This window comes from Oncorhynchus masou, chromosome 9 (assembly GCF_036934945.1).
Source record: "Oncorhynchus masou masou isolate Uvic2021 chromosome 9, UVic_Omas_1.1, whole genome shotgun sequence".
NCBI classification, from domain to species: Eukaryota; Metazoa; Chordata; class Actinopteri; order Salmoniformes; family Salmonidae; genus Oncorhynchus; species Oncorhynchus masou.
Window position 1 is genome coordinate 74,649,010 of NC_088220.1, and position 101,827 is coordinate 74,750,836.

General features: G+C 43.5%; 6 protein-coding genes, 5 non-coding genes and 1 pseudogene across 17 annotated transcripts; 7 read left to right on the forward strand and 5 right to left on the reverse strand.

Moving 5' to 3' along the window:
- The first annotated feature begins 1,127 nt into the window (after positions 1-1,127).
- Positions 1,128-13,513, forward strand: LOC135546623 (calcium-binding protein 39-like). 3 transcript variants are annotated; one of them, XM_064975199.1, is made up of 9 exons: positions 1,128-1,327; positions 4,637-4,796; positions 6,157-6,321; positions 7,095-7,213; positions 9,763-9,931; positions 10,074-10,133; positions 10,566-10,631; positions 11,016-11,159; positions 11,265-13,513. In XM_064975199.1, exons 2-9 carry the CDS (start codon positions 4,683-4,685, stop codon positions 11,451-11,453), a joined length of 1,026 nt encoding a protein of 341 aa, XP_064831271.1. In that variant the 5' UTR covers positions 1,128-1,327; positions 4,637-4,682; the 3' UTR covers positions 11,454-13,513. The 3 variants fall into 3 exon arrangements, with proteins under 3 accessions (XP_064831271.1, XP_064831272.1, XP_064831273.1); XM_064975200.1 differs by having other exon boundaries at positions 1,128-1,322; XM_064975201.1 differs by having other exon boundaries at positions 1,128-1,269.
- Positions 13,514-13,830: 317 nt separating this feature from the next.
- On the forward strand, positions 13,831-19,733 carry LOC135546625 (integral membrane protein 2C-like). 2 transcript variants are annotated; one of them, XM_064975207.1, is made up of 6 exons: positions 13,831-14,052; positions 15,862-16,002; positions 17,174-17,362; positions 17,470-17,580; positions 18,234-18,381; positions 18,497-19,733. In XM_064975207.1, exons 1-6 carry the CDS (start codon positions 13,957-13,959, stop codon positions 18,586-18,588), a joined length of 777 nt encoding a protein of 258 aa, XP_064831279.1. In that variant the 5' UTR covers positions 13,831-13,956; the 3' UTR covers positions 18,589-19,733. The 2 variants fall into 2 exon arrangements, with proteins under 2 accessions (XP_064831279.1, XP_064831280.1); XM_064975208.1 differs by lacking the exon at positions 15,862-16,002.
- Positions 19,734-21,553: 1,820 nt separating this feature from the next.
- LOC135545086 (proteinase-activated receptor 3-like) lies at positions 21,554-23,203 on the reverse strand (annotated as a pseudogene).
- LOC135546624 (lysophosphatidic acid receptor 6-like) lies at positions 22,739-35,799 on the reverse strand. 4 transcript variants are annotated; one of them, XM_064975205.1, is made up of 3 exons: positions 35,655-35,799; positions 25,458-25,553; positions 22,739-24,708 (listed from the first exon to the last, which is right to left on the reverse strand). In XM_064975205.1, the coding sequence occupies exon 3, from the start codon at positions 24,702-24,704 to the stop codon at positions 23,601-23,603; it is 1,104 nt and encodes a 367-aa protein (XP_064831277.1). In that variant the 5' UTR covers positions 24,705-24,708; positions 25,458-25,553; positions 35,655-35,799; the 3' UTR covers positions 22,739-23,600. The 4 variants fall into 4 exon arrangements, with proteins under 4 accessions (XP_064831277.1, XP_064831278.1, XP_064831274.1 ...); XM_064975206.1 differs by lacking the exon at positions 35,655-35,799 and adding an exon at positions 29,644-29,945; XM_064975202.1 differs by lacking the exon at positions 35,655-35,799 and adding an exon at positions 29,561-29,945.
- Positions 35,800-37,949: 2,150 nt separating this feature from the next.
- LOC135546626 (ephexin-1-like) lies at positions 37,950-60,206 on the forward strand. Its single transcript, XM_064975210.1, has 15 exons — positions 37,950-38,546; positions 43,291-43,405; positions 43,828-44,202; positions 44,930-45,015; positions 46,234-46,469; positions 46,624-46,784; positions 47,004-47,156; positions 50,112-50,241; positions 50,400-50,474; positions 52,405-52,494; positions 54,919-55,082; positions 55,276-55,434; positions 55,572-55,651; positions 58,517-58,621; positions 58,808-60,206. The coding sequence occupies exons 1-15, from the start codon at positions 38,345-38,347 to the stop codon at positions 59,056-59,058; spliced, it is 2,382 nt and encodes a 793-aa protein (XP_064831282.1). The 5' UTR covers positions 37,950-38,344; the 3' UTR covers positions 59,059-60,206.
- A 2,346-nt stretch (positions 60,207-62,552) lies between these two features.
- On the forward strand, positions 62,553-62,626 carry trnai-aau (transfer RNA isoleucine (anticodon AAU)). The gene has a single exon. It is a non-coding gene; the product is annotated as a tRNA-Ile (tRNA).
- Positions 62,627-63,108: 482 nt separating this feature from the next.
- Positions 63,109-63,180, reverse strand: trnap-ugg (transfer RNA proline (anticodon UGG)). Its single transcript has one exon. It is a non-coding gene; the product is annotated as a tRNA-Pro (tRNA).
- A 675-nt stretch (positions 63,181-63,855) lies between these two features.
- On the forward strand, positions 63,856-63,927 carry trnap-agg (transfer RNA proline (anticodon AGG)). The gene has a single exon. It is a non-coding gene; the product is annotated as a tRNA-Pro (tRNA).
- A 302-nt stretch (positions 63,928-64,229) lies between these two features.
- On the reverse strand, positions 64,230-64,301 carry trnaw-cca (transfer RNA tryptophan (anticodon CCA)). Its single transcript has one exon. It is a non-coding gene; the product is annotated as a tRNA-Trp (tRNA).
- Positions 64,302-67,480: 3,179 nt separating this feature from the next.
- On the forward strand, positions 67,481-67,552 carry trnag-ucc (transfer RNA glycine (anticodon UCC)). Its single transcript has one exon. It is a non-coding gene; the product is annotated as a tRNA-Gly (tRNA).
- A 302-nt stretch (positions 67,553-67,854) lies between these two features.
- Positions 67,855-88,436, forward strand: LOC135546627 (EF-hand domain-containing protein D2-like). The gene is made up of 4 exons (XM_064975211.1): positions 67,855-68,256; positions 75,057-75,204; positions 86,334-86,468; positions 87,410-88,436. The coding sequence occupies exons 1-4, from the start codon at positions 67,952-67,954 to the stop codon at positions 87,542-87,544; spliced, it is 723 nt and encodes a 240-aa protein (XP_064831283.1). The 5' UTR covers positions 67,855-67,951; the 3' UTR covers positions 87,545-88,436.
- A 4,598-nt stretch (positions 88,437-93,034) lies between these two features.
- Positions 93,035-98,371, reverse strand: LOC135545309 (inward rectifier potassium channel 13-like). The gene is made up of 4 exons (XM_064972929.1): positions 98,106-98,371; positions 94,457-94,712; positions 93,860-94,196; positions 93,035-93,610 (listed from the first exon to the last, which is right to left on the reverse strand). Exons 2-4 carry the CDS (start codon positions 94,652-94,654, stop codon positions 93,036-93,038), a joined length of 1,110 nt encoding a protein of 369 aa, XP_064829001.1. The 5' UTR covers positions 94,655-94,712; positions 98,106-98,371; the 3' UTR covers position 93,035.
- Positions 98,372-101,827: the final 3,456 nt, after the last annotated feature.

A 101,827-nucleotide genomic window follows, 5' to 3' on the forward strand; every position in this document is an offset into this window, starting at 1 on the left:
ACGGACACATAAAAGGGGGTAGTAAAGGATGGTGTGACCACAGGAAATTGGTGGCACGGGAGGACAGGCTTGAGTTAATAATGGTTGGAGCAGAATCAGTGGAATGGTATCAAATAAATAAAACACAAGGTTTTCATGTGTTTGATGCCATTCGATTTGCTCCGTTCCAGACATTATTATGAACCGTCCTCCTTCAGCAACCTCCACTGGGTGTGACTCACAATTTTGAAGTGTTGTAGTAGTGTCCGTATTGTTCCATTCATGTCAGTGGTTACTGTCTCCCTCACAGCTTTATCGGATGTCTGAGGAAGATGTTTTGCTGTGGAGGCTGCTCTCAGAAATGCTGCAACTGAATTCTTCATCACACTGCAACCAGAGACCCAAAAACACACACGCACACACACACACAAATGTGTGTACACAGACATACACACACACATACACACCAGGGATTTATTTAATCCTATTTTTCAATAAACATAAAATCCCATCCTGTTGTTTGTTTTGTTCAGATTGGCAGGTCTTGTCAATTTTTTTTTTTTTTTTTTTTCCAGGGTTGGTTTTGGGAAGGCTCCAAAGCTAGTAGAATAGAGTGGTCCTATTCATTCATTACAACTTTATAAGATTTAGCCTCTTCACTCTGGGAGACCTGTACACATTTGTCTCCTGGAGCCAAGAGGCTTTATAAGGTTGTGCCTGTAGGGAAAGACACGTATGAAGAGAAAAAGCTTTCATGCAGAATTGCTCACCAAACATACATTTTTGTCTAGGGTGTGTGGATTCAACATAGCCCTCTTTAGTTGTACGTGGATTCCAATAATTTATATATATACCACAGGAGGTTGGTGGCACCTTAATTTGGGAGGATGGGCTTGTGGTAATGGCTGGAGCTGAATGGTGCCAAATGCATCAAACACATGGTTTCCATGTGCTTGACACCATTCCATTAGCGCCGTTCCAGCTATTATTATGAGCCATCCTCCCCTCAGCAGCCTCCTATGATATACATACAGTATGTTTATATAATTGGAGTCATTCATGCACTCTTCCTTGTGCATGAGCGCCTCCCTGTGGACACTCGCGAGGCCCCATGTGCAGATGTTATAGCGTTACACGACCAGCGTGGGGCGGTAGCCCTCGATGCCCAACACATTGCTAAACCAGTCGCACTCGTACACATAAAAGGACTAGGAAATATACAACATTTCAAACAAGGGGAGGCGACAAATAAGGAAAACAAAGGAGCCTCTAATCCAACGGGACGAACCGGTACATAGTCGTTAGCGTTTCAGACATCCGTGGAGAGTGATAAGATCGAGTTTGTAAGGTTTGATATTGTATTTGTCATTTGGATGACACAATTAGCTGGCCTGCCTGCATTGGCCAATGATGTTCGTTAACGCCAGGCAGTTATCTGACTATCGACGTTAGCCAGCTAGCGGAGGCCTGTCAAAGCTTTCAAGCGTATCGCATTATTTGTTAGCTGCTACACGAGACGTTCAAGACCTTGCACTTAAAAAATAGCAAGCAAATTTTGATCTTCCTAACTATCTTCAACTACAGTAGTTAGTACAGTAACTAGCTAGTTGGCGCTGTTATAGCCAACTAACTAACTAGATTTCTGGTTAACGTTAGCTAGTCAGACAGCATTGCCGTTGTGGTAGTTAAGTTAGCAAGCGAGCTAACTAGTAATATTTAAAGGCCTGTTGTGTAGTTAGGCCTCCCGTATGGACCACAATATGAGACGTCAGTTGGCAGGATTGCACGAATTTGTGGACACTAACCTAGCAGTTTACAATTAGCCAACACGAAATATTGTGCGCAGACGCTGGCTGACATCTGCACCACACACCCTATTTTGAGGCTCCATGGCATGGATAACGAGGGCGGTTCCCTGTTTTAGAGCTTGCTGATGTTAGCTAAGCTACATTAGCAATGAGCGAGTGATGCAAGAATGTTTTGGTAGTTCATAGTTCGCAACTGCACACGTTGTCTTCCAACTTGCTAGCTACACGACTCTTCTTTCCAATGTCTATATCCAATGATAGCCCGTACTACTAGTTAAATTCGGGACCAATACCAGTCTAGTAGGCTACCATTGTCGCACGAGTTGAACGTACTATTAACGTTACCAAAATCATGGAAATGCACCATGATTGTTTCCAAAGACACTCGGCTTGCTAGTTGGCTATGTATGCAATCTGCACAGATACAATTGTGAATTCGTTATTCTCTATCTAGTACTTAACCAACAGCCTTAAACATTTTACATCTGTTTTGTCCGCTTATCTACATCATTCTAATAACTAAAGGGGGTCACGTTGGAATAGTGCGGGGTTGGCCAAATTCGGATCTGGGGCCTCCCCTTCATCCACGTTTTGGTTTCTGACCTAACACTACACAGCTGATTTAAAATAACCAACTCATCAAGGTTTGATTATCTGAATCCACTGTGTAGTGTTAGGGCAAAAACCAAAACGTTTGGGAAACCCTGGAGTAGATGAGTGCTGCCTACATTAATTAACTTTAGCCTGCAAGTGAAATAAGTATTGACCACTTGGTGAAGTTGAACGGTGCCCAGAGATTCAGTTCAAACCAGGGGCGGGTGTCTGTTTCTATTTTAATATGTTAACATGGGACACATCAGATATGACCAGGCTAGGTCTTGCTTTAGTGCTGGTTGGTTATATTCTTGGCTCCAGTGCTGGGTTCTAATTCTAAATGTAGATGCCAAGACAGGTCAGAGACTGAACAAGACTGTGCCAGAGTTTGGGTTCACAGGTCAGGGGAAGATCACATCTGGAAACAGGTTGCCAAAGTAGACTGACTGACTGGTCTGGTACATCACCCTGTGTCTCGTTCATTATCCACTACATTCTGGGAGTAACTTCACTGGTCTTGGCTGTACACATAACAGTGCTATTGGAATCCATGTTGGGTTTTGATAGCTGAGGAACGCTCAACTCTTCTCTTCTATATTGAGGAGAAGTTGATTATTGACAACAGGTTGTGTGATTTGACGGCAACAACATTGAGTTGCCATCAATCGATATTGTTATTGACCACAACCACCTACTTTCCTGATTTGTGTTGCTCAACTCCGTGTGAAAGCGCTTGTGCCAACTGAATCTGTTTTACGTAGTACATCAAGGCTGTTGCGTCTCCAGTTAAGCAACAACGAGGAGAAAGTAGATTGTATTCAATGAAAGTATGAATTTCAGTATTCCCCGTGAAAGGACCACAGTTAGTTACAAACGTAGGGACATGTAAAAATCTAAATTCTTAAAAACGTCTACAAGTATCGACTGAGGGGACTCAATGGTGTTGCTATCAAATCACGTAACCTCTTATCAATAACTCAACTCCATAATATAAGGGACTTGAGTGTTCCTCAGCTATTTTGAACCAGCTGCATTGTCATGGATGTTCTAAAATGGGGGACATTTTAAGTAAGTCTCCTTTCTGCACCCTTTACATAAAAACAGTGCACCCATCCCTCTGTGGTGAGTTCAACCCTGCCTAATTGGACACATTTAGCACCACTGATGTCAGATTGACACCTTGAACAGCGGTGATGCAGCATAGTACCGGGGCAGCAGGTAGCCTAGTGGTTAGAGAGTTGGACCAGTAACCCAAATCCCACAGCTGACATGGTACAAACCTGTCTTTCTGCCCCTAAACAAGGCAGTTAACCCACTGTTCCTAGGCCATCATTGAAAATAAGAATTTGTTCTTAACTGACTTGCCTAGTTACATTTGGGAATTTGAGGGCCGCCAGTTGCCCATCCCTTGCCCCAGAAAAAAGCTCAGTGAGAGAAGGTCTGACGTGTCCCACTGAGAGGCTCATGTATTGCCCCGGCTCTCACTGCACTAGAAACGGTTATAAGCACCTTAGTTTGTCTGGGGAGGGGTGTGTGAGAGGATATGTGGTGGGTTTGTATTTACACTAGTGGGGAGAGCCTGGAAAAGGGGAGAAGTACCAGTAAATGGAAGTTTCTGTGACCTTAACAACACTAGAAGGGGTTGTGTAGAGGCCCCTTTGGAGTAGGGTAGGGCAGTGGACGTTCTACCTCTGGTCAGTGGTAGGCAATGATTACAATCACTCATGTCTCCATGTCACCTCCTCTTATGATGCAACTGGTCAGTAAACCAATCAATTTGATCATAGTTAAAGTAAACACAACTCTTGCAGTTAGCCTGCCCTTTCAACAACCTCATGCACAATTAGAGTAATGCTTAATATCAAATCTCAGTATGAGGGTGAGGATCAACATTTTGCTTCCACCTCTTTTAGCTGTTTCCTGTCTTCAGATCAATCTGTTTAGCCTGCCCCTCTACATCCTGTTGTTTCTTAGCACTATGAATCTTGGTGTCAGTATGACTTATGAATTGTGAGTCAGTAGGTTATGAATTGTGAGTGAGTAGTATCTTTGTATCAGTATGATTCATGATGAATAGTGAGTCACATTGTTAGTGCCTTTAATGATTTGGCTCCTCCTCACTGAGCTCTCTGAGTCTGTACTGATGCAGTTTGAACAACTGTCACAGTTTGGTTTAGTCTTTCTCTGCAGAGCCCTTTCTTTCTCTTTTCATTTATCATCTCCAGATTTATATTTTCTCTCTCCTCTGTGGATAGGTAGGACTGTGCACTCGCTGCTTGGTCGACCACGGTAACCACCACCATGCCGTTCCCCTTTGGCAAGTCCCACAAGTCGCCGGCGGACATCGTCAAGAACCTGAAGGACAACATGACGGTGTTGGAGAAACACGACATCTCTGACAAGAAGGCTGAGAAGGTAAACACAAAGACATACAGACAGTACCTCCTAGTTACACCTCTCTCCCACTACTCTAACTTGATTAGTGACCTCAGAAATTCTATGGAAGCGATGGAGTGGGGAATTTCAAACCCCTCCCTCGAAGAGTTTGAATTGACTACAGTGTAAATAAATGAATAGGCAGGCCTCTCCAACTCTGTTCCTGGAGAGCTACCCTTCTGTAGGTTTTCATTCCAACCCTGTAACTAACCTGATTCAGCTTATCAACCAGCTAATTATTAGAATCAAGTGTGGTAGATTAGGGTTGGAGTGAAAACCTACAGGACGGTCGCTCTCTGGGAACAGGGTTGGAGTGTGAAAACCTACAGGACCGGTCGCTCTCTGGGAACAGGGTTGGAGTGTGAAAACCTACAGGGCCGGTCGCTCTCTGGGAACAGGGTTGGAGTGTGAAAACCTACAGGACCGGTCGCTCTCTGGGAACAGGGTTGGAGTGTGAAAACCTACAGGGCCGGTCGCTCTCTGGGAACAGGGTTGGAGTGTGAAAACCTACAGGGCCGGTCGCTCTCTGGGAACAGGGTTGGAGTGTGAAAACCTACAGGGCCGGTCGCTCTCTGGGAACAGGGTTGGAGTGTGAAAACCTACAGGGCCGGTCGCTCTCTGGGAACAGGGTTGGAGTGTGAAAACCTACAGGGCCGGTCGCTCTCTGGGAACAGGGTTGGAGTGTGAAAACCTACAGGGCCGGTCGCTCTCTGGGAACAGGGTTGGAGTGTGAAAACCTACAGGGCCGGTCGCTCTCTGGGAACAGGGTTGGAGTGTGAAAACCTACAGGGCCGGTCGCTCTCTGGGAACAGGGTTGGAGTGTGAAAACCTACAGGGCCGGTCGCTCTCTGGGAACAGGGTTGGAGTGTGAAAACCTACAGGGCCGGTCGCTCTCTGGGAACAGGGTTGGAGTGTGAAAACCTACAGGGCCGGTCGCTCTCTGGGAACAGGGTTGGAGTGTGAAAACCTACAGGGCCGGTCGCTCTCTGGGAACAGGGTTGGAGTGTGAAAACCTACAGGGCCGGTCGCTCTCTGGGAACAGGGTTGGAGTGTGAAAACCTACAGGGCCGGTAATATGGTATCTGTGTTTCGAAAATATATATGAACAAAAAAAAATGCCTGTCATGTTTGACTAGAGACATTGGTCCCAACAACCTGTTGAGGGTTTCCTTTCATAACAAGCCATCTCTACACTCTGAAGAAAGTGTATGATGGGATAATCTCAGTGCAACATGGGATGGTGGGTGTTCGGGGTTAGCTAGGTCAGAGGAAACAGTATGGTGACTGATGGAGAGCTAGCTTATATAATGTAGAGAGCTCATTTCATCTGTGTGTCCAGGCCACGGAGGAGGTGTCTAAGAGCCTCGTGGCGATGAAGGAGATTCTGTATGGCACCAATGAGAAGGAGCCCCAGACAGAGGCGGTGGCCCAGCTGGCCCAGGAGCTTTACAACAGCGGCCTGCTCAGCACCCTCGTAGCTGACCTGCAGCTCATCGACTTTGAGGTGAAACACTTTTACACTGTGTTTGTTTCTCTTTGGTACAGCTGCAGGGATATGAGAGATTTCTTTTGAGATGCTGACTAGAAAGTTGGGTCTCCTTTGGGAGGAGTGATATAGATGAGAGAAACCGATTTGTGTCGCTGTACAGAAAGAGTCAAGACTGACTGTGTTCAGTCTCTTCTACTGGCACAGGGACATGCTTTCACAGGGACATGCTTTCACAGGGACATGCTTTCACAGGGACATGCTTTCACAGGGACATGCTTTCACAGGGACATGCTTTCACAGGGACATGCTTTCACAGGGACATGCTTTCACAGGGACATGCTTTCACAGGGACATGCTTTCACATGGACATGCTTTTTTCCTCACTGCAACATGTCGTGTGTGTGTGTGTGTGTGTGTGTGTGTGTGTGTGTGTGTGTGTGGACTTCACTGAGTCAGTGTGGTGTGATTCTCCTCTTCCTCCTTGAAATGCTCAACATCCACATCTTTCAGTTGGTCTGGGTCATTCTCACCCATCAGAAGAGACATCTGTCTTAGCTATTCCTGCTATAGGGAGGCTGAACTTGATAATGGGTGCAAAAACAACGCAATGATACTAATATGAAATGTTACAATTCACCAATGGTGCTAATAGGTGAATGTTTTTATCACCATAACATGTATACGAACATTGAATTCAGAATTTAGGTTCAGAAAAACTTTATGGCTGACCCTTTGTGATGTTTAACACGTTTCTGACATTGCTTCATGTCATTTCTGTACAACATCAGGGTAAGAAGGATGTGGCTCAGATCTTCAACAACATCTTGAGGCGTCAGATCGGGACGCGGACGCCCACCGTGGAGTATCTCTGTACTCAGCAGAACATCCTCTTTGTGCTGCTCAAAGGGTGAGGCTTGGGGTGCCCAAACTCACACTACAACCTGTCATTTACCATGTTGGGGTGTCGCGTTTTTGTGTTGGTTACCACATTGTCTCAATACAAAATAATTAAATGCATGGAAATAGAAAGATAACTATTGCAGAAGTTGACAGAAAGCAGATATTGACAGTAATAACTGTAGACTTAACAATGTCCTATATCAGGGATCATCAACTAGATTCAGCCATGTGCAGACGTCTTTATTTGAATTGACTGGATGGTCGGGGGCCAGAACATAGTTACAAATCATTTGAAGACTGCAAATGTACTGAAAGAAACCCAAACAGATGTGTGTGACTAATACACAATCATTTCAAACCTTGCTTACATTTGTATACGATGTGTCTCTATTATGTGTGGGAATACTTAAACAGATTTCTTATAGTAAAATCACATGGAACTGATTTTCTGGTGTTTTTACAGTCAGAATGGATAATAGTTCAGGAGTGTCCGGTACTTAAAAAAACTATCTTGTGCTTAGCTGTTTTTAAAAAGCTTAGCCTTTATTCTCTTCTTTTTCCATTTGATTGGCTATATGAATGACTTTTGGCAATGCTTCATTGTTTTATGTATGGCTTTCTCCCGATCAAACAATGAATGTAAAGGAGTTCCATTTCAAAGTAATTTTTCTCGCCTAATAACACAAGTTAGCCAGAGGACTAATAATGAGGGAGAACAAAGCATATCAATATCCTATAGAAACATCTAATAACCAGTTTAAGCTTATTAAGAAAGTAATGATCAGTGCAGACCATGAATATCCCTCCAAGCGAGGTTTAAACGCTTTACGACAACTTAAAGTTAGGAACATCAGCTTATTTCCCAAATATTCTAGCCTACGAAGGAGTTGTCCTAAAGTTGTCTTTCATAAATAACACACATTAATGTCTATAGCCTAAGACTAGGCATAGGTTATTTTCAATTACAGCTTTATGATAGATAGAAGAAACAATCTTTATTTTCCTATTTTATGAGGCAATTATTATCCAGTTGTGAAGACGGTAGACTGTTTCTATCCAGCCCATGAAGTAGTCCTATAACCTACACTACATGACCAAAGTATATGGACACCTGCTTGTTGAACAAATCATGGGCATTAATATGGAGTTGGTCCCACTTTGCTGCTATAACAGTATCCACTCTTCTGGGAAGGCTTTCCACTAGATGTTGGAACATTGCTGCAGGGACTTGCTTCCATTCAGCCACGAGCATTAGTGAGGCCGAGCACTGATGTTGGACGTTAGGCCTGGCTCAAAGGTGGCGTTCCAATTCATCCCAAAGGTGTTCGATGGGGTTGAGGTCAGGGCTCTGCAGGCCAATCAAGTTCTTCCACACTAATCTCAACAAACCATTTCTGTATGGACGTCGTGTTGTACACGGGGGCATTGTCAGGGTGAAACAGGAAAGGGCCTTCTCCAAACTGTTACCACAAAGTTGTAAGCACAGAATCATCTAGAATGTCTTTGTATGTTGTAGCATTAAGATTTCCCTTCACTGGAACTAAGGGGCCTAGCCCGAACCATGAAAAACAGCCCCAGACCGTTATTCCTCTTCCACCAAACTTTACAGTTGGCACTATGCATTGGGGCAGGTGTTTCCACTGCTCCAGAGTCCAATGGCGCCGAGCTTTACACCACTCCAGCCGATGCTTGGAATTGCGCTTGGTGATCTTAGGCTTGTGTGCTGCTGCTTGGCCATGGAAACCTGTTTCATGAAGCTCCCGACGAACAGTTCTTGTGCTGAGGTTGCTTCCAGAGTCCGTTTGGATCTCTGTAGTGAGTGTTGCGCTTCAGCTCTCGGCGGTCATGTTTTGTGTGGCCTACCACTTTACAACTGAGCTGTTGTTGCTACTAGACATTTCCACTTCACAATAACAGCACTTGTTGACCGGGGCAGCTCTTGCAGGGCAGAAATTTGACAAACTGACTTGTTCGGAAGGTGGCATCCTATGACGGTGTCATGTTGAAAGTCACTGAGCTCTTCAGTACGGGCCACTCTACTGCCAGTGTTTTGTCTATGAAGATTGCATGGCTGTGTGCTCAATGTTTATATACCTGTCAGCAATGGGGGTGGTTGAAATAGCTGAATCCACTAATTTGAAGGAGTTTCCACATACTAGTGTAGCTCACTACAGTAAGACAGCCCATTCCTCATGACAGTCAGTCACTGCTCCATCACAGCACACACACCTGCTCCTTGCTAGAGCTCTTCCACAATAAAGAAATGTTAGTAAAGATGTACCTGCTAATAGCCTCTGCCCAGGCGTTCAATAACCTTACCTTTTGTCACGATTCATCCCATTGTATTGGATTACACGCTGTCGCCCGACTCTCGTTTTAACTGTTTTCTTTTTCCAACAAGATGTTGTTGTTGGGGGGGCCAATAGGGGGCGATAGCATCGTATGTCAATGTTTAATGGGTACATAATTACGTTAGGACTAAGGTTGACATCGCCCAACCCTACTTGCGTCTTAATAACGGGATACCTCCTTCCTATTCAAATGTCCACCTGGTAGGTACGAGTCTCCAGAGATCGCTTTGAACTGTGGCATCATGCTGAGGGAGTGTATCAGGCACGAGCCGCTGGCCAAGATCACGCTGGGGGCCGAGCAGTTCTACGACTTCTTCAGATACGTGGAGATGTCCACCTTCGACATCGCTTCAGACGCATTCGCCACTTTTAAAGTGAGTTTTCCAAAATGACTGCCGTTTTTCTCAGAACTGTAGTATCTCAGACCCCCTCGGACCGTGGGTTTCTTGGGACCTAAATAGAGGGCCTGCATTTTTAGCTCATTGGTTAAAATACCTGTATATTTTCCTCTTCCAGGACTTGCTAACGAGACACAAGATTCTGAGTGCAGAGTTCCTGGAGCAGCATTACGACAGGGTAAGTCCTCCAAATCGTGCTGAAATGTAACCCGGCGAGGACAGATCTCCATGACGCGTTTCTTTGAATTCTCCTTTTTCTCAATAGCAACCTGTCCTGGTTAACAGAGCTTTTTAAGACTGAGGTCACGCCAGGATAAGCTGAGTTTATTTGCGCTAAACCCCAGCCTGACAACGGAGTATTTCAGAGACATCTGAGATCCATGAAAAGTATACCAGGGATTATGGAAATTACCTTGGCAGCACAGTACTCAGTACCTAACGGAAAAAACAGGCATTTGACACTGTGGCTGTTTTTGAATACAAGGCAGCTCCCTGTCTATCGGTGTGAGAATGTCACTAGTTGGCTTGTCACCGAGTTTGCAAACAAGCAGATGCACTCTGAAATAGCGCTTGACATTCACTATGATTCTTTCTCCTCCCCTCCCTCCAGTTCTTCAGTGAATATGAGAAGTTACTCCACTCTGAGAACTACGTGACTAAAAGGCAATCCCTCAAGGTAAGCATGTTGGTCCTGTTGTCGTAAACCGCTGTCAATTGTATTTGTATGTATACCTGTTTTTCAGGGCTAAGTATAGATGGTCTTTTACATGGTGTTTGGTAACTGAATATCACCAAGCTGACTGATGTTGCATCAGTCTGTGGATGTATTAAGTTTTAGATGCATTTCATCTGCCTGGTAACGTCCTCATACTTTTGCCAATGCATATCATTATCTTCACTTTGCCTTGTGCAAACCCAACTATAATGACTATCTGTTTATATAATTTTAACTGAATCTTCTTTCAAACCTGGCATTTAAATGAATTATTACTTTATCACCTATCACAGACTAATTGCAATTATTACTTCATGTTTTTTTTGTCACGCTGAAACAATCTAGTTGCTGGGAGAGCTTCTTCTCGATCGACACAATTTCACCATCATGACGAAATACATCAGCAAGCCAGAGAACCTCAAGCTAATGATGAACCTTCTTCGGGACAAAAGCCGCAACATCCAGTTTGAGGCCTTCCACGTCTTCAAGGTAAAATAAAAAAACGAGAGACTAGCATAAGGCTATAGCAGGCGGTGCAATTTGATGAGTTTAGTTAGATTGTGAGAATAATTTGTCCTCTTCCTTCACCTGTAGGTGTTTGTGGCCAACCCCAACAAGACACAGCCCATCTTGGACATTCTTCTGAAGAACCAGACCAAACTCATCGAGTTCCTCTCCAAGTTCCAGAACGACAGGACGGAGGACGAACAGTTCAATGATGAAAAGACGTACCTGGTCAAACAGATCAGAGATCTGAAGAGGCCGTCCCCCCAGGAGGCCTGAGGGAGGGGCTTAAGGGGTCCAGACAACATCTGGATAGCGGACTCATCAGCAGCCGCTGCTGTTCTGGTTTTTCCACCATTTTGAGGAAGAAAAAAATTACGCGCCCACATTAAGTCATCAGGAAGTCTCCCGCTCATTCTGCTGTTCAACGCAACGGACATTAGATTTATTTTTTCCGATTTTTATTTCCAGTATCTCCTTTTAAAAAGATGAACATAATAGATGCTGCTTGTTTCTTCCACATTAAGACATGTGGAAGGGTAACAACACAACAAAGGTCATAGCTACATTTGAGTGCTATGCAGACTTCTGCACACACACATAGTGCTATAATATCAACATAAACCTTGAGGTGAAAAGGTACTAGCAAAGTGAGCATGGTTGCATGCCTTGTTCGAATGTGACAGATCCATCCCTGTACTTGGCTAAACGCTGGCCCTGTCTACTTAGTGTCACAGTCTGCAAAAAGCACGTACCAGCTACAACTCTTATCTATGCTTTCATCGTATACAGCAGCAACAGTGATACATTTTGAAATGGGCTCTCCAATGGCCTCATACCAAACCATGCAGCTATTGGTGTGTTGTGAAACAGCACAAAGCGAATGATATGGGTAAAATGCTAGATATTATTTCGGTACAGGCCTGACTTGTTCTGGGACAGGGTGAACATGTACATATGACTTTTATTTTTGCTTTGTAGATTTTGTTGAAACATTGACAAATGAATATATATATTTTACCTTAAATCAAGTTTTTCGGTAATTCTAATCAAATTCATTTTTAAGAGGAAAAATCTCCTTTTTTTGCATTTTAATTTTACTGCTGAATTTAAATGGTGGCTGGTTTTTCTTTGTACATAATGTCCAGCCAGGGCCAGCTCTTACATTGTTAACCTAGAGGACATTACTAATAATTAGTACAGCTGGGGAATGTAATGGTATTAGCCCAGATCTCTTAATCCTCTTATCTTTCCGTCTGTATTTCAGTAACTCGGACGACTAAAATGTGCTGGGGTGCCAGGACAGTGGGGTGGGGTGGAGGGAGGGGAGGGAATGGGATGGGGCAAGGTGATAACTAAAACATCAAGCCTGTGTTTGTGCTGAGCAGTCAGCCAATGGTCACCTTCCCCTGCTCAGACATTGCATGTATCAACTAATGGTTGCGTGCCACGTCATCCACTGAGAGATTGCTATAACATATGTGGTTAGCTGATACAATGCTTGTATAGGATATATTTTACGGAAGATCTGGCAGGTGTCAGCAATGCCTGGGTAGAGGAACACGCCCTCCATCACCCAACTGGAATCTGATCCGGGAGGGGGGGGTTGAGGGGGATTTCAGAGAATCACATCATTCTTCCCCCCACTCATCCACTCTGGTTTATTATGATATTCACTGCTTTCTGGTGGTGTTGCACCATATCTAGTGAGCTTCAGGAGTTGACAATTATTTGGCACATTCAAATGTTTCCCCTTTACCACCCAGTTTGAGCCTTTTTCATTGGGGTTGAAATTCCAGTACAATTCCAGAGCATTAAGTATGTTCTTTGGAGATTGTTTAAATGTTTACTTTACACTGACTGAGCTAATCTGCCATTTGAAACACCATATTTATTTGAGGGATGGAGTTGATTGGATGATATGAATATATTGCATATATACCACTCAAAATACATTGTTTACTTGCAGTGAAGGATATGGTCAGAGAGTGATGTTGAGCCAAGTGCTTTTGACTGAAAGCTCAAGATATCCCAATAGATGGTAGATCAACCATTTCATTGTGCAAACCAACAGATACCAGTATTCCTCAATGCATACTTAAATTGCATGTTCCTCTACTGGCTGCATGGTACTCTCTACAAGCAATGTTGTACTGGAATTTTCCAAAAATAACAAATGAACATTTGAGATAATTTCAAGCTACGTCTAACCTTTGACTCCAGTCCCAGCACATTGAGTGTGTGGGTGCTTTCAGTAGTGTCAAAGGCTTTGGCCTTACCATCTAAACATAAATAAATGAAAAACATTTGGAATAAATTTAACCATTGCTCAGTGTTAATTGTTTCTCATTGTCATTTCCTGTATCTGTCTGCTGAATGTATGGAAGAGTAAAAACATTTTTTTATCCAGCACTCAATTTACGGTATATACCCTATCCTGGAGTTTGACGACGTGTGCGTTATTTAGCTATGGATACTTGGCTATTGTAGCCTTTTCTTTTTATAAACAGAATGTGCTAATGATACCGCATAATTATCAGTTCCCCCTTTCTCTATTTTTTTTCACGGACGGTACTCTTAACACTACTCATCATCACGTAGACGTAACTCATTCCAGTGCCTGTGCCTTTAAGTGGGCTTAAAAGTCAAACTTCCGGTAGATTGATACCACCAGCTATATTGTATCAGTAATAACAGAAGAGGCTCGCATACGAAAGGGGATCTAGCTACTGTAGCTAGAAAGAATCGAAACCCACCCGACCAGCCTTTGACAGGGACAGCCATGGTCAAGATCACTTTCCAGTCCGTCGCGGGACAGAAAGCCGAGAAAGAGCAGAATGATTGCGACAAGACCGACATTCTCATAACCCATCCAATGGTAAATTAGTGATGCATTTCTCTGTTGTGGTTGGCAACATATATCGCGTTGTGTGCTGTGCCCTTCGATAAAACATAGCGCTAGCTAGCTATCTCCAGCAATTATGAAGTTACGCGCGGTGGGCTGTCAAGCGTCTGCAGGGCATTTTACCGGTACAATCATCGACGTAACAGGAACATTTTTAACGTTATTTGACAGCAGAGCAGCCATTGTCATGTATAAGGAAATAAAACGATGCTGTGCGGCTAACGAGCTCTTTGTGGACATTTTGCCAAATAGTCTACGGATAAAGGGGAACTGCTAACATTACTATTGAACACAGTTAAGTGGATGTTCTTAGACCGATTAGCTTTATTGACATCAATTATTTAGGCCAACGTAAAGCTCTGAGAATTTAACTCTAATGTTGTCAATATTTGAGTTAAATTCTTAGCTGTAAGAACCTAAACCAAGAAGGATCAAATTGTTATTTAAGCATAGGCCTATAATGTTGGCTGTGGGTTATGAATAATTATTGTATCTCTTGGGAAATGTGAATGGATTACAATAAAAACATGTTTACCAAACACAGGCAGCAGACAAAATGGCAGATGGAGGTTACTGCTGGCCATGCAAGTTCATATTTAATAAGTTGCATCACTGTGCCAGCAGTAGGCTACAGTTCTCAACTTGTGATGCAGTCCTTCAAGGAAAGCTTGGCTTCTCAGCATCCTGCTGTTTCAAATCCAATAAAATAATAAAATATGCGTTTTTTTCAGTCAGCCCCCTGCATTCAGTAATGAACTACAATGAAAGCCTGAGACAAGTATTTGATCAAAGGTTTGAAATATGCATCTTCACCAATTAGGCTGTACGTGTACCTGTTTTTATCTCAAGGGTAAGTTGGCACTGACCTATTGGCAGTTACCTTCTATAATATAGTGTTTGTTGGAAATGTAGACAGACTATCGTCACATTTTCAGTCAACCTAAGGCTCTCCTATCTCAATCAGCAGGGAAGAACACTGGTACAAATCTGTCTCTGTGGAGAAAACACACACAGACAGCGAAAATGATGCCTAGTCTATCCCTTCATCCTTGTGCATCTTATCTCCTAGTTTATCCTTCACCACAGGTTGTCATAACACTAAGATTTTTGCTTTGATAGTCTGTGAGCTGTTTTCATACATAGGCAATAGCCGCGTCAGGAGATTCAAGTACCAGCTAAGAATAGCTTGCTTTGTTGTCTCCTATGCACAGAGCTCATCCTCCAGGATAAATGTACCTGTACACCCACCTATCCACCCACGTAGTTGCACATATACGGTAGAAAGGATTTCCGCTCACATCCGTCACATGTTATGTTAATTATCATAAATGGTTATGTGAGCGGTGTAGGCTACAATTGTGCGCCTATTGCCAACCCGTGCCACCCTGCCAACAAACAGGTTGAGCGTGTGACAGAGACAGATGGGATGAGAGACTGGGGGTGGTGTTACTCTCTGTCTTTAGAAGTGCCATGTTACTAGCCACTCTGTTATCCATCTCTGCCTCCCACGTTGCTGTTCCCCTGCTAAAACATGCAGATTTTTTCTATCTAAGACCAGGAACATAATGCACTCTTAACCCCACCTGACTTAGTCTGCCCTATTCTATGGAGGCACATCAGAACATCTGTGAAACACTAGCTTTTCACCAAGTATCAAAGCCTTACCAGTAAGCTTTGTCTGAGCTTCTTCTGTAGTGTGAGGCAGCCTGCTGTAGAAGTGCACTGCCTGGACAGGACACTAGCCTGTGTTTAAGTATGTGGCCCTGTGTCTCTCCCTGTCAGGAGGAGGAGCTGGTTCTGCCTCTGCGCTCAGGGAGATCTCCTCTGAATGGCCTATGCTGCCTGACCTTTGGCCTGGTGGTCTTCATGTCTGGTCTGGTATTGGCCTCCATCTATGTCTACCGCTACTACTTCATACCCCAGGTACCTAGAACCTACATCCAGTGACAGCATGAGACAATACTCTATCGCTCTGGCCTCTATGGTCCTACACTATATATACAAAAGTATGTGGACACCCCTTCAAAATTGTGGATTTGGTTATTTCAGCCACCCCGTTGCTGACAGGTGTATCAAATCGAGCACACAGCAATGCAATAGAGCGCATAGCATGTAAAAATTGTCCGTCCTCGGTTGCAACACTCACTACCGAGTTACAAACTGCCTCTGGAAGCAACATCAGCACAATAACTGTTCGTCAGGAGCTTCATGAAATGGGTTTCCATGACCGAGCAGCTGCAGACAAGCCTAAGTACAGAGTTTCCTCTGTAGCAGTGGAAAGCCCGGTGGACAAATCTGGGTTTGGCAGATGCCAGGAGAACGATTCCTTCCCGACTGCATTGTGTCAACTGTAAAGTTTGTTGGAGGAGGAATAATGGTCTGGGGCTGTTTTTCATAGTTCGGGCTAGGCCCCTTAGTTCCAGTGAAGGGAAATCTTAATGCTACAGCATACAGTACGATGACATTCCAGAGGATTCTGTGCTCTCAACTTTGTGGCAACAGTTTGGGGAAGGCCTTTTCCTGTTTCAGCATGACAATGCCCCTGTGCACAAAGCGAGGTCCATACAGAAATGGTTTGTCGAGATCGGTGTTGAAGAACTTGATTGGCCTGCACAGAGCCCTGACCTCAACCCCATCAAACCCTTTTGGGATGAATTGGAACACCGACTGTGAGCCAGGCCTAATCGCCCAACATCAGTGCCCGACCTGACTAATGCTCTTGTGGCTGAATGGAAGCAAGTCCCTGCAGCAATGTTCCAACATCTATTGTAAAGCCTTCCCAGAAGAGTGGAGGCTGTTATAACAGCAAAGGAGACAAACTCCATATGAATGATTTTGGAATGAGTTGTTGATCGAGCAGGTGTCCACATACTTCACATGTAGTGGGTCTTCTGATGTTGAATTTCTAAATGTGCATCCTGGTTTAACTGTCTCTGGTGGTGGTATAACGTACATTTTGAGGTCAGTTGTTTATCAGACATTGGTCCTTCTTTCCCAGTCTGAGATCATGAAACATTCAATAATAGCAGTGACTGATAATGAGGATGATAGTTATTGATAGCCTTGCTAACGGTTCCCCTGGGCCTTGACCTAGATCCCAGAGGAGAGTCTGTTCCACTGCAGGGTTCGTTATGAGGACTCAGTGTACGCCCCTCTGAGAGGCAGACAGGAGCTGGAGGAGAACGTGGGCATCTACCTGGAAGACAACTATGAGCAGATCAGCGTGCCTGTGCCCCACTTTGGGGGAAGCGACCCTGCTGACATCATCCATGACTTTCACAGGGTGAGGAGGACTAGGCACATCCACGCACGTACCCACACACCTGATGTAGAGTCAATCAGCCAGGTTTTTGACATGCATAGTTTTATTTAGTTTCTGTCTGTCACCAGGGACTGACTGCCTACCATGACATCGCTCTGGACAAATGCTATGTCATCGAGCTCAACACCACCATCGTTATGCCCCCACGGAACCTCTGGGAACTGCTGGTCAATGTTAAGGTAACATAAAGCCTGTCTCTCTCACTTTCTGTTTGAGATGCCATCTCCCATTTTCCACAGCTTATTATTCTCTCTTTGTCCCTGTCTCTCTCTCTGCCTCTCTTTCTGTCTCTCTCAATTCAAGGGGGTTTAATGGCATGGGAAACATGTTTACAAAGGGCTTTATTCACATGGGAAACTGGTTTACAAAGGGCTTTATTGGCATGGGAAACTGGTTTACAAAGGGCTTTATTGGCATGGGAAACTGGTTTACAAAGGGCTTTATTGGCATGGGAAACTGGTTTACAAATGGCTTTATTGGCATGGGAAACTGGTTTACAAAGGGCTTTATTGGCATGGGAAACTGGATTACAAAGGGCTTTATTGGCATGGGAAACTGGTTTACAAAGGGCTTTATTGGCATGGGAAACTGGTTTACAAAGGGCTTTATTGGCATGGGAAACTGGATTACAAAGGGCTTTATTGGCATGGGAAACTGGTTTACATCGTCAACGCAAGTGAAATAAACAATAAAAAATGAACAGTAAACATTACACACAAGTTTCAAAGGAATGGAGGCATTTCAAATGTCATTATGGTTATGTACAGTGTTATAATGTGCAAATAGTCTCTCTCATTCTCTCTAACCCTGTCCACCCCCCCTCTGTGTTTAGAAGGGGACATACCTGCCCCAGACCTACATTATCCAGGAGGAGATGTTTGTGACAGGGAAGGTTCACAACATGCGCCAGCTGGGGCCCTTCATCTACCGCCTGTGTAACGGCAAGGACACATACCGCCTGAAGCGCCACGCCCGCAGACGTGAGTCGGGAAGGGGGGGTTCAGAGCTTTGTATAAGGTTGTGCGGGTCGTTCAGGGTCTGAATGGTCTACCTATTCTCTTGTCTAATAAAAGTCTTTCACTGTCTGACCTGTAGGCATCAACAAACGTGAAGTGGCGAACTGCCATCGCATCCGCCACTTTGAGAACACGTTTGTGGTTGAGACGGTCATCTGTGATGGAGTGTAAACTGTTACCTCAGCTTGACCTTCTGGCACGACACCCTACGGCACAGCCACCTCTCCAGCCACTGTAGCGCATCCCTGTGTAGATACTTAGAATGACCTTTCAGTTGCACTTTAACTATGGTTTTGTTATTTTTTTCCATATGTTTAAACTATTTAAGGAATTGTCAGTAGTGAGGTTTTCCTTGTGTTTCCTGGCTGCAATAATACATGTTTTTCTCTGTAATTTACCTTGGATGAAATAGTTTCATGGAGCAGAACCACTAAGCCAATTATGATATGGAGGTTTTTCCACTTAAGAGAACTGTGACGGCCTTGGTTGTCAGGGAAGACAACAGTTTCCATGTGTTGTCATGGCGACTACTTGATTTCCCTGCTCTTGAAATTATTTCGCGTGTGAAATCCTGCTACTGTCAGCCACCACCTGACCTAATGTTGTCGCATCGCCCTCAGCTTTCTCTTGCTCTTTGTCGCACTGTTTGTCTGTCACGACCCCGCCCCCCCAGCACACCTCATGCTTCTCTTTTGTATTTCTTCTTCTTTAGCTCAGTCACCCTATCAAAGTAAAGGAAAACATGAATGTGAGTTTAAGAACCCTACAAAGTGAGTTAAGAACCAGTGTCCCTACAAAGTGAAGTAGACAAATTGGCCATTATTAGTCTTTGTGTGTGTTTGCACCTGTATGTAAGGCCTCAAAAGTATAGAATCATGTACATGACACTTAATGTAGTTATGTAATATTATACCAGATTATTTCCAGCCAAGCTGCCCTTCTCCCTGTGAACGTGTCAAAGACTGTTTCTCCCTCCTTATTGATGCCCCTCTCATCACCTCTTATTGTTTATATTTCAGGGGAGGTGGAGCCTCTCCCCCTTCATTTGCACTCTTTATCAATGCTTTTGTGAGTCATTCTAGTAGAATTGTCATTTATTTTTCACCCTGCATGTGTGTTTCTCTAAGGATAAACCGCACTGTTAGAATCTTTTCTAAGAGCACGTTTAAAGCCTTGGTCCAGAGTCAGAGACTGGACTAAAGTAATGATTGCTGTGAGGGAGTTTATTATATCATATGCTAATATATACCTTAGACAGGTCTGTATATTTTGTCTGCTGGTGAAGTCTTATCTGTGAATAAAGTAGTTAAAACACCCAGGGGCGTCTATCCCTTGTTCTTTCTAAATAACTGTTACCACAAGGCACTACAGAGGGTATTGCGTACGGCCCAGTACATCACTGGGACTAATTTTCCTGCCATCCAGCACCTCTATGCCAGGCGGTGTCAGAGGAAGGCCCTAAAAATTGTCAGACTACAGCCACCCTAGTCATACTGTTCTCTCTGCCACCACACGGCAAGCGGTACCAGAGCACCAAGTCTAGGTCCAAGAGGCTTGTTAACAGCTTCTACCCCCACAAGCCATAAGACTCCAGCCAACCTAGTTATACTGTTCTCTCTGCCACCACACGGCAAGCGGTACCAGAGCGCCAAGTCTAGGTCCAAGAGGCTTGTTAACAGCTTCTACCCCCACAAGCCTTAAGACTCCAGCCACCCTAGTTATACTGTTCTCTCTGCCACCACACGGCAAGCGGTACCAGAGCGCCAAGTCTAGGTCCAAGAGGCTTCTAAACAGCTTCTACTCCCAAGCCATAAGACTCCAGAACATCTAATCAAATGGCTACCCCCCCCCCCACCTTTTAACGCTGCTGCTACTCTCTGTTACTACTATGCATATAGTCACTTTAATATCTCTACTGCACATTGACTGTGTACCGTACCCTGTGTATATAACCTCGCTATTGTTATTTTACTGCTGCAGTTTAATTATTTGTTACTTTCATTTCTTATGTTTTATTTTAAAACTGCATTGTTGGTTAAGGGCTTGTAAGTAAGCATTTCACTGTTGTATGTGACACAATATTTGATTTGTTTGCGGGCCTTCATGGAACATTTGGCTGTCCCGATTCTCTTTGGTTCTGTGCGTGTGTCACCAGCCTTGTTTCAGTGTCTAGACTCTAGAGGTAACGGATCATATTCTTAAGTGTTAGTGGGTGAAAGTGTGAATCTCGGTTGCTTAAAGTGGTGAGTTGTGGTATGCTCTGAGCTGTCTTTTAGTAAGGGAAAGTGTAAACAATCTCATGCACTGACCTGGTTTGGGCATAGTGGAAAAGCAACTTTGTTTTTCACACAGTTAAATGTCGCATAGGAGTGGCGCCACCTGTCGGAAGACAATGACTCATTTGATGAATTTATTTGAATGGCACCTTTTACACTGGCTTTCCTATACTAGACTCCATAGTGACTTTATGTCCTGTCTGTCTGCCATATAGCCTGTGCACAGATGTCCCTCCATATGGCAGGGCTCTGAGCCACAGAGCTTTTGGATGGCTGCTGCTGCCTGCCTGGCTCCTCAGCCAGAAACTTCATGAGTTATCAACAAAGTCACATGGCTATCTGATGGTCGAACCAATCAACAAAGGGAACTGTTGGGCACCCGGCTCCGCATGTGAATGAAAGCCTTAGTAATTATTAGTACTTTTGGGGAAATGACAGTGTGGTCGATGTACAAAACCTATATACAGTAAATGTCAATGACTTCAGTCTTAACCATCAAAATCACGAAGATAAGAGGTCAAATGTTTATTCTATAAAACAATTGTATTGGCACATCTTAAAGTACAGATGAGCACAATTAAACTTACAGAAGAAGAGATGAACTGTTACCACACAAAAAAAACTATAACATGTCATTTGACAAAATATCATTCTATATTTAACTATAAATTGTGGCATATTTAGGGACACATTTTGATGTAGTGGTTTCTCACTCACTGTGTTCTCACCCTTCATCTACTTTCATGTGATCTGGCCTGAGAAACCTCCATGTCAGAACCCTCTTCTTCCAGAAAGCATCTAAAGAGAAGTACTACAACAGCGGATCTAGACAACAGTTGATGCTGGCCAGACAGAACATGGGCATGATAGCCTGCCTGATTTTGAGCGTCACGATGATGGAGGAGGGAAGGAAGAAGACAAACATCAGAAGGTTGATGGTGAAGATCAGCATGACATTCATCTTGTTGACCCTGGCGGCATCGCTGAGGTGCCCACGTAGCTTCCAGGACACCATGGGGTGGCGACCACGTTGATCCCCAGCATGATGAACACCAGCCCGGACTGCACATAACCAACGATCGCTGAGGTGCCCACGTAGCTTCCAGGACACCATGGGGTGGCGACCACGTTGATCCCCAGCATGATGAACACCAGCCCGGACTGCACATAACCAACGATCGCTGAGGTGCCCACGTAGCTTCCAGGACACCATGGGGTGGCGACCACGTTGATCCCCAGCATAATGAACACCAGCCCGGACTGCACATAACCAACGATCGCTGAGGTGCCCACGTAGCTTCCAGGACACCATGGTGGTGGCGACCACGTTGATCCCCAGCATGATGAACACCAGCCCGGACTGCACATAACCAACGATCGCTGAGGTGCCCACGGAGCTTCCAGGACACCATGGTGGTGGCGACCACGTTGATCCCCAGCATAATGAACACCAGCCCGGACTGCACATAACCAACGATCGCTGAGGTGCCCACGGAGCTTCCAGGACACCATGGTGGTGGCGACCACATTGATCCCCAGCATAATGAACACCAGCCCGGACTGCACATAACCAACGATCGGATTCTCCACAGAACATACATTAGTAAACTCAAAGCAGACGTTAGTGGCATCACAGCTCTTTATCTGACTGATCTGGTAGAGGCTCTCTGGAATGATGACCTCCACTATCAGGACCCAGATGAAGACGCAGGCCTTCCAGGCGTTGGTGGTGGTGCGGAGATTGCAGGACCTCAGAGGGTGGACCACAGCCTGTCCAGGCCAATGAAGGTGATGAAGACGGCGCTGGAGCGGATGTTGTTGTGGAACAGCATGGTGGTGGCTGTACAGGCCTGGATGCCCAGGGGCCAGGTGCCAGCGACGTAGAAGTAGACCCGAGTGGGCAGGGACAGGACCAGCAGCAGGTCGGACAGAGCCAGGTGGCTCATGGAGACAGCGCTGGAGGATTTGAAGCCATGGCGGCAGAGCAGAACCCACAGTGACACGGCATTGAGCGGCAGGCCCAGCACCACCACGCAATGGCAAAGGCTGTCACATAATAACTCCCCTCAGAGGAGAGTGCTCCTAAACTATCATTGTTGTTGTTCATGGTGTCTGTGCGTGTAATTTGAAAAGAGACAGCAACCACTCCCAACTCAATATTGTGGTTGCCACTTCTTGTCAGAGCAGTCTGTATAGAGGTTAAGCTGTTCTTAACTTCCGGAATGAAAGTGTTGAAACAGGAAGTGAGGGTTATTTTTTTTCTCGGGAAGGTCCTCCCATCCTGTCTGCTGATAAGGTTGAAGACACTTGACAACATGAATCATGTCTGAGTAACAAACTATCAACATGAAGAATCTCCAATCTCTGACCTATACAGACAGTCTGATCATTTTTTTAACGAAAAGCGAGTTATTCGTAGTGAATAGTTATAAACAAACGTGTTGATCAAGAGCAACTGTCTAAAAAATGTAAATACTGTTTTATATTTGAAATGGTCTGGATGTACACATCTTTACTGTCTAGATTGAGAGTGGGTGGATTGCATCTAAACAGTCCATATCTGAACAGTGTATAATTATGTAGAAGCTTCTATTCAGTATGAATAAATTACAAGTCTCAGGGTTGTAAATCCCATGCCTTTTGTTGATCAGATCAGTTAGTGTTAGATATGCCCTGTGAGATATTTTGTGGAACCTCTTTGAATCTCAGCCTCCTAAATGTAAGAGGTAAGACTAGGACCAAAGGCCACGTGTGATGAGTGAGAATATAATGGAAGGCTGGATGATTGATTTAAAAACATTTATTCCAAGTGCTGGCCATTCATTCAATCTTCAAGCAACTTGTCTCCTCTGTCTGCTGTGGGGATCTGAGTTTTCCATTTCCCAGATAGAGTTGATAGCCATCCATCTACAGGGGAAATGTCTCCACCCTGCTCTCTACTCTGCAGGCACCAAGAGGGGATAAGCCACATCTATCTAGCAAGTCCAATTGATCTCCATTGACCTGGGTGTCTGATCCTGTCTCTCCAGGTTCCTTGACCTTGATGTTGTCCATTGGATGCTGGTTGATTTCCCTGAGCCTCGCCACTGCGTTTCCTCTAGTGGACATCCTCCTCCTCTCCTTGCTGGCAGTCAGCAGGTTCTCCTTCAGGATGAAGTAGTAGCAGACCCCGTCCGTCAGACAGTTGATGCTGCCCAGACACATGCTGATATGGACGAAGTCTCTGAGGGGGTTGATGACATTCGGGTCCTCCGTGTGGTTCTTGGCCAGGAAGTAGACGACTGCGGCCACGTGGTAGGGGATGAAGCACAGCAGGAAGGCCACCAGGTTGCTCAGGACGATTTTCACAGACTTGTTGTTCCTCAGCTTATCGTCCAGCGGGTTCAGTCTCCGCATGCCACTCAGGATCTGCATCACGCGCACCGAGAAGAACACCATGGCAACCGTGCTGATTGAGAACACTGTCTCTATGGCGATGATGATCCATTTCTTCTTCCAGGTTTTGCTGGAGAACTTCTGGAAACACTTGGTTTCGTTGCCTTTGTACATTCTGGTGTCGTTGTTGTTTTTGTTGTGGAGCTCATAGACAGGTGTGGTGAAAGCAAATACCATCACCCACACGGCCAGGCATACCAGGGCAGCCTTCCGTGGCGAGTGCAGACGCTTGCCATTGATTGGAAATCGCAAATAAACATAGCGGTCGCCAGAGATGCACACGATCAGTATGATGCTCCCATAGATGTTGACGAACACCAGGCTCTCCAGGAAGGTGCAGAAGCCCATGCTCAGGCCCCAGTTGTGTTCGTAGGCGTACATCTTGAAGGGCAGAGAGAAGATGAGAAGGCTGTCGTTGATGATCAGACTGCTGAGGTAGACTGTGGACTCAGTCCATCGACGGATCCTGAAGAGGAGGAGCCACAGAGCGGCCAGGTTGAGGGGAAGACCCACCATGAAGGTGGGGACATAGACAATCCACTGTATATAGCACACTTTGCTGTCACACGGTACCATTTTACTGCAAACAGAGAGGGAAATACATACACATGAATGTAATTTCACTTATGACTCAATAATGTTTAACCAATACCAGAGGCATCAATCAGGATGGTCACTGTGCAAGAGTAAAGGGATTTATAGGGATAGCTCGGGATTTTGACAGTCTTCAGGAACCGCATGCTAGCTGTTAATTAGCAACTTACTTCTAACTGAACACAGAGATATAAAAATGGTATCCACGAGTTCATCTGACTCTGGAGAAGTACATAAAGAGCCTCATTGCCGAAATCCTGAACTATCCCTTTAAGCCTCACTGAAATTTGACTTTAGGCTACATGTTATGTTAACTTGAGGGGATATCCTGTAGTAAAGCTCAAGTGCATTGGAAAATAATGAACCAACTAATCATTTGGATCACAACTGCCATCTCATAGACTAGGCTTAGTGTTACTACCTACTAGGCGACGGTAACTCATTTCATCTTAGTGTACCAGGTTAGAGCTTTTTAGAGGTCCATTACTAAGTGGCAGTACTCAATTCCTCTGTAACCCTATAAAAGGGGAAAGGAATTGGCATTCTTGGAAAGGCATCTTATCTGAGATTCTGGGATGATCTCAAAACGCACACTCCATGTGTCCTCTGTCCTCTCTCTTTAAAACCCATTGGAGGAGAAGGTCAGAGGAGCGAAACATCTGGTTTTCTCATCCAATGAATTTTGAAAAGGAGATGAGGAGAGAGGATGTTAGGAGTTTGAAATTGAGATCTTACCTCGTTTGGGCCAAGTCAAAGATGGATTATGATATTGTCAAGATGTCCTCAAAGATGAAAGGCTGGCATGAGGCAGCAAGATCAGGTGGGACCATTCTATCCAATGAGAGGGGGAGATACGTGTGAGAACAACAGGCAAAACTCAGATATAAAGTAATTTCCTTCAAAGTTGATAAAATGCCACGTCAGTCCACCTATATCAGTGCATTTGTAATAAACAAACCATTACAAAACGTATTTTCAATCAAATAAGCCACACATAGCAAATGAGCAATTAAATGTTTTGTTGACCAAATGTTACACTCTCTCATGGACTTCCATTCCTTACTTTGTGGTCTTATCTTTGTTGACAGATTTTGGGATGAGTAAACCCTCTCGCTTCGACTCTTCCTCTTTGGCCACGTGCTGTGTGTGTGTTTGATTGTCATGTTTAAGGGGTTGATGGGAACTAGTGTGAAAGTAAAGAAGGCCTATTTATAAAACGGCAACACCAGCCACTGTCCTTTGTGTTATCGGAACAGAGTTGTGTTTCAAATGTTAGAAAACGACTTCCCATAGCCTGATACATTAGCTTGTAATTTAGTGGGACAGGCCAATAGTTGACCCTTTTGCAGTATGACTTGTCAGGCATTTATCACATGTTCAACTTGTATTGGTAGTTAAATAGATTTGCAGTGAAATCAGTGTGGCATTCATCTTAAAGTGTGTGCAGTGAACCACTTTTATATAGACTATCAGTAAGACTTGGCCTATCTCTTTATTTGCCTGTAGCAACTCATTGTAATCAAGCTATTTGTGCTTTTGTACATTAAATACTTCCCAATCAATGATCAGCACTGTACCATTGCTTATCAAAATCGTTATATGTCAAATGAAAGCAATTTTGTATACTTCTATCATTCATTTGGTAGGCCTGTTGGGAACCATGTCTTAGTTTGAAGCTCCTCTTTGCTCCTGTCTAAACCAAGGGGTGTTGTACCGCTAATGTCTATGACTATCATCCCACAGACACAGGGCACAGACATCAGTTCAACGACTAGTTTTGATTTACATTTGGTTGAGTTGTCAACTAACGTGAATTCAACTTGAAATCAACAAAACATTTCATCATGTCAGTCAAGTTAAGTTAAAAGTTGGGTGAAAAAAATGAAATTCCCTCATGTTGATGACTTCTTTTCATATCTAATCAGTTTTCCACGTTGATTTAACTTTATCACATAGAATTTTCGTGTTGAATTATTGTGGAAATAACATTGATTCAACCCGTTTTTGCCCAGTGGGATGTCACATTAGGTTATAGCCTACCACTGTCCTATCTATGCATGTAAATATGTCAGTGTGAGTTTAGTACCATTTTACAACTACAGTTGAAGTCGGAAGATTACAATTAACAGCATCACAGTGAGCGCTAACAGGGATCTACTGTCCATGGGTTATAAATACAGTTGAAGTTGGAAGTTTACACACACTTAGGTTGGAGTTATTAAAACTTGTTTTTCAACCACTCCACAAAATTCTTGTTAATAACAAACTATAGTTTTGGCAAGTCGGTTAGGACATCTACTTTGCGCCTGACACAAGTAATTTCTCCAACAATTGTTTACAGACAGATTATTTCACTTATAATTCACTGCATCACAATTCCAGTGGGTCAGAAGTTTACATACACTAAGTTGACTGTGCCTTTAAACAGCTTGGATAATTCCAGAAATTATGTCATGGCTTTAGAAGCTTCTGATAGGCTAATTGACATCATTTGAGTCAATTGGAGGTGTACCTGTGGATGTATTTCAAGGCCTACCGTCAAACTCAGTGCCTCTTTGCTTGACATCATGGGAAAATCAAAAGAAATCAGCCAAGAAAAACAATTGTAGACCTCCTCAAGTCTGGTTCATCCTTGGGAGCAATTTCCAAACGCCTGAAGGTAACACGTTCATCTGTACAAACAACAGTACGCAAGTATAAACACCATGGGACCACACAGTCATCATACCACTCAGGAAGGAGACACATTCTGTCACCTAGAGATTAATGTACTTTGGTGCGAAAAGTGCAAATCAATCCCAGAAAAATCAGCAAAGAACCTTGTGAAGATGTTGGAGGAAACAGGTACAAAAGTATCTACATATAGAGAATAGAGAATGATATATAAAATGAGTCCGATATCGACATAACCTGAAAGGCCGCTCAGCAAGGAAGAAGCCACTGCTCCAAAACCTCCATAAAAAAGCCAGACTACGGTTTGCAACTGCACATGGGGACAAAGATTGTACTTATTGGAGAAATGTGCTTTGGTCTGATGAAACAAAAATAGAACTGTTTGCCCATAATGACCATCGTTAAATTCGGAGGTAAAAGTGCAAGCTTGCAAGCCGAAGAACACCATCCCAACCGTGAAGCACGGGGGTGGCAGCATCATGTTGTGGGGGTGCTTTGCTGCAGGAGGGACTGGTGCACTTCACAAAATATATGGCATCACGAGGAGGAAAATTATATGGATATATTGAAGCAACATCTCAAGACATCAGTCAGGAAGTTTAAAGCTTGGTCGCCAATGGTCTCCCAAATGGACAATGACCCCAAGCATACCTCCAAAGTTGTGGCAAAATGGTTTAAGGGCAACAAAGTCAAGATATTGGAGTGGCTATCACAAAGCCTTGGCCTCAATGCTAGAGACAATTTGTGGGAAGAACTGAAAAAGTGTGTGCAAGCAAGGAGGTCTACAAACCTGACTCAGTTACACCAGCTCTGTCAGCAGGAATGGGCCAAAATTCACCCAACGTATTGTGGGAAGCTTGTGGAAGGCTACCCAAAACGTTTGACTGAAGTTAAACAATTTAAAGGCAATGCTACCAAATACTAATTGAGTGTATGGTAACTTCTGACCCACTGGGAATGTGATGAAATAAATAAAAGCTGAAATATATCATTCTCTATACTATTATTCTGACATTTCACATTCTTAAAATAAAGTGGTGATCCTAACTGACCTAAAACAGGGAATTTTTACTGGGATTAAATGTCTGGAAGTGTGAAAAACTGAGTTTAAATGTGTTTGGCTAAGGTATTTGTAAACTTCCGACTTCAACTGTATGTCCACTGTTGACATGGAAACAAGGAAATAGTTGCCCACTAAGAGGTTAAAGGAAAACTCCACCCAAAAACAATATTTTGGTATTTGTTTTATAAGTCCATTGTTGACATAGTCCCAAAAGGTTGTGTAACTTTCAAAACACAGAAATTATCCCTGATGATGTATTTTGCATCATATGGTGCTTCCGAGTTGCGCAGCGGTCTAAGGCACTGCATCTCAGTGCAAGAGGCATCACTACAGACCCTGGCTTGATTCCACAACCGGCCGTGATTAGGAGTTCCATAGGGTGGCGCACAATTGGCCCAGCGTCATCCGGGTTAGGGTTTGGCTGGGGTAGGCCACCATTGTAAATAAGAATGTGTTCTTAATTGACTTGCCTGGCTAAAAAAACAAAACAAAAAAACAACTCTGTTGCAAAATGCATCATACAAGGGTGATTGAGAGCTACATACCTTGAAAACTTGAGTGCTGACAAGCTAAATATTTTGGGACTATGTCATCAATGGGCAAATGAAACAAATACCAAAAGATTGTTTTTGGGTGGAATTATCCTTTAATGTGTGATGGTCTGCTATGACTGTTTATTCAACACCATAAGAAAATGATCAAATACATTGTTTGTTTGCATCCTACTAAGATGAACATTTACTGTATATTAAAGTAATAATGAGTTCAAATCCATTGTTGATATACATGTTTTTTTTTTTACTAATTTGAATGTCGCAGGTTTAAATTTAACATGATGTCTGAACCAATGACTGTATAGGTCTGAACAGTGTGATTTTTCCCACTTTGTAGAATGTGCATGAGTTTAAAATGTGTTTCCATTGTTGTAGGGATCATGACATATGAATTTGATTATATGGCACAGTATCTCACAACAGCATGGCAGAAATCTCAGGTGATTGTAAAGATAAAATTAGGTTAACTAAGGCATGCACAGTGAAGAACTGGGTGCAAAACCCCAGTCCAAAACCATTACAGTAGCCTACTTTTAAAAAACACTCACCGAAATCGCTTGGGATAATTGTCTCCTCTCAACTGGAGCCGAACCTAGAGGCTTTGAGTCCTTGTTTGGTAAAACAGACTTACCTACAGTAAATAGCCTATGTCGTGCCAATATGTATTCCTCTGATTGATAGTGAAACCCGTTGTGCACGCTGTTTTCCAAAGAGCACTACACAAACCACACTGGACCTGCAATCTGCTCTAGGCTAGTACTGCTCTGACTGACTAGTTTGCATTGACTAGGTTAAACAAAGCAGTGTATTTCAAATGAAACTAATATAATCAGATATACACATACAGTAGCTAAAAGAAGACACTTCACTTGTTGTGTGAATTGCACACATACATTCCCACCACTTCTGCTTAGGCCACAGACGTGGTTAATCACGCTCAGGTTTTTTTTGTATGTAAAACTTTTCACTACCTTTGTAAGATATGTAGGTTAACAGAAGGCGTTTCCCCTTTGACATATATACGTTTCCCACGCAGGTTTGAGGTTTTCATTTCGTCTTTTCTAGAAAGAACCAAGCTGTATATTCAATTGTAAATCTTTTTAATCATGATTCCATCAACTGTCATTGCTCATGCACACATTCACATACGAGTGGGTGACTGTCTGGAAAATTGTCTGAAACAGTGAAATATAATGTCGCTGTTTTGTATAAAGTTGCACTAGACGGTCCCCAGTAAGGGGACATTTTGAGTACTCTGTCAGGAGCCAATTCAAATTCATGTGTGTGTGTGTGTTTGAAATATCATTGCTAGTGGTAAAATGTAGCTCTCTGGAAACTGCCCCCTTGTTCTTGCCTGAAAGTACAAGTAGACTTTTGACTGTGAAGTCTGTCTGATAATGTAGGCCAGAGAAATGTCGTTATGGCATAAAGTATAGTACATCACCACCACAGCCACATCCTCATTTCCTTTCCATCTTCACTTTTCATACTTTGAATGAGTGATCTTCCAGTCATTGTCAAACTAGTCGTCATTGCCTGGGCCCCCATACTTTTTAATGAATCCTCTACATTTACATTTACATTTAAGTCATTTAGCAGACGCTCTTATCCAGAGCGACTTACAAATTGGTGAATTCACCTTCTGACATCCACAGAGCAATAATCCATATTTGGTCTAGAAAAGCAATTAAGGCCTACTCTACATGTCTCATGTCACATTTTCTCTCAGCCTAGTGTACAGTGCATTCGATAAGTATTCATACCCCTTCACTTTTTCCACATTTTGTTACTTTACAGGCTTATTCTAAAATGGATTAAATCATTTTTTCCCCAAATCAACCTACACACAATACCATATAATAACAAAGAAAAAACAAGTTTTTAGAAATTTTGGGCAAATGTATATAAAAAATATGTAATATCACATTTACATAGGTATTCAGACCCTTTACTCAGTAATTTGTTAAAGCACCTTTGGCAGCGATTACAGCCTTGAGTCATCTTGGGTATGTCACAACAAGCTTGGCACACCTGTATTTGGGGCGTTTCTCCCATTCTTCTCTGCAGATCCTCTCTAGATCTGTCAGGTGAGATGGGGAGTGTCTCTGCACACCTACATTCAGGTCTCACCAGAGATGTTCGGACGGGTTCAAGTCCGGGCTCTGGCTGGGCCACTCAAGGTCATTCAGAGACTTGTACCGAAGCTACTCTTGCGTTGGCTTGGCTGTGTGCTTAGGGTCATTGTCCTGTTGGAAGGTAAACATTCGCCCCAGTCAGGTCCTGAGCACTCTGAAGCTGGTTTTCATCAAGGATCTCTCTGTACTTTACACCGTTCATCTTTCCCTCAATCCTGACTAGTCTCCCGGTCCCTGCCGCTGAAAAACATCCCCACAGTATGACACTGCCACCACCATCCTTCAATGTAGGGATGCTATTGGCCAGGTGATGAGCAATGGCCACTCTACCATAAAGGCCCGATTGCTGGAGTGCTGCAGAGATGGTTGTCCTTCTGGAAGGTGCTTCTACACCTGCATTGCTTGCTGTTTGGGGTTTTAGGCTGGGTTTCTGTACAGCACTTTGAGATATCAGCTGATGTACAAAGGGCTATATAAATACATTTGATTTGATTTGATCTCCACAGAGTAACTCTGGAGCTCTGTCAGAGTGACCATTGGGTTCTTGGTCACCTCCCTGACCAAGGCACTTCTCCCCTGATTGCTCAGTTTGGAACCACCAAGAAGAGTCTTGTTGGCTCCAAACATCTTCCATTTAATAAAGATGGAGGCCACTGTGCTTTTGGGAACCTTCAATGCTGCAGACATGTTTTGGTACCCTTCCCCAGATCTGTGCCTTGACACAATCATGTCTCTGAGCTCTACGGACAATTCCTTTAACCTCATGGCTTGGTTTTAGCTCTGACACGCAATGTGAACTGTGGGACCGTTATAGTCCAGGCTGTATCACATCCAGCCGTGGTTGGGAGTCCCATAGGGCAGCGCACAATTGGCACAGCGTCGTCCAGGTTTGACCGGGGTAGGCCATCATTGTAAATAAGAATGTGTTCTTCACTGACTTGCCTAATTAAATGAAGGTAAAACATTTTTTTTTAAATTAAATAGTCAGGTGTGTGCCTTTCCATATCATGTCCGAATCAATAAAATTTACCACAGGTGGTCCAATCAAGTTGTAGAAACATCTCAAGGAGGATCAATTGAAACTGGATGGGCCTGAGCTCAATTTCAAGTCTCATAGCAAAGGATCTGAATTCTCATGTAAATAAGGTATTTTTAGTATTTTATTTATTTATTTATTTTAAAAAATGTCTAAAAACCTGTTTTTGTTTTGTTATTATGGTGTATTGTGTGTAGATTGATGAGGAAATAAAATCATTTTATACATTTTTGTATAAGGCTGTAACGTAACAAAATTTGGAAAAAGTGAAGGGGTCTGAATACTTTCCTAATGCACTGTATGTGTGCATTGTGCAATAGATACAATATACTGAATGTGGTAACACATTTGTCAAATTAATGAAACAAGGTGTAAGCCGAAGGTCATATTTCAAGACCATGTACAACACAGACAGTGATTGAGAGACCTATTGAGTTTTTGTCACCTGCGGTGATACTTGAACTTAACACGATTAACCAAACATTTTGTTTGATTAGCTACTGTACATAGCCAAGGAGTTAACACTCCTTGTATCACATTTCCACACAGGCTGCCAAGACTGTGACATTAATAACATGATCCACCTGCCTCCTGTTACAGGAGCAATGGATGCAGGTGGAAGGTAACCAGTAAATTAGGCTTAATTATATTTAATTAACTAATTATCACCAGTGGTTTGCCAATATATTACTATATTTTTATTTCATTAATCTTTTAATGTCATGTAATATTATCTTATGTTGTTCTTGTCCGTAACTGGTCCTTACTCAGTCATGTGTTTGTACATTTTATGTGGAACCCAGGAAGAGTAGCTGCTGCATGTTCAATAGCTAATGGGGATCCTAATCAATTATAGTGAGCTTCAAAAGTATTGGGACAGTGACACATGTGTTGTTGTTTTGTCTCTGTACTCCAGCCTTTTGGATTTGAAATGATACAATGACTATGAGGTTCAAGTGCAGACTGACATTTGAGAGTATTTTCATCCATATCAGGTGAACCGTTTAGAAATTACACCACTTTTTGTACATAGTCCCCCCATTTTAGGGAACCAAAAGTATTGGGACCAAAAGTTTAGTATTTGGTCCCATATTCCTAGCAAGCAATGATTATATTAAGCTTGTGACATTACAAACTTGTTGGATGCGTTTGCTGTTTTTTGTGTTTCAGATTATTTTGTGCCCAGTAGAAAATAATGGTAAATAATGTATTGCGTCCATTTGGAGTCACTTTTACTGTAAATAAGAATAGTATATGTTTCTAAACACTTCTACATTCATGTGGATACCACCATGATTAAGACAAAACATCAGCTATGCTGGTTAACGCTTGATCTGATTGAATCCAGGCCTAAATTTAACCAATAGTAATGCTTTTTGGTTAGTCAATAGCATATGGAAATTGTGACTTTAATCTTTAATGATTGTAAAAAACTGTTTTGCACAATAAGATCATTTAACAGATGTGTCTGTTGGGGAGAGGTTTCCCTTTGGTGGATAGATTAGTAAATCAGATCAGAATAAATTAGGTTTCCCTCTAGTGGATAGATTAATAAATCAGATCAGAATAAATTAGGTTTCCCTCTAGTGGATAGATTAGTAAATCAGATCAGGATAAATTAGGTTTCCCTTTGGTGGATAGATTAGTAAATCAGATCAGAATAAATTAGGTTTCCCTCTAGTGGATAGATTAGTAAATCAGATCAGGATAAATTAGGTTTCCCTCTAGTGGATAGATTAGTAAATCGGATTAGGATTAATTAGGTTTCCCTCTAGTGGATAGATTAGTAAATCAGATTAGGATTAATTAGGTTTCCCTCTAGTGGATAGATTAGTAAATCAGATCAGAATAAATTAGGTTTCCCTCTAGTGGATAGATTAATAAATCAGATCAGAATAAATTAGGTTTCCCTCTAGTGGATAGATTAGTAAATCAGATCAGAATAAATTAGGTTTCCCTCTAGTGGATAGATTAATAAATCAGATCAGAATAAATTAGGTTTCCCTCTAGTGGATAGATTAATAAATCAGATCAGGATAAATTAGGTTTCCCTTTGGTGGATAGATTAGTAAATCAGATCAGAATAAATTAGGTTTCCCTCTAGTGGATAGATTAATAAATCAGATCAGGATAAATTAGGTTTCCCTCTAGTGGATAGATTAATAAATCAGATCAGGATAAATTAGGTTTCCCTCTAGTGGATAGATTAGTAAATCAGATCAGGATAAATTAGGTTTCCCTCTAGTGGATAGATTAATAAATCAGATCAGGATAAATTAGGTTTCCCTCTAATGGATAGTTTATTAAATCAGATTACAATAGGATAAATGAGGTTTCCCTCTAGTGGATATATTAGTAAATCAGATTAGAACAAATTAGCTTTCCCTCGTGTGAATAGATTAGTAATCAGATTAGGATAAAAAAGATATTTCTCTCTAGTGAACAGATTAGAATAAATTAGATTTCTCTCTAGTAGATAGATTAGTAAATCAGATTAGGATAAATGGGAGTGACAATCCCTCATATTAGTAGGGGAGAGTGGGGTAAATTGTGCAAAAGGGTTCAATTGTGCCAAAGGGGTAAATTGAGCCAAAGGGGTAAATTGAGGGTCCCTTCCCACTGGGCACAGACGTCAGTTCAACGTCTAGTTTGGATATACATTTGGTTGAGTTGTCAACTATTGAGAATTCAACGTGAAATCAACAACACGTTGGATTTAGGTACAATTTGGGGTAAAAAAAAAGACAAATGCACTTACGTTGATGACTTTTTGCAAATCTAATCAGTTTTCCACATTGATACAATGTCAACACAGATTTCTTTGGGTGAAATGACATGGAAACAACATTGATTCAACCAGTTTTTGCCCAGTGGATTTTCTCGGAAATCATACACAAAATTAAACATTTGACCAAATATTTATGAAGTCTGTGAAGGAATAAACCACATGGAAAAAAAATGGTAAACAAGTTAGGTCCAAAAAAATGATTTTCACCAAGTCAAATGAACGTATTGTGTTCGAGGTTTCACGATGCTTCTATCCAAACCAAGGTAATTTGTTTTAAGATTGTTCTGTACATCAGTTGGAATCTCTATAAGCTTCAATATGAGGTCCTAAAACTAGCATGAAGTGCCTCCTAGTAGCTGTGTGGGCTAATATAGTCAACATGTTTGCCTTGGGGTAAGTTAAGCCAATGGCAAGTTGATCAAATTAGAGTGTTTTCTTCACAGGCATAATGCTAGGCATTATTGTTGGGATATGAGGTAACAACAGAGCTTGGATAATGTTAAGTGTAAAAAAAACATTACGTATAAAGTGTGTGTTAGGTGTTAAATCTGTGTTAAAATCTGCTTAAAATTAGAGGATTGCGATTGTGTTGAATTGTGTTTTGGAAATAAAGAAGACATGGTTTTAAAAATGTAGTGGAAATATTTAATTCAGTACAGAAATGTGTAGGCGGCTTAACTTACCCTTTCCCGTTGTGCCACTAGACCACTTGCTTTGGACAAGCTATGTTTGTTAGAAAGAATACTACATTTTCCTTGATGGAGTGATTCTGAATGTAAACATGGCTCAACTAAACCCACTCTCCCTTACAGCTTTGACTGAGTTTAATTATTTCAGTCCCTTGTGAGGTGAAACACTAGCAAGCATCTCTCTCTCCCTCTCTCTCTCTCTCTCTCTCTCTCTCTCTCTCTCTCTCTCCTCTTCCTCCCCACTTCTCACCTCTACAAAAAGCTGATACGACACTTTAGCCAGAGGAGTTGATATATATTATGACTGAGTCCGTAAAAGCACTTTGTAGACATGTTCTATCCTGGAGCATAAGTTAATAGTTAACCAGTAGGTGTCATATAATTACAACAGGCTTCAGGTGTGGAATTTTAACAATGCATTGAGCAGGCAGATTAAATCCATCGCTCGACTCAGATAAGGTTGGAGGTTGGAGTTTACAAACGGCACTCTTAACCTGTGAACTAGAAAGACGGGGCTTAGAGAGAGAGCAGAAATATGTCCAACCAGGTTACACAATACTGCATCCTCAGGGAGGGACATATTGCATACCTCAGATGTCTGACTTGAGCTCAAGGAAAATTCTCAGTGGACAAAACGCATTCCGCCCCGAAACCCATCATCTCTCTCTCTCTCTCTCTCTCTCTCTCTCTCTCTCTCTCTCTCTCTCTCTCTCTCTCTCTCTCTCTCTCTCTCTCTCTCTCTCTCTGTGTGTGTTCAGAAACCAACCTGTTCAATATACTGTTGACAAAGGGAGAATAAGAGTACTGATACAGTCACTATAAGTAAACATTCCTCTTTTGATCACTGATTTGAGAGATCCTTTCCACTTTCACTTCTCTCTCTTTTCTTCCTACTGTACCTCTCCTCCCTATACACGTTCTCTATATTGAAACATTACTGTAATAGAGATCTATCTGACTGGTTGGGTAGATCCAGTCAACAAAGCTGTGTGAATCACACAAACACGCCTGTCTGAGGAGAGGAGTCAGTAGGGTGAGTCTGGAAAAGTGGGGTGCCTTGCTCAATCGGCATTGTTATTTTGTCAGTGTGACGTGAGATTGTTTCTGTTGTTATTGAGACGTCAAGAAGATCTGTGTGCCTTATTGTGCCTCAAATATATTATTCGATATGAGAATCTTTACCAGTGTCACAATAACTATTGTAGTTGGATGATCAAGACAGAAACACTTCTGTATAAGACATGCAGCTTCAGAGAGCTTATGTTGTTACTCTGTCAGCCTTCCTCGATTATCTTTTGCATGTTGTGTAAATGTGTTGGACCCCCAGACCCTCTCCATCTGGTCTGATTAGAGGGAAGGAGTTTGATGGTGCGAGGCGAACACTCTGCTCATACAACGAGGCCTCACTTAACCATTCTCTGCACAAAGGAGCCCTGGAATTCTCTCTCCTGATGCTGCATGAACTGTACTGATCAGGCAGCGGGCGCAGGTTTACGGAGACCATCATCCACCACAGACAAGCAGGACAACAGGCTACATATCATCTGAACACACAGTTCTGTACCACACTGGAGGACCTACAGGAGAACTGGCAGGTGTACTGGCTTTTAGTGTGTTCTCTGAGGTGTGACTAACCCCTATACAGGAGAATACAAGGTATACACCACTGGGGAACACACTGAAGATCTGGAGAGGAGGAATATAAAGAAAAGGAGTACTAAAGGAGTGATCAGTGATCGCCATGAGGCTGAATTCCCTGGCACAGGTAAGTGGCTTTTCTGGTTCTCCAGAGCACAGAAGAGCAAAGCAGAGAGAGATGGCATGCAGGTGAGGCCGGGCTCTGGAAGATCTTTCAGCAGGCCCCATACAGACAGTACAGCAGTGTTATTCAAAGTCGGGGTCTGCAGTGGGGTCGGCTAATTAAAAATTAAGAGAACAGATTGTTGTATGGGACAATATACAAATGTTTTTGAGAAAGATTATTAGAAAAAAAACATTGAGTAAATGTATTTTTTGGTTTCTTTTCATTTTGATAAGAGATGAAAATGTAATTAATTAAAGGATATTTGTTAGAAATGTAACTATTTTAAGGTTGTGTCAGTATATTTGGAGTGAGGTGGGATCATGAGAAAAAAATGGTGTCCCCAGAAATTCTGGTGGAAGAAAAGGGGTCCCTGCTGCAAAAGTTTGAATACCACTGCAGTGCAAGGCGGTACACAGAGGGTGAGAGGGAGGGAGAGAAAAAGAGGGCGAGTCATACACAGAATCATTACAGCTTAGGGAGAGAGAGGGGGCTGACTCTGATTGGCTCCATGGCTGTTTGAGTAACTAACAACACTCCTGCCCCCCAGGCAGGGGGTGGAGGAAGAGGGAGGAGTAGAGAGAGAGGGGAGAGGAGAGAGAGGAGGAGGGACTAGGGAGAGCTACTTTGGCCTCACTGTGCCGGGCAGTCGCTAACCTATGTGAGACTGAGCCCTGAAGTGTGTGTTGTGTTGTTGTTGTTGTGTTGCCTCGCTGGGACTTGAGATTGACAGAAATGGATTTTCTCCTGGATTCTGGCTAACATTTGATGGATTCTACACTCTCCTCTGCCCTGAAGCCAAACCCAACAGGAACTACCACACCATCCCGGATCTGAGAACAGGAGGGGGACACACACCACACGGAGCCTGGAGCCCATTGCCATGGCGATGACAGCCCTGTTCAGGGGCAAGTGGGGACAGAAGTCGCAGGAGCCACCTGAGAAGCAGCCCGCAGCATCGGTGCACTCCACCAACCACGAGGAAGAAGAGGAGGATGACAGGGTCATCGCCCCTATCCGCAGGAACTCCCGCTTCTACCGTTCCATGAGGAAGAAGAGGCTGGCCGCGTCAGAACAACTTGAAAGTAAGAATAGAATACCCCCCTCTTCCCTTCCGCTCTGAATTTCACCAAGCATAGGCTTCCTTAGGCAACAGGTAACCTAGTGGTTAGAGTGTTGGGCCAGTAACTGAAAGTTTGTTAGATCGAATTCCCGAGCTGACAAGGTACAAATCTGTCGTTCTGCCCTTGAACAAGGCAGTTAACCCACTGTTCCTAGGCCGTCATTGAAAATAAGAATTTGTTCTTAACTGACATGCCTAGTTAAATAAAGGTTAAAAAATCCGTCTTTTGTCTGCTACAGTAGAGTGTCATTAAGTTTGAGAATACAATAAGAATACAGTTTGAAAATATCTGGGATTCAGGTAGCATGGAATGCTGATAATCTATGTGTACAGCAGTTTTACCACAAAAAATGACTTTTTTTACTTAGTTACTTTCCACCACTGATCTTTATACATTGATGGACACAGGAACCCCTGACCTCTTTCCTAAAATCATCCAGCCAGTCTGTCTGCGGTATCATTGTTGTTATTCTGTGGCGTTTTATAGACCGCAGAACAGCAGCGGTTGTATTGTTCCACAGAGAACATAGGCTTGACGGTCGGACGGTCCTGAGAACTAATGAAAGCTAATGAAACCAGAGGAACCGGTTCCATTGTTTTATAATATGTGTTGTTTTAACAAATCTGTATGAGCGATGCCTGTTCTTCCAGCCAACCACCTTTAACCTCCAGCCTACACACTTCATATAGCCTGAGGCTGGAGAGGAGGAGAGCTGCCGTCACGGAAATACACCCTTCCCACTGTGTATAAGCTGGTTGAATCAACATGGTTTCCACATAATTTCAATGTCATGACGTTGAATCAACTTGGAAAAGTGATTGGACTCTCAAAAAGTCAGCAACCCGGAAGGGTGAAATGTTTTGTTGATTTCACGTTCAATTCACATTAGTTGACAACTCAACCAAGTGAAAATCAAAACTATACGTTGAACTGACGTCTGTGCTCAGTGGGTTGTTACACACCATAATATATTGCTATTGTCAACAAAGTATTCAGATACATGAATGCATAGGCCAATGGACTAAGAACTGTGCGAATACACCAGTGCATTCTATGACAGTTATGGTGTGCTGTTCTTATTTCAGACATTCCCCTTTTTGGTTTTTTACCCCAAATAAAGGTGACACCTGTACATGGTGCAGGCTTCCAAGAATACACACAGACAGTTCATTTCTCCAGGACTCTTTCCTGGTCCCTGGTAGACTTTGCCCAGCCTGTGAGATAGGCTTTTAGGGTGTGAGGGACATTTCTTTATATGACCAGTTAGGTCCGGAGAGTCAAGCGCCCTAGATAAACAAGAGCACGTTGTAAAATGTTGTGGGACCATTATAAAACAGGATGAAAAGAGATGATGCTCTTCAAAGACTGTAACCCTTGATATTTTATTTGAGTCAAAGTCAAACCAGTATTCAACCTCTAGTGAAAGCTGTTTACATTTTCTTTTAATTTAAACTTTATTTAACTACGCAAGTCAGTAAAGAACAAATTCTTATTTACAATGACGGTCTAGGAACAGTGGGTTAACTGCCTTGTTCAGGGGCATAACAACAGATTTTTACGTTGTCTGCTCAAGGATTCGATCTAGCAACCTTTGCGGTTACTGGCCCAACGCTCTAACCACTGGGCTACCTGCTGCCCCAAATTTGGTTACAACTTTCAGTTTGGTAGATAACCTTATCTTATCTGATCAATTGCTTTTTCTTATAGGAATAGTACAATTGTTGATTAACTTTTTCATTCCTCATACTCTCTCAAAACAATCTTGAATCTACAGGAATGATATACAGTAATGGGTCGATGAGTTTAAAAAGATAAGTAGATTTTTGTGTAAACGACCTACATGAGGTGTATGGGACTGGATTGGCTTTTCCATAGTTATTGAGGTGTATGGGACTGGATTGGCTGTTCCATAGTTATTGAGGTGTATGGGACTGGATTGGCTGTTCCATCGTTATTGAGGTGTATGGGACTGGATTGGCTGTTCCATAGTTATTGAGGTGTATGGGACTGGATTGGCTGTTCCATCGTTATTGAGGTGTATGGGACTGGATTGGCTGTTCCATCATTATTGAGGTGTATGGGACTGGATTGGCTGTTCCATAGTTATTGAGGTGTATGGGACTGGATTGGCTGTTCCATAGTTATTGAGGTGTATGGGACTGGATTGGCTGTTCCATAGTTATTGAGGTGTATGGGACTGGATTGGCTGTTCCATCGTTATTGAGGTGTATGGGACTGGATTGGCTGTTCCATAGTTATTGAGGTGTATGGGATTGGATTGGCTGTTCCATCGTTATTGAGGTGTATGGGACTGGATTGGCTGGTCCATCGTTATTGGGGTGTATGGGACTGGATTGGCTGTTCCATAGTTATTGAGGTGTATGGGACTGGATTGGCTGTTCCATCGTTATTGAGGTGTATGGGACTGGATTGGCTGTTCCATCGTTATTGAGGTGTATGGGACTGGATTGGCTGTTCCATAGTTATTGAGGTGTATGGGACTGGATTGGCTGTTCCATCGTTATGGATTGGCTGTTCCATCGTTATTGAGGTGTATGGGACTGGATTGGCTGTTCCATAGTTATTGAGGTGTATGGGACTGGATTGGCTGTTCCATCGTTATTGAGGTGTATGGGACTGGATTGGCTGTTCCATAGTTATTGAGGTGTATGGGACTGGATTGGCTGTTCCATAGTTATTGAGGTGTATGGGACTGGATTGGCTGTTCCATAGTTATTGAGGTGTATGGGACTGGATTGGCTGTTCCATTGTTATTGAGGTGTATGGGACTGGATTGGCTGTTCCATAGTTATTGAGGTGTATGGGACTGGATTGGCTGTTCCATCGTTATTGAGGTGTATGGGACTGGATTGGCTGTTCCATCGTTATTGAGGTGTATGGGACTGGATTGGCTGTTCCATAGTTATTGAGGTGTATGGGACTGGATTGGCTGTTCCATCGTTATTGAGGTGTATGGGACTGGATTGGCTGTTCCATCGTTATTGAGGTGTATGGGACTGGATTGGCTGTTCCATAGTTATTGAGGTGTATGGGACTGGATTGGCTGTTCCATCGTTATTGAGGTGTATGGGACTGGATTGGCTGTTCCATAGTTATTGAGGTGTATGGGACTGGATTGGCTGTTCCATTGTTATTGAGGTGTATGGGACTGGATTGGCTGTTCCATCGTTATTGAGGTGTATGGGACTGGATTGGCTGTTCCATAGTTATTGAGGTGTATGGGACTGGATTGGATGTTCCATAGTTATTGAGGTGTATGGGACTGGATTGGCTGTTCCATAGTTACTGAGGTATATGGGACTGGATTGGCTATTCCATAGCTACTGAAGAATATGGGACTGGATTGGCTGTTCCATAGCTACTGAAGTATATGGGACTGGATTGGCTGTTCCATAGCTACTGAGGACTGTGAATGTAAACTGAACTCGCTGTTCTGTGGGTGTTATAAATACAACAGATGTTCAGTGGAGTGTGTGGTAGATGTGTGCCCATAGTATTAAATGGCCTTAATTTGTCCAAGCTGGTAGGCTATTGCATCACAACTTATTAGAAGACTAATGGCCAATGTAATGCATAATACCTCCAGCAGTCTTTAAGTACAAAGTCTGTTTTGAAAGAATTGTTTATTTTTCACTGGAATCCTGCTACAAATACCTGCACAGGGATATATTATCTCAAAGGATTCTATTATATGTTATATATAAAACATCATGTGACTTTGGCCTATGTGGTGTTAGATCAGCAGAAAAGGGTGGCGCTTTGCAACTCCGCTGAACTGAAGCATATAATTCCTGACTTAATGGGTGGGTAGATCTTCTGTTACAACAATAACATTGAGCATATGGAAGCACTTGCCCCCGAATAAACAGGTGGTAATCTCAGAAAAGCAGAGGGGAATTTACCTGAGTTTGAAGGCTAGCTATCTCCATCGGTCATATCTTTGGGACATCCCTACCCCATTGAAGTTGAAATTTAAAATGGTTAAGGTATAAGGGTTAAGATTATGGTTAAGGTCAGGGTAAGGGTAGAGGATTCCCACAGCTGTTTATCAAGAGCTTATAACTGACTAATTCAAATGTCACTGTGTGAGTGTTCTCATGAGATAATCAGTCTCTTAACTCGCCCTCTTAATGCCGGTTTGCCAGAGGGAAATCAAGTGCTTGCAGGTCTGGGCGGTGTTAGTCAGTGGTGCAGCAGCTTATATAGAACCAGAATGGAGCTGCCAGGCAAACAGTGCCATTGAAAAACAATTCCTAAGTAGACTAGTTTAGCACTGGGAGGAAAACCCAGTTATTCACGTGTCCCAGGGTGCAGTAATCTGCTGAAAACACACTCTCTCTCAATCCAACTCAGGAGACTCCCCTAGCAACACATTCTTCTGTCTAAAGTGGGTTTCAAAGTCATGACTACCTGCATATCAGCCCTGTACTCTAAAGAGTCACTGTGTGTGTGTGTCTGTGTTTAATATAGGAAAATAGAGATAAAGTACTTTAATTTCCTTGTCTCTAACTCATTGTTCACTCTTTGCCCACTCACCCCTTTCCCTTAAACCCTTACTTATCATCTCTCTCTCTCTCTCTCTCTCTCTCTCTCTCTCTCTCTCTCTCTCTCTCTCTCTCTCTCACACACACACCATCTCTTCTTCTTCTCTCTCTCTCTCTCTCTCTCTCTCTCCCTCTTCCAGGCCCTGCAGTCTCTCTGAGGCCTGGTCCAGAGCCCAGCCCAGGCAGCAGGTCAAGCAGCAGCTCCCTCTGTGTCCCTGATCTCCAGAAACCTTCGCAATCTCCCCGGGCACAGCGGTGAGCCTTGCCATAACCCAACCCAGACTGATTCAAACACACACACACAGTCACAGACACTCACACGCAGACACACTCAAACTGAGGAGCAACCAGGAGCAATCATTGTCTTTTATGAGCTGCTTTTCCATTGAGTGACATGTGAGCCTAGAGCAAGACAATACAGGACACTGTTCTTTGTTGCATATATTGTGTAAAGGAATATCAGTGTTCTGAATGCGCTACAGTTATATTTACATGTTAGTCATTTAGCAGACACTCTAATCTAGAGCAATTTACAGTATTTAGTGCATACATTTTCATACTTACTATTCCGTTACTCTCATACAGTTAGAGTTAAATTTGCCTCATCTTCAAGAAGAGATATCACTCTTGTTTATTGTTATTGCAGCTGCTTATTACTGTGTACCTCTTGTATGTAGTACACCAACCTCTCCACACCAACTCCATTCCGGAACTGCGTTGCCGAGCAACGGGGAGCTCAGGAGCCCACACACACTTACTAGCGCGGCCTCTTCCCCTCTTTGGACTAGGAGAGGAGGAGGAGGGGGAGGAGGAGGGAGGAAGGGTGCAGATGCTCCTCCAGCTAGTGGTCAGTGTGGAGGGGGCTCCACTTCCTCCTCCTCTGTTTCTAGCTCTGGGTTGTACCGGACACACGACATGCACACACACACTGAAGACATGGAGAGCCTCTCAGAACGCACTGCAACCGCCTGCTCTGTACGGGAGCCCGGAGGGGGGACACAGTCACCGCAACCAGCGGAGGAGGAAGTCAATGAAGAGGGCGTCAAACTCAGGTAAAATTATGTGGAGTGGAGTGGGGGAGAGAGGAACTGTTGGGTTCCGCAATAGTTGATAAGTGGTAATTATGTGCTAATTGGTAATTGATTATTGAAAGTGCAGTATGTTGCAGGTGATGTATTTCTGTGTAATAATATGCTGAAGAGGGTGAGCTTTTTGAAGAGGTGCTCAGTGAAGTACTAACAGTGTGTAGTGAGCGAGGCAGGCTGGAGATAGATGTGAAGTCCTCTAATTTTTCTTGCCGCATTTCAACAAGTGTGTCGAGAATGAGAGGAAGTGGGAGTTGCAGCATTTCTGCACCTTCTATCAAACCCATCTTGGTAGAAAAAAGGAGTCCCTGGTTAAAATATTGGGCCATGAATATATGTCTTGTTTTATGAGAACGTGTCTTTTAAAACACATATTAATGATCTTGAGTATGGACTCTCATAATGTAAGGAATGGGAGGAACCAGCATTTCTAGATAGTCTGTTCAGATGTGAATATCTAATATTTCTAATGTGGTGTTAGTCAGCCCACACAAAATTAACAGATGATCTTTGACAATGTGAAATGAAGTGCTCTCTATCTGACTCCCATAGACCTCCGCATGATCCAATGAGTGTCCTTGAATTGTTGTAAATTATAGGATGAATAGTGGTTTGTCGTTGACTTCAAGGCATCTCCTTGCTCATCTCTCATCTTAATTTTTCTATCTTTCTTTTTCTCATTCTCTCTACTCAGGTTGGTGAGCAACAGGGAAAGAGCGAGCTCAACACCATTGAAAGTAGAACCTATCTGCTACAGTCTCAACATTGTCAAGAACGTTGGTGAGAAAAATATAGCCAGTAGAACTGTCAATTCCATGCAAGGTGGAGGCAACATATGTATTCCACCCACACCACAGTCTCCAGAGCTGCTGCTGCTGCACTGACATAATGACCTTCTCTGTTCCACCACCTACACACGCACAGGTGGTGGTACACACAAACATATGCAGGCACATACACACACACACACACTGCTGTTAACAACAACATATCCCATAATATTGCCTTAAAAAGAACAAGATTTGCCTGAAGTTGCATCCATCTATCACTTAAAACTTCACTGTGCATCCGTCAAGGTTGAAGGCTGAGTTTAGTGTGTGGTGGGGCTCTGTTCTCTGTACTTACAGTAATGGGTATAGATGAGTTGAGATACTGATGTTCAGAGCAGTGTCACACCTAATCTGTGGATGTAAATAAATGGATGTCCTTTGAAAGGATGCATTAATGGAATAACTCAGCAGAAAGTGCTTTTTGTCAACATGTTGGTTCAAGCATGCCTCCCTCTTTCTCCTCTCTCAATCTCACCCTCTCTCCATCTCTCACTCTCCCTGTCTTCTATATCCCTCTTTCTTTTCTTTCTCTCCCTCTCTTATGTAAGTGTCAATACCATACGCCCACCTTCAGTAGGTGAGCATTTGAATTTGACTGAGGGGGCTTATGCAACCATTTCCTGTTGTTCAACATGACCTTAACGGCTATGTAGTGTGAGGGGACAGAACATACACATGCACGCACGCACAGTGCTAATGTTCTCCTCCGCAACTAACCACCCTGCTTATCAATGTGCAAGTATCCAGCCCTCTTTCACCTGAATCTGGCTGAGAGAGAGGTAAAGAGAAAGAAAGGAGAGGACTGATAGAGAAATGTGAAGAAGATGAGATCCATTATTTCAAATGAGATGAGATCCATTCTTTCCAAATTGACTCTACACAATAACTAATGTAGTTACAACTCCATGATGTCACACACATATGAAGGGAACGTTTTAGTTCTGGGTCACGGGGTTCAGTGTAAAGACAACAAAGAGTGGTTGTGAGTTATAAGTTTGATTCCCCCATGGGCCACATATACTGTGTGATGTGGCCTCAGACTAAAGTTCTGCTAAATAACCCAAATAATATTTTATTGTTATCAAACAAACATGACCATGTGCTCAGACTCATGTTGTCTTGCATCTGTCCTTTTTCATTTCTATTTTGTCCCTTTTTGTCCCTCCAGCCTTCCTGTACCAGGAGTACCGGGACACATCCAAGCAGCAGGAAATCGAGCAGCGACGGCAGCAGGATGGGTTGACGTCGGAGGTCAGCGCGGGGTTAGGGGTGACGTCCCCACCGGCTCTGCAGCTGCAGCTGAGGAACAACTCTCGCTCTCTGAGTCTGTGGCAGAACCTGGAGGTCGTGCAGCAGAGCGGCCTGCTCACCCGGCTAACGCAGAGAGAGGTCATCATACAAGAGGTGAGGGGTCAAAGGCCATACAGTAGAGAGAGAGAGAGAGAGAGAGAGAGAGGTAAAAGGTTATACTGGAGGGTGAAAGGTCAGAGAGGTCTTACTCGATGGTGAATGGTAAGTGAGAGCCTTACATGACCTGTGTCCTTGCTCTGTTCTCAAGGCCATGTTTGAGCTGGTGACCTCAGAGGCATCCTACTACAAGAGTCTGGAGGTGCTGGAGACCCACTTCCTGAAGAACCCTAGGCTGGTCAACACACTCAGCCAATCAGACATGCACTTCCTGTTCTCCAACATTGAGGAGGTGATGAAGGCCAGTGAAAGGTAAGAGAAGCCTGTGTGTGTGACTCATCAGCCCCCCCCCCCATCTTCTCTGCAACGTGTGATTACTGATCCCTCTAAACTGCTGTGTTAAGCTTTCTGAAAGTAAAAGGTAAACAAGTCCTTATTCATCTTTCATTCCAGATCATACTGTAATACTTGTATGGTGACCTTTATTCAACTGTCCCCTGCTGATGATGTCATACTACACATCTTCCTTAGGTTCCTGATGGACCTGGAGAACCGCATCGAACAGTCCCTCCAGATCTCAGACGTGTGTGACATCGTCCACGAACACGCCGTCAAGCACTTCCACGTCTTTATCACCTACGTCATCAACCAGGTGTATCAGGAGAAGAACTACCGGCGCATTCTGTGGGTACCCATCCAACTAATGTCTACAGTAGCATGATATGTGGGTTAACCTCTCTGTGCAGTAGTACAATAGATGGAGTTGTGGTTGGTATTGTAGCTGTGCTAAACTGTTGCCCATCACAGATCATTATCAATTTAGAATTGACAGTTTAAATCATGCTTTAACTGAGTAAGACCATCTATGTGATTTATGCACAGTCAGCCTATGTACTGTGTGTACTGACTGAATAAGATGAAGGTCTGTGAGTTGTATGACAGCATACCTGACAGAATAACATGTGACTTTCAGCACAATGGGAAGTGGCTGTCTATCAAAGTAACTGAACAGAAAGAACCTTAAGAACCTTGAGCTGTGGCTATGATAACAACAGAACACCTCTGCATTGAATATCATTCTGTTCACCTGTCCTGACCTGGGTGAAGCACACATTTCCCTCTCTCTCTCTCTCTCTCTGTGTGTGTGTGTGTGTGTGTGTGTGTGTGTGTGTGTGTGTGTGTGTGTGTGTGTGTGTGTGTGTGTGTGTGTGTGTGTGTGTGTGTGTGTGTGTGTGTGTGTGTGTGTGTGTGTGTGTGTGTGTGTGTGTGTTCGTGTGTGTGTGTGTGTGTGTGTGTGTATACGTACAATATGTGTCCCTGCTTGTGTCTGGGTGGATTTGTCTCTGTGCCTATATATGTACAATATGTGTGTGTGTGTGGATCAGCCTGTATTAGTGTTTTTAATGAGAGAACAGAACAGAGTTTGTATTGATAATGATGGCAGGTTGATTGTGTGTGTGTTTTTAATGAGAGAACAGAACAGAGTTTGTATTGATAATGATGGCAGGCTGATTGTGTGTGTGTGTGTGTTTTAATGAGAGAACAGAACAGGGTTTGTATTGATAATGATGGCAGGTTGATTGTGTGTGTGTGTGTGTGTGTGTGTGTGTGTGTGTGTGTGTGTGTGTGTGTGTGTGTGTGTGTGTGTGTGTGTGTGTGTGTGTGTGTGTGTGTGTGTGTGTGTGTGTGTGTGTGTGTCAGCCTGTATTAGTGTTTTTAATGAGAGAACAGAACAGAGTTTGTAATGATAACGATGGCAGGTTGATTGTGTGTGTGTGTGTGTGTGCGTGCGTGTGTGTGTGTGTGTCAGCCTGCATTAGTGCTTTTAATGAGAGAACAGAACAGGGTTTGTATTGATAACGATGGCAGGTTGATTGTGTGTGTGTGTATTAGTGTTTTTAATGAGAGAACAGAACAGGGTTTGTATTGATAACGATGGCAGGTTGATTGTGTGTGTGTGTATTAGTGTTTTTAATGAGAGAACAGAACAGGGTTTGTATTGATAATGATGGCAGGCTGATTGTGTTGCGTAGTAGCAGCAGCAGGGTGTGGTTGTTTGTCAACATAGATGTCTGTCTTGTCCCTCACCACCATCACCACATACCTGAGAGTAAGACTGTGACATTCCCACGCAGGCAGCCCTACAGGACAGACCGCATGGATGGTAGAGACGCAGTGGGAGCTAAGCCAGTCACCAAACACCAGACGCCCACTGGAAAAAACATACCATGGAGTTTAGAGCTGTGAAGCAATACCAAAATATGACACACTGTAGGTCTGTATCAAGAGATTTAGGGTAGGAAACTCCATGGCATTGGGGCCAGATCTTAGGAACTACATCACCTACATCACCTAACATATCATTACATTTACTCACACCTTAGTGATGTACATGTAACTGCCAAAATAAAGGAAACACCAACATAAGTGCCTTAATAGAACATTGGGCCAACAGGAAACAGAACAGCTTCAATGCACCTTGGTATAGATTCTACATGTGTCTGGAACTCTATTGGAGGGACGCGACACCATTCTTCCACAAGAAACTCCACCATTTGGTGTTCTGTTGATGGTGCTGGAAAACGCTGTCTCAGATGCCGCCCCCGAATCTCCCATAAGTGTTCAATTGGGTTGAGGCCTGGTGACTGGATGGCCATGACGACATATGGTTTGCATCGTTTTCATACTCATCAAACCATTCAGTGACTCTCGTGGCCTGTGGATGGGAGCATTGTCTTCCTTTGGGGGCATACCATGGTAGCCCAAATAATGGCCTGCCAGCATTTTTATACATGACCCTAGGCACGATGGGATGTTAATTGCTTAGTTAACTCACCAACCATTATTTTGGCAGTTACCTGTATGTACTGTGCTGACGTGTTCCATATAATGTGATATAGCGATCATCGGCATAGCATTAATAACCATTAACAACAGAGAGTCAGTGACAGTGCTGTGAGTCACCTAGGTATTGGTGACAGTGTGAGTGCATTCTCCCCTCAATGCTGGCTGGGAGATTCTTAAGACATTTTCACTGCTGCTTCTCATTCCTAATCAGATTATTGATAGACTCCACACAGAGAGGGCAACAATCGCAAAGTCGATGCAAAAAAACACCTCTCATTCTTATAAAACACTATGGGAAAGAACTAAACTTGCTGAGCTTGAGATAAGGCTAACTTTAGAGAGGGAGACCTCTGCTGGGCAGTTGGTTGTACTGTCAAGACAGGGTGACATAGTCAACAGGCGGCTGTGGTTTTTCGCAGGACACATGGCATTGATGGATGGATCTGTGTGGTCGGTGTGTTTGGACCTGCCTGGATGACGTCAAGTGTGGTGATTTGTTGCTCTGAGTAAAAGTTCCACTAACATCATAAAACATTAGTAATAGTAGTCTACTGCAACATCTAGAAGTTCTGTGAAGCGTGTCTACTCTCTGCGTAGAATGTCTGTGGTCAGACAACCTCATTGATTCAGTTTGTGGTGGTTTTAACATGCCTGTGTTTTGTGTTGGCTGTCTTTGTGGTGGTTTGAACATGCCTGTGTTTTGTGTTGGCTGTCTTTGTGGTGGTTTGAACATGCCTGTGTTTTGAGTTGGCTGTCTTTGTGGTGGTTCGAATATGCCTGTGTTTTGTCCAGACAGGGAAACCAGTCATTCCGTGAGGCCATGGCTAAGCTGGAGAACCAGCCGCATGTCCGAGGCCTCTCCTTCACCTCCTTCCTCATCCTCCCCTTCCAGAGGATCACACGACTCAAAATGCTGGTCCAGGTAAGTGGAGCAAGAGAGTGGGCTGAACCAAAATGGGGGAGCATAGCATTTCTGAATCACAAATAATAGTTATGATAATGCTTTTTTCTGTGCTAATATATTGCAGTATCCAGGATGTAAGTTTTGCGTTGAGCTTCTGCTGCTGTGTTTGCTTGCAGAACATTCTAAAGAGGGCAGAGGAGAATTCAGATATGGAGGCCAATGCCATCAAGGCTCACCATCAGCTGGAGCAGGTACGGTAACAGTACCAAACCGTTTACAGTACTAAACCAGTTTACAGCACTAAACCAGTCTGGGAGAGATGACAGAGTACTGGATTTGGTTCAGTACTGCGGGTTGTGATTATGGGCTCAGGGCCTGTCATGGTGTTGAGTGTTGCATTAAAAACAATCATCACCATCATCATGTTGGGAAGACTTAGTCTTGCCACGACTCTCTACGCTTTGTAAGGAATGATGACTGTCATGATGAGGTTAGTTGTAGTTGCCACAAACAAAGGAATGTGGTTTTAATTGGAGCATCAAGTATAGCCTCTACATAAATATTTGGTTCTCTCTGAAACAGGTCTAGCACTCTTTCCTTTGGACTCACAATCTGCATATATTCTTTACCTCCCAGTAATGTTTGTTAAAGAGATTCTCTGGTACTTTTATATAGTATTTTGGAAGTAATTCTGAAAGTGGCACTCATGAGCCACTCAACCTCGTCCCGGGCCTAACACCTGTGCCAATACACCCTCCAAACACCGGCTTCTTGGGCATGATCGCTTAATTATACCATGTCATTGTTGAATACTCCTTTCTGATTGACATGAATGTCATTCTAGAATGTGCATTATTTTCCTATAACGCATGGTCTATTTGCACGGCAGAATTCAATGGCTATAGTTCATTTTTACATGTTTTGTTTGAGCTGCTTTTGAAAGAAAAAGTATAATTCAAAACATATTGGTATTATTGAATTTGATTTTCTTAATAGAAAGCTAGAACTGATGATTTGGTTAAGCAAGTCTGTTTGTTTGGTTACCATGGCAACTACTGTAGCTGCAGTTGAAGTCAGAAATGTACATACACCTTAGCAAAATACATTTAAACTCAGTTTTTCAAAATTCCTGACATTTAATCCTAGTAAAAAGTGCCATGTCTTAGGTCAGTTAGGATCACCACTTTATTTTAGGAATGTGAAATGTCAGAAAAATAGTAGAGAGAATGATTTATTTCAGCTTTACCTTCTTTCATCACATTCCCAGTGGGTCAGAAGTTTACATGCACTCAATTAGTATTTGGTAGCATTGCCTTTAAATTGTTTAACTTGGGTCAAACATTTCAGGTTGCCTTCCACAAGCTTCCCACAATAAGTTGGGTGAATTTTGGCCCATTCCTCCTGACAGGGCTGGTGTAACTGAGTCAGGTTTGTAGGCCTCCTTGATCACACACACTGTTTCAGTTCTGCCCACAAATTTTCTCTAGGGTTGAGGTCAGGGCTTTGTGATGGCCACTCCAATACCTTGACTTTGTTGTCCTTAAACCATTTTGACACAACTTTGGAAGTTGTAATCTTCTGACCCACTGGAATTGTGATACAGTTAATTATAAATTAAATAATCTGTCTGTAAACAATTGTTGGAAAAATTACTTGTGTCATGCACAAAGTAGATGTTCTACCGACTTGCCAAAATTATAGTTTGTTAACAAGAAATTTGTGGAGTGGTTGAAAATGAGTTTTAATGACTCCAACCTAAGTGTATGTAAACTTCCGACTTCAACTGTATATAGTAAACTTGCTAGCTACTTCAGTGGATGTTGAACAAATTTCTATTGGCAAATGAACACATTTCTAGTAGCAAATGTGATAAATTATAGCCAAGGTATAAAAGGGATAATCAACTTGGGGGTCTTTGCGTTCTCTGAAAAATAATGCAACTCTGTAGGTCAGTTCCGAACACACCTTCTACGTCGTTCATTATTTTCCATAGAGCGCATAACCCTCGTTGATTATCCTTTACATAAACTACACATTGACACATCCAGCCCAACGCGGGAGATTTAAAAAACACTTACTAGTCGCCAAAGTTCTGGAGCAGGTCTTTAATGGCCTATATACAATTCCAAGGGAGTGTTGGGATGTGTTCCTTATATAATGGTTTGTTTGCCCGATTGTCAGATTGTGAAGGAGTGCAACGAGGGTGTGAGGAAGATGAGTCGTACAGAGGAACTCATCAGCATTGAGAAAACACTGGAGTTCAAGTCCAAGGTACCTGTAGTCACCAGTCATGTGACAACATGTCTATATTCTATATAGTCAGTGAAATTGCCAGACTGGCACAGACAGACTTGGTCAAAGGTTATCTTTCTCAGTTAGGTTCCAATAATTTGGCTACACCCTCAGTAACATCTGCTAAATATATGTATGTGAACTATGAAATTTGATTTGATTGCTTGTTTGATTCCTTTAACCTTTCTGGGAAGCGGGTTCCGCTAGCAGAACACCTGGCCTACAGCCAGTGAAATTGCAGGGCGCCAAATTTAAACAGAAATCTCATAATTAAAATTCCTCAAACACAAGTATTATATACCATTTTAAAGATAAACTTCTTGTTAATCCAACCACAATGTCCGATTTCAAAAAGGCTTTACGGCGAAAGCACACCTTGCGATTAACTTCTTGAAACTCTCCATCCCGGATCCGGGATCGTGACTAAAGCCTCAGGCTCATTAGCATAACGCAACGTTAACGATTTCTGAAAATCGCAAATAAAATGAAAATAATGCGCCTACTCTCAAGCTTAGCCTTTTCTTAACAACACTGTCATCTCAGATTTTCAAAATATGCTTTTGAATTCACTAATTTGTGTAAGAGTATGCTAAGCTAGCTTAGCATTTTGAGTAGCATTTAGCACGCAACATTTTCACAAAAACCAGATAACCAAATAAATAAAATCATTTACCTTTGAAGAGCTTTGGATGTTTTCAATGAGGAGACTCTCAGTTACATACCAAATGTGCAGTTTTTCCTGAAAGCGTCTTTGTGTAGGAGAAATCGCTCCGTTTTGTACATCACATTTGGCTACCGAAACGAACCGAAAATTCAGTCACCTACAACGTCAAACTTTTTCCGAATTAACTCCATAATTTACATTTACATTTAAGTCATTTAGCAGACGCTCTTATCCAGAGCGACTTACAAATATCGACCGAAACATGGCAAACGTTGTTTGGAATCAATCCTCAAGGTGTTTTTTCACATATCTCTTCATTGATATATCGTTCGTGGAAGCCTGCATTCTTCTCTGAATTCTGTGGAAAAATACTTGCAGCTGACTTTTGCGCACCAATTTCGGCGCAGGACACCGGGCGGACACCTGGTAAATGTGGTCTCTTATGGTCAATCTTCCAATGATATGCCTACAAATACGTCACAATGCTGCAGACACCTTGGGGAAACGACAGAAAGGGCTGACTCACTCCTCTCGCATTCACAGCCATATAAGGAGACAATGGAAAACTGAGCCTCAAAAATCCTGCTCATTTCCTGGATGCCGTTTCATCTTGGTTTTGCCTGAAGCTCACGTTCTAGGGCACGCACAGAAAATATCTTTGCAGTTCTGGAAACGTCAGAGTGTTTTCTTTCCAAAGCTACCAATTATATGCATAGTCGAGGATCTTTTTGTGACAAAATATTGCGCTTAAAACGGGCACGTCTTTTTATCCAAAAATGATATAGCGCCCCCCAGAGTTTTAAGTTAGGACAGCGCCGAGCCACAAAAACCAAACAGACATTTTCCAGCCAAGGAGAGGTGTCACAAAAGTCAGAAATAGCGTTAAAATTAATCACTTACCTTTGATGATCTTCATCTGGTGGCACTCCCAGGACTCCATGTTACACAATAAATGTTTGTTTTGTTCGATAAAGTTAATCTTTATGTCCAAAAACGTCCTTTTTGTTCATGCGTTTAGTTCAGTAATCGGTATGCACAAAATCCAGACGAAAAGTAAAAAAAGTTCAATTTAAGTTCATAGAAACATGTCAAACGATGTTTCTAATCCATCCTTAGGGTGTTTTTATCATCAATATTCAATAATGTTTCAACAGGACAATGCTGTTTTCATTAGAAAGTAAAGGGAACGAATGTCGCGCTCACGGCCACCCGCGATAAACAACTCATGCTTTCGACTGAGCCACTTACTCTGAGTGCTCGTATTCTCTCCCCTTTCACAATAGAAGCCTGAAACAACTTCTAAAGACTGTTGACATCTACTGGAAGCCTTAGGAAGTGCAATCTGACCCCACAGATACTGGATATTCGATAGGCATTCACTTGAAAACTACAAACCTCAGAATTCCCACTTCCTGGTTGGATTTTTCTCAGGTTTTCGCCTGCCATATGACTTCTGTTATACTCACATACATTATTTTAACAGTTTTGGAAACTTTAGAGTGTTTTCTATCCAAATCTAATAATTACATGCATATTCTAGCTTCTGGGCCTGAGTAACAGGCAGTTTACTCTGGGCACGCTTTTCATCCAAACTTCCCAATGCTGCCCCCTATCCCAAATTAAGGAGGTCGAAAGACCCGGAATGTTGGCATTTCAACAGCAAATAACGGATGTAAAAAAGAAGAGATCTCTATGATCTATAGTAACCCTGAGTTGAACCTGTGACCCTCTCCCTCCAGTCGGTGCCGGTGATCTCCCACTCCCGCTGGCTGCTGAAGAAGGGTGAGGTGCAGCAGATGGCCGGGCCAAAGAGCACTAGGACCATGCGGAGCAAGAAGCTCCACCACCCTGTCTACCTGTTCCTCTTCAACAACCTGCTGCTCATCACCAAGCGCAGCTCCAGGTCAGCACATGACATCACCACACAGAGACAGCTAGTGGTCATTGGGGGTCGCAGTGCACAACCACTTTCAGTCTGGGACTTTCTATTGCCCCCCCAACACATAATTTTGTATACAGGCTGATTTGAAGTCTACTACCTGCCAAACTGCCCTTTGTCACATAAGGCTTTGTATATGTGTGTGTCTCTTCGTCAGTGGTGAGAAGTTCCAGGTGCTGGACTCGTGCACGCGGGCCATGCTGAGGACTGAGGACATGGAAGACCAGGGTCAGATGCTGGCTAATGTGTTCAACCTGAAACTTCTGGAGAACCAGGAGGAGAGGCATGTTAGCTACATGCTCAAGACCTCCAGCATGTAAGTGACTACAACTAACAGCATTATTTAAGAGTCTCAAGCCCCATCGGCACCTAGTGTACTCAGTACAGTACTTCTCTGTATGTAATTGATCTGTTATTAACAATCTCCAATGTGTTCCTGTGTGCTGCTGCCAGGAGTGACAAGCTGCGCTGGATATGTGCTCTCACGCCAAACCGCCGCACGCGATTCATGTCCACCAGCGCCCACCAACCAGGTGAGACGTACACAAAGATGACACACACAGACACAGAGATGACATCCACTACTAACAGCTGAACTTTTAGGTACCAAATAACAGGTGGTAAACACTACCACTCAAAAGTTTGGGGTCACTTAGAAATGTCCTTGTTTTCCATGAAATGAATTGCAATATGAATAGGAAATACAGTCAAGACTATGACAAGGGTTTCCGATGTAGTCAGGCAAAGAGGCAGTGAGTTTGAAGGTAGGCCTTGAAATACATCCACAGGTACACCTCCAATTGACTCAAATTAGCCTGTCAATCAGAAGCTTCTAAAGCCATGACATTATTTTCTGGAATTTTCCAAGCTGTCTAAAGGTATAGTCAATTTGGTGTATGTAAACTTCTGACCAACTGGAATTGTGATACAGTAAATTATAAATTAAATAATCAGTCTGCAAACAATTGTTGGCAAAATTACTTGTGTCAGGCGCAAAGTATCTAGTAAACTTGCTAGCTTCTTCATTGGATGTTAAACACATTTCTATTGGCAAATGAACACATTTCTAGTAGCAATTGTGCTAAATTATAGCCAATTAACATTCCTCAAACATACAAGAATTATACACAATTTAAAGATAAACTTCTTGTTAATCCAACTATATTGTCCAATTTCAAAAATGCTTTATGGCGAAAGCACACCATGCGATTATGTTAGGACAGCGCCTGGCCACAAAAACCAAACAGACATTTTCCAGCCAGGGAGAGGTGTCACAAAAGTCAGAAATAGCGTTAAAATTAATCACTTACCTTTGATGATCTTCATCTGATGGCACTCCCAGGACTCCATGTTACACAATAAATGTTTGTTTTGTTCAATAAAGTTAATCTTTATGTCCAAAAACCTCCTTTTTGGAAAAAAGGGATAATCAACTCGGGGCTCTTTGCGTTCTCTGGAAAATAATGCAACTCTGTAGGTCAGTTCTGAACACACCTTCTATGTTGTTTCTTATTTCCATAGAACGCATATCCCTCGTTGATTATCCCTTACATAAACTACACATTCACACATATAGCCCAAAGCGGGAGATTTAAAAAAGACTTACTAGTCGCCAAAGTTCCGGAGCATGTCTTTTACTGCCTATATACAATTCCAAGGGAGTGTTGGGATGTGTTCCATATATATTGGTTTGTTTGCCCGATTGTCAGATTGTGAAGGAGTGCAAAGAGGTTGTGAGGAAGATGAGTCGTACCTAGGAAATCATCAGCATTGAGAAAACACTGGAGTTCAAGTCTAAGAAATGTCCCTGTTCTCCATGAAAGCATACATGAAATGAATAAGAAATATAGTCAAGATGTTGACAAGGTTATAGATAATGATTTTTAATTGAAATAATAATTGTGTCCTTCAAACTTTGCTTTTGTCAAAGAATCCTCCATTTGCAGAAATTACATTCTTGCAGAACTTTGGCATTCCAGTTGTCAATTTGTTGAGGTAATCTGAAGAGATTTCACCCCATGCTTCCTGAAGCACCTGCCACAAATTGGATTGGTTTATTGGGCACTTCTTATGTACCACAACAGCTCAATAGGGTTGAGATCTGGTGACTGCTGGCTACTTCATTATAGACAGAATACCAGCTGACTGCTTCTTCCCTAAATAGTTCTTGCATAGTTTGGAGCTGTGCTTTGGGTCATTGTCCGGTAATAGGAGGAAATTGTCTCCAATTTTAAGAGCTGTCCACAGGGTATGGCATCGCATTGCGAAATGGAGTGATGGCCTTCCTTCTTCAAGATCCCTTTTACCCTGTACAAATCTCCCACTTAACCGCCACCAAACCATCCCCAGACCATCACATTGTCTCCACCATGCTTGACAGATGGCGTCAAGCACTTCTCCAGCATCTTTTCATTTTTTCTGCGTCTCGCGAATGTTCTTCTTTGTGATCCGAACACCTCAAACTTAGATTTGTCTGTCAATAAAAAAAAAATCCAATCTACGTCTGTCCAGTGTCTGTGTTTTTGCCCATCTTAATCTTTTCTTTTTGTTGGCCAGTCTGAGATATGGCTGCTTCTTTGCAACTCTGCCTAGAAGCCCAGAATCCCGGGGGTCGCCTCTTCACTGTTGACATTGAGACTGGTGTTTTGCGGGTACTGTTTAATGAAGCTGCCAGTTGAGGAGTTGTGAGGCGTCTGTTTCTCAAACTAGACACTAATGTACCTCTTTCTCAGTTGTGCACCGGGACCTCCCACTCCTCTTTCACTCCTCTTTCTATTCTGGTTAGGGCCAGTTAGGGCCAGTTTGCCCTGTTCTGTGAAAGGAGTAGTACACAGCGTTGTACGAGATCTTCAGTTTCTTGGCAATTTCTCGCATGGAATAGCCTTCATTTCTCAGAACAAGCATAGACTGACGAGTTTCAGAAGAAAGTGCTTTGTTTCTTGCCATTTTGAGCCTGTAATTGAACCCATAAATGCGGATGCTCCAGATACTCAACTAGTCTAAAGAAGGCCAGTTTTATTGCTTCTTTAATCAAAACAACAGTTTTTAGCTGTGCTAACATAATTGCAAAAAGTTTTTTAATGATCAATTAGCCTTTTAAAATTATAAACTTGGATTAGCTAACACAACGTGCCATTGGAACACAGGAGTGATGGTTGCTGATAATGGGTCTCTGTACACCTATGTAGATATTCCATTAAAAATCAGCCGTTTAAAGCTACAATAGTCATTTACAACATTAACAATGTCTACACTGTATTTCTGATCAATTTTATGTTAATGGTAAAAAAAAGTGTTTTTATTTAAAAAACAAGGACATTTCTAAGTGACCCCAAACCTTTGAACGGTAGTGTATATGTTATTAATGTGCCTGTGTGTGTGCGTACGTGTGTGGTCAGCCTCTCCTCAGGTCCAGTGTATTCAGTCGTATTCGTCTCAGGAGCCAGATGAGCTGTCCATTGAGATGGCTGACGTGTTGAACATCCTGGAGAGGACAGATGACGGTGAGATCAGACAACATATCTCCTGGGAGATCTTAGTACTAGGAGCTCTAGTGTAGATTCAACAGGCTGCCTGTTAGTTAATATCTCTCCCTTTACTCCCTCTCTTTCTTTACCTACACTCCTCTTCCACTCTTCCCTCTCCCTCCTCCTCTCTCTCTCTCTTGCTCCTCTCTATCACCCCCTCAGGCTGGATGATGGGTGAGAGGCTCCATGATGGAGAGAAGGGCTGGTTCCCTTGTCGGGTAGTAGAGGAGATCAAGAACCAGGAAGTGCGGGCCCAGAACCTCAGGGAGTGCCAGAGGATCCACCTGGCCCAGGAAGGGGGCGCTTCCTCAGGGTCCAGGCTGGGCTCCAGGGGTGGCAGACGCACCCCCAAAACCCCCAAAGTCTCAAATTTCTTCGGTACCTGGACTGACCATTCAGAGGAGGAACAGTGAAGCACATGATATTCCACACTGAAAGTGATTGGTTGGAACCCCCTGGCATCGATTTTTACTGGACCACATGGATCAAATGACAGAGATCATGTGATTTGAGCATGGGATTGCATTGGAAGAAAGTGACATCATGCAATGACATTATCCTATTAACTGTTTCCCTTTCTCAAGTGGTTTTGGTGTGCCAGGGTTTAGGGTCCCAGGCTCCAGGGTTTAGGGTCCCAGGCTCCAATGTTTAGGGTCCCAGGCTCCAGGGTCCCAACCCCCAGGGTCCCAGGCCCCAGGGTTTAGGGTCCCAGGCTCCCCTGATGGGTCCTACGATCAGAGCACTTCTTCCATAACTCCAACACACTGCATGTCTTACAGTACTTCCAGTGGAATGATTCAGGACTACCAGTCTAACTAAAACAAGGCTCCGGTGGAACAGGAGCTATTGCATGTGATGGGAGAAGATGATAACCACAGAAACAGTTCTCAAGGGGATGGTAACATGTGAATATATCGTAACCTTGCCTCAACTGCATGGGCCAATTTTGTTCTTAATTTTCTAAAAGCGCTTCTGTGCTACAGATTTAATTACCCCAGAACAACGGCTTGACGATCCACCCTTTTGTAAAGAGCAACTCCTCTATTGAAACCATACAAGAAGCACGGTTTAAAATTCACCCACTAGCACTGAATGGAAATTAACCGTGAATGTTTCATGATTCTGTACAGTAAATAGAACAATCACATGACAGAGTGCTCAGTATTGGGCAGGAAGTAATTGACTGGAGAAGACGAGCCCTACAGAATCACAGGCCTTGCTTAATCAAGGCCAATACTGATATGCCACTTACACATGCACACTGACATTCACGCGCACACACACACACTTGGGGAAATCTAGCACAACTTCTCCAAATTGAAAAACCCTCCACAGACACCTGGTCCTGAAGCATCTGCACAGAATGTGCCAACACACCGACAGCACTGGAATGGCATGCGAGTGACAAAACATGTGGGTGTATGATGAGTATGTGTATGTCTGCATACTGTATGCCTTGAATGTTCAATATACAATTAAATAATTACTGAAACATTGTGTAATTTAATTATGTAAGAAGTAATTTATTGTTAATAAAATCTAAATCTGATATTCAAATGGACATGATTTGTGTATTAAGTTGATAACTGGTTTGACTGGTATTTAACCCACCTGTTAACCCACCTGTTTAACCCACCCTGATTTAGGTTAATCTCTGAGTGAATTCCTGGTCATATGGAGATGTCATTTAACCTGCATAAAGGTTGGTGAATAATAACCCTGTCTTGTTGACACAATATTCTTGTTTACAAAACATTAGATTAAACATTAAACCATCTTTTAACGTATTTCCTGAAAAATTGAGCATTACTATATATACACTACATGAACAAAAAGTATGTGGACACCTGCTTGTCGAACATCTCATTGCAAAATCGTGAGCATTAATATGGAGTTGGTCCCCCCTTTGCTGTTATAACAGCCTCCACTCTTCTGGGAAGGCTTTCCGCTAGATGTTTTGAACATTGCTGCAGGGACTTACTTCCATTCAGCCACAATAGCATTAGTGAGGTCGGGCACTGATGTTGGGTGATTAAGGCCTGGCCTGCAGTCGGCGTTCCAATTCATCCCAAAGGTGTTCGACGGGATTGAGGTCAGGGCTCTGTGCAGGCCAGTCAAGTTCCTCCACACAGATCTCAAGCCATTTCTGTATGGACTTCTATTTGTGCATGGGGGCATTGTCATGCTAAAACAGGAAAGGGCCTTCCTCAAACTGTTGCCACAAAGTTGGAAGCACAGAATCATCTAGAATGTCATTGTATGCTGTAGCGTTAAGATTCCCCTTCACTGGAACTAAGGGGCCTAGCCCGAACCATGAAAAACAGCCTCAGACCATTATTCCTCCTCCACCAAACTTTACAGTTGGCACTATGCATTTGGGCAGGAAGTGTTCTCCTGGCATCCGACAAACCCAGATTCGTCTGTCAGACTACCAGATGGTGAAGCATAATTAATCACTCCAGAGAACACATCCACTGCTCCAGAGTCCAATGGCGACGAGTTTTACACCACTCCCACCAATGCTTGGCATTGTGCATCATGATCTTAGGCTTGTGTGCGGCTGCTCTGCCATGGAAACCCAGCTCATGAAGCTCCCCACTAACAGTTCTTGTGCTTGTAGAGGTAGTGAATTTTGCATCCAAGGATAGACGATTTTTACGTGATATGTACTTTAGCACTTGGCGGTCCCGTTCTGTTAGCTTGTGTGGCCTACCACATTGCGGCTGAGCCGTTATTGCTCCTAGACGTTTCCACTTCACAATAACAGCACTTACTGTTGACCGGGTCAGCTCTAACACGGCAGAAATTTGACGAACTGAGTCCACCAGCTATGAGGGGTGGCCAGTCCTCTTCTGGCTGTCCCGGGTGGAGATCACAGTGGTTGTAGAGGGTGCAACAGGACAGCACATCAAGAGTAAAAATTAACAGTTTAGGGTTCCATAGCTGCAGGCAGAACCGTTGAAACTGTAACAGCAGCAAGGCCGGGTGGACTGGGGACAGCAAGGAGTCATCATGGCAGGTAGTCCTGAAGCATGGTCCAAGGGCTCAGGTCCTCCAAGAGAAAGAAGGAGAGAACGAGAGAGTAGACTTAAATTCACACAAGACACCGGATAAGACAGGAAAAGTACTCCAGATATAACATACTGACCCTAGCCCCCACCCACTTTGCCATATAACCCCACCAACATTGCCAAAACTCTAGACAATGTTCTGCTGCTGATGCCAGATGCCATAGCAGTCTCTTTCTGATGTAAAGCAGAGGGTCACTGAGCATGTGGTGCATGTGATGGGAGACTTCATCTTGCAAACAACACAGCAACGCCTCCATGCTGTGCCCTTTTGGCCCTTAGGCACATCCATGCCTGCACAAATATATTTGGGCAGATGAACACTTGTGCCAGGAGCAGAAGGGACAGGGCTTGTTGCAGTGGTGCTGTAGCCAGCAAGCTCCTTTATGCTCCCTCTAATGTAGACTGATTGGAGGAAGCATGCTGGGAAGGCTATTACGTGCCCTCTAGCCAACAGAGCTACAGAACACGTGCCAATACCAGAGTGGGCACACTCGCTATATTTCTCCATGTTTTTGTGAGAAAATTATCAATAGAGTTAAAAATGCGATGGAACCCCATTTCACATGTTTTTATTCGGTACGTGGGAATTTAACCGCAAAAGGCATTTTTATGTTACACGTCATCACGCACAGCCTTTTATCTGCAACAAGTCAATTTGACGTTAACCTCTGTGTGAAAATGCACATATTGTTTCTAGGCGGAATTTTGAATATACACATGAAAATCCGTTGTCAATTGGGTGGAAACCTAGCTCGTGGTAAACAGATTAGTGAGAATTACTCTCTAGTAGCTGTACGAATTATCACTATATAGTCTACAACAGCTGAGGTGTATAAGGCCGGTTAGCTCAGTTGGTTAGAGCGTCGTGCTAATAACGCGAAGGTCGCGGGTTCGATACCCGTACTGGCCAGTGTCTTTTACCACAGATTCAAGTTTTACCATAGTCAGAGGGCATTTAATGAAGTACCCGTCTCGGCCGTTTGAAAACAATGAGAACAAGGGTAGGCGAACTATGTCTGTATTAACTAATTCATCAAAGAATTTTTACAATCTGTCATATCAATATATAATTCAGTGAGTACTAGCTAGATTACACTAAATCTGAATTTGCCCTGCTTGGTGACCTATACTGGGACATGCTTAAACCACCTGGTCCTAAAGCAATGGGACTCCATAAATCTTTCTCAGATAGATGGATATAAAGTCTGGATTCCGACATTGCTCTTAATTCCATTATTTTACTTTTAGAATTGTGTGTATTGTTGTGAATTGTTAGATATTACTGCATTGTTGGAGATAGGAACACAAGCGTTTCGCTATAGTCACTATAACATCTGCTAAACATGTGTATGTGACTTGAACTGACCGAAAAAATACAAAATCTGAAAATAAGGGCTCGTCCGGGATTTGAACCCGGGACCTCTCGCACCCAAAGCGAGAATCATACCCCTAGACCAACGAGCCGCTTAAGTTTCATTTACACAACCCACAATTTGAAACATTGGTAGTGAATATTTACAATATGCGTAAAATAATCGAAATACATTAGTCTTATGGCTAATTAGGCTAATTAGTATTTTACATAACAGAACCAAATGTATTACTATAAAGGCTACTGTAGCATAGTGTGCCTATAATATGTTGCATCAAAAATATCTCCTCAGCCATGTCTTATCTGAAGCTGAATTGTCAGCTTTATTTCCTCATGAAACCAAATTGTAACAGCACGTCCAGTAGTAGTTACAGTAGACGTTAAATAGTAAATGAAAATCCAAGACAGTCAAATTATATAGTTTGAGGAGTACTTCTGTCAGTAATAATGCCCTTTTGTGGGGAAAAACACATTTTGATAGGCTGGGCCTAACTGCCCAGTGGGTCAGCCTGGCCCAAGTGGGTTGACCTATGCCCTCCTAGGACCACCCATGGCTGCGCCCCTGCCCAATCATGTGAAATCCATAGAAATCCATAGATTAGGGCCTAATGAATTGTAATTAAATTGACTGATTTCCTTATATGAACTATAACGCAGTAATATCGTTGAAATTGTTACGTGTTGTGTTAATATTCATCTTTCGTACATTTAATGAGCCCTGCATTACAGCTTTCAGTTATAAAGCGAAATATTTCTAGTTTCTTCACGGCTCGTTGGTCTAGGGGTATGATTCTCGCTTAGGGTGCGAGAGGTCCCGGGTTCAAATCCCGGACGAGCCCTCATTTTATTAATGACGATAGGCTAATCTTTTTCCAAGAAAAGCATGCAGATCTTCAACTACAATATCTGCCAATAGCAGAGACCAAAACGATGCAACACAGTTGTGTAAATGTGTTTTTCTTTTACAAGGTGGATGGCGGATAGGACTCTCTTCTCATTTAGCTTTCAAACTGCAACCTAGGAACAACGATAGTTACAAGGTGGATGGCGGACAGGGCTCTCTTCTCATTTAGCTTTCAAAATGCAACCTCGGAATAACGATAGTTTTACAATCAAGCAACCCGGAGGTTATACAAAAAAATGACCCCGACGTGATTTGAACACGCAACCTTCTGATCTGGAGTCAGACGCGCTACCGTTGCGCCACGAGGTCTATAATATACAATTGTACATCGTCTGTAAAAACAGTTGTTCAATGTCTCTATTTCGCTGCATTGATTGTAACGCTCTCGGGAGCTGATGTGATATGGCAAGAACTATCTGGCACCTCAACAATGTCACTAAGTTGTTGCAAAACATCCCTTTGCGTGTTACAAAATACCCGCATTGTCTTTAGCAGATGACCAGACAGAAAAAAAAATATTTTAAAAACCCACAGGTCAGGTGTATTCAGGATGCTTTGAAAATTAAATGAAACACTCAAAAATCAACTACTTCTTATTTTGAGATTTTGGAGGAATTCAATTTTAAGTATGCTCGTATATTTTTGACACTACATTCAGACAGTAATGAAATGAGCTAGCCCCTATCTGAGATACCTACAGCAACCCTCATTCTCCATATACTACACCCGTTCTGCCGCATGGAATAAACAATAAACAAGCCAATAACACAATAAATAAGTCAGCGACACAGTAGAAAAAAAAAGTCTATATGCAGTGTGCAAAAGGCATGAGAAGGAGGGCAATAAATAGGCCGCAGTAGCGAAGAATTACAATTTAGCAGATTAACACTGGAGTGATAAATAAGCAGATGATGATGTGAAAGTAGAGATACTGTCACACCCTGACCATAGTTTACTTTGTATGTTTCTATGTTTTGGTTGGTCAGGGTGTGATCTGAGTGGGCATTCAATGTTGGATGTCTTGTTTGTCTCTTTCTATGTCTGGCCTGATATGGTTCTCAATCAGAGGCAGGTGTTAGTCATTGTCTCTGATTGGGAACCATATTTAGGTAGCCTGGGTTTCACTGTGTGTTTGTGGGTGATTGTTCCTGTCTCTTTGTACCTATCTTTGCACCAGATAGGCTCAGTCACTTTGGTTTTTCTTTTTTCCTTGTTTTGGAAGAGAAGAGAACGTGAGCCGGGTGCGCCATTCTCCTTGCGGAGCTGGTGCAAAATCCATCAACACGGTCGGTCCCTGGGATTGGGCTGGCCAACACGATTCGGTTTGCTTGGAAGGAAAAGGAGTTAGAGCCTTTAGGATGGGAAACTTTTGGAAGGACAATCTTGATGGGGATTCTAAAGCTGACGGTGAAGGACGTGTTTTGCTTCCAAGGCAACTTGTTGGAGGGAGGGTGGTATCTCTCCACTGCCGCCATCACCAAAGAAGAGAGTGAAGAGGAGGGTGCGATTGGCCGACAGTGAGAGAGAGGGGATGGCCAAGAGAGCGATGGGGGTGGGAGAAACCTCTGGGTTGATGCTGGTTTCCCCAGGCCCTCAACTACCTACAGTGCCTTGCAAAAGTATTCGGCCCCCTAGAACTTTGCGACCTTTTGCCACATTTCAGGCTTCAAACATAAAGATATAAAACTGTATTTTTTTGTGAAGAATCAACAACAAGTGGGACACAATCATGAAGTGGAACGACATTTATTGGATATTTCAAACTTTTTTTAACAAATTAAAAACTGAAAAATGGGGAGTGCAAAATTATTCAGCCCCCTTAAGTTAATACTTTGTAGCGCCACCTTTTGCTGCGATACAGCTGTAAGTCGCTTGGGGTATGTCTCTATCAGTTTTGCACATCGAGAGACTGAAATTTTTTCCCATTCCTCCTTGCAAAACAGCTCGAGCTCAGTGAGGAGCGGAAGGCTCAAGCTTTCCTGGAGCGTGCGCATAGTGGCGTTCTAGAACACAATGAGACTTGTTCTGCATCAGATAGCTGATGTTTAAAGTTGGTGAGGGAAATATAAGTCTCCAGCTTCAGCAATTTTTGCAATTCGTTCCAGTCACTGGCAGCAGAGAACTGGAAGGAAAGGCGGCCAAATGAGGTGTTGGCTTTGGGGATGATCAGTGAGATATACCCACTGTAATGCTTGCTACGGGTGGGTGTTGTTATCGTGACCAGTGATCTGAGATAAGGCGGAGCTTTACCAAGCCTAGACTTACAGATGACCTTGAGCCAGTGAGGCTGGCGACGAATATGTAGCGAAGGCCAGCTGACTAGAGCATACAGGTCACAGTGGTGGGTGGTATAAGGTGATGTAACAAAATGGACGGCACTATAAGGTGATTTTGTAACAAAACGGATGGCACTGTGATAGACTGCATCCAGTTTGCTGAGTAGAGTATTGGAAGCTATTTTGTAGATGACATCGCCGAAGTCGAGGATCGGTAGGATAGTCAGTTTTACGAGGGTAAGTTCGGCGGCGTGAGTGAAGGAGGCTTTGTTGCGAAATAGAAAGCCGATTCTAGATTTGATTTTGGATTGGAGATGTTTAATATGAGTCTGGAAGGAGAGTTCACAGTCTAGCCAGACACCTAGGTATTTGTAGTTGTCCACGTATTCTACGTCTTAACCGTCCAGGGTGGTGATGCTAGTCGGGCGGGTGGGTGTGGGCAGCAAACAGTTGAAAAGCGTGCATTTGGTTTTACTAGCGTTTAAGAGCAGTTGGAGGCCAGGAGATCTGCATGGAAGAATGGGCCAAAATACCAGCAACAGTGTGTGAAACTCTTGTGAAGAGTTACAGAAAACGTTTGACCTCTGTCATTGCCAACAAAGGCTATATAACAAAGTATTGAGATAAGCTTTTGTTATTGACCAAATACATATTTTCCACCATTATTTGCAAATAAATTCATGAAAAATCCTACAATGTGATTTTCTGGATTTAGTTTTTTTCATTTTGTCTGTCATAGTTGAAGTGTACCTATGATGAAAATTACAGGCCTCTCTCATCATTTTAAATCGGAGAACTTGCACAATTGGTGGCTGACAAAATACTTTTTTGCTGCACTGTATAGGTGGGAGGCAAGGGGCGCCTTTTTCCTGTCATGCATGTTGGTTTGTTTTGCACAGAACATGGAAGCAGATGATGACCTTTCTTTATTTAGCTAGATCATACATCTTTCTTGGCAAGCTGAGATTTAGCTAGTTCGCGAGGCCATGACAATTTTAGCCGGTCCTTGCTATTAATGTGGCCAACGTTACTGTTTTGTTTGTCAATCCAGCCCACACTTGTTTGACTGACACTACATCTCCGCTATTTCAGTAATGGGAGTCGTGCTATTTGAGCACATAATATGTAAACATAATGGCAATTTCGAAATAATGTCCAGATCAACTCCAATGCTTCTGTGAAGTTAGTAAGGATTCATTTGGTAATAGTCGAGCGTTGGTGGTATAGTGGTGAGCATAGCTGCCTTCCAAGCAGTTGACCCGGGTTCGATTCCCGGCCAACGCAGATACTTTTTACTCCGCAGTTCCTTTTTTGATGGAGGCTACATTTTAGTACCTGCGTCACCGGTATAATGATTAGGTTCGATTAAAAGGATGACCAAGTAAACATACCAAGAATGTCTCTCAAATAATAGCTAAAATCAAAACAATTATCCATCAACACCTTGACTGCTCGTGTTGCACCTTTTATGCTCTTATTTGTTTGGGCTCGCCTGTGGTTGGTTTCAGATGCTGTAATATAGCTCAATTTATGTTTTTATGCTGATGTTCGATTGTGCTCCGCCTCCTCGAAACTGTCCAGGGTGAGAGGAGCTCTGAGTCACGAGCTGACAGACACAGCTGACCACCCTGAGTGCTTGGCACACGCTCCCATCGCATCAAGTCCAAAAGTATCCTACGCACCATGGCATCGGACGAATTGGCGAGGAAACTGCAGCCCAGGATGGCCGAGCAGGCTCCCCAATTCAACCCGTGTGCACCAGAGGAGACCCCGGTGAAACCGAGCGACTCTGTCCCTGAGCCGCAGGAAAAAGCGGTGGTGGTCATTGTCAATGATGCCACATCGGAACTCACGGCGAAACTCACCCGGAGACTGGACATCAACGATGGGAACGCGGCGCCCAAGCAAGCCAAGGTATTCAACCCCTACACGGAATTCAAAGAATTCTCCCGCAAACAGATCAAAGAGATGGAGAACATTTTCAAACGGTAGGCTAATCATTTATTTTTATTTGAATATCATTCTTGTGGCAATGGTTATAGCCTATGTTGTGACTTGACTTGATAAAGAGGTGTCCTTAGTTTTGTTTGCAGGGGAGACCAGGGAACAAAGTAACAGTGGATCAGTTGTACTGAAACAGTTCAATAACTCAAATTAGAGACTATTTAGAAAGATGTTATGAAATGTGTTAGTGCTTAGTGTGTATATATGCCTAATGCGTTTAGTTCAAATCAATCAATGATGTATTGTCTTTTTAATATACTTGCTGCCTCTCTTTTTTTGGTAATAGACCTGTGGAACCATTCTCCATGTATTTAAACATGTATACTAGTATCAGTAAGATGGGGTCTTTTGATTGGTATAGGTGATGCCAATAATTGTTATTGTATTTTATGGAGGGTGTTTTTATGTAACACAGTACATAATATTTATACACATTTACAAAATTATATAAAATGTCACTTCTTTATATCAAGTTTAGCAGTACAATTAAGATAATACATTAGAATAAAAAAAAGTCAAATTCAGACTTTTGAATGCTAAAAAGATCTTTATATAAATATATTCATTTTGGCTACTCCTTTTTGGTCAATGTGACATGCCTAAAAGATCAAATGGAAATATTTATTTTACATTTTTGTGTATTTTCTTCAAAATATCAGTTTCAAATCATCCTTTTTTAATTGCCCATAATTTTTTACCATTGAAGACGGTGTTACATTTAACTTTGCAGCCTGTTATGTTTCATCCTGGATACGGTGTCAATTGTAATGTTTTACTTTTGGTTGAATTGTAAAACTTGTATGTCTTAAACTACATTTCTATCTATGTTGTTTGTATAAAATATTATTATTCTAACATGAATAGCCTTTTCATAATAAGAAAAAGCCGAAAAGTGTTACTTTGTTCCCTGGACTCCACTATGCATGTTGCAGGCTAGTCACACCCAGGCAAGGTATTGAGTGAGCATGAGGGATTGATGTCAGAGACAACTTACTGAACACAGAATTGACAAGGTGAACTGAGATTGCTGAGTGACCTCTGTCTACTGCTTGTGGAGTGAAATTGTTGTGGAACTTCAGATTGAATGGTCTTCATCTAGCCTTCAACACTTTCCATTTCTGCCATGAATAGATATGAATAATATATAGCCCTATGTTGCTTACATGACAATAATTAATCTCTAGGTTGTTAGCCTAGTGTTATTATTGTATAGGGCGAATCCCCCCTTTTTTCTCTATGTACTGTAATAACCTGCTGCGTGTGTGTGTGCGTGCGTGCATTCGTGCGTGTGTGTCTAGAGCCTGCTTTGTCACTCCAGTCTCTGCAGCACCAACCCTTTAGGATATTTGTGGACCCAGTGGGGGGATATGGGGCTATACTGGGCTTCACTGACATCCTCTGTACCAGGCCAAAATAATGTTTTCTCCTGGGCCAATGGAACTGTACAGTCATTGTGCAACAGTCTTTTTTCACTGGAGGGACAAGGGCCACTCTTCTCAAACACTGGGTCCCCAGTGACACCCCCTCTCCTGTGCGATAATGGCATCTTTGTGTGTGTGTGTGTGTGTGAGGGGGGGGGGGGGGGCTGACAAGAGTAGACTTTACTGTATACAGTGTTTCTCTGGTGAGGGGAGATTGAGACTGGACAGCCTTTGCTTGTGAGACTAGTAGTGTCCATGTACTGTATTTGCTCAGAGCTATAGGGGAGGCTACTTCAGAGCTATAGGGGAGGCTACTTCAGAGCTATAGGGGAGGCTACTTCAGAGCTATAGGAGAGGCTACTTCAGAGCTATAGGGGAGGCTACTTCAGAGCTATAGGGGAGGCTACTTCAGAGCTATCGGGGAGGCTACTTCAGAGCTATCGGGGAGGCTACTTCAGAGCTATCGGGGAGGCTACTTCAGAGCTATCGGGGAGGCTACTTCAGAGCTATAGGGGAGGCTACTTCAGAGCTGTAGGGGAGGCTACTTCAGAGCTATAGGGGAGGCTACTTCAGAGCTATAGGGGAGGCTACTTCAGAGCTATAGGGGAGGCTACTTCAGAGCTATAGGGGAGGCTACTTCAGAGCTATAGGGGAGGCTACTTCAGAGCTATAGGGGAGGCTACTTCAGAGCTATAGGATAGACTACTTCAGAGCTATAGGGGAGGCTACTTCAGAGCTATAGGGGAGATTACTTCAGAGTTATACAGAGACATTGACATTGAACTTGAGGACATTTAATGCTTTTGTTCCAGTTCATCTGTGGCTTTGTAGCTACAGGTGCGTGTGAAAACGGTGTAGAGATGGATATTGATTGGTGGATTGATGCAGCATCACTGCAGTTTTTCCAGGACTATTTATTTAAACTTGAGTTTTGCATTTGAGTTTGGCCTCAGCACAGTTGGAATGGAAGACTCAGTAAGTAGAGGGGGATATGGTTCACAGAGGAAGGGGGCTTAGGTATCAACCTATTTCTTTAGGAGGACGTTGGGTTGATTGAGGGAATTTACTGCACTTAGATGCACTCATGAAGAAACATTTTGTAATCATGCTTTTCTCTCTCTCTCACCCACACACACTGCCCCAGATTCTCTATTCTGTTGGGTGTTGGTTGAATGTGTCCTCTATCTCCATCACTTTTGCCCCCTCTCTCCTTCCTCTCTCTTCTCTCTGACTCTCAAGCTGTTCTGCCTGGGGCAGGTTTTATCCATCTCTCCTATAGCCAACACTGGGGCACTTCCTAGACATATGTCCGTGATTGACATGTTTTGCAGCATTACCCACCCATGATAAACACGTGTTGCAGCATTACCAACCCAGGATAGACATGTGTTGTAGCATTACCCACCCAGGATAGACACGTTGCAGCATTACCCACCCAGGATAGACATGTGTTGCAGCATTATCCACCCATGATAAACACGTGTTGCAGCATTACCCACCCAGGATAGACATGTGTTGTAGCATTACCCACCCAGGATAGACACGTTGCAGCATTACCCACCCAGGATAGACATGTGTTGCAGCATTACCCATTCAGGGTAGACACATGTTGCAGCATTACCCACCCAGGATAGCCATGTGTTGCAGCATTACCCATCCGTGATAAACACGTGTGGCTGCATTACCCACCCATGATAGACACGTGTGGTTGCATTACCCATCCGTGATAAACACGTGTGGCTGCATTACCCACCCAGGATAGACACGTGTGGCTGCATTACCCACCCAGGATAGACACGTGTGGCTGCATTACCCACCCGTGTGGTAAGTGTCATAAGTATAGACTGTCATGCTTTAGAGTTTGGTTTCAGTGCAAAGCTCAGACCTTGATGATTAATTAGACCACAAAGAGTTGAAGTGCTGCAAACCTCCATTTCCTTAGGATATCCTATCGTCTCTCTGTAGGCTTTTCATTGGCTGAAGCGGAGAGGTCAGATGTGCTGTCTTTGCCTGACTCATTATTTTCTGAGTGGACACTGCTTCCTTTATCTACCCAATCCGTCTTTCATCTCCCCCTGCTGTCCTTAGCTTTACATGCAGGGTACTTGACCTTTTGACCTAGCCACTGGTGGGTAACCTAGATATGGGTGAGACACATGCTCAGCGGGGGCACACTGATTAGACAATGGCCAGTCTCTCTGTGTTCTAAAGTTTGTTTGAATGCAGTCCTGGTGGCAGAGCCTAGTTGGGATGAGGGCCAGGGAGGGGGCACTTTGGAATGTTCTAAGCGGGGGTAGGCTAGATTGATGGCAGGGCCGGGCCATTCCATCCTAAATTATGCCTCTTCTCTCACCCCTTTATACTCTGCCTCACCCCATCATCTTTTGGTCTACCCTCCTCACACTCTCTCTCTTCCCTGATGCTGCACATGCCCTCCTCACACTCTCTCTCTTCCCTGATACTGCACCTGCCCCACTCACTCACCCACTTTCTCTGCATTCCAGGGGCCTTAACCCTTCCCTGCCTTTTAACTCTGCATAACTCATACTCATCATCAACACTACACTCTTAAAAAAAATTGCTATCTAGAACCTAAAAGGGTTCTTCGGCTGTCCCCCATAAGATAACCCTTTTTGGTTCCAGGTAGAATCATTTTGAGTTCTATATAGAACCCTTTACACAGAGGGTTCTACATGGAACACAAAATAGTTCTACCTGGAACCACAAATGGTTATCCTATGGGGACAACAGACGAATCCTTCTGGAACCCTTTTTTTCTAACAGTGGAGTCAGAATTCTGACTTTTGATCGAGTCACTGATCGAAAAGCAGCCTCTGATGGTAATGCGTTGGTCACTGTGATTTCTGAGGGATGGCTTTTTCACCAATTTCTCTGTTTTCTCCCTCAGAGTCCACAAGTATCTCTGTGTCCGGGGTGAAAATGCACAGACACATGCACTAGCCTGACGCTTGTTTAAAACAGGCTGCATTAGAGATGAGGATGTAGCTCTATCAGCCGGCTCTTACCTGCTCCATCTTCACTCTGACGCTAGAATGCCCTATAGCAGCAGGAGTGACCTGAATACACTCTGAGAAGGGGAGAGAGAGACTGGGGGAGAGAGAGACTGGGGGAGAGAGAGACTGGGGGAGAGAGAGACTGGGGGAGAGAGAGACTGGGGGAGAGAGCTAGGGAGAGGGAGGAGAGAGGGAGAGGGAGGAGAGAGGGAGAGGGAGGAGAGAGAGAGGGAGAAAGATCCAAAAATACAATGTCCATGCCAAAAGCCTTGGTATCTATAATTACTGCAGGAAGTTAGCTGTGGGACAATAAGTCCTGACCATGGACCATAGCTGTGGCACCACTCCCTTACAAAGGAAGACATTCCATAACACTGTTGTTTTCTTGCCACATTTCACTTTTGAGTTCTTTGATAGCCAGACAGCCTTTCAGTCTTATCTAAGTTACGTCAAAGCCTTCGTCAGACTCTTGGTCGGTAGATTTTGGTAGAAAGCTGGGCCGGTAATAGCAGCCCAGAGTAGTAATTTAATGATCATAGTACTGCCTCTGACTAGGCAGCTTTTCTGTTCTTTCAGCATAACATGTTGTTGTTGTGAGATACTGACTTGCCCCGCTGAGGAGCTGGACTAGGAGGACCTGTCACTAAGCTGTGGAGTGGGTCCTGTACGTACAGGTGACAGTTGCTAGGCTGCTCTGTGGTCATCAGTTGGTGTGAACAGTTGTCATACTGGTCAGCTGTGGAGGACCAAACAAAACCAGCTGTCCTAGAACACAGATGTGTGTGTGTGTGTGTGTGTGTGTGTGCGTGCGTGCGTGATGGGAATGAATATGGTGAAAAGTAATTCAGCACGCTTGACAGGGACACGAACAGGAATTACAGTGTTGGGTGGGTTACAGTGTTGGTTGGGTAACAGTGTTGGTTGGGTAACAGTGTTGGGTGGGTAACAATTTTGGGTGGGTAACAGTGTTGGGTGGGTAACAGTGTTGGGTGGGTTACAGTGTTGGGTGGGGTTCAAATCAGTGGTCTTTTGTGCTACTGAGCACAAAGGCTGATTGTTAGGAAGTTAATAGTCCTAAATCAGGTTGTTTTGAAGGGAGGGCGTTTAGTTCCTATGGACCTTTGAAGAGTTAGCCTGAAAAAACGACCTCTCTCTCTTTTTGGTTTCTGGTCTGACCAGTTTACACTCCTGCCATTCAGGCGTCGGCAGAGAGGAGCACGTGTGTTTGTGTGTGTGTTTGAGTGAGTGTGTGTGTGTTTGTGTGAGAGAGAGAGAGAGCGTGTGTGTGTGTGTGTTCCCTCACTCACAACCAGATCCAGTGCCTCTCGAACAGCTGTGTGAAAGGATCTATAAATACGTATTGTGTCAGATAGACAGACTCCTTGCAGCCCCCCCCCCTCACACACACACATACACACACACACACTTCTGCTCTATCTCCATCTCACTCAGTCATCTCTCTCTGTTTTTCAATTATTCCCTTGATCTGTTTATCTAGGCCTCCCAACACCCTTGATTCATCTGTTGTTTTTCTGATGACAAATGAGTGGGTTGTGTTTAACTGTGATTGATTAGGGAAAGTTGGTGTTTGTGTGTGTCAGTCAAGCAAAGGTAGCTGTCTGGTTAGTGTCAACCACTCACATCACTATTCCCAACATCATAACATGTCTGTCTCTCCTCTGTGTTTTAATGTCATTGGCAGGCTTAGTGCCTGTATCTCTATGTCTAGATGTGGCCGTCTGGCCAGACTCAGGGTATAGATGCCTTTCACCACATTGGGTCTGTCAACCAGTCTAGGCTGAATTTAGAAAAGGTTTGGCACGTCTTACTAGATCCATGAGGTGTTTTTGAGCATTTGACGTGACCATGAGAAACACCTCTAGTTGTTGGCTATATAACTATCTGTGGCCACCGCTTTTGTCCTTTATGACAAACTTAACATGTTTCCTCTCCTGGTAATTTAATGTCATGTGTAATGGCTGTGTTCCTTCCTTTCTCCCTGGCTGTATGTAGACACAACTCTCTGACGGGTTGACAGTGGTAAGGAGGGCTTCATAAAGTTGTGATGTTATAATGTAAGTTCATTGATTTACCCTCCTCTCTCTGACGGTTTGACAGTGGTAAGAAGGCTTCATAAAGTTGTGATGTTATAATGTAAGTTCATTGATTTTACCCTCCTCTCTCTGACGGTTTGACAGTGGTAAGAATGGCTTCATAAAGTTGTGATGTTATAATGTAAGTTCATTGATCTACCCTCCTCTCGCTGTAGGTTTGACAGTGGTAAGGACGGCTTCATAAAGTTGTGATGTTATAATGTAAGTTCATTGATCTACCCTCCTCTCGCTGTAGGTTTGACAGTGGTAAGGACGGCTTCATAGACCTGATGGAGCTGAAGCTGATGATGGAGAAGCTGGGAGCTCCTCAGACCCACCTGGGCCTCAAGAACATGATCAGGGAGGTGGATGAGGACATCGATGGCAAGCTGAGCTACAGAGAGGTGTGTGTAGTGTGCTGTCTACTTCCATGTCAATGTCCTTGTGTGTGTGCCTGAGTGAGTCAATGCCTTTCAAGGCCTGTTAATTACAGTGTGTATTTTTTAACTGCAGTAACACATACAGAACCTTCAGAAGGTATTCACTCTCCTTGGGTTTTTCCACATTTTGTTGTTACAGCCTGAATTGTGTTTTGTCACTGACCTGCACAAAATACCCCATAGTGTCAAAGTGGAATTATCTTTGTGAAATGTTTACAAATTAATAAAACATTTAAATTTGAAATGTCTTGAGTCTATAAGTATTCAACCCCTTTATTATGGCAAGCCTAAATAAGTTCAGGAGTAAAATTGTGCTTAACAAGTGACATAATAAGTTGCATGGACTCACTCTGTGTGCAATAATAATGTTTAACAAGATTTTTTATTGACTACCTCATTGATGTACCCAACACATACAATTATCTGTAAGGTTCCTCAGTCGAACAGTGAATTTCATACACAGATTCAACCACAAAGACCAGGGAGGTTTTCCAATGTCTCGCAAAGAACGGCACCTATTGGTATGTAGATGGGTAAAAAATGTCAAAAGCAGACATTGGATATCCCTTTGAGCATTGTGAAGTTTTTAATGACATTTTGGATGATGTATCAATACAACCAGTCACTGCAAAGATACAGGCATCCTTCATAACTCAGTTGCCGGAGAGGAAGGAAACCACTCAGGGATTTCACCATGAGGCCAATGGTGACTTTAAGATAGTTGCAGAGTTTAATGGCTGTGATAGGAGAAAACTGAGTACCTCATATACAGTGCCTTGCGAAAGTATTCGGCCCCCTTGAACTTTGCGACCTTTTGCCACATTTCAGGCTTCAAACATAAAGATATAAAACTGTATTTTTTTGTGAAGAATCAACAACAAGTGGGACACAATCATGAAGTGGAACGACATTTATTGGATATTTCAAACTTTTTTAACAAATCAAAAACTGAAAAATTGGGCGTGCAAAATTATTCAGCCCCTTTACTTTCAGTGCAGCAAACTCTCTCCAGAAGTTCAGTGAGGATCTCTGAATGATCCAATGTTGACCTAAATGACTAATGATGATAAATACAATCCACCTGTGTGTAATCAAGTCTCCGTATAAATGCACCTGCACTGTGATAGTCTCAGAAGTCCGTTAAAAGCGCAGAGAGCATCATGAAGAACAAGGAACACACCAGGTAGGTCCGAGATACTGTTGTGAAGAAGTTTAAAGCCGGATTTGGATACAAAAAGATTTCCCAAGCTTTAAACATCCCAAGGAGCACTGTGCCCGCGATAATATTGAAATGAAAGGAGTATCAGACCACTGCAAATCTACCAAGACCTGGCCGTCCCTCTAAACTTTCAGCTCATACAAGGAGAAGACTGATCAGAGATGCAGCCAAGAGGCCCATGATCACTCTGGATGAACTGCAGAGATCTACAGCTGAGGTGGGAGACTCTGTCCATAGGACAACAATCAGTCGTATATTGCACAAATCTGGCCTTTATGGAAGTGGCAAGAAGAAAGCCATTTCTTAAAGATATCCATAAAAAGTGTCGTTTAAAGTTTGCCACAAGCCACCTGGGAGACACACCAAACATGTGGAAGAAGGTGCTCTGGTCAGATGAAACCAAAATTGAACTTTTTGGAAACAATGCAAAACGTTATGTTTGGCGTAAAAGCAACACAGCTCATCAACCTGAACACACCATCCCCACTGTCAAACATGGTGGTGGCAGCATCATGGTTTGGGCCTGCTTTTCTTCAGCAGGGACAGGGAAGATGGATGGAGCCAAATACAGGACCATTCGGGAAGAAAACCTGATGGAGTCTGCAAAAGACCTGAGACTGGGACGGAGATTTGTCTTCCAACAAGACAATGATCCAAAACATAAAGCAAAATCGACAATGGAATGGTTCAAAAATAAACATATCCAGGTGTTAGAATGGCCAAGTCAAAGTCCAGACCTGAATCCAATCGAGAATCTGTGGAAAGAACTGAAAACTGCTGTTCACAAATGCTCTCCATCCAACCTCACTGAGCTCGAGCTGTTTTGCAAGGAGGAATGGGAAAAAATGTCAGTCTCTCGATGTGCAAAACTGATAGAGACATACCCCAAGCGACTTACAGCTGTAATCGCAGCAAAAGGTGGCACTACAAAGTATTAACTTAAGGGGGCTGAATAATTTTGCACGCCCAATTTTTCAGTTTTTGATTTGTTAAAAAAGTTTGAAATATCCAATAAATGTCGTTCCACTTCATGATTGTGTCCCACTTGTTGTTGATTCCTCATAAAAAATACAGTTTTATATCTTTATGTTTGAAGCCTGAAATGTGGCAAAAGGTCGCAAAGTTCAAGGGGGCCGAATACTTTCGCAAGGCACTGTACATTTCTTGTAATTTTAATTGATGACGGCCTCTCTTTTAAATTGCATACTCAACAACTTACAAAAAAAGGAAGCTGAAATTGGGATTTTATTTTAGGAATAAGGCCTGTTTTTCTTTTCAAATCAAATCAAATTTTATTTGTCACATACACATGGTTAGCAGATGTTAATGCGAGTGTAGCGAAATGCTTGTGCTTCTCGTTCCGACAATGCAGTAATAACCAACAAGTAATCTAACTAACAATTCCAAAACTACTGTCTTATACACAAGTGTAAGGGGATAAAGAATATGTACATAAAGATATATGAATGAGTGATGGTACAGAGCAGCATAGGCAAGATACAGTAGATGGTATCGAGTACAGTATATACATAGGAGATGAGTATGTAAACAAAGTGGCATAGTTAAAGTGGCTAGTGATACATGTATTACATAAGGATGCAGTAGATGATATAGAGTACAGTATATACGTATACATATGAGATTAATAATGTAGGGTATGTAAACATTATATTAGGTAGCATTGTTTAAAGTTGCAAGTGATATATTTTACATCAATTCCCATTATTAAAGTGGCTGGAGTTGAGTCCGTGTGTTGGCAGCAGCCACTCAATGTTAGTGGTTGCTGTTTAACAGTCTGATGGCCTTGAGATAGAACCTGTTTTTCAGTCTCTCGGTCCCAGCTTTGATGCAACTGTACTGACCTCGCCTTCTGGATGATAGCGGGGTGAACAGGCAGTGGCTCGGGTGGTTGTTGTCCTTGATGATCTTTATGGCCTTCCTGTAACATCGGGTGGTGTAGGTGTCCTGGAGGGCAGGTAGTTTGCCCCCGGTGATGCGTGGTGCAGACCTCACTACCCTCTGGAGAGCCTTACGGTTGTGGGCGGAGCAGTTGCCGTACCAGGCGGTGATACAGCCCGCCAGGATGCTCTCGATTGTGCCTCTGTAGAAGTTTGTGAGTGCTTTTGGTGACAAGCCGAATTTCTTCAGCCTCCTGAGGTTGAAGAGGCGCTGCTGCGCCTTCTTCACAATGCTGTCTGTGTGAGTGGACCAATTCAGTTTGTCTGTGATGTGTATGCTGAGGAACTTAAACCTTACTACCCTCTCCACTGCTGTTCCATCGATGTGGATAGGGGGGTGTTCCCTCTGCTGTTTCCTGAAGTCCACAATCACCTCCTTAATTTTGTTGACGTTGAGTGTGAGGTTACTTTCCTGACACCACACTCCGAGGGCCCTCACCTCCTCCCTGTAGGCCGTCTCGTCGTTGTTGGTAATCAAGCCTACCACTGTTGTGTCGTCCGCAAACTTGATGATTGAGTTGGAGGCGTGCGTGGCCATGCAGTCGTGGGTGAACAGGGAGTACAGGAGAGGGCTCAGAACGCACCCTTGTGGGGCCCCAGTGTTGAGGATCAGCGGGGTGGAGATGTTGTTGCCTACCCTCACCACCTGGGGGCGGCCCGTCAGGAAGTCCAGTACCCAGTTGCACAGGGCGGGGTCGAGACCCAGGGTCTCAAGCTTGATGACGAGCTTGGAGGGTACTATGGTGTTAAATGCCGAGCTGTAGTCGATGAACAGCATTCTCACATAGGTATTCCTCTTGTCCAGATGGGTTAGGGCAGTGTGCATGTGGTTGAGATTGCATCGTCTGTGGACCTATTTGGGCGGTAAGCAAATTGGAGTGGGTCTAGGGTGTCATGTAGGGTGGAGGTGATATGGTCCTTGACTAGTCTCTCAAAGCACTTCATGATGACGGAAGTGAGTGCTACTGGGCGGTAGTCATTTAGCTCAGTTACCTTAGCTTTCTTGGGAACAGGAACAATGGTGGCCCTCTTGAAGCATGTGGGAACAGCAGACTGGTATAGGGATTGATTGAATATGTCCGTAAACACACCAGCCAGCTGGTCTGCGCATGCTCTGAGGGCGCGGCTGGGGATTCCGTCTGGGCCTGCAGCCTTGCGAGGGTTAACACGTTTAAATGTTTTACTCACCTCGGCTGCAGTGAAGGAGAGTCCGCATGTTTTCGTTGCAGGCCGTGTCAGTGGCACTGTATTGTCCTCAAAGTGGGCAAAAAAGTTATTTAGTCTGCCTGGGAGCAAGACATCCTGGTCCGTGACTGGGCTGGTTTTCTTTTTGTAATCCGTGATTGACTGTAGACCCTGCCACATACCTCTTGTGTCTGAGCCGTTGAATTGAGATTCTACTTTGTCTCTATACTGACGCTTAGCTTGTTTGATAGCCTTGCTGAGGGAATAGCTGCACTGTTTGTATTCGGTCATGTTACCAGTCACCTTGCCCTGATTTAAAAGCAGTGGTTCGCGCTTTCAGTTTCACGTGAATGCTGCCATCAATCCACGGTTTCTGGTTTGGGAATGTTTTAATCGTTGCTATGGGAACGACATCTTCAAAGCACGTTCTAATGAACTCTCACACCGAATCAGCGTATTCGTCAGAGCTTCTTGTTTTAGTTTCTGTCTGTAGGCAGGGATCAGCAAAATGGAGTGGTGGTCAGCTTTTCCGAAAGGAGGGCGGGGCAGGGCCTTATATGCGTCACGGAAGTTAGAATAACAATGATCCAAGGTTTTGCCAGCCCTGGTTGTGCATATCGATATGCTGATACAATTTAGGGAGTCTTGTTTTCAGATTAGCCTTGTTAAAATCCCCAGCTTCAATGAATGCAGCCTCAGGATGTATGGATTCCAGTTTGCAAAGAGTCAAATAAAGTTTGTTCAGAGCCATCGATATAACTGGAAGAACTTGTCCCGATTGGTGTTTTTAAATCACAGATGAAGGATTTTGAGGCTGATTCCCTGACCTGTCAATGTTTTTAATTTGCTGTTTTTGATTTTATTATACTCTTGTGAATTCAATATTTTTGTTACTAGATTACTTGTAGTTTTTCATGTTGTCTGTCTGTAATTTTTGTAATGACTTGGTGCTGCCTATCTTGGCCAGGACGGTCTTGAAAAAGAGATTTTAAATCTCAATGAGCCCTTCCTGGGTAAATAAAGGTTAAAAAACATAAAATAAATAAAACTAAAGTAATTCTGAAAAAAATGTGACAAAGCAATCCAATACAACACATGACTGAGTACCACTCTCCATATTTTCAAGCATAGTGGTGGCTGCATCATGTTATGGGTATGCTTGATATCGTAAAGGACTGAGGAATTTTTCAGGATAAAAAATAAATGGAATGGAGCTAAGACCAGGCAAAATCCTAGAGGAAAACCTGGTTCAGTCTGGTTTCCACCAGATACTGTGAGGTGAATTCACCTTTCAGTGGACAATAACCTAAAACATAAGGCCAAATCTACACTGGAGTTGCTTACCAAGAAGACAGTGAATGTTCCTATGTGGCCGAGATACAGTTTTGACTTAAATATGCTAGAAAATCTATGGCAAGACCTGAAAATGCTGTCTGACAATGATCAACAACCAATTTGACAGAGCTTGAATAGGGTAACTAGTGTACTCCCTTCAGGACAGTCTGTAAAAGGGTGTGTCTCATTATCACTCTGCGAGTGTACGGGGAGGAGGGGGGGGGAGAGAGAGATAGATAGATACAGAGAGAACCTGGAGAAGAGTCCCCTCTGTCAGCTTGTTTGGAGACTACTTACAAACAGACTCCACAGAGCCCCCGGAAAGCAACGCAATTAAACAAAAACATAGTTACAGTACTTGACACATTAGAAAGAATAATACAAAAAAACCAGAGCAAACTGGATTGTTATTTGACCCTAAACAGAGTACAGTGGCAGAATACCTGACCACTGTAACTGACCCCAAATGAAGGAAAGCTTTGACTATGTACAGACTGTGAGCATGGCCTTGCTATTGAGAAAGGCCGCCATTGGCAGCTCTCAAGAGAAGACGGGCTATGTGCCCACTGCCCACAAAATGAGCTGAACTTCCTAACCTCCTGCCAAATGTATGACCATACCAGCGACACATACAGTGGGGCAAATAAGTATTTAGTCAGCCACCAATTGTGCAAGTTCTCCCACTTAAAAAGATGTGAGGCCTAAAATTTTCATCATAGGTACACTTCAACTAGGATAAACTCCCATATCCAGGATAAACTCCCATATCTACAGTGTGCCATCACTGCAGTAATATTTGTGCCCTGTTGCCACAAGAAAAGGGTAACTAGTGGAGCATAAACACCATTGTAAATACAACCCATATTTATGTTTATTTTCTCTTTCATACTTCAACTATTTTCACATTGTTATATTATTTAACTTTTGGGTGTGATGTTTACTGTAAATTTTGTATTGTTTATTTCCCTTTTATTTCTTGTCTATTTCACTTGCTTTGGCAATGTAAACATATGTTTCCTATGCCAATAAAGCCGTTTGAATTGAGAGAGAAACTGATTACGACAGGTAGCACACTTCTGCATGACTTAGGTCATGGGAGGGGGCTGAGGCTATCTCCCCTTCTACCTCCAACTCCCCTCACTCTCTCTCCGTATCTTTCCTACCCCCCCTCTCTCTCCGTATCTTTCCTACTCCCCTCTCTCTCCGTATCCCCCCCTCCCTCTGCGTATCTTACCTACCCCCCCTCTCTCTCCGCATCTTTCCTACCCCCCCCCTCTCTCCGTATCTTTCCTACCCCCCTCTGCGTATCTTTCCTACCCCCCCTCTGCGTATCTTTCCTACCCCCCTCTCTCTCCGTATCCCCCCTCTCTCTCCGTATCTTTCCTACCCCTCCTCTCTCTCCGTATCCCCCCCCTCTGCGTATCTTTCCTACCTCCCCCCCTCTCCGTATCTTTCCTTCTCCCCTCTCTCTCACATGCTCACAGGGTTTAACAGGTGATAGGGGCAGCTGAACAGAGATACAAAGACTCTGTTTGGTTTGAGCTCTGAGGCATTGACTAAAGCCCTATCCTTGCTTCTCTCTGCCTCTCATTCTCCTGATTGGAGTAGCTGAGTTTCACACAGACATATCCCATTACACAGCACAGTCCCTTGGACCACTGGTGGTCAGGCTCGATGAGGGATTCTAACACCCTTCTGAGCCTGTTTCCTTTCTAGGTGTCTTCCTAGGTACCTGCCTTTCTAGGGAGTTTTTCCTAGCGACCGTGCTTCTACATCTGAATTGCTTTGTGGTTTTAGGCTGGGTGTCAGTATAGCGCTTTGACAACTGCTGATGTAAAAAGGGCTTTATAAAATCCATTTGATTGATTGATATCAGGTCGCTACATCAAGGTCACACACAGAAAACACATCTCATAGGAGGACAGTTCTGACACTAAACCCACAGACATGAACAGTTATAACGTCTAAATGATGTTATGATATTACAAGGACCAGTTATCACTTATCTATGATGCTAAAAATTCCCTGTCTTAGGTCAGTTAGGATCACCACTTTATTTTAAGAATGTGAAATGTCAGAATAATAGTAGAGAGAATTATTTCATCTTTTATTTCTTTCATCACATTCCCAGTGGGTCAGAAGTTTACATACACTCAATTAGTATTTGATAGCGTTGACATAAAATTGTTTAACTTGGTTCAAACCTAGCCTTCCACCAGCTTCCCACAATAAGTTGGGTGAATTTTGTCCCATTCCTCCTGACAGAGCTGGTGTAACTGAGTCAGGTTTGTAGGCCTCCTTGCTCGCACACGCTTTTTTTAGTTCTGCCCACAAATTTTCTCTAGGATTGAGGTCAGGGCTTTGTGATGGCCACTCCAATACCTTGACTTTGTTGTCCTTACTTCCAAATTTGTGGCAAATTGGCTTATGCTTGGGGTCATTGTCCATTTGGAAAACCCACTTGCGACCAAGCTTTAACTTCCTGACTGATGTCGTGAGATGTTGCTTCAATATATCCACATAATTTTCTTTCCTCTGAATTTCATCTATTTTGTGAAGTGCACCAGTCCCTCCTGCAGCAAAGCACCCTCTCACAACATGATGCTGCTACCCCGTGCTTCACAGTTGGGATGGTGTCCTTCGGCTTGCAAGACTCCCCCTTTTTCCTCCAAACATAATGATGGTCATTATAGGCAAACAGTTTTATTTTAGTTTGATCAGACCAGAGGACGTTTTTCCAAAAAGTACAATCTTTGTCCCCATGTGCAGTTGCAAACCGTAGTCTGGCTTTTTTTATGGAGTTTGCTTTTTTGGAGCAGTTGCTTCTTCCTTGCTGAGCGGCCTTTCAGGTTATATAGAACTTGTTTTACTGTGGATATAGATACATTTGTACCTGTTTCCTCCAGCATCTTCACAAGGTTCTTTGCTGTTGTTCTGGGATTGATTTGCACTTTTCGCACCAAAGTACGTTCATCTCCAGGATCCCATTTAATTACATTTTTTAATTTTACCAGGCAAGTCAGTTAAGAACAAATTCTTATTTTCAATGACGGCCTAGGAACAGTGGGTTAACTGCCTGATCAGGGGCAGAACGACAGATTTGTACCTTGTCAGCTCGGCGATTTGAACTTGCAACTTTTCGGTTACTAGTCCAACGCTCTAACCATTATGGTGTTTATACTTGCATACTATTGTTTGTACAGATGAATGTGGTACCTTCAGGCATTTGGAAATTGCTCCCAAGGATGAAGAGACTTGTGGAGGTCTACAATTTGAGGTCTACAGATTTGTACCTTGTCAGCTCGGGGGTTTGAACTTGCAACATTTCGGTTACTAGTCCAACGCTCTAACCATTAGGCTACCCTGCCGCCCCATCCACAGGTACACCTCCAATCTAAAGCCATGACATAATTTTCTGGAATTTTCCAAGCTGTTTCAAGGCACAGTCATCTTAGTGTATGTTAACTTCCGACCCACTGGAATTGTGATGCAGTGAATTATAAGTGAAATAATCTGTCTGTAAACAATTGCTGCAAAAATGACTTGTCATGCCGACTTGCCAAAATGTTCTAACCAACTTGCCAAAACTATAGTTTCTTATCAAGAAATGTGTGGAGGAGTTGAAAAACGAGTTTTAATTACACCAACCTAAGTGTATGTAAACTTCTGACTTCAACTGTATGTATAGTTCTGATTGAGCCTCTCTCCCCCACCCTGATGTTTCCATCTCTCCCCCACCCTGATGTTTCCCTCTCTCCCCACCCTGATGTTTCCCTCTCTCCCCACCCTGATGTTTCCCTCTCTCCCCACCCTGATGTTTCCCTCTCTCCCCACCCTGATGTTTCCCTCTCTCCCCAACCTGATGTTTCCCTCTCTCCCCACCCTGATGTTTCCCTCTCTCCCCACCCTGATGTTTCCCTCTCCCCCACCCTGATGTTTCCCTCTCTCCCCACCCTGATGTTTCCCTCTCTCCCCCACCCTGATGTTTCCCTCTCCCCCACCCTGATGTTTCCCTCTCTCCCCACCCTGATGTTTCCATCTCTCCCCCACCCTGATGTTTCCCTCTCTCCCCCACCCTGATGTTTCCCTCTCTCCCCCACCCTGATGTTTCCCTCTCTCCCCACCCTGATGTTTCCCTCTCTCCCCACCCTGATGTTTCCCTCTCTCCCCCACCCTGATGTTTCCCTCTCTCCCCACCCTGATGTTTCCCTCTCTCCCCACCCTGATGTTTCCCTCTCTCCCCACCCTGATGTTTCCCTCTCTCCCCACCCTGATGTTTCCCTCTCTCCCCACCCTGATGTTTCCCTCTCTCCCCACCCTGATGTTTCCCTCTCTCCCCCACCCTGATGTTTCCCTCTCCCCCACCCTGATGTTTCCCTCTCTCCCCCACCCTGATGTTTCCCTCTCTCCCCACCCCGATGTTTCCCTCTCTCCCCCACCCCGATGTTTCCCTCTCTCCCCCACCCTGATGTTTCCCTCTCTCCCCACCCTGATGTTTCCCTCTCTCCCCACCCTGATGTTTCCCTCTCTCCCCACCCTGATGTTTCCATCTCTCCCCACCCTGATGTTTCCATCTCTCCCCACCCTGATGTTTCCATCTCTCCCCACCCTGATGTTTCCATCTCTCCCCACCCTGATGTTTCCATCTCTCCCCACCCTGATGTTTCCATCTCTCCCCACCCTGATGTTTCCATCTCTCCCCACCCTGATGTTTCCCTCTCTCCCCACCCTGATGTTTCCCTCTCTCCCCCACCCTGATGTTTCCCTCTCTCCCCCACCCTGATGTTTCCCTCTCTCCCCCACCCTGATGTTTCCCTGATGTTTCCCTCTCCCCCACCCTGATGTTTCCCTCTCTCCCCACCCTGATGTTTCCATCTCTCCCCACCCTGATGTTTCCATCTCTCCCCACCCTGATGTTTCCATCTCTCCCCACCCTGATGTTTCCCTCTCTCCCCACCCTGATGTTTCCCTCTCTCCCCCACCCTGATGTTTCCCTCCCCCCCACCCTGATGTTTCCCTCTCCCCCACCCTGATGTTTCCATCTCTCCCCCACCCTGATGTTTCCATCTCTCCCCCACCCTGATGTTTCCCTCTCCCCCCACCCTGATGTTTCCCTCTCTCCCCACCCTGATGTTTCCCTCTCTCCCCACCCTGATGTTTCCCTCTCTCCCCACCCTGATGTTTCCCTCTCTCCCCACCCTGATGTTTCCCTCTTTCCCCCACCCCGATGTTTCCCTCTCTCCCCACCCCGATGTTTCCCTCTCTCCCCACCCCGATGTTTCCCTCTCTCCCCCACCCCGATGTTTCCCTCTCTCCCCCACCCTGATGTTTCCCTCTCTCCCCCACCCTGATGTTTCCCTCTCTCCCCCACCTCGATGTTTCCCTCTCTCCTCCAGTTCCTGCTGATTTTCAGGCGAGCAGCGGCAGGCGAGCTGCAGGAGGAGAGCGGTCTGGTGGCTCTGGCCAGACTGTCTGAGATAGACGTCTCCACAGAGGGAGTCATGGGGGCACGGGACTTCTTTGAGGCTAAGGTAGGAGTGGGTTGGAGAAAGAGGAGAGAGTGTATGTATGTGTGAGAAAAGGGTTGGCTGTGTCAACATTCTAGAATCAATGCCCATGATGTACCAGGGTGATTGGACAAGGGGAGGGTGTGTGACGTGTGTTAAGTTTCCCAGATGTATAGTTGTGAATACTTGAGGATGCAGGTCACAGTAGGTGGGCCACAAGAGCTCAGCTATTTTAAGACCTGACGTGCATTAGCTGGCCTGATTCATTCCTTGTCTCTCCCATCGTAACAGGATTGTACACCAGCATGTCTTAGGCCACATCCACCTCTGGTGGACAGAAAGAGAAATACAGTGACTGTGTGTATGTGTTCTGTGCTGTTTTTGAGTCTGCAGTGTAGATGAAATGATCTAATGTTTCAGGTACAGATTCAGTAGTGATGGAATTCAGAGTGGTGTTATACAGTGGATTCTGAAAGTATTCAAACCCCTTGAGGTTTTCCACATTTTGTTACCTTTCAGCCTTATTCTAAAATAGATTCAATAATTTTTTTCCCCTCATCAATCCACACACAATAGCTCATAATGACAAATCAAAAACAGGTTTTTCAAAATCTTTGCAAATGACGCTGCAAGTTTGGCACAAGTTTGGTGGTTCCAAATGCCACATAAATGTTTTGGTACCCTTCCCCAGATCTGTGCCTTGACACAATTCTGTCTCTGGGCTTTTATTTTAGACATTTTTATGATTTTTTTAAATACATTTACATTTCGAAAAACCTGTTTTCACTTTGTCATTATGGGGTATTGTATGTAGATGGATGAGGAAAACAATTAATTTGATCAATTTTAGAATAAGGCAGTAGTGTAACAAAATGTGGAAGAAGTCAAGGGTTCTGAATAATTTCCAAATGCACTGTATAATCCCTGGCTGTACTGCAGATCTAATATTGTGTTGTATGGTGCAGGTACAAGCTCTAAAGGTGGGCAGTAAGTTTGAGGCTGAGATCCGAGAGGAGCAGGAGGAAATGAAGAGGCAGGCGCTTGATAGGAAACAGAGACGGGCTGCCTTCAAAGAGCTGCAATCTGCCTTCTGCTCATAATACAGTGCACAGACACTGAAACACGCGCACACTGAAACACGCGCACACTGAAACACGCGCACACTGAAACACGCGCACACACTGAAACACGCGCACACACTGAAACACGCGCACACACTGAAACACGCGCACACACTGAAACACGCGCACACACTGAAACACGCGCACACACTGAAACACGCGCACACACTGAAACACGCGCACACACTGAAACACACACACACACTGAAACACACACACTGAAACACACACACACACTGAAACACACACAAACAAAAACATGCATGACCATGCTCATACTCACTTGCACATTAAGGGAGGTTTTAAAGTAGTTCCATAACTTCCCTGAATACACACATAATAATATTTGATTGAATAATGAAAGTTTGATATTAAGGTTATTGTTATGATATGACTGTTGTGATTTATTGTTATTATTGTTCTGATTAACATGATTGTATTAGCTATTATACACAATATTCTCACTTAGTTTAAAACAGTGAGGTCATACCTATTTTAAGAAAATAGATTTTTCTATTTCCCATCAATAATTATATTGTTTGATGTACATTACAGAAAAGGTTATGTGGATCAATGTATTGACCAATTGATGTGTAGAAGGCAAAGGAATGTTAAAATACCCGTGTCCAAAAAAAGTCGCTAGCCACCTTTTTTTTCTGTTGAAACCTTTAAAAATCACTGAATATACGTGTTTACTATTGGCATATTATAGGTGGTGCTGTTATATTGAATATTGACCTGTAATCTAGGTTTGTTTAATTTCTAGAAACATACCATCATGTAACACTGTAGCATTATGTTGTCTTGTGTCCCGAAATAAAAGGAAATGGATGAATTGTATTTTTCCATAAATAAAACAATGGTAACCACATTCTGTCTGCTTTCTCAATAGTGTGTGTATTCTAGTGATGTGATTTGCTGGTCTGGTCAGTTTCAAACAGCTGTGGTACAGTACTGGTGAGGAGAGACAGGAGGCCGCTTGGTAGCGAGGCTGACTTGATGCATTTGGAAAGTATTCAGACCCCTGGACTTTTTCCACATTTTGTTACATTACAGCTTTATTCTAAAATTGATTAAACTTTTTAGAATTTAATCGATCTACACTGTACTCCACAATGACAAACTAAAAACTGTTTTTTTTAGACATTTTTGGAAATTTAGAATAAAAAAACAAACTGAAATATCACATTTACTTAAGTATTCAGTCCTTTTACTCAGTACTTTGTTGAAGCACATTTGGCAGTGATTACAGCCTTGGGTCATCTTGAATATGACACTACAAGCTTGGCACACCTGTATTTGGAGAGTCTCCCATTGCTCTCTGCAGATCCTCTCAAGCTCTGTCAGGTTGGATGGGGAGCGTCGCTGCACAGCTATTTTCAGGTCTCTCCAGAGATGTTTGATCGGTTTCAAGTCCGAGCTCTGCCTGGGTCACTCAAGGACATTCAGAGAATTGTCCCGAAGCCACTCCTGCGTTGTCTTGACTGTGTGCTTAGGTTCGTTGTCCTGTTGGAAGGTGAACATTTGTCCCCAGTCTGATATACTGAGCAGGTTTTCATCAAGGATCTCTCTGTAATTTGCTCCGTTCATCTTTCCCTCATCTCTGACTGGTCTCCCAGTCCCTGCCGCTGAAAAACATCCCCACAGCATGATGCTGCCACCACCACCGTCACTCTGTCGGGATAATGCCCGGTTTCCTCCAAATTGTTCAATCTTGGTTTCATCAGACCAGAAAATGTGTTTCTCATGGTCTGAGTGTCCTTTAGGAGCCTTTTGGCAAACTCCAAGTGGGCTGGCATGTGCCTTTAGCTGAGAAGTTCCATCTGACTACTTTCCCATAAAGGCCTAATTGGTGGAGTGCTGCAGAGAAGGTTGTCATTCTGGAAGGTTCTCCCATCTCCACAGAGGAACTCTGGAGCTCTGTTAGAGTGACCATCAGGTTCTTGGTCACCTCCCTGACCAAGGCCCTTCTCCCCAGATTGCTCAGTTTGGCCGGGCGGCCAGCTCCAGGAAGAGTATTGGTGGTTCCAAACATTCTTCCCATTTAAGAAGGATGGAGGCCACTGTGTTCTTGGGGATCTTCCATGCTACCGAAATGTTTTGGTACCCTTCCCCAGATCTGTGCCTCAACACAATTCTGTCTCGGGGCTCTACCTACAATTCCTTTGACCTCGTGGCTTGTTTTTGTTCTGACATGCACTGTCAACTGTGGGACCTTATATAGACAGGCCTTTTACAAATCATGTCCAATCAATTGAATTTACCACAGGTGGACTCCGACAAAGTTTTAGAAACATCTCAAGGATGGTCATAAGTTCATTTTCGAGTCTCATAGCAAAGTGTCTGAATACTTATGTAAATCAGGTATTTCTGTTTTTTTAAATAAGTGTGCAAACGTTTAGAAAAACCTGTTTTCACTTTGCCATTATGGGGTATTGTGTGTAGATGGAGTATGTTTTATTCAATCCTTTTTAGAATAAAGCTGTAATGCAAGAACATTTGGAAAAAGTCAAGGGGTCTGAATACTTCCCGAATGCACTGTACTAACAGGAGGCAGCATGGTAGCGAGGCTGACTTGGTGTCGTACCGTACACACCCAGCTGTAATACCACAGTCATACAGCATTACATTTTGTAGCCAATTGCCATCCACATTCAACATGTATATAACATTGTGTTATTGTGAGAGAACCTGTGAAATGAAGTATGAGAAAGTATGAACAAGTAATGTTTCTCCATTTGAATTGTTCAGAAAATATTATTTTATTTCATGTAATGTACACTGTACAAGCCATTGGAACATGTATTATGTTACAATAAGATTTTATCTCTGAAAATCAGGGCTTCCCATAACATTATTTCCATTTTCTTTTTAATCTTTGTGTTTTGCTGTTGACTCATGCATACATGCATGATGTAATAGTGATGTTCGTCTTCACATAAATTCAAAGGGAAAACGTAAAGATGATCTACTGACATCGTTCTCCAAACCTTTAACCTATCACTAAAGTGCTCAATCTAAAGTCATAGCATTTTACATATTGAACATGTGTAATCAATGTATAACAAATTATTACATTTAATCTTTGGCTAATATTTGGTGTAAATAGGCACACTGATTTCAGTGAAGACGTTTTATAAACATTTAAGGCAGTAATCTAATACATTTTCAGTTAAATCAACTGATATTTTCTAATGCATGACTGAAATTTCTGACAGTTCAATATTATATACCTCAGTTTAAAATGATTGAAGACATTGAGTTGTCACCTTTCAAAGTAGGCTCCTCTAGACTACAGAGGCTGTGTTTACACAGACAGTCAAAATCTGATATATATATACTGTACCAGTCAAAGGATTGGACACACTTACTCATTCAAGGGTTTGAATTCTACATTGTAGAATAATAGTGAAGACATCAAAACTATGAAATAACACATTTCGAATCCTGTAGTAACCAAAAAAGTGTTAAACAAATCAAAATACATTTTACATTTGAGATTCTTCAAAGTTGCCTCCCTTTGCCTTGATGAAAGCTTTGCACACTCAAATCTAAAATAAAATATTTTCACTATTATTTTACAATGTAGAAAATGGTAAAAATAAAGAAATACCATTGAATGTGTAGGTGTGTCCAAACTATATATATATATTTTATCACAAGTTGGGATTTTTGTCCAATCAGATAAGCTCTTTTGCCAATAATTGGACAAAATATCAGATTTGGGCTGCCTCTGTAAATGCAGCCAGAGTCCATAGCAGCACGGTGTTATTGATTGTGGAATATCATCCTTCATGGCAGTGAATGTGCCTGTTGGTTCTAGAGATCACAGGTAACTAGAACATGCTCTACAATTTAGTGATCTTCAATCAACTGGATAAATGCCCTTTGATATGGATGGTTACTTAACCAGGTAGCAGAGCCATAGAAACCTGTCCCTCCCATTTTCCCCCTAACCCACAATTTTCCGCCCCTATCTCTATCCCTGTGTTACTATACAGTACCAATTAAAAGTTTGGACACACCTACCCATTGAAGGGTTTTTCTTAATTTCTTACACATTTCTACATTGTAGAACAATAGGGAAGAACTCAAAACCATGAAATAACACATATGGATCATGTTGTCACCAAAAAGGTGTTTAAAACAAATCAAAATATATTTTATATTTTAAATTATTATTAAAGTACCCACCCTTTGCATTGATGACAGCTTTTCACATTCTTGGCATTCTCTCAACCAGCTTCACTTGGAATGCTTTTCAGACGGTCTTGAAGGCGTTCCCATACAGGCTGAGCACTTTGTTGGCTGCTTTTCCTTCAGTCTGCTGTCCAACTCATCCCAAACCATCTCAATTGGGTTGAGGTTGGGTGATTGTGGAAGGCAGGTCATCTGATGCACCACTCCATCACTCTCCTTCTTAGTCAAATATCCTTTACACAGGCTGGAGGTGTGTTGGGTAATTGTCCTGTTGAAAAACAAATGATAGTCCCACTAAGCGCAAGATGGGATGGCGTATCGCTGCAGAATGCTGCAGTGGCCATGCTAGTTAAGTGTGCCTTGAATTCTAAATGAATCTCAGACACTGTCACCAGCAAACCACCATCACACCTCACATGCGGAGATCATCCATTCACCTGCATCTCACAAAGACACGGTGGTTGGAACCAAAAATCTGAAATTTGGACAGATTTCCACCGGTCTAATGTCCATTGAACGTATTTCTTGGCCCAAGCAAGTCTCTTCTTATTATTGGTGTCCTTTAGTAGTGGTTTCTTTGCAGCAATTCGACCATGTAGGCCTGATTCACGCAGTCTCCTCTCAACAGTTGATCTGGAGATGTGTCTGTTACTTGAACTCTGTGAAGAATTTATTTGTGCTGCAATTTCTGAGGCTGTTAACTCTAATGAACGTATTCTCTGCAGCAGAGGTAACTCTGGGTCTTCCTTTCCTGTGGCGGTCCTCATGAGAGCCAGTTTCATCATAGCGCTTGATGGTTTTTGCGACTGCACTTGATGAAACCTTCACAGTTCTTGATATTTTCAGATTGACTTGTCTTAAAGTAATGATGCACTGTCATTTCTCTTTGCCAAGACTGTTCAAAGCTGTCATCAAGGCAAAGGGTGGCTACTTTGAAGAATCTCAAATATAAAATATATTTGGATTTTTTAACACTTTTTTGATTACAACTTGATTCCATATGTGTTATTTCATAGTTTTGATATCTTCACTATTATTCTACAATATAGAAAATAGTACAAATAAAGAAAACCCCTTGAATGAGTAAGTGTGCCAAGCCTTTTGACTGGTACTATATATATATAGATATTCTAAACCCCGGAACCCACCCATCCCACATTGCTCTCTGTCCCTTACTCCTCTCACCTATTACCCTCTTCTTCTTCTCCCATACCTCATTCTCCCTTTCTTCCTGCCCATCCTTCCCTTCCACCCTCCTCCTTCCCCACCCTTACTCCATCCTGTCACTCCCATCCCCGTTGATTTGCACCACACACTCCTTGTCCAGAGGCTCATTGCAGTGGGCAATGCCAAAGTGCTGACTGCTCACCTGGTACCTGCCTTGCTTGTCCAACCCCACAGCGGGTACAAAGCGCCGCTCAAACTGGATCTCCTGGCGTAGGTAGGACGTCCTCTTCTGGCAGGCGTCGCCCGTGCCCTCCTGGGAGGCGGAGAGAAACACCACTAGCTCAAAATGGCTGGCGCTACCCTCACGCAGGGCCGGGTAAAGGGCGCTGTGGCGGTCCAGGACGTGGTAGAAGGTGAGGGGGAAGATGAAGAATGGGCAGGGGCGGGGGCCCAACCGGTCCAGCTGGAAGTCCAGGTTGGTCTGGTGCAGGACTTGGTCGTCTCTCTGTTCGTACAGCACGGCACTGACCTCCACGTCCACCAGGGGGCGACGCAGAAGGTTGGTGGCCCGGAACATGAGGCAGGGCTGGCCCTGGTGCTGACCTACCACCGCCTGGGGGCTGAACTGAATGGCCCCCGCACGCTTCTGGGGACGGGCGATCTTAGCCACAAACGCACCTGAGAGTGGGGGAGGGAGAGAGAGAAAATGTAGATATCAGTAGTTTTCCTCAGAAATATGTATGTTGTGTTGCTTTTTTTATCTCTAGAGACCCAGGTGAGACAAAGATTGAGTATTAACAAGAAATTAAAATAATAGAATAAGAAAAAAAAATGCAAGATGAAGAACACCAAACAGCTGTGCCCTCAGCATTGAACCGGACAACAACAACCTGAGAAAGAGAAGTGCTCCTCTCCATTAGAAAGTACCTGTGATGAAAGCTTCCAGCATGAGCCCCAGCAGCATCTGAACTGCCAGCAGGGCTATAGCACTGGGACAGTCCCCACTGGGGAACATGGTGCCGTACCCTATGGTCAGCTGGGTCTCCAGGGAGAAGGAGAAGGCTGCGGTAAAGCTGGTGATGTATTTGACACACACTACGTGTCCCTCTGGAGGAGCGTCGTGGTCCTCCACCGCCAGGTCTCCATTGAGGTGGGCCAGTAGGTACCACAGGCAGGCGAACAGCAGCCAGTGGGCCACAAAGGAGGTGCAGAAGGCCAATAGGACCCAGCGCCAGCGCAGGCACACCACTGCCCCCCACAGGTCCTGCAGGGGAGAGCCAGGGTATATATGCCCATTCAATTATTGCTGGTTTCCCAGACAGAGATAAAGCCTGATCCTGGTCTTATAATCAAGTTCAATGGATATTCTAAATTGAGAGTTTAAATTCAAGGCTAGTCTTAATCTATGTCTGCAAAACTGTCCCATAGAGTGTCTGTGTGTAACCTTTTATGTTAAGTTTACTTTTCCGTTTAGTCAGCAGCACCTCTTCAACTATTGTGTGTGTGTCAACTCATTTATTTTACCTGTAGGGCTAGCAGCCAGGCAGAGGCAGATGCCCAGGAGGGCCACAGGCCAGGGGAGGGAGGGGAGGACCGCAGGGCGCAGTGACCGTCCTTGGTCACTAGGCGCTGGCAAGACAGGTAGGACGGGGATGATGTGGACAACAGGAGAGGGGAGGAGACCTTGTTCCCATCCAGGACATTGGTTGTTTTGGTCGTCATGGTTACAGGGAGGTGAGGGGTCGAGGGCAGGCGAGTGGGCAGGTCAGGATGAAGGTATCTGGAAACAAGGACAATCATGCCAAGAATCATAGTAGACCGTTTATTATAACTTTGTAAACATGGACAACTTTGACTTTACAAATCCACTTTGACATTGTTATGTAGTTAGTTATGTACATAGGGGGACAGACAGAGAGAGACAGAAACTTCCAGAAACGTCTAGAATGTTGTTGCAGGTGATTAGAGATGTGCTCAGTGGGGCATCTGTCAGTGGAACACAGCGACATGCAGAGCAGGAATGTGGTGAGTTTAATCTTGGAGGAACAGACTCAGTAACAATCACTACAGTACCAGACTGGGACTTCTCTCTCCCATCTGTTCTCCAGTCTTGTTCAGCAACATGTTAGAATGCTTTATGGATGATCACTGTGATAAATAACATACACCCTCCTCATGTACTGACTGTAGACTATATGATGGGACGTTTTTACAGTGTGATGATGTTTGAGGTATATATGAAAATATATGTCATTCTGTGAGATTAATTTTTTTTATTTTTATGAACCCATGAAGTCTCTTGTTTGCATTGTGTATGTACAGTATTTGCTAGCTTCAAGAGATGAGCTGAGAAAACATTGCACATATATTTTACAAACAATTATTTTAAGTGCTGTATCTAACTCACATCATGGACCAGAAGGACTTATAGGGATGCATGGCTACAAATGGCTCCTGTTTATAACTTTAGCCTGTAAATTGTGCACCATATACTGTCTGTAAGTATAAATGGAATATACAGCTAACAAAGTTATTCTGTTGAATCAAACACACTTCAATAAATGTAATTGTCAAAAGCTGTGCAATGTTTGTACAGCTAACGAAGTAGAAAATCAGCTGGGAAACGGTGTTGTTGTTCTTTTCTGTGTATTAGACACATACGATTACACTCGGTAGTAAAAATGAGCCCTGAGGCTTGACTACACACGAGGACAGTCACAAAGTCGTGGGAATCTCACTGGAGTAACTCTATGTTTCTAAGGGGTTTTATTCATCAACATTTGAATTGGGCATTATTGAGGCACTTATGTTGGCTAATTAAATTACAGATTTGTTACAGTTAGTACCACTGGTGGAAAAAGTACTCATTTGTCATACTTGAGTAAAAGTAAAGATACCTTCATAGAAAAAGACTCAAGTAAAAGTGAATATCACCCAGTAAAATAATACTTGAGTAAAAGTCTTAAAGTATTTGGTTTTAAATGTACTTAACTGTCAAAAGTAAATGTAATTGCTAAAATATAATATTTTCCAATTCCTTATATAAAGCAAAGCAGGGAAAGCCAGGGGCTCCAATCATTTATAAATGAAGCATGTGTGTTTAGTGAGTCTTCCAGATCAGAGGCAGTAGGGATGACCAGGGATGCTCTCTTAATAAGTGAGTGAATTAGACCATTTTCCTGTCCTGCTCAGCATTCAAAATGTAATGAGTACTTTTGGGTGTCAGGGAAAATGTATGGAGTAAAATGTACATCATTTTCTTTTGGAATGTAGTGAAGTAAAAGTAAAAGTAGTCAAAAATATAAATAGTTAAGTACAGATAGAAAAAAATGACTTAAGTGGTACTTTCAAGTACTTTACACCACTGGTCAGAAATAATCACTGGCACGGGCTAACAAGTCAGGCTGCAGCGGCTTGCTGCTAGCTACCACTTCTGTTCTCTAGGCCAAGCATGGGACTGTTATTACAGAAACAATATAGGGTAATGGGTAAGCATGGCTATGTGTTAGTGCAGTAAGAAGTGCTTCATTGTCCTGAGGTGGGGGGATGCCAGCTTGAGAGAGGCCATCAGAGAGACCGTCACATGAGGGGCATGCGGCGGGCAGGGGAGGCAAAAACACACACACACAGTGGTTAAAAATCGCCAATGTCCCCCACAGTCTGTTAGGCCTGGCGGCCATTTTCTCCTCAGTATGTGTGTGAGATAGTGGCGGCTATTAGATGATGCTAACAACAGCACTCTTTCTGTGGGCTCTCTCTGTGGATGGATGAGGAGGCTCAGTGGCTGCTGGGATAGTTTGAGGTTGTTGTTTGGGGTTGTTGGTTGGAGATAGCTTGGCTACATTGCTCCCTAAGCTATAGCTTAGTTTAGCCAACAATGATACAATCATCAGAGGGCCCTCTATCACTGCGAAGTGCGATGCAGGAGAGTTTGCCATTTTCCAACAGATACGTTAATTGTAGATAACACATTACCAGCATGTTATTGAGTGTTTGTCTTCGGTGCCAAAGTTTAAGGGGGTACAGGTATATGTAGGAGGAGGCTGTTTTACTTGTCCTCTGATTTATCCCTCCACTAGCCTCCACTGGTGTTGATTACCGCATCTTACATATGTTGAAGTTTAATATTACAACCTGTCCACCTCTGTTTCATAACCACAGATAAAGCATTTACAGGATTTATCTATAATGTAACTGAGTCTATAAATGTTTAGCTCCAGATGGTTAACAGGGTCTCCCTCTAATGTCCAGCTTTACCCCCATCCCCATAGAGATCCAATGAGTACAAGAGGGGAGAACCTGATAACCACCTGGAGCTAAACAGTTATAGACTCAGTTATATTATAGATACATCCTGTAAATGCTTTCTCTGTAGTTATGAAACAGAGTAAGACAGGTTGTGCAAGTTGACCTCCCTTTGTCCTACTTAGGCCTATATCTAACGTGTTAAAAATGAAAAGAAACACCCATTTTGTTACTTCAAGCTGGAAAAAGTTGACCTGTTATTTGACTTCTTCAGTCTAGGGTCTCCAAGGGTACAAGCTGTGTTTATGTATTCATTTACATGTACATGATTGACAGTAGACACAGTCTTGGTTAAGTTTTGCTGGCATGGGTGATGCGGCTGGTCAATTTCTTGCACATTGTTCAATAACGTTGCACAAACTCAATCTTGCAATTTGAATTTGAAATCTAACTTTTTGGGGACAGATTTGACAGCTTTTTCTGTTGTGATGCACCATAGTCTCATCTCTCTGTCTCCCTCTCTGTCTCTAACGCTGTGTCACTCTCTGTCTCGCTGTCTGACTCTCTCTGTATCCCTCTCTGTCTGTCTGTCTCTCTCTTTGTCTCTCTGTCTGTCTCTCTTTCTGTCTCTCCCTGTCGCTCACTCTGTCTCTCTACCAATGTCTCTCTCTCTCTCACTCTTTCTCTCTCTGTCTCCCTCTCTGTCTGTCTATGTCTCCCTCTCTGTCTCCCTGTCTGTCTCCCTCTCTGTCTCTCTGTCTCCATCTCCCTCTCTCTCAATCACTATCGATGTCTGTCTCTCTCTCGGCCGCTGTGTCTCTCTCCCTGTCTCTTTGTCTCTCTCACACACAGTCTCGTATCACCCTCTCTCTCTTCCTCTCAGTGGTCTGGGTCGTCTGACTCCCAGTCTATCCATAAGGTTACTCACCGTAGTATAGCACCAGGGCCAGCGATCACCCGTCTGATGGTGCCCTTTTCACCCGAGCGCTGATCCGAGGGCGGGCAGGAGGCGAGGCCAGGGGCGGGAAAACCACCAAATCCGTGGGATGAGAAGATGGGGGGTAAATCCCGTGGTATTCCCGAGGTAATGGAAGGAAAAGATAGTGTCACCCCAGGAACTCTTCGGCGTGGGAGCCGGACTGAGCCCAACGCTCTGCTCTTCCGATCTGCAGCTCCGGCTCTCTGCCGAGGATGATTCGATTGGTCACATTACTCTGCATGTGGCCAATTAGTGTTCCCGGAAGGCGAGAGAGGGAGGAGAATAACCCAAAGAACAACACCTTGTCACAGTTCATTGACAGAGCCAGTTGTAGCTCCTCTGAGTCCTGTGGTTGGTAGGAGTAAATTAGTATAGGAATGATGATGAGAGAGAGGCTCTGGAGGGGGAGTGTGACAACAGGGTGTCTTTGTGTGTGTGCGTGTGTGTGTGTGTGTGTGTGTGTGAGAGAGAGAGAGAGAGAGGGAGAGAGAGAGAGCGAGAGAGAGAGAGAGAGAGAGAAAGCGAAAGAGAAAGAGAAAGAGAGGGAAAGAGAAAGAGAGGGAGGGGGTGGAGAGAGAGAGAGAGGGAGAGAAGGATTGATTGTTCCATTGCAAAATCTACCTTCACATTACTATCTACCCTCACTCTTTAATAAAGTCTTTCTGTTGCTAAAGGTTGAAATGTTGCAGAAGTTCAAAGTTCAAAGAAAGAGACTTGGCAAAATGGGTGGGGCTATATCTTGCCTGGTTGGCCTTGTCCAGGGGTATCGTCGGACGGAGTCATAGTGTCCCCCGAACCTCCCTGTCTCAGCCTCCAGTATCTATGCTGCAATAGTCTATGTGCTCGGAGCTAGGGTCAATCTGTCCTATCTGGTGTAATTCTGCTGTCCTATCTGATGTAATTCTCTTGTGTGAACTCTCTCCCCCCCTCTCTCTCTCTCTCTCTCTCTCTCTCTCTCTCTCTCTCTCTCTCTCTCTCTCTCTCTCTCTCTCTCTCTCTCTCAGGGGCTTTATTGCATGGGAAACATATGTTTACATTGCCAAAGCAAGTGAAGTAGATAATAAACAAAAGTGAAATAAACAAAAATGAACAGTAAACATTACACTCCTAGAAGTTCCAAAATAATAAAGACATTTCAAATGTCATATTTTGTCTATATACAGTGTTGTAACGATGTGCACATAGTTAAAGTACAAAAGGGAAAATAAATACACATAAATATGAGTTGTATTTATAATGGTGTTTGTTCTTCACTGGTTGCCCTTTTCTTGTGACCCTATGTCACAAATCTTGCTGCTGTGACGGCACACTGGTATTTCACCCAGTAGATATGGGAGTTTATCAAAATTTGGTTTCTTTTCAAATTCTTTGTGGATCTGTGTAATCTGAGGGAAATATGTGTCTCTAATATGTTCATACATTGGGCAGGAGGTTAGGAAGTCCAGCTCAGTTTCCACCTCATTTTATGGGCAGTGTGCACATAGCCTGTCTACTCTTGAGAGCCAGGTCTGCCTACGGCGGCCTTTCTCAATAGCAAGGCTATGCTCACTGAGTTGGTACATAGTCAAAGCTGTACGTTGTCAAAGTTTGGGTCAGTCACAGTGGTAGGGTCAAGCATAATTATCTTTTTGTATTCTCATGATTTGGTTGGGTCTAATTGTGTTGGTGTCCTGGGGCTCTGTGGGGTCTGTTTGTGTTTGTGAACAGAGCCTATGAACCAGCTTGCTTAGGGGACTCTTCTCCAGGTTAATCTCTCTGTAGTTGATGGCTTTGTTATGGAAGGTTTGGAAATCGCTTCCTTTTAGGTGGTTGTAGAGTTGAACGTCTCTTTCTGGATTTTGATAAATAGCGGGTAACTGCCTAATTCTGATCTGCAGGCATTATTTGGTGTTTTACGTTGTACACAGAGGATATTTTTTCAGAATTATGGATGCAGTCTCATTTTGTGAATTCTTGGTTTGGTGAGCGGATCCCACAGCTTACAACCATGAAGGGCAATGGGTTCTATAACTGATTCAAGTATTTGAAGATCCTAATTGGTATGTGGAATATTTACGAGGGGTGTGTTGGTGCCAATTTCACCTCATTCTACCCCTTCAACCAGGGTGGTAGTTGCAAATTTGCCTCTGTTCATTACGGATGATCAAATCAGGAAAGAGATGAGTAATTTCAGTAAGTTTGCTAGCAGATGCTGTTAAGCACGTTGTTTCGCACCGCAAGCAAGTGTTCATGTTTCTGAATAACAATGAGCAACAGCTAAATGTTCATTTTAAAGTGAGGCATGGGGAGGGGCTCTATGCAGGGTTTGTCATCACAGATAGTCTACGGTGTTTTGAGTGTGGGGATTTGGGGCATAAAAGCTTTGCGTGACCACATAAAGGCCGTAGACAAGGTGAGGGTACAGGGGTCAGTGGGGGAAATTGAGGTCAACGTGCAGGGGGGCAATGAGACGCAGGCAGCAGAGGCTGGGCCTAGTCATGCCAGTGATGTTGGTGTACATGAGGCTGAGCCTAGTTAGGCTAGAGATGGTGGCATAGCTGAGACTGGGCATAGTCATGCTATGGATGGTGGTGTAGATGAGGCTGGGTCTAGTTATGCTATGGATGGTGGTGTAGATGAGGCTGGGTCTAGTCAGGCTATGGATGGTGGTGTAGATGATGCTGGGTCTAGTCATGCTATGGATGGTGGTGTAGATGAGGCTGGGCCTAGTCATGCTATGGATGGTGGTGTAGATGAGGCTGGGCCTAGTCATGCTATGGATGGTGGTGTAGATGAGGCTGGGCATAGTCATGCTATGGATGGGGGTGTAGATGAGGCTAGGTCTAGTCATGCTATGGATGGTGGTGTAGATGAGGCTGGGCCTGGTCAGGTTATGCTAGTGGATGGGGAGAGTATAGTTGGGAAGTGTAAGAGACTGGGGGGAGGAGGAGGGTGTAACGGCTTTCTTCATGTGAAGGAGAGTCGGACCAAAATGTGGCGTGGCTATTGAGATTCATGTTTAATGAAAAACAAAGGAAACACGAATCAATACAAAACAATAAACGTAACGTGAAAACCGAAACAGCCTAAACTGGTGCAAACTAACACAAGACGTAAACAAGGACAATCACCCACGACACACTCAAAGAAAATGGCTGCCTAAATATGGTTCCCAATCAGAGACAACGATAAACACCTGCCTCTGATTGAGAACCACTTCAGACAGCCATAGACTAAGCTTGAAAACCCCACGAAGCTACAATCCCAATACCTGTGAAAAAAACCCAAGACAAAAACACACCACATACCAAAACCCATGTCACACCCTGGCCTGACCAAATAAATCAAGAAAACACAAAATACTAAGACCAGGGCGTGACAGAGGGTGTCAAGCAGAAAGGAAAAAGGGGTAGAAGAAAGGAGGTGGGAGGGGAGAGGCTGGTGTGGTCAAAGTCTCCAAGGAACCTTTGCCCGGTGCTGGGGGTGAGTTCCTGACCAGAGAGGAAGGGCAGGTGGTCAGGATGTAGATGGAGATGAGGAGGAGGAAAGTCAGTCTGAGGAGGAGGATGATGCGGAGGCCTATTTTTCAGACTCCTCTTCATTGGGTCTGGAGCTGACAAGCAGAGGGGTCAAAGTATACGGTGAGGGAACTGACAAGGTTCCTGAATGAGGTTGGCTTAGTTCTGTCGTTG

What these genes read in the sequence shown, in the direction of transcription:
- LOC135546623 (XM_064975199.1), top strand. Translation starts at nt 4,683, where the DNA reads ATGCCGTTCCCCTTTGGCAAGTCCCACAAGTCGCCGGCGGACATCGTC. An exon ending in CTCTTTGTGCTGCTCAAAGG is followed by an intron (nt 7,214 to 9,762) that starts GTGAGGCTTGGG and finishes TCCACCTGGTAG; the next exon opens with GTACGAGTCTCCAGAGATCG. An exon ending in TGGAGCAGCATTACGACAGG is followed by an intron (nt 10,134 to 10,565) that starts GTAAGTCCTCCA and finishes CCCTCCCTCCAG; the next exon opens with TTCTTCAGTGAATATGAGAA.
- LOC135546625 (XM_064975207.1), top strand. Translation starts at nt 13,957, where the DNA reads ATGGTCAAGATCACTTTCCAGTCCGTCGCGGGACAGAAAGCCGAGAAA. An exon ending in TTCTCATAACCCATCCAATG is followed by an intron (nt 14,053 to 15,861) that starts GTAAATTAGTGA and finishes TCTCCCTGTCAG; the next exon opens with GAGGAGGAGCTGGTTCTGCC. An exon ending in GAAGCGCCACGCCCGCAGAC is followed by an intron (nt 18,382 to 18,496) that starts GTGAGTCGGGAA and finishes TCTGACCTGTAG; the next exon opens with GCATCAACAAACGTGAAGTG.
- LOC135546624 (XM_064975205.1), bottom strand. Translation starts at nt 24,704, where the DNA reads ATGGTACCGTGTGACAGCAAAGTGTGCTATATACAGTGGATTGTCTAT.
- LOC135546626 (XM_064975210.1), top strand. Translation starts at nt 38,345, where the DNA reads ATGGCGATGACAGCCCTGTTCAGGGGCAAGTGGGGACAGAAGTCGCAG. An exon ending in CAACATTGTCAAGAACGTTG is followed by an intron (nt 45,016 to 46,233) that starts GTGAGAAAAATA and finishes TTGTCCCTCCAG; the next exon opens with CCTTCCTGTACCAGGAGTAC. An exon ending in CCTGGAGAGGACAGATGACG is followed by an intron (nt 58,622 to 58,807) that starts GTGAGATCAGAC and finishes TCACCCCCTCAG; the next exon opens with GCTGGATGATGGGTGAGAGG.
- LOC135546627 (XM_064975211.1), top strand. Translation starts at nt 67,952, where the DNA reads ATGGCATCGGACGAATTGGCGAGGAAACTGCAGCCCAGGATGGCCGAG. An exon ending in ATGGAGAACATTTTCAAACG is followed by an intron (nt 68,257 to 75,056) that starts GTAGGCTAATCA and finishes CTCTCGCTGTAG; the next exon opens with GTTTGACAGTGGTAAGGACG. An exon ending in GCAAGCTGAGCTACAGAGAG is followed by an intron (nt 75,205 to 86,333) that starts GTGTGTGTAGTG and finishes TCTCTCCTCCAG; the next exon opens with TTCCTGCTGATTTTCAGGCG.
- LOC135545309 (XM_064972929.1), bottom strand. Translation starts at nt 94,654, where the DNA reads ATGACGACCAAAACAACCAATGTCCTGGATGGGAACAAGGTCTCCTCC. An exon ending in CCTGGCTGCTAGCCCTACAG is followed by an intron (nt 94,197 to 94,456) that starts GTAAAATAAATG and finishes TCTCCCCTGCAG; the next exon opens with GACCTGTGGGGGGCAGTGGT. An exon ending in GCTGGAAGCTTTCATCACAG is followed by an intron (nt 93,611 to 93,859) that starts GTACTTTCTAAT and finishes CCCCACTCTCAG; the next exon opens with GTGCGTTTGTGGCTAAGATC.